At 39.0% G+C, this 125,321-nt stretch overlaps 6 protein-coding genes, 2 long non-coding RNA genes and 2 pseudogenes across 16 annotated transcripts; 6 read left to right on the top strand and 4 right to left on the bottom strand.

The window, feature by feature from the left end:
- Positions 1-17,896: 17,896 nt before the first annotated feature.
- Positions 17,897-21,990, bottom strand: LOC149382128 (uncharacterized). The gene is made up of 10 exons (XR_016302072.1): positions 21,769-21,990; positions 21,626-21,678; positions 21,435-21,525; positions 21,169-21,240; positions 20,931-21,020; positions 20,274-20,419; positions 19,965-20,070; positions 19,793-19,876; positions 19,246-19,647; positions 17,897-19,129 (listed from the first exon to the last, which is right to left on the bottom strand). It is a non-coding gene; the product is annotated as an uncharacterized LOC149382128 (long non-coding RNA).
- Positions 21,991-21,994: 4 nt separating this feature from the next.
- Positions 21,995-30,518, bottom strand: LOC149382127 (uncharacterized). 7 transcript variants are annotated; one of them, XR_016302071.1, is made up of 32 exons: positions 30,168-30,518; positions 30,014-30,088; positions 29,731-29,908; positions 29,524-29,658; positions 29,380-29,433; positions 29,159-29,279; positions 28,997-29,063; positions 28,843-28,914; positions 28,616-28,705; positions 27,916-28,063; positions 27,582-27,711; positions 27,409-27,492; positions 27,203-27,262; positions 26,751-26,809; positions 26,514-26,572; positions 26,307-26,408; positions 25,873-26,224; positions 25,729-25,782; positions 25,508-25,628; positions 25,346-25,412; positions 25,192-25,263; positions 24,963-25,052; positions 24,296-24,442; positions 23,967-24,096; positions 23,795-23,878; positions 23,588-23,647; positions 23,122-23,180; positions 22,788-22,838; positions 22,597-22,698; positions 22,460-22,533; positions 22,241-22,342; positions 21,995-22,158 (listed from the first exon to the last, which is right to left on the bottom strand). It is a non-coding gene; the product is annotated as an uncharacterized LOC149382127 (long non-coding RNA). The 7 variants fall into 7 exon arrangements; XR_016302067.1 differs by having other exon boundaries at positions 22,460-22,657; positions 25,873-26,004; positions 26,080-26,224; XR_016302069.1 differs by having other exon boundaries at positions 22,460-22,657; positions 23,588-23,675.
- A 1,536-nt stretch (positions 30,519-32,054) lies between these two features.
- Positions 32,055-32,615, bottom strand: LOC149382126 (auxin-induced protein 15A-like). The gene has a single exon (XM_089630037.1). The coding sequence runs from the start codon at positions 32,446-32,448 to the stop codon at positions 32,149-32,151; it is 300 nt and encodes a 99-aa protein (XP_089486163.1). The 5' UTR covers positions 32,449-32,615; the 3' UTR covers positions 32,055-32,148.
- A 588-nt stretch (positions 32,616-33,203) lies between these two features.
- On the top strand, positions 33,204-33,938 carry LOC149382125 (auxin-induced protein 15A-like; annotated as a pseudogene).
- A 4,220-nt stretch (positions 33,939-38,158) lies between these two features.
- On the top strand, positions 38,159-38,926 carry LOC149382124 (kiwellin-like). Its single transcript, XM_089600687.1, has one exon. The coding sequence runs from the start codon at positions 38,195-38,197 to the stop codon at positions 38,828-38,830; it is 636 nt and encodes a 211-aa protein (XP_089456813.1). The 5' UTR covers positions 38,159-38,194; the 3' UTR covers positions 38,831-38,926.
- A 15,573-nt stretch (positions 38,927-54,499) lies between these two features.
- LOC149382123 (uncharacterized) lies at positions 54,500-59,997 on the top strand. The gene is made up of 5 exons (XM_089630578.1): positions 54,500-54,748; positions 55,816-57,154; positions 58,685-59,070; positions 59,410-59,470; positions 59,551-59,997. The coding sequence occupies exons 2-5, from the start codon at positions 55,895-55,897 to the stop codon at positions 59,836-59,838; spliced, it is 1,995 nt and encodes a 664-aa protein (XP_089486704.1). The 5' UTR covers positions 54,500-54,748; positions 55,816-55,894; the 3' UTR covers positions 59,839-59,997.
- An 11,200-nt stretch (positions 59,998-71,197) lies between these two features.
- LOC149382122 (dof zinc finger protein DOF5.4-like) lies at positions 71,198-72,454 on the top strand (annotated as a pseudogene).
- Positions 72,455-75,245: 2,791 nt separating this feature from the next.
- LOC149382121 (alpha carbonic anhydrase 7-like) lies at positions 75,246-78,410 on the top strand. Its single transcript, XM_089601753.1, has 6 exons — positions 75,246-75,464; positions 75,554-75,771; positions 76,708-76,923; positions 77,019-77,198; positions 78,030-78,083; positions 78,235-78,410. Exons 1-6 carry the CDS (start codon positions 75,371-75,373, stop codon positions 78,322-78,324), a joined length of 852 nt encoding a protein of 283 aa, XP_089457879.1. The 5' UTR covers positions 75,246-75,370; the 3' UTR covers positions 78,325-78,410.
- An 846-nt stretch (positions 78,411-79,256) lies between these two features.
- LOC149382120 (uncharacterized) lies at positions 79,257-82,242 on the bottom strand. The gene is made up of 4 exons (XM_089601457.1): positions 81,729-82,242; positions 80,590-81,638; positions 80,419-80,494; positions 79,257-80,341 (listed from the first exon to the last, which is right to left on the bottom strand). The coding sequence occupies exons 1-4, from the start codon at positions 82,240-82,242 to the stop codon at positions 79,257-79,259; spliced, it is 2,724 nt and encodes a 907-aa protein (XP_089457583.1).
- Positions 82,243-107,736: 25,494 nt separating this feature from the next.
- On the top strand, positions 107,737-118,522 carry MOM (ATP-dependent helicase family protein). 3 transcript variants are annotated; one of them, XM_089630136.1, is made up of 19 exons: positions 107,737-107,943; positions 108,250-108,767; positions 109,051-109,393; positions 109,967-110,160; positions 110,312-110,442; positions 110,955-111,239; positions 111,580-111,672; positions 111,837-112,091; positions 112,250-112,390; positions 112,469-112,561; positions 112,667-112,774; positions 113,050-113,226; positions 113,329-114,259; positions 114,375-114,553; positions 114,852-114,956; positions 115,051-115,977; positions 116,115-116,963; positions 117,052-117,280; positions 117,363-118,522. In XM_089630136.1, exons 2-19 carry the CDS (start codon positions 108,254-108,256, stop codon positions 118,214-118,216), a joined length of 6,408 nt encoding a protein of 2,135 aa, XP_089486262.1. In that variant the 5' UTR covers positions 107,737-107,943; positions 108,250-108,253; the 3' UTR covers positions 118,217-118,522. The 3 variants fall into 3 exon arrangements, with proteins under 3 accessions (XP_089486262.1, XP_089486261.1, XP_089486260.1); XM_089630135.1 differs by having other exon boundaries at positions 112,469-112,774; positions 117,381-118,522; XM_089630134.1 differs by having other exon boundaries at positions 112,469-112,774.
- The last annotated feature ends 6,799 nt before the right edge of the window (positions 118,523-125,321 follow it).

The following is a 125,321-nucleotide window of genomic DNA, read 5'->3' as shown; positions in this document are numbered from 1 at the left end:
AGAAAAAAATCTGAAAAAAAAACAAGAAAAAGAAGGTGAAGGCGTCTACCGATTAATAAATAACGATTATTAATTGTGCAAAAATCCAGAACCTTAGAAATCGAGTAAAAAATTAACAGTTATTACCAATTATTAAATGCGAAATTTTGAAAAATAAAAATCAGAAAATCATACTAACCCAACCTATTACCGATTATTAACCAACAACAATTTAGAAATAAAAATCCAGAAAAATCAATTTTTTTTTAAGAATAAAAGATTCAATTATCTCTCTTAACGAAAAAAGAATGATGCTCTAGCATAGTAGTCAAATTGAAACGTTAAAAGAATTCGCGGGACATGTTGTTTATGGAGTATGTAAAACTGAGGGTCAAAATTGCACGTTTCTGCATTTGCCTGCTAATATGACTGCTTTTATGGGAACCTCACCAGAAGATTCGTGGTCGTTCCCGTGGCCTCTTGAGATTCTTGGATTTTACAGCCCGAACTATTTAAGCGCTTGCACACAGTTTGGACTGAACCGCCAACACTCTGATTTCTTCTCTCATCTCCCTTTTTGGAAATTTAGCTGTTTATTGCTTCACATTATATTAATTATGATTTTAATAAAATTTATCCAAGAAAAATAGAATTCGCTCTCTGTTCCTTTCCATCCTTATTATATTCCAGCCCTAGTCTCACAATGTAACCAAACGTGCCTGAATCTATTTTACTATGTTGAATGTTGATGATGAATGAATTAACAAATTTGGTAATACGAGGCTCATTATGCGGGGGGTTTTCGAGACTGTGAACTCGTTGGTTCTTCGATTGACAAGACGAGTGGTTAAATACCATAGTTTTTTGTCTTCTTATTTCCAGACTGAGAAATAGGTTTTCACTGGTGTCGAAATAATCGTCCGGTCTAGATAACTAGTTACGCATTTCTTTTAGACTAAATGAAATAGAGAGAAGATCAAAAGTGTGATTGTTAAATTTTAGTATATCTAAATTTCTTGTTTTTATTTGTTGAGAAGGAAGATTGGATATTTACACCTTGAAAATTAGACTTTATCCAAAATTCTTGATTTGCCTAATGATATTTTAGTTCATTCCATTACTTATTTCATTTCATCCCTTCTTTCACCAAAAAAAAAAAATTGTAGCTAGTTATTGCTTGATTGACAGTGGTTATATAATTAAATTTCTTTGTATTCTCATGTACTGGCTCGCAAAGCTAGTGTTTTCCAGAAATAAAAATCATATAAAACCTTATCCAAAGATATGATGATTTCAAAATAATACTGAGAGAGAGAGAGAGAGAGAGAGAGAGAGAGAGAGAGAGAGAGAGAGAGAGAGAGAGAGAGAGAGAGAGAGAGAGAGAGAGAGAGAGAGAGAGAGAGAGAGTATTAATCTGCTAAAATAAATTAATTAAAAGGCTATACAGTTAAATAGCTAATTTAAAGATGAATTTGTAAAATAATTAAGGTACACTTAATTTAGTAAAATAGCCAAAATGTGTCGCAATCTGGTTTCAAATTTTTTTTGACCCCAAGAATAATTATTTTGAAAGTGATAAATTATTTATAATAATCGTCAAAAATTTTAATCTGAACAGTCAAATTTTTTTTAAACACGTAAATTATGTTAGTTTGCTGAAAAGTTGAAACTTTGACTATTTGGTTAATCATTTGATATTGACCCCGTTTGACACAGCTTATTAATCTCTGTTTTTGTTTTTAGAAAAAACTAAACCGCTTGTTTGCGTTTGGTAAGAGTTTTTAGAAAAAACTTCAAAAGCGATTTTAGAAATTGTACATGAAACAAAAAAGCTAAATTCTTAGCTTTTGGAAAAAGCGTTTATGTATCTTGATATATAATTACTTTAATATCCTCATTTTTTTGTGAAATCTCGAAATTATCTCTTAAAAAAACTTGATCTAATTTATATTAAAAATAAAAAATTTATCGAATTTATATTAAAAAAAATTATTAAAATGTTTTTTTGTTAATAATTAAAAACTTTATATTAAAAAGAAAATAATTTTTTGTTGTCCATATATATCTAATTTATTATTATAATTCATATATATGCATATAAATCATCATATCAATAATTATTATTTAATTTTTAAAAACATGTCTGTTTTAGTCTTTTTACTATAATATATTTATTTTACGAAACGTAAAATCAGCTTTTGTTACCAACAATTACTGTTTTATAAATACTTTAACAAACACCTGTCAATTTAAAAAGAAAAACAGCTTTTAGAAAAAACTGAATTTAAAAGCGCTTTTAAAAAAAAAAAAAAAAGCTATGTCAAACGGTGCCACTAAGTTTCAAAAGGTTATTTTGTACAATTTTTCATTAATAATCTATTTGGTGTGATATTCGCAAATATTAACAAATCCGACGTACTCCTAGCAAAAAAAAAAAAAAAAATTGAAAAAAATAACAAACAAATCCGACGTACTAGCACTAGGAAATAACCAATCAGATTGCCCATTTATGATTTTTAAAAGGCCAATAAATTAGTTATGGAAGAAAAGGGAAGTGATATAAAATAAAACTCCAAACGCAAATAAATTCGGTATCAGGCGACTTCGACTTTGATTGAGAAATATATAAGATACGAATATATTAGTTCCTTATAAAAAGGGGATATCCTGAGCTAAACTAAGAAGCTATTTCTCGAGAAAGAAAAAAAGTTTTGTTTTCAAAGGTTAACTAAAATATGTCATACTCTGAGAATATACAGCACGGCAAGGAAGAGAAGCCCTCGTTCATCGCGTGAACAAAGAAAAGTTTCAACACAAAAGACTTGAGATGAGATAGGGATCAGATGTAGGGAAAAAGATTTGGCGGGTTTTAGGGCGAGGATCTCTGTAAGCTTAACTTTCGAATCGTGTTTGCAGCGACATCGGAATTCAACTCATCGTCGTTCATGAACGATTTGGTCCGAGAAGAAGAAAAAGCTTTGAGCGATGGGATATGACTGGATTTCTTTTCGGTCAGTGTGGTCTCGGATTCGGACAATTACTTCGACCAGGTGTTACGGCGGGGAAGGTTTGGGGTTTGGAGATGGGTAAGGTTTCCAGCCATGGAATTGGAGGCTTTGTGGTTTGAAATACATTTTAAAGAAAAAAAACAAGAAAACAAAAAAAGAGTATAAAGAAAAGAAAAATACATTTTTACCCTTAATTTTATAACATCGTTTGGATTTTGTTGATAGAAAGATGTATTTTGATACAAGATTTCAAGACTTGCATGTGTAAGTTTTTTTTAGTACAAGAGGCAAAGTGTTACTCGTGTAAGAGTTTAAGGAATCTCGTAAATACTCCATAAAATAGAGAATACAGAGGGCTACGTAAAGGAAGATGGCTGATAATGGAACGCCTCTGTTTGGAGAAACAGATTCGGTTCCTCTTCAACCCCTTCTCTCGCTGCACCCTCTACCTTCCCAGGCACGCCACTAAGCTTCCTTTCTCATTATCTATTTATTTTCCAAACCCCAATCACATCAAAGATGAGAATTAATTCACATTATTCTATTGATGACAACATTGTTTAGATTATTTAATCAAGAAAATGGTTGGTTAACGTTTTAATCATATAAAATTAAAGTTTTTACTATTTTAAAGTTTTTACTAATGGAGAACTCTATCTAACTCTATTTATAGTGTTACTTCTAAATGGCTATTTTTTTTAATAAATAAAATCAAAACTTCTATTTTGCTATAACGCAGTTTCCAGTTTTAATATGGTCTCATCGGTGTGAATTCGCAAATAAATAAACAAGTCGACTTACAAGCGCTCGGAAATAACAAATCAAATCAGATAAAATATATTGAATTTGAAAGACAGAAATATAAACCCTTGCCTTCGGAAATAAAATCTTATAACAGAAATTGTGATACCCTAAGAGGCAGAAAAACAAGCACTCGATGATATATATAACGTTGATCGCCAAGGAGGATCTGTTGAGAAGAAGAAAGGATTCGCTAGGTGATCATATCAACGTTATGGTTTTCTACTTTTTTTTTTTAATTTAATTATTATTATTCTTCTTCTTCATTGAGAGGGTGGTGATGAACGAATTTGGTTTGGCATCTCAAACACAGGGGTTGACCAATTTCTCACACGAGATGGCATTATTGAAGAAAACCCAAATCTGCGACAAGACGAACAATGGCGAGGAAGAGAAACCCACGCCCAGGCTTTATCTTCAGGATGACATGTGGAGTCTGATAATGAGACAGCTTTGTTTGGAGGATCAGATTCGGCTCCGAAGCTCGTGCCGAAGCTGGCTTAGCCTCGGCTTGGGCACGGCCAAGCCCCGCCTCCGAGTCCCGTGGCTTCTCATCTACGAACGCGACTTGTCGTCCTATTTCCTCTACAACCCTTCCACCGGAAAATCGCACCTCTTACGCGCCACTCTCCCAGCCACGTGTCCCTCGCACTCGAACTACCGGGCTCAAGTATTGGCGGCGAGCCACGGGTGGGTTCTCGTGGCTTTCCCGTGCTGCCTCGAAGCACCGTTCCTCTACAACCCTTTCACTCGCTCCGCTCTTCAGCTCCCCGTCCGCGCTATTATTCCGTCCGTCAGATACCCGAGGTACGCCTTCAACTACTGCCCCGACGAGCGCCTCGTCACGGTCTACGCGGCGTGGCTCCAGCCGGGGCTCGCGGTGGTGACTTCGTGGCGCACCGGAGACAAGGCGTGGAATATCATCGGCAAGGTGACTGTGATCTACGACGGTTACGATTGGGAGGAGTGGGCTAAGCTCAGCTTGGTGTGTTCCAAAAGAGTGCTCTACTGTTATTTCTCTAGGGAGAAAGTGGTGGCGTTTCGAAGCACGAGCCACGGCGGTTTTGATCGCATCGACGCGCAGCTCCCCCGAGAATTACTGCCCAAATACTGCTTCTTGGATAATACCAGCTTGTGTGTCTCGGAAGGAGATCTTTACGTCGTGTCTAAGCACGGGTTCACGAATCTTTCTCGTACCACCACGTGGCACGCTGCGAGATTCGATTTGGCGGAGCGAGCTTGGGTCTTGGAAGAGAGCAAAGAAAAAGCTTATTTTCACAGCGACGAGAAGATCTCGGCGGTTGTGATCTCTGAGCCGAGTAAGGAATTCGCTGGACGTTTCGTAAGTGCAATGAACGGGGGCTGTGGCTTTGGACGTTGCCTCTTTTCGAACGTGCCCGTTTCTCATATTCCTAATTATGAGAACACGACAACGGGCGATTGTTCGTGGTCGTTCCCTTGGTCTTCTAACGTGCTTAGCCATTACGTCCGCGACCAGCTTAAACACTTGAATGTGTTATGGATCGAAACGCCAACACTATGATTTCACATGTCATCCCTTTATGGAGAGTTAGGCTACACTTTTTATTTATTTATTTATTTATTTATATTTAATGCATATTTTGAAGCATTTTTAAGAAGAGGAATACGGTTTGAGAGAATTGAAGGTCTGAAAAAAGTACTGGAAGGACATCTACATGCTCAACAAACGGGGCCCCGCCGTCGACAAAATTGGGTATCGTCACGCTAGAAATTCTGAAAGATATTATTTTTCTTTAGTTAAATTTTATTTTAGACTAAGGCTGTGTAACAAGCCGGTACATTGTTTAATCAAGAATATTTTTTTTTTTTTATCATGGAGGTAAAATGGCAAATACTTCAGTTATGTATGGATTTTTTAACTTTAATTTAAAGAATACACATTTTTTTTTTATTGTACGTTTATTGTCACTTGGACCTTTTCATTTTATCTAAACCTAAAATATTTGTCATTCCCATTTGATTTCTTCCATCCATCTGTTTTGTACCTCTAATTTGCCTCCTATCTTCCTGATCACCAATGCGTTTCGAAATTCTGTTGAGTTCATCAATAATTTTAGGCTGAGAAACAAGAAAAGTGTAATGATCTAAATTTAAAAAAAAAATCGATATTTAAATTTTCGAAAAGTTAATTAGCTGAGGATCATCGGAGAGGGCAAATAGGTATCGAAGTATATATGGAATTCATATATTGTTTAAATACAAGAATAATGGTTTAAGAGTGTAACATTTCCAAAATAGTGGGTGTTTTAAATCCTTTGAAGAAAAGTGTTCCACATTTATTTTTCGAAAAATGGCAGCATAAAAAAATACATAAAATTTTTGGCTGGATAAATTTGACGACGTAATCTTTCTTTTCAGTCGGTAAAAATCTATTGGTTACTTTTGGTAGCATTGTTACTACCTACACCATCATACACTGTTATGTTTAGACGGAATGGCGAGATGACAATTTATTTAAATATAACCATTTACTATTGATATTAAAACAAAGAAATTAAATAAGAGATAAATAAGACCTATTTATTACTCATTTATTCCACGATGTCCTTCGTTGAGGCCACTTCGACGACGTCCTCTTATGAAGGAGAAACTCATTAAGAGTAGCACGCTTAAGCATGTGTAGATACACGTCACCATTCCCAACTAATTATTGTTATGAAACTATTAGTCAGTTAATACAAGTCAATAATGTATATAAACACTCAATGTAACAATCTGAAAGTAATGAGAATCATCTTTCTCATTCTATCAGCAAATACAGATCTCCAATCTCTCTCTGTACCTCTCTTCCTTACATTCCGCTATTCTTCACTCCTCTGAAGGGAGAGAAGCGAGATGGTGAGGCAGAGCAACGCCCTTTCTTCTCGACGGAATGCGATCTTCTTGGGCCGGCATCGCCGAGGAGCAAATGGGTCGCCAAGCTTTGAGCAAATATGCTTTTAAATTATAAATTTTAGTTGACTTTTACCTATAAAATTACCAAAATGATATAAATTATGGTTTTCAAAACACCCCAAAAATTGACTTCAATAATATTTACTCTCGATTTAAAAAAATATTCACTTTATATTGGGATTAGGATAAACGAAACACATAATTTATGTCTTTTTGGTAATTTTACATGTAAAATGTCAAGACGTTAAGAACAGTGATTATGTACCCTTTTTTTTTCTTACTCACAATAAAACTGTTTCCCAAATCCTGTAATATATATAGAGAAATTTCATTACGTGGACTTGATAGTTAACAAAATATAAATATTAGATTTTTTACTTTAAAAAATCTAAAAATGGACTTTGTCCCTATTTTGGACAAAAATACTTTGTCCCTATTTTGGACAAAAATGCCCTTCTGGCCATATAGCATCGTATGATATCGTACGGTACCGTACGAGGTACGGCATCGTATGGCATCGTACGTCATTGTATGTCACGATGGTGAGAATGATATTTTTGTCCGAAATAATGACAAAAGTCCATTTTTAGATATTTTTGAAGTAAGAGGTCTAGTCTTGATATTTTATTAATTTTTAAGTTCAATTAAGAAAATTTCTCAATATATACTATTTAATTTATAAATATAAGGAACGCCAATACATTGATTGCAGAAGAAAATAGGGGAACAATATATTTCTTAATTGACAAGAAGTTAAGAACAGCGAATATATACTATTTATTTTTATTTATTTATTACTCAAAATAAAACAGTTTATATCTACTGCTTCCCAAAATATAGCGTACATGGTTCACTGGTTTGGCATATAAAATAGAGAATAGAGAGGCTTAAGCAAAGGGAAAATGGCTGATATTCCGACTGACATAGCAAGGCTGATATTGGGACGCCTCTGTTTGGAGGACCAGATTCGGTTCCGATCCGTGTGTCGGAGCTGGCACGGTGTGAGAGGCGTTAAGCCACGGTGTGAACAGCCGTGGCTTTTCATATACAGATACAAGGTACGGATTCCATGGATCCGATGGAGTGATAAGTCGTCCGATTCCGGGGTCTGGAGCTACATCCTGTACAACCCTTCCACCGGAAAATCGTACCCGTGCCACGTCACTTTCCCCAACAAATGTGGGTCCCACCCTTCCCCGCCGCCCACCTTCAAAATACTCGCGAGGAGCTCCGGGTTGTTGCTCATGTGCTCCAAGTCCGACCGCCGCTCGGAACAGCCGTTCCACTTCCTCTTCAGCCCTTTCTCTCGCCGCTTTCTCTGCCTTCCCAGGCACGCCACTACGTGTCCTTTCTCATTATCTATCTATATATTTTGCATAAATTTTGAGGGCATCAAAGTCATGGCGAGGGATTTTAATTATAGAAAAACATATTAATGTTGTGTTATGTCAATTGCCAGGCTGTCGCCAATCCTGAAACGCACCAAGTACGCGTTCAACTACTGCCGCGCCCAGGGACGCTTCACGGTCCACGCGGTGTGGGCCAACCAGGAGAAAGTGGTTGTGCACACGTGGCGCACTGGTGACGTGGAGTGGAAGACCGACGAGGTTATCGGGGCCCACGAAGACGCCCTGTCTGACGTAATCTGCGACGGAAGCATCCTCTACTGTCGTTTCTCGTGTGATAAAGTGACGGCCTTTCGACGCACGGAAAGTGACCGCTTTGACTGCGTCGAGGTCCGACTCCCGACCATACTACGCACACAGGGCTGCTCGGAGATCAGCTTGGGCGTCTCGGAAGGAGATCTATTCCTCGTGTTTATGAAGGGGTTTTACCCTTGGGAGACCTATACGTGGCACGCTATGAGGTTGGATTTGGAGGGGAGAACTTGGGTCGAAGAAGAAAACAAGGAAAGAGCTTACTTTCACGGCGTTGATAAGATCTCGACGGCGGTGGTTTCTGAGCCCGGTGAAAAATTCGCGGGACGTGTCGTGCGTAAAGACGAAGAAAGGTTCGATTCCCCGCATTGCACCTTTTCGTGCACGCCGGTTCATGTTCCTGCTTCTGATGGAGCAGAAGGTTCTTCGTTGTCGTTTCTGTGGCACGTTAACTTGCCTCGTAGTGACTATCCTAGCCAGCGAGAGTCCTTCAGAACGTTTTGGATTGAAACGTGGGAATTTTGGATATGAACGCCGGCACTATGATTTCATGTGTCATCCATCCCTTTTTTGGAGAAATTTGCTTGCACTCCACTTTTTTTTTCATGCTCCTAATCTCTTCTTAATGAGCATTTTTAAGAACGGAATATATAGCTATTTCTTGATTCACAATAAGAGTAATTACATTATTTGAGAATTTATCTTTTTTTCTTCTTAATTATCTAATGATTGTACTATTTCCGAAACGAAATCCTCAAGGAGTGAAATTGAGGAACAGAACAGACACGTCGTTATTCTTGTGTTATGTCCATATATAAACAAAAAGCTTTATCAGAAGGCATTCAGTTTTATATGTAAACATGGAGGAAGTGTTTCCAAGTACATCATTTTGAATCACCATGAAGAGTTTCAGCTTCAAAGTTCTTTGACAATGGTTGAAAGGGCATCACGTGGAAAGCATCTAATGACAGAATGGACTTCAACGGCTCAAGATGAAATCAGCGTGCAACTAGGAGTTTAGTTAATTTTAGAGCTTCTATTTTAAAATACTCTTTACTTATCCATCCTAACAAGTTAGAAATCAGTTCATTGTAGTCTTGGAGCGATTCTTGTATGTGAGGACTAGCTGAGATTTTGAGAGGCTATTTCTCGGGACCGGTCTCAACAGGGTAGTTTGTAACTAGGATCGGGGATAATTTACAAGACTATGGCTTGTGTGAGATGGAAGGATTGAAGAGATAATCAAAGTGACTCAAACTACCTTATTCTGAGGAGTTTCGGAACTCATATACTGAACCTCGTAAGCGAATCACGTGTGTCATTTGCGCTTTATCTTTTTCTGGTTTGCTTGTGCAAGAAGTTACCGAGTATTCCATGGTGAATTAAGGCAAAAATTCTCAACACCACTGTCAAGAATGGTTATCCTCATTATTTATTTATATAATATACGTACTATTTTTCCTTGACTTCCCACGTGTAAGAATGGCCAACGCCAATGGAAACTTTATTTTTTTTTTTTTTTTTGGGACAGGAACGTCAAATTGCGGAAGGAAAAGGGAACAATACACCATTTAAATATTTTTAATTTCTCACTCATTCATTCCATATATAAACTGTTGACTTCTATAATATAAACTATTTCCCAAAATACAGCGTGCGTGGTGGCAACGAGTTAATTAACAGATTTGGTTTCGCACATATAAAATAGAGAACAGGGTTTACGAAAAAAAAAAAAAAAAAAGGTATTTTAGAGTGACAATTAGAAGAAGATGGCCGATATTCCGGCTGACATAGCGAGGCTGATACTGAGACACCTTTGTTTGGAGGATCAGATTCGGTTCCGAGGCGTGTGTCGGAGCTGGCACAGTGTGAGAGGCGTTAAGCCCCGGTGTGACCACCCGTGGCTTTTCATATACAAGCTGACCGGTGTAAGAAATCGTTGGATTAAGCTTCTGGGTGGGGCGAGCTACAAATGCGATGATTTCAGCGACTATGTCGAGGCGTCCGATTCGGGGGTGTGGAGCTACTTGATGTACAACCCTTCCACCGGAAAATCACACCCATTCCACGTCACTCTCCCCAACAAATGTGGGTCCCACCCTTCCGATTCGTGCGCCTATAAAATCGTTGCGACGCACTCTGGCTGGTTGCTCATGGAATCAAGTTGCAGCTCAGAAACGCCCTTCCTCTTCAACCCCTTCACTCGCCGCGTCGCCTTCCTTCCCAGGCACGCCACGCTTCCTTTCAACGTTTGTTCATTTCTATTTATACCATACATACACTCTTTATGTTGTGAATATGCCCCTCTGAATTTTTTTTTTTAAATTTTTTTTACTTGTGTATATATTTCAAAATTATATGCGAATTTATAAAATTATATACAAATATGAGTAAATGAATTGGTTATTCCACAGACAAGCTCAGAAGTATTTAGTTACAAACAAGTAACTAAAAGTGTCAATTTTATCACGATAAGTTACATGTTTGTAACTAAACACTTTTAGATCTGTCTAATTTGAAAAACAAATAGTAATGTGGAATCAGCCACTTATTTACTCTTACTGGTGTCCAAAATTATTTATTCATATCTGCTAAGGATATATTCCTCTACAGGGACCTTGTTCAGTAAACTACCTACCGGTGGGCGACTTGAAATAAAGATTTGTTCTTTTGAATTTATATATATCTAGAGAGCCGTTTAAAAAATTTATATATATCTAGAGAGCCTTTTAAAAAATTTATATATATCTAGGGAAAGACTCATATTGCTCCTTTTAAAAAAAAAAAAAACAAATTTATATATATCTAGAGAGCAGTTTAAAAAATTCTTACACACCCCTTATTTTTTTTTTTTTATATAGAAATTCTGGCTTCACAATTGTCCATGAACAAATTTATATAAAATTAGTCTACACTATTTTACTGAAAACTAACATTGTTGAGATTGTTCAATCAAGAAATAGGCTGATTGACGTTTTCTAAGCTAGAAAGTAGTAGACTTTGTTCTTATTATGGAAGTCACGGTGTGGTCATAATATTAAAAAAAAAAATGTTGTCTTCATGTCAATTGTCAGGTGTTGGCTATTCCTGAAACACCCAGAGTACGCCTTCAAGTACTGCCAGGTTAAGCAACGGTTCACGGTGTACGTGGTGTGGACGGAGAACGGGAAATTGATGGTGAATACGTGGCGCACCGGTGACGTGGCGTGGAATACCGACGAGCTTATTGCGGTCAACGTCGACACTCCGTTCTTTTCACGCACAATAGCTCGTGTTCGTGCTTTTGATGAAGCAGCAATAAAAGGTTTTCCGATGCTCGCCGACTTGCTTTTCCGTTCCAATCCATACCAGCTTGCATCCTTGAAAATATTTTGGATTGAAACGCCCACACTATGATTTTGTTGTTTCATCCATCGTCTGTTTTGGGGGGATTTTGCTTTCACTCTCCACTTTTCTTTTCTTTTTTCATGCTCATAATAATAATCTCTTCTTAATGAGCATTTTTAAAAAGGAATTTGCACCTATTTCTTGCTTCACAAGAAGAGTAATTACGTTATTTAAGGATTTGTCTTCTTTTCTTATTTAACATATGGTTTTCTTGGGCAGGAAGTTACCTAGTCTTCTTGATAAACTAGTTTTATAAACGGGCGATGCGCGAGTTAGCAATTTTTTTTTTTTTAAGTAAAAAAAAAAAATAAGTAAAATAGAGTAAGTTGAAGATTTTTAATTGTATTAAATTAAATTTAGCAAAATCGTTGTCAAGGATGTTTAAAAAAATAACAAAAGGTAGAAAAAAAATTCTTTTATGATTCAAAGGTTTTCAAAATACTGAATGTTTTTCTATCTGTCAGATTTCTTAGAAGTATTATGGGAAAAAGAAATTTTAGGTAAGTAAAAGTCGAAGTTAAATTCTGATAAAAGAAATCAAAGTTTTTCCAACTATATATATATATATATATATATATATATCAAAAAATCAAGGAACCTAGCCCTGCCAAGGGCAAGGAGGGAAGGACCCAACCCTGCCAAAGGCAAGGAGGGAAAGACCCAGCCCTGCCAAGGGCAAGGAAGGAAGGACCCAGCCCCGCCGAGGGCAAGGAGGGAAGGACCCAGCCCTACTAAGGGCAAGGAAGGAAGGGTCCAGCCCTGCCAAAGGCAAGGAGGGAAAGACCCAGCCCTGCCAAGGGCAAGGAGGGAAAGACCCAGCCCTGCCAAGGGCAAGGAGGGAAGGACCCAGCCCCGCCGAGGGCTAGGCTAGCTCGACCTCTAGGCAAGCTCGACCTCCAGGCAAGTTCGACCTCCAGGCTCGACCTCCAGGCGAGCTCGACCTCCAGGCAAGCTCGACCTCCAGGCCAGGTTCGATCTCCAGGCAGGCTCGACCTCCAGGCGAGCTCGACCTCGAGGCGGGCTCGACCTCCAGGCGAGCTCGACCCCCAGGCAAGCTCAATCTCCAGGCAGGCTCGACCTCCAGGAAGGCTCGACCTCCAGGAAGGCTCGACCTCCAGGTCAGGTTCGATCTCCAGGCAGGCTCGACATCTAGGCCAGGCTCGACCTCCAGGCAGGCCCGACCTCCAGGCCAGGCTCGACCTCCCGTCAGGCTCGACCCCCAAGCCAGGCTCGACCTCCAGCCAGGCTCGACCTCTACCTCATGTCTGAGAGGGGAGCCCGAGTAGATGACGGTTTTACCTCAACCCATCGTCACATCTCTATAAATACCTCAATTTTTCCCATTTGGAGGCAAGTTTGCTCACACTTACAAAACCTCTGCTTTTCTCTCATCAGAGCTTCTCTCTCTAGAACTTTTAAGCACGACACTTAGACTAATGTTGAGCGTCGGAGTGCCCGCCGGAGGAAACCCCTCCGCGGTCTTTTAGCTCACTCTTTCCCCTTTTCTCAGGTGACGAGTCGTCGGAAATCTCTTTCCGGCACGGCGGAGGTACAGGTGTGGGGACAACTTCTCCGTTTGACCACCGCGCGGTCATAGGGTCCGGCCCTAGACCGAACCGCGGACCGGTTTTCGTGTTGATCCATTTGCAGGCATTAACAATGTATGTTATTGGTATAGTATAATATAGTATTAGTAAACATGATTATAATATACATAAAAAAATTATACAAAATATATTGATGAAAGATGGAGAAAAAAAGAAATAATATAAATAAAAAGATATACAAAATATATTGATGAGAGGGGGAAAAAAAAAATTAAAGGTCGGAGAAAAAAATAAAGGATAATGTATGTTATTGATATAGTATAATATAGTATTAGTAATTATGATTATAACATACATAAAAAAATTAATGTTTGGAAGAAAAAAAAATCAAAATTGGAAGGAAAAAAAGAAAAATTCAAAAAAAAAAAAACCAAAATCGGAAGAAAAAAAAGAGCCAAAATCGGAAGCCAAAAAAGAAAAGAAAAAAAAACAGCCAAAATCGGAAGCAAAAAAAAAAAAAAAAACTGGCCGCCACGTGTCGCCCCCTGGAAGCGGCACCAAGATTAAAGTTAAAAAGACATTGACTCTTATTAACTATGGTAAGGATTAAGTGGCTAAGGTTAGTTTTATGTTCAAGTTTATGGCCCAACGAGCCTGAACTTGATCTCCACAAGAGCTTTTGGTAGTTATAAATTAAAAAGGTTAAATTATAATTTTTTAATTCTTAATAAAGAAAATTTAGTTCTTAAAGAAAAAAAATAACAAAGAAACAGAGAGGGGAGAGACGGAGAAAAAAAAACAAAAAGGAAGAGTGATAGATAACAAATAAAGAGAAAGAATAAATATTAGAAAAATGTATATATATCTTCCCTAGACTTGCCACTTTACAATCCAGAATGAGAATAACTTAAGGAATTGACAAGAGTACTGCTATTCAGCACGTTTCACGATTTGAAACGATCCACTCACAACATAACACGTGGATGTTCAGTGCCACGTGTCACGTTGTGAGTGGATCGTTTCAAATCGTGAAACGTGCTGAAAATCATTTCCCAATTGACAATTCATTTCAAGTACTAGACCAACCATGTGAGCTGCGTTAATAATAAAATCATATCCAGTCATAAAGTCCACACAGAGTAATATGCATATATAGCCACTTTAATAACTTTGATGTTTCACAACAAGGATAAGTGGGACTACGTGTACCTCAATTTTTATTTTTTTTTGTCTTTACTATTTTGGTTTTTTTTTTCTTCTTTTTAATACGTCTTTACTATATACTGTAAGTTGTTTCATATATTGACATCGCATGAAAAGTAAAATATGTTAGAAATCTAATGCCAAAACAATATACAATGTTAATAAAACATTAACCCATAGTCTTAAGATCCTCAACTCCAATCTCCGACATTAGATTTTTCGGTATATAACAATGCATATACTTCCAACAAAAAAAAATATATATATATATTTTTTTATTTTTAAAATCATAAAGGTTGATTATGCTCCCTTAACAGTTTGACTGATGATAAAAAATAAAAATAAAATAAAAGATTTTAAAAAATTTGGCCGGCCAACTTTAAGAAAAAAAAATTAGAGCCAGTCAAACAAACAAACAAAGGGGAGGATAACCAATCAATTTTTTTTTTAATATAAAAAAATAAGTAAGCCAGAAGAAATAGGAAAGTTATTTTCCTTTTGTAATTAATTTAGGAATCTTATTAAAGAAGTCAAAGTTGAGAATCCTAGGCCATGTTTGGTAATCAACTCAAAAAGAGTTTTTGAGTTTTCAAGAAGTGAAAATAGGAAACAAAATTGAAAAATGTGTTTGGTAAGGTGTTTTCAGAAAAAAAAAATTTAAAAATTTTTGAAGTTGTTTTGTAAAAAAGTAAAGAAAACTGAAAACAAATAAAAGATGTTTTTGGAAAAAATATTTCTTCTCTTCTCTCTTCCTTCTCCTCACCCGCGCGCAAGACTTGAAAAAATAAAAAAAAAATCCGACCATCTTCTTCAATCACCACCGAACCTCACCATCGCCGCCAAATAGTTTTCATTTTTTTCATTTTTTCAAAAACAAAAATGAAAACTGTACCAAACAGTTTTTTCAGTTTTTTCAATTTCTCAAAAAAAAATGAAAACTCTACCAAACATCTTTTTGAAAACAACTGCAAAATAATTTTTCAGTACAACTACAAAAATTAGAAAATAGAAAACAAAAACTTTTTGAGTTAACTACCAAACAGGAAAGACTATGCATAGAGTATTTATGTAGAGGTGTTAGTGAATGATAGAATCTCAGTATGACATCTAGAGAGAAAGAGTGATGAGTAAAAAAAAATTTCTCAATTGACTTGATCTGAGAGATTACAGAGTGTATATAAATTGCTCAATTGAGCATAACTAATTTCCAACAACTTGTGCCACATGGCACAATATGATTAGTGACCTAAACTAGATAGTCTAGACCTTAGTACACGTCAGTAGAGCTTATAAGCTCTGCCTTGCTATGCACGTATTCTGTCACTCCTCTTCAATTTGAGCGCGGTTAAGTCTTCAACACGAAGCCTTTTGCGCCAGGAGAGGAATTGACTGCTTGCAACTGGTTTGATGAGGACATCTGCAACTTGAGTGGTAGCTGGGATGTGACGCACATCAACTTCCCAGCGAGCAACTTTCTCACGCACAAAGAGGCCCAGTTCAATGTGCGTTGTCCGTGCGTGTAGAACTGGGTTGGCTGAGAGTAAGACAGTGTTGAGATTGTCTCACCACACTATCGGAGCTTGTGGTTGTTTAACATGGAGTTCGGACAGAAGAGACTTGAGCCACGCAAGTTCAGCAACAACGCACGCAAGACTCCAATACGCAGCTTTTGCACTGGATCTCGACATTGTTTGTTGCTTTTTGAACTGCCAAGTAATCAGATTGTTACCAAGATAGATGAATAGACCAAAGGTTGATCTTCAATCGTCAAGATCTGATGCCCAATCAGCATCACAGAAGGCAATTAGAGTGAGGTTAGAGCTACGGCGAAGATGGAGACCAAACTTCGGTGTGCCCTTGAGATACCTGAGTATGCGCTTTACTGCTTTCCAATGCGCTTCAGATGGAGACTGCATGAACTGACATACTCTGTTGACAGAATACGCTAACTCAAGGCGTGTTATTGTGACATACTGAAGAGCACCGACGATACTCCTGTAGAAGCGAGGATCTTCAAGTGGATGACCTCCATATTTGGAAAGTTTTCGACCACTGATCATTGGTGTATGCATACTCCTGGCTGGTAGCATGTTTGTTTTTCGAAAAAGGTCATGAATGTACTTGGTTTGAGTGAGCAAAAGACCCTTAGCTGTTTTCGTGATTTGAATGCCGAGGAAAAAATCAAGTTCACCAAGGTCTTTTAGTGCAAATATAGCATTGAGCTTGCCAATGATGGCTTTCACCTCGGTTGGTTGATTTCCAGTTATGAGGATATAGTCCACATATTAGGATGTACATAATGTCAGTGCCATTTCTCCAAATAAACAATGACTTGTCAACTTGGAGCTTTGAAACCCAAATGAGCGCAGAGCAGCATGAAGAGTGTCAAACCAAGCCCGTGGTGCTTGTTTAAGGCCATAGAGTACCTTGTGCAATCTACACACCTTGTGACATGTACATGCAGCTTCAAAGCCTTGTGGTTGTACCATATAGACCTCTTCAATTAAGTCACCGTTGAGGAATGCATTGTTAACGTCCAACTATACTATTTGCCAACCATGAGACAGAGCTAGAGTGAGGATTACACGAACTGTGGCTGGATTAACAACAAGACTAAACGTCTCCGAGAAGTCAAAAACAGAGGTTTGATGAAACCCTTTTGTTTAGAGTTCCATCAGCATTCTCTTTTACTCGAAACACCCACTTGCAACCTATTGCACGTCTACCAGGTGATCAACTAGAGACGTGTCTTGTTTTTCATTAGAGCCCCATATTCAGCTTGCATGGCCTTGGTCCAGTCAGGATTAGCAAGTGCATCAGTGACAGAGTGTGGCTCTTCCATGGTGACTAGAAAAACTTTTGGCTTGTGGACACCAACTATTGGATGTGCATAGGCAAGGATTGAGGTTTGAGGAGGACTCTGAGGTGACTGTATGATCTGTTGAGAAAGAGAGTCCACATGATGTAGTTGCGAATTAGGCGAAGGATTAATCTGTGTTGAGGGTATTGATTGGGTGAGAGCCGGTATAAGTGTAAGCTTGACGTTAATTTCATTCTAAGAAAAATGAAATTCTTCCAAGCTTACATCAAATCAAAATCTTCATCAGCTTATCATAGTTGTTCAAGTCAAACCTAGCGAGACCAAAAGAAATAATTGATATTTAAAGTTACTCAGGCAGACATGTTTTTCGGCAGAAAAAATAAAAAATAACAAGATACATTTTTTTTTTTTAATTTGCAAATAGAGATACGAATAACGGAGTTACCAGATCGTGAGAATCAGATGCAATGAACCCAGGGCAGTGAGGACTGTTTTACGTGAACACAGGACATCTAAAATGCATTCTTGGGAGACTTTTATTCCTGCAAATAAAAATAAATAAATAAAAAAGAGGTGGCTGCACTCATAGTTGAGCTGCCTACATACCCTCTTTTTAGGAGGGATCAAGCCTTTGTAGTTCATATTTGAGGGTTAGAAATCTTTTCAACATAAATTTTAATACAAATGTAACATTGTATAAATGGAAATGCATAATCTTAATCAAAACTACAATACTAAGCTCCATGTATATATCTACATTATATAAATGGCCCTCACTTTCTATACCTAGTAAATTAATACTACCTAACTTCATCTCTCCCCCGGGAAGAGAGACGAACTTTTTGTTACGTTAGTACTACTACCCCCGGTTAGAGAGGCGATAATTTTTAGAAATAATTATCCACATGTACCTGCAAAAAAAAAAAAAAAAAAATAGACATGAAAAAGGAAGAAAGACACGAGCTTATTGCGGGATTTTAATACTACCAAGCTCAATCTCTCCCTTGGAAGAAAGAAAGACGAGCTTATTGTGAGATTCTAATACTACCAAACTACGTCTCTCCCTCGGGATGAGAGACGAGTTTCTTGCGAGATTCTAATTTAACACTAACATATTCTACTGTTATTACAAACTAAAACTACCAAGCTCAATCTCTCCCCCGGAAAGAGAGAAGAGCTTATTGTAAGATCTAAGTATGCATCTAATTCTAACTAGGCCATGTCACAATACATACACCATAATTCTAGCACTTGATAATGTACATATCGCTGGCAGAAAATGTACAAATGCGGAATCGAGTGTACCTGCAAAAAATAGACATGAAAAAGGAAAAAAAATGGTTGCACAAGCTGTACAAACCATCGAAGGTACAAGCTACTATACCTGTAATTAACTATTATACAACCTCAGCTACTATCATATTATACACTGCACCTGCAAAAAAAATAAAGAAAAATAAAATAGCAGTTGCACAATTTGCACAAACCGTTATTCCACGTGTAATCTAAGTCTATACTGACACTTATCCTAACTAGTCCTTCACACGTTCTATTGCTATCGTTAGTAGACTAATGCTACCAAGCTCAACCTCTCCCCAGAAGAGTGACAAGCTTAATTGTTAGATGTAAATATGCACATTAGAACAGAAATGAAGTAACACATGATGAAAGAGCTTGATAAAAGTGATAGCAATTTAACTTTATTTGGAGGCGAGTCAAACGACCATCTTATCAGCGCCTAGAATCATTAGAGTGCCCGAAGGATTTGCCGACTCCCAAAAACCATACCTATGTGTTGGTACATCAAATATACTCTGCATCAGACTTCATAACAAGTTCGGAAGCACAAAAAGAAAAAGAAAAAAAAAAAAAAAAAAAAAAAAAAAAGACGCGTATACACTTACTGCTGCTTGAACTGGTCTCTGCGCTGACTTTGGATCTGAAGCCAAGACTTAATCTACAGATGTCAACTCCAACATTGACCTGGGCTGTGGCTGATTGTGCTGAAAGTGGCCCCAACCGTTTGACTGAAACTAAAACAAAAACAAGAAAAAAACCTACACACACAGGGCGGCCCAACAACCTAAACTGCTATACCTAAAAAAAATAGATCCAGGAAAACGGCTAGGGGAAGTATGACCAATCAATTTTTTTTTTTTTTTTTTGTATAAATAAAAAAATAAAGTAGCTCGAATCATATGCAAGAATTAAACATTATGGGAAAAACAAGCAGTGTGTATTCATACCTGTTTGCAGCATTTCTCGATCGCAAAGCCCTTTCCCTATGGGAGTCATACTCATATGTCCTAAGGTTGACCCGTAAAAAATTTCACTAAGTCAGAATTGAAATTGACAAACAAACATTGAAAAAAAACCTTAATGAATGCGCAAAAGTCAAGAACCAGTTGAGACTCCAATGGATCTTAGAGAGAAAGAAAGAGTTTTCAATACCAGGGATAGGGTGAATCTTCTTAACCAAACAGAACTCTCACATCCCTATTACGTCAAACACCTTTGATCTGATGCCACAGAAATCTACCCCGAAATTAAATAAAGATCAGTACTCTTTGTTTATTTGAAAACATCAAAGCTTTGCTGGAAAATGTGATCCGAGACGACTTACGAGGACACGAAAGAGGCATTTGGAGCGAGAATGGAGGGAATCGTCAGGCAGAGCCTTTTCGCACAAGTTCGTCTGCTCTGTGGCAACACCTAAGCTGCTCGTAAAACTTTAAAAAAAAATTAAAAAATAAAAAATTAAAAAAATAATGTTAATGTCGCTTCCTTACTCGGCTGCGGGAAAATTATCGGGTGGGAAAGAAAATGAGAGACCGATTCTGGTCAAGAAACTTGCAGTTGTACAACTCAATAACTAACGAGAGTTTAATAAATAAATAAAAATTAAAAATTGGAACTTTTTCATTATGGGTACCTTGTTTTCCAAGCACAATGGGTCCTGCTTCGCAATCCATGAAGCTTTGTCTCTCCAAAGGCAGAAGGGAATAGCGGAGGAGCTTCAATGTCTGAGGTGCCTACATACCCTCTCTCTCCTTTTTAGGAGAGAGAGGGATCAAGCCTCTTTGTAGTTCATATATTCGCAAGAAACAAATAAAACATGTTAGGAATCTAATACAATATATATGTCAACAATAAATAACCGCATGATCTTAAAAGCTTCAACCCCTTCTCTAATATTAGATTCTTCGGTAGAAATTATTTTTGGGGAGTATAACAATACACGTACTTCCAGCAAAAAAAAAAAAAAGTGTGTGTGTGTAGTTTTATTTGAAAATAATAGATGAAGCTTATGCTCCCCCTAAGTGTTTGATTGACTGAAAAAAAAAAAAAAAAAAAAAAAAAAAAAAAAATATATATATATATTTGGGCCGGCCGGGGCTTGAAAAAAAATAATTTAAAAAAAAAATAGCCAATCAAAACAACTTAAGGGAAGGATAACCAATCAACTTGTTTTTAGATATATATAGTAAAATAAAAAAATAAAAAATAAAAAAGCCAGAAACAATATGAAAGTTATGTTCCCTTTTGTAATCAAATTAGAAATTTTATAAAGGAGGTCAAAGTTACGTACCTGATTCAACAGCCTCTCCTTACGAGCACCGGAGCCTGTTCTTGCTCCTGCATGTTCTGGACCCTTTCCAGCTCAGCCTCGAAAGACTCTCTGAAAAATATTATATATCTTCAGCCACACATCTTAACTTCTAGTTCTGTCACTATGTACTTCCATTTCAAATAAGATAAGGGCAAATGGTTTACAATTGATACTAGTAACAGATAACAATGAGAGAAGTCAAAATCCGGTTATTTACCTTAGTAGCCCAACCACAGGTTGTAATGCACCAGCCAGGATAACTTCTTTCTTAATTACCAATCACACCAACCTGCAATACTTGACAAACCACTTCAGATAATGCTCAAAGACAAACCATCAGAGTATCATAGTGTATGGCAGCATCATCAGGGTAATGCCAAAAATCTGCAACACATAAACTCGATTTTGACTCGGGAACATTGAATATATATATCTTCCAGCAAGAGAAAATGTGAGGATATTAGTACGTGTTTTGTTTTATACCTGTTTTTTGTTCTTAGCTGCCGCAGAAGCTCTCTGCACCTTTACATCTCGGTCAAGAAGCTCAACAAGAGGAGGAATACCACCTTCAATTCTACACAAGCAAAAAAGACATTCACAACATAATCAGCAATTCCAGGAGATTTCATGGTTGAAACACAAATATATTTAAAAATCAAAGAAACAAATCCAACTCTTCTTTTTATCATGAACGAGATTGCTGATCGCATCGCCACATTGGTCAAACCTGCAAAGTCATCATTAACCATGGAAAAAAAATCAGAACGAGTAACTCATAACCCATGCTGATTAATTAACTCTAAATTACGAATCTTACAATTGACTTTGTAATAGCCTTAGCCGGAGTCATTTTTTTTATCGGAAAACAAATATCTCGTGTTCCTGGGAACATCTACAGAAAACGGGTATGACCCACTTCCATTTGCCACTGGAACCGACCATGTGCGTGTCTACTAGCAAATCGAAGAGATCAGTTATAAATCTTTATTTAAAATCTACAAAAAATTCAAGGTTCAAGCAAATACCTCAAACATAATCAAGTATCTAGTGAAAAGCATAGGTAAGAAAGACTCGCATATCACAAGGATTTTGTACAGAGTACAAGCATAGTTATAAATTTACAATGTACATAGTTATAAATTTAAAACTAGTGAAAAGCATAGGTAAGAAAGACTCCCACAGATCCACGCATTTCTTGATAAAATACCTGCGATACAAACATGAAGTTAGTTTTCTTGGTACTTCATGCAAGAAGTACAACACATAGAATTTCGTATATGAGCTCCTACTCTGTAAAAAACTCCTGATTGTTCAAGTTAAGTTGGAAGAAAGAGTCTCACAAGCCCTGATCCCTCAAATGATGAATAATGCCAGGGTTCGACACTAAAGACCTGCATTATTCAAAAAAGGGTATTGATTAGTACGGCTCCACTAATAACTGAGCTGCAATTGGAGAGAGAGAGAGAAAGAGAGAGAGAGAGAGAGAGAGAGAGAGAGAGAGAGAGAACCTGCATTTGGGGGTAATGGCGGTCACCCTCGCAGAGGGACCTTAAGAGCTGAGGAATTGTCTCCAGCTCATACCCTAAACTCGATCTCTCTCTCATATGATGACGACTATTTCAGAAGAGAGGCAGCGTTTACGTACCAGTCTAGCATTACATCATCTTGGCGGGAATCATCTTTCTATGTTCTTCTTCTCCTTCTCCCTGAGACAACCCATCTTAACTTCTAGTTCTATCACTATGTACTTCCATTTCAAATAAGATAAGGGCAAATGGTTTAATTTTGATATTAGTAACAGATAACAATGAGAGAAGTCAAAATCCGGTTATTTACCTTAGTAGCCCAACCAGGATAACTTCTTTCTTAATTACCAATCACACCAACCTGCAATACTTGACCATTTCAGATAATGCTAAAAGACAAACCATCAGAGTATCATGGGAAAGTCATCATTGGTCAAACCTGCAAAGTCATCATTAACCATGGAAAAAAAAAATCAGCACGAGTAACTCATAACCCATGCTGATTAATTAACTCTAAACTACGAATCTTACGATTGACTTTGTAATAGCCTTAGCCGGAGTCATTTTTTATACATGTAATAATAAGTAAATTCTATACATAACAGGGCAAATAAATTAACTTGTAAACGAAGAGAGAAACATACCTTCTGGATCTTGTGTTTCTTTTAGCTTGTTGGCATGGACAACTTGTCACTCCATACACCTCGTCAAAATAAGAGAGTTAATATCAGTAATGAAAAAGTAGCAAAAATAAGAAACACTATAATCACTTTGATATACTATAACAACACATATAATTCAAGCCAAAAGTACATAAAAATATGTAAATATTAATACATATAGTTTTTAAGGAAAATTGTAGTGTTGCTTAAGCTGCCCCAACTGTTTGACTGAAACTAAAACAAAAACTAAAAAAAAAAAACTACACACACAGGGCGGCCCAACAACCTAAACTGCTATACCTAAAAAAAATAGATCCAGGAAAACGGCTAGGGGAAGTATGACCAATCAATTTTTTTTTTTTTTTTGTATAAATAAAAAAAATAAAGTAGCTCGAATCATATGCAAGAATTAAACATTACGGGAAAAACAAGCTGTGTGTATTCATACCTGTTTGCAGCATTTCTCGATCGCAAAGCCCTTTCCCTATGGGAGTCAGACTCATATGTCCTAAGGTTGACCCGTAAAAGAAATTTCACTATATCAGAATTGAAATTGACAAACAAACATTAAAAAAAAACCTTGATGAATGCGCAAAAGTCAAGAACCAGTTGAGACTCCAATGGATCTTAGAGAGAAAGAAAGAGTTTTCAATACCAGGGATAGGGTGAATCTTCTTAACCAAACAGAACTCTCGCGTCCCTATTACGTCAAACACCTTTGCTCTGATGCCACAGAAATCTAGGCCGAAATTCAATAAAGATCAGTACTCATTGTTTATTTGAAAACATCAAAGCTTTGCTGGAAAATGTGATCCAAGACGACTTACGAGGACACGAAAGAGGCATTTGGAGCGAGAATGGAGGGAATCGAAATCGCAGAAAGAAGTGGGATTCTCCAGCAGAGCCTTTTCACACAAGTTCGTCTGCTCTGTGGCAACACCTAAGCTGCTCGTAAAACTTTAAAAAAAAATTAAAAAAAATAAATAAAAATAATGTTAATGTCGCTTCCTTACTCAGCTGCCGGAAAATTATCGGGTGGGAAAGAAAATGAGAGACCGATTCTGGTCAAGAAACTTGCAGTTGTACAACTCAATAACTGACAAGAGTTTAATAAATAAATAAAAATTAAAAATTGGAACTTTTTCATTATGGGTACCTTGTTTTCCAAGCAGAATGGGTCATGCTTCGCAATCCATGAAGCTTTGTTTCTCCAGAGGCAGAAGGGAATAGCGAAGGAGCTTCAATGTCTGAGCTGCCTACATACCCTTCTCTCTCCTTTTTAGGAGAGAGAGGGATCAAGCCTCTTTGTAGTTCATATATTCGCAAGAAACAAATATAACATGTTAGGAATCTAATACAATATATATGTCAACAATAAATAACCGCATGATCTTAAAAGCTTCAACCCCTTCTCTAATATTAGATTCTTCGGTAGAAATTATTTTTGGGGAGTATAACAATACACGTACTTCCAGGAAAAAAAAAAGTGTGTGTGTATAGTTTTATTTGAAAATAATAGATGAAGCTTATGCTCACCCCAAGTGTTTGATTGACTGAAAAAAAAATTAAAAAGGTTAAAAAAAGTTTAAAAAAATTTTGGGCCGGCCGGGGCTTGAAAAAAAAAATTAATTTAAAAAAAAAATAGCCAATCAAAACAACTAAAGGGAAGGATAACCAATCAACTCGTTTTTATATATATAGAAAAATTTATAAAAAAAAAAAAAAAAAAAAAAAAAAAAAAAAAAAGCCAGAAACAATATGAAAGTTATGTTCCCTTTTGTAATCAATTTAGAAATTTTATAAAGGAGGTCAAAGTTATGTACCTGATTCAACGGCCTCTCCTTACGAGCACCGGAGCCTGTTCTTGCTCCTGCATGTTCTGGACCCTTTCCAGCTCAGCCTCGAAAGACTCTCTGAAAAATATTATATATCTTCAGCCACACATCTTAACTTCTAGTTCTATCACTATGTAATTCCATTTCAAATAAGATAAGGGCAAATGGTTTACAATTGATATTAGTAACAGATAGAAGTCAAAATCTGGTTATTTACCTCAGTAGCCCAACCACAGGCTGTAATGCACCAGCCAGGATAACTTCTTTCTTAATTACCAATCCCACCAACCTGCAATACTTGACCACTTCAGATAATGCTCAAAGACAAACCATCAGAGTATCATTGGGAAAAACATGTGGCAAGTGCAAACCGCTTCATAATGTACGGAAGCATCATCAGACATAAGCATTAGGACAAGGGTGGGTAATGCCAAAAATCTGCAACACATAAACACGATTTTGACTCGGGAACATTGATTATATCTTCCAGCAAGAGAAAATGTGAGGATATTAGTACTTGTTTTGTTTTATACCTGTTTTTTGTTCTCGTCCATCTTAAAAGTGAGGGTCCGGATGGCCGCCGTAGAAGCTCTCTGCACCTTTGCGTCTCGGTAGTCAAGAAGCTCAACAAGAGGAGGAATATCACCTTCGATTCTACACAAGCAAAAAAGACATTCACAACATAATCAGCAATTCCAGGAGATTTCATGGCTGAAACACAAATATATTTAAAAATCAAAGAAACAAATCCAACTCTTCTTTTTATCACGAACGAGATTGCTGATCGCATCGCCACATTGGTCAAACCCTGCAAAGTCATCATTAACCATGGAAAAAAAATCAGAACGAGTAACTCATAACCCATGCTGATTAATTAACTCTAAATTACGAATCTTACGATTGACTTTGTAATAGCCTTAGCCGGAGTCATTTTTTTATCGGAAAACAAAGATCTCGTGTTCCTGGGAACATCTACAGAGAACGGGTATGATCCACTTCCATTTGCCACTGGAACCTACCATGTGCATGTCTACTAGCAAATCGAAGAGATCAGTTATAAATCTTTATTTAAAATCTACAAAAAATTCAAGGTTCAAGCAAATACCTCAAACATAATCAAGTATCTAGTGAAAAGCATAGGTAAGAAAGACTCCTGGTCAATAAACTCGTAGTTATTTATGACACTGGCTATTCCAAATTGGCAATTTGGTATAGACTCCCACAGATCCACGCATTTCTTGATAAAATTCCTGCGATACAAACATGAAATTAGTTTTCTTGGTACTTCATGCAAGAAGTACAACACATAGAATTTCGAATATGAGCTCCTACTCTGTAAAAAACTCCTGATTGTTCAAGTTAAGTTGGAAGAAAGAGTCTCACAAGCCCTGATCCCTCAAATGATGAATGATGCCAGGGTTCGACACTAAAGACCTGCATTATTCAAAAAAGGGGATTGATTTGTATGGCTCCACTAATACATGAAAGTTAAATCACTTTAGTAATCCATGAAAGTATCTATCTAGGAGATCATCGTACCTGATTGTGCTGAAAGTGGTCCCAACCACAATGGAAAGCAGCCCATCCATGCTTGATCTCTGTAGTACAAAAGAACGTAGATCTTTGAGAGTAGAAGTTTTTAGAAAGCTTATTGATTCGATGAGGAACCAAAATTTGGGGGAAAAAGAGTTCTTTTCTCAATTAAGAGATAATAAATAAGTAAATTCTATATATAACAGGGCAAATAAATTAACTTGTAAATGAAGAGAAACATACCTTCTGGATCTTGTGTTTCGTTTAGCTTGTTGGCATGGACAATTTGTCACTCCGTACACCTCGCCAAAATAAGAGTTAATATCAGTAATGAAAAAGTAACAAAATAAGAAACACTATAATCACTTTGATATACTATAACAACACATATAATTCAAGCCAAAAGTACATAAAAATATGTAAATATTAATACATATAGTTTTTAAGGAAAATTGTAGTGTTGCTTAAGCTGCCCCAACTGTTTGACTGAAACTAAAACAAAAACTAAAAAAAAAAAACTACACACACAGGGCGGCCCAACAACCTAAACTCTATACCTAAAAAAATAAATCCAGGAAAACGGCTAGGGGAAGTATGACCAATCAATTTTTTTTTGTATAAATAAAAAATAAAGTAGCTCGAATCATATGCAAGAATTAAACATTATGGGAAAAAAAAGCAGTGTGTATAGATACCTGTTTGCAGCATTTCTCGATCGCAAAGCCCTTTCCCTATGGGAGTCAGACTCATAAGTCCTAAGGTTGACCCGTAAAAGAAATTTCACTAAATCAGAATTGAAATTGACAAACAAACATTAAAAAAAGCCTTGATGAATGCCCAAAAGTCAAGAACCAGTTGAGACTCCAATGGATCTTAGAGAGAAAGAAAGAGATTTCAATACCAGGGATTGGGTGAATCTTCTTAATCAAACAGAACTCTCACATCCCTATTACGTCAAACACCTTTCCTCTGATGCCACAGAAATCTAAGCCGAAATTAAATAAAGATCAGTACTCATTGTTTATTTGAAAGCATCAAAGCTTTGCTGGAAAATGTGATCCGAGACGACTTAACGAGGACACGAAAGAGGCATTTGGAGCGAGAATGGAGGGAATCGAAATCGCAGAAAGAAGTGGGATTCTCCGGCAGAGCCTTTTCGCACAAGTTCGTCTGCTCTGTGGCAACACCTAAGCTGCTCGTAAAACTTAAAAAAAAAAATTTAAAAATAAATAAATAAAAAAATAATGTTAATGTCGCTTCCTTACTCGGCTGCGGGAAAATTATCGTGTGGGAAAGAAAATGAGAGACCGATTCTGGTCAAGAAACTTGCAGTTGTACAACTCAATAACTGACGAGGGTTTAATAAATAAATAAAAATTAAAAATTGGAACTTTTTCATTATGGGTACCTTGTTTTCCAAGCAGAATGGGTCATGCTTCGCAATCCATGAAGCTTTGTCTCTCCAAAGGCAGAAGGGAATAGCGGAGGAGCTTCAATGTCTGAGCTGCCTAACAATACCCTCTCTCTCCTTTTTAGGAGAGAGAGGGATCAAGCCTCTTTGTAGTTCATATATTCGCAAGAAACAAATAAAACATGTTAGGAATCTAATACAATACATATGTCAACAATAAATAACGGAATGATATTAAAAGCTTCAACTCGTTCTCTAATATTAGATTTTTCAGTAGAAATTATTTTTGGGAAGTATAACAATACACATACTTCCAGCAAAATATATATATGTGTGTGTGTGTGTGTGTGTGTGTGTAGTTTTATTTGAAATTAATAGATGAAGCTTATGCTCCCCCAAGTGTTTGATTGACTGGAAAAAAAAAAGTTAAAAAAATTTAGGGCCGGCCGGGGCTTGAAAAAAAAATTAATTTAAAAAAAAAAATAGCCAATCAAAACAACTAAAGGGAAGGATAACCAATCAACTTGTTTTTATATATATATATAAAAATAAAAAATAAAAAGCCAGAAACAATATGAAAGTTATGTTCCCTTTTGTAATCAATTTAGAAATTTTATAAAGGAGGTCAAAGTTGAGAATCCTAAGATTATGCATAGATATTTATGTAGAGTCGTAAGTGAAAGAACAAGAAGTGTACCTGATTCAACAGCCTCTCCTTACGAGCACCAGAGCCTGTTCTTGCTCCTGCATGTTCTGGACCCTTTCCAGCTCAGCCTCGAAAGACTCTCTGAAAAATATTATATATTCAGCCACACATCTTAACTTCTAGTTCTATCACTATGTACTTCCATTTCAAATAAGATGAGGGCAAATGGTTTACAATTGATATTAGTAACAGATAGAAGTCAAAATCTGGTTATTTACCTCAGTAGCCCAACCACAGGCTGTAATGCACCAGCCAGGATAACTTCTTTCTTAATTACCAATCCCACCAACCTGCAATACTTGACCACTTCAGATAATGCTCAAAGACAAACCATCAGAGTATCATTGGGAAAAACATGTGGCAAGTGCAAACCGCTTCATAATGTACGGAAGCATCATCAGACATAAGCATTAGGACAAGGGTGGGTAATGCCAAAAATCTGCAACACATAAACACGATTTTGACTCGGGAACATTGATTATATCTTCCAGCAAGAGAAAATGTGAGGATATTAGTACTTGTTTTGTTTTATACCTGTTTTTTGTTCTCGTCCATCTTAAAAGTGAGGGTCCGGATGGCCGCCGTAGAAGCTCTCTGCACCTTTGCGTCTCGGTAGTCAAGAAGCTCAACAAGAGGAGGAATATCACCTTCGATTCTACACAAGCAAAAAAGACATTCACAACATAATCAGCAATTCCAGGAGATTTCATGGCTAAAACACAAATATATTTAAAAATCAAAGAAACAAATCCAACTCTTCTTTTTATCATGAACGAGATTGCTGATCGCATCGCCACAGTGGTCAAACCCTGCAAAGTCATCATTAACCATGGAAAAAAAATCAGAACGAGTAACTCATAACCCATGCTGATTAATTAACTCTAAATTACATATCTTACGATTGACTTTGTAATAGCCTTAGCCGAAGTCATTTTTTTATCGGAAAACAAATATCTCGTGTTCCTGGGAACATCTACAGAGAACGGGTATGATCCACTTCCATTTGCCACTGGAACCTACCATGTGCGTGTCTACTAGCAAATCGAAGAGATCAGTTATAAATCTTTATTTATAATCTACAAAAAATTCAAGGTTCAAGCAAATACCTCAAACATGATATTAGTTTTCTTGGTACTTCATGCAAGAAGTACAACACATAGAATTTCGTATATGAGCTCCTACTCTGTAAAAAACACCTGATTGTTCAAGTTAAGTTGGAAGAAAGAGTCTCACAAGCCCTGATCCCTCAAATGATGAATAATGCCAGGGTTCGACACTAAAGACCTGCATTATTCAAAAAAGGGGATTGATTTGTATGGCTCCACAAGTAACTGAGCTGCAATTGGAGAGAGAGAGAGAGAGAGAGAGAGAGAGAGAGAGAGAGAGAACCTGCATTTGGGGGTAATGGCGGTCACCCTCGCAGAGGGACCTTTAAGAGCCGAGGAATTGTCTCCAGCTCATACCCTAAACTCGATCTCTCTCTCAGATGATGAACAACTCGTAATTAAACGACTATTTCAGAAGAGAGGCAGCGTATACGTACCGGTTTACAGCTTGGCGAGACTTTGGAGAATCATCTTTCTATGTTCCCTGAGACTACCCAATCTCCTAAGCTCCATCGTCGACTCGACTCTGTCAGTTTGGACAAATGTCTCGCCATATACCTCGTCAAAGAAATCTAGTATTAGTAATTGTATGAAGAATTATAGGCACGATACAATATTCCCAATACCAAAATCCTAAATTCAATTACTCATAGAAATTATTTTGGGGAAAATAACAATACATATAATTCCAGCAAAAAAAAAAAAATTAATACATATATATAAGAAAATATGTTGATTAGGCTCCTCCCGAAATGTTTGACTGAACCTAAAAAACAAAAGTCTAAACACACGGGCTGGCCTAACAACCTAACTCTAAAATAAAAAACCTAACGCCAGCCAAACGTTTAGGGGAGAGGATAATCAACCAATTTATGTATATATATATATATATATATATATATATATATATATATAAGTTTTAAAAAAAAGCAAGAAATTAGATGAAAGCTATTTTCCCTTAAATAACTAATGCAAGAATTGAATTAGGAGGTTATTGAGAACACATCAGTTATTCATACATCAATTTCAGATTGTGCTCGCGCAGAGCGAGAGAGGCTGGTCTTGATCGGCAGCGAGAATCATCCCAAACTTCTTCTTCGCCTCGACGGAGGAGCGTGGGCTTCGTGTCGTGGCTGCGAAGACCGTCTTCACCTTGTTTTTCATCGCCGTCGTCGTCGTTTCTCTCTCTCTCTCTCGATGGATTTCCACGATTGTGTGGTTTTCACTTCGATTCAGACGGCTAGGTTTTCCTTCGTCCAAGATCAGGACAAGGAGAGAATTCTCGCTCTCTCTCTCTCTCAAAACCCTATTCTTCCTTTTCTTATTCTCTCTCTCTCTCTTTCCCTCGAGAAACCTATATGTATATATAGTCCCCGATCAAAATGTTTCCCAACGGTAAGAAAATCCCTTTCCTGATTTGGTTTTTGTTTCCCAATTTGGTCATGCAAGTCTTCTCTCTCTCTCCGTTCCTTCTACTTTCCTTTTTTCGATTTCTTTGGCGCTTAGCAATTCACTTTCGCGCTTAAACTCCCCTCGCGGAATCTTCTTTGGGCCTCGGCCCATTACTAAGAAGTGGACTAGATTAATGGGCTTAGGCCTACCTGCCCTTAGTTATGTTGTTTCTGTTATATTAATTTCACTATCTACAGCGATTTACAAATATGAGTAAAATATACATTCGAATGTTCAATTTGATTCTAGGATTATATTTCCCATTTCGATTTTACTGAAATATATCAATGCTATTTTTTTTAAGAATTTGACACTAGTATATAACAATTCATGCATAGACAAATCATGATTATTAAAATCAATCTCTATAACTCAACAACTTGTTTCTTGACTCTCACGAAATACTCAAGATCTAAAATCTATCAATACGTGCAAAAGACCTTTAAGAGTAGAACTACGTCTGTTATAGAGGTCTATGAATGGGATGACAAGCTATGATATCTATAGCAAATATTCCGGTCAAAATAAATGATATAAAAACAAAAGAGTAAAAATCCTAAAAGTATCCGGTACACAATTTATTTTGAATCCCCAAAGAAATATTATGAAAAGGTGCATTATTAATCAGGACCAGATTATTCAATAAGTTACTCTCATAACTCTATTTCTTGTCTGGAAATAGTCTTGTTTAGAGGGTAGTGTTAAAAGAACTAGTTGATGATTCGCTTGTCAAATCCGGAGATGTGGAGTAAAATTAAACGTTGGATATCAAGACACAACCAAGCTAAATTAGTGAGAAAATTAAGATCATTATATAATTATTTTATTCCTTGAACGCTTCTCACATGGGAGCAATATTCAACAACTCCACATAGCAATGATAAAAGATTATATACATTGTATCGTAAACATCTATCATCTACAAAAATTGTCATAGTGTAATAAACTAGATCTAATTATGAGGTATCAGTTGAAGTTTAAAATAAGATCAATGAATGTGTCTTCGCTGCAGGGAATCGTGAGACCTCCCATCGGGTGATCGAATCCATACTCTTCTTCGGCTTGAACAAGTAATTCTTGAAACGAAGGCTGACTCAACAATGAGACCGGCACAACAAATCGCTTCTTCTCGTGTTCTCCAACGTAAATGGCAAAATGGCCTTTTGGGACATCCAACGCCATCGAATCAGCTTTGTTACTTGAATTCGAGAGAGACCTCTGAAGAAATTTCTTTGCTGGAACCACTCGAGGCAAACGGAAACCCATTTTTATATAGGAATGGTTATAACTTGTGTAGAAAGCTGAGCTAGCAGTGAGAGATAAAATACGAGAAGAAATGTTATGCTCTCTTTCTTAATGGGATTGTTGTAAAAACATCAAAGAGTGTTAATACATATTTATATTAAAAAATGTAAAAGAAGGATATAATAGTATAGTGAGTGGTAGAGCAAGAAGAAGGCCATAGTTGGTTGACTGAGAGAGAGATATCACATGGGATTGTATTTCACATTCACATTTCAAATTATGAAACACTACATAGTCCCACTTGACCTTCTATTTTGATGTGAAACATCAAAGCTATCACATGTATGGTCTAGTACTTGATATGCATGGTCAATTACGTATATAGCTTAAGATTAGGCTCTAGATTAAAACGGGGTCTACTATGGGACTGATCACATGGTATTGTCCTCTTTTGAAATTTTATATATTCATAACCCAACATGTCCAAACTTGGTCTAGCCGTAGAGGAACCACACGATAGATAGGTGATCATTTTTTGTGGATTGAAGAATATTATTTTCATTTGTAAATATGATTTTAATGGGGTCATGTAGTCACAATACCAACCTACCCTCAGACAATATCACGTTGCCATTCTGATATTGACAATATCCAGTTGTATGTTAATGTCAATACATTAATTAGATTGAAGAGTTCAGAGACAGTCTCATGTGATCCCTTTCATTTTTTGTAGTCCCTCACTTGACCCACATATACATTCTTGTTCTACCACTGATTCCATAGCCTTCCTTGGTGTATATATACAAGCATAAGTTTTCAAGGTTTCAAAACCATCAAACTTCATCACAGCAATTAATAACATTTCCTTTCTTCCTCACAATACTTTTAGATCTCTCTTCTCTCTATCAAAATTATAAAAACATAAAAAATGGGTTTCCGTTTGCCCCGAGTTGTCCCAGCAAAGAAGTTTCTTCAGAGGTCTCTCTCCAATTCAAGTACTAAATCCACTTCGGTTTCATTGGATGTCCCAAAAGGTCACTTTGCAGTTTATGTCGGCGACCATGAAAAGAAGCGGTTTGTTCTTTGTTGTGCCAGTCTCGTTGCTGAGTCAGCCTTTGTTCCAAGAATTGCTTGTCCAAGTTGAAGATGAGTTCGGATTCGATCACCCCATGGGAGGTCTTACCATTCCTTGCAGTGAAGACGCGTTTATTGACCTCATTTCAAGCTTAGATTGATGACTCATCATTTACACTAGTTTATTAGATTAGGACAATTCTGTAGAATAGAGATCATTGCGCTGTATAGATACTTTTTTTTCCTTCTCAATTCCTTGTGGAGTAGATAAAAAACAGCTCCCATGATGAGAATGTTGAATGAACCTATCAAAATAATAAATTCAAATTATATATGCACTTATATTTACCATCAGTAGTTCTTCATTCTTGTTTTGAAAGTTTCACCTTAATTTGTATCTACAACGGATTACAACCAAATAATGGATTTTTGGCTCATTTAGTTCCTAACCATTTTTCGTTTTAGGTATTTTAGTCCTGAACAATTTTTAAGGAGCAAAGTCGTGATCGACTTTTTTCTTTTGGCACAATTGTTACCTTCCGCTAAATAGTTGAGGGAATTTTCACGGTCTAAAGAAAGCATGTTCTCAATATTTCGGAAGCGTATGCAAACTTGATGTTAAAAAAAAGTTTGTTGTGTCAATATACACAGAGAAAAATAAGTGACAATTTTAATAGTTGACGGAATTTTCACGTGTTTAAAGAAAGCTTGTTCTCAATATTTCGGAAGCGTACGCAAACTTGATGTAAAAAAAAGTTTGTTGTGTCAGTATAGGCAGAGAAAAATAAGTGACAATTGTGAGATTTAGTATGAATTTAGGCATCATATTCTCAAGATTCCGAATGGTTAATGCCTGATTACTTTCTAGTAGAGAATCACAGAGAAAAGTGAGGGAACTAACTAAGCTTAGTTCTTTAGAGCCAGACAAATTTTGAAAAGAAAGCCTAAACAAATGTTAATCTTGTAATTTTCTCAAATTAAAAATAAAGGCCATGGCTGGAAAATGTTCAGATCTTTGACAACTAGCGAGCAAGATAATCCAACTAAAAGACGCACTCTCCAAGCAACTAGGAATAATTCCTACGCAGATTATTAACTTGTATACATGTAATAATTATTCCCCACGCAGATAAGCAAACATTTATGAAGGGAAAAAAAACATTGATACATGATAAACTCAAGGCTTTGATGTATATAACCGACTATTCATGTTACTAAGACATTCAGCATTTTTTAGTTGATACTTTTGCACTTGCCCATTTATGATTTTTAAAAAGCCAATAAATTAGTTCTGGCGAAAAGGGAAGTGATACTCCAAACGCAAATAAATTTGGTATCAGGCGACTTCGAATTTGAAATATATAAGATACGAATATATTTGTTCCGTATAATAGGGGATATCATGAGCTAAACTGAGACGCGATTTCTCGAGAAAGAAAAAAAGTTTTGTTTTCAAAGGTTAACTAAAATATGTCTACGGTGAGAATATACAGCACGGCAAGGAACACCGCTCGTCACTAAAGAACGCACAAACCGACAAATACGAGAACGACAGCGAGGTTGTGCCTTATCTTCCGATTTGATAACTTTGAAATTCAGAAAATAAATTGAGAGAAACGAAAACGAATATGAATACTATTATATTAGAGTTACATTGTGCATTGCTTGTCCAATAATACATTAAAAATGAATATAAATAGGTAATATAATAAATAGCTAAAGACGAGTGTGTTGTCGCAGTTTTTCGGACAACTATTTAGGAGTCCAAAGTGGTTAGACCCAAGGCCAGACCAAGTGGTCTCACTTCGGTTCGAGCGTGTCGGGCTTGGTATCCCAAGCCGTCCCTTAGCTGTTGGTGGTGTTAATCTCGTCCAGGCACCTGAAAAGCAAGCAGAAAGAGGTGTGAACTACAAAGGGGAAACAGAGGGGTGCCTCTGTTTACCTCTCCGACGCTCAACATTAGTAGGATTGATGTGGATATAGAGGGTTTAAGTGTTTAGAGGCCGAGACTTGAGAGAAACGAGTGAGGTACGAGTTCAACAGCGTTTCAGTACTCAAGAATGAATTACCTGGATTAGGGGAGAGACTCATGTATTTATAGGCGACCAAGGGGCGTTATGAACAACCCATTGGCCGAGGGCTGCCTCTGACTCGGCCATGGAGGCCATGGACGGCTCTGACTCGGCCATGGACGGCTCTGACTCGGCCATGGACGAGTCTGACTCGGCCATGGAGGCCATGGACGGCTCTGACCCGGCCATGGACGGCTCTGACTCGGCCATGGACGGCTCTGACTCGGCCATGGACGGCTCTGACCCGGCCATGGACGGCTCTGACTCGGCCATGGAGGCCATGGACGGCTCTTTCCCGGCCATGGACAGCTCTGACTCGGCCACGGCGACGAGGGCCGACTCTGAGGTGGTCGTGCGCCGGGAAAGACTCGGGGAAGCCGCCATATGTTGTCGTTGCCGTACCGGGCCGGGACGGACCGGTAACAGAGTGCAACGACACCGAGCACGCCGGTCAACCGCTCTGCAAAAACAACATCGTCGACGACTCCGACTCCGTGTGACTGCTCTCGGGCTTGATAAGAATAAGGGTATTGTCGACATTACTTGGTCTATGGTCTGATTATACTCATCCTATATAGTAATTTCTTCCTTAATATAGTACTACGTTTCTTTATTTAAGAATTGATAGTGATATATTTCCCAAACCAAATGCTAAGCAGAGTTAATTGAGAAGCGCACAAGTCTATAAGTTGTTAGATATATTTTGTAGGGGTATTCATGAGAACCGACAAATCAAACAACCCGATCACCTAAACCAAACCGTACTCTTTTCTAACCCGTCTCATTGCAACCCGAAAAATTTTGAGTTGAAACCAACCCAACCCGCAAGTGTTTCGGATTTGTTTGGTTTTTGATCGTCATGAGATTGGGTTGAACCAAACCAACCCGATCCCGTTAAAATAAAAAAAAATTCTCTAAAAAAATGAAAAATATTATCAAGGTAAAATAAAAAAAAATACACCATATGTTATATGGTTTTAAAATAAGAATATAAATGCATTTTTAAATTAATTAATTATTTTGTAGGTGTATCTTTATGCTCACGACAGTTGACAAATAGATAATATAAGTAAATTCAATATGATCATAAAGACTTATTTATATTAGTTCAACAGCTCATTTTTTTATTACTTTACAGATTTTTCATGACGTCTAGATTTTTATGGAGTGTTAAATTTGAGATGAGACATAATTTATTTGCATGGTTTTTTTTTATGAATTTGATTCGACGATTCTATTTTATACATTTGTTGTGACAAATTAACCCGAACAACTCGACTTAAACCACCCCAAATAAATCGAACCAAACTAATTAACCCGATTAATATCGGTTCGGGTTGGTTTGGTTTTCGTACCATAAATGGTTTGGGTTGGGTTATAAAAATGACAAACCGAATATTTCGGGTCGGGTTCATGAAATATACAAACCCGAATAACTCAACTCGATGTACAGGCCTAATATTCGTCGTTTAATTGTTTCTATTATTTGAATTCATTATTATGTATGTTTAAAATGTTTATGCGGGTGATAATTCAGGCTAGAGGCCATCTCTCTCCACAGCCCACATCCCTGGCTTATCGCCGTGGGTCAAATTGGTGGCTACGTCTATGTGGGTATATATATACTATAGAAATTATTAACACCCTTAAAATATTCTTTACTCATACTTGGCTTATCGTCGTGGGTCAAACTCCCCAACAAAAAAGTATGGAATGGGATTCTCAGTTCCATGAATTATTGGACTGGGAATGGCCGAATTTTATGACCGGGGATCCCAATTATCAGTTTTAATTTTGATAACATGAACCTTTTAATTTATCTCCTTGACTCTGAGATTAATTTAGTGATGTATATGTTTAGGAGAAAAAAATACATAAAAAAATTGTCCAACAATAATTTGATATTTTTAATATTTATATTTAGAGACTCTAAATCTAGTGACTCTACGAGTTAGTGGCGTTATAGTATTGAATAGCATACTTGGCAATATAATGGACTCTTAATTAAAAAAAAAAAAAAAAAATCAGTTGACAATCGTAGTAATAATATATGTAACAAACACATTAGGCCATTATTTAATGGGGATTATGCGAATCCAAATCCGCTCTCTAAGATATAATGACATAATCTAGTTTTATTGGAGGGAGGGACACCTACGAAAAAGAAAAAAAAAAAAAAAAAAGACAGAGATACACAATATGTATGATCTTATTTTGTGGAGTAAGAAAAATGATAATGGATATGGGAAGTTTATAGTCAATGTTAATGGCCTACGTAAGTGGGACCCGCAGTTTGAGTAGACAAAAGTCACAGTCAATATATAGCTTCTTTTTTATGGAAGGCGCCAAGAAAGACCGAGATAAAGCAATACTAATACTAATGCGCATAATGGATTACTCTATTTAACGGCCCACTTACGCCCAATATAGCCGTAGAGAAATTATGAAAACAAAAGTCGTTGCCCCGTGACGCAAGTTAGAAACTAATCACGCAGAGAATAACTTCTAAAAATAAAGAAACAAAGGCGTGGTCAACTCTTCTCGCTTGTTATTATCATCCACCGCTATATATATAGGACTCAAAATACACTTCTTAAAACACACACACACACAAAACAGACATGGCAAACAAAAACACGTCTCTTCTTCTCATTTTCCTTTCCTTTTCCCTGACGGCGACGATCTCCACCGCCATCTCCTCCTGCGGCGGAACCTGCCGAACCCTAGACGACTGCGACGGCCAGCTCATCTGCATCAACCGCCGCTGCGACGACGATCCCGACGTCGGCACCACAACTTGCAGCGGCGGCGGATCTTCCTCCGACACGTGCAAGCCGTCGGGGACGTTCCAGTGCGGGGCCCAGTCGTTCCCGGTGTTCAGATGCTCGCCGCCGGTGACGTCGTCGACGGCGGCGAAGCTGACGAACAACGACTTCAGCGAGGGAGGGGACGGCGGCGCGCCGTCGGAGTGCGACGAGAAGTTTCACTCTAACACGGAACGGGTGGTGGCGCTGTCGACGGGGTGGTACGCCGGCGGGTCGAGGTGCGGGAGGACGGTGAGGATCAGGGCGGCGAACGGGAGGAGCACCACCGCCAAGGTCGTCGACGAGTGCGACTCCACCGTCGGCTGCGACGACGAGCACGCCGGCCTCCCGCCCTGCGCAAACAACATCGTCGACGGCTCCGACGCCGTGTGGACTGCCCTTGGCCTTGATAAGGATGTGGGTATTGTCGACGTTACTTGGTCCTTGGTCTGATCATTCATATAACTTATATCCCGTGCTTTGCTTCTAATCATAATATTAATTCGATTGACTTGGTCATTGAATAATTATAAACCTATACTTTACCGATTTCGTGTCGATGGTCCAAAATATTGGAAGCTTTTGTGATCGATGGAAATTTCGACGAAAATAATGTGAAATTTGAAAAAATTGTGATGACTAAAATTTCGATAAATTGTCAACGGAAATAATGTTACGTAATTATAAAATAAATTATCACCACCAATTTAAGTCTCAAATATAAAATAACTTCGAATTCTCTTAAAAAAATTTAAAAAAAAAAAAAAAAAAAACATATGTAAACCGCACAACATAAATAAACAACTTTCATTCGGCAATATTTTACAAAAAAAAAAAAATCAAAACAATTCGGATTCATAACATTAAAGAACTGCCGCGGGCACAAAATCGGTGAAACAACATGCGAACATCGGCGAAATTACCAAGAAATGACGAATGTTGTTGATTTTACATGAAAGACGGCGAAATATTGAGGCACAACCAAAATCACTGGGAAAAGTCGTCGATTTGCATAGATGAGCTTGAGCGATTTTTTTAGGGTTTCGACCTTGGATTCTTCGCAAATTGTCATGACTTTTTGGATTTTATACACTATCTCAAACGATATCTGGACTCGAAACGACATGGAGATGGAGACGACATTTCGACGACAAAACAATGACATAATGTGGCGAAACGACTAAAATGATACATTTGTGCCGGAATGCCAAAAATAATACAATTTCGATCTTGAAATATCCCAAAATTTTAAACTTGATGACTTTGTTGTTGTTTTGAAGGGCTAATGCTTTTTTTTCTTTTTAAATTTTATTTCTTGGCCGTTACAAATAGCTTATTAGAAGATACGTACTAATTTTTTAAGTACTGTAAATTATCAAATCATTTACGTAGGTTTTTTTTTAGTAACAATAATTTGAGGCTTTTGCATTAGATAATAGTTAGGTATAACACCTAAAAATACAAGGACAATTAGGTAATTAGCCCATAACTCAACCTCATTTTAAAAAAATATCCAAAGTTTTATTTTATTAATAAAATAGTTCATCAAGCCAAAGTAAATTAAATTAATTGTTTTAGTTCATTTTACTTCATCTTATTAAACTATTTTCTTAATAAAATAAAATTTTGTGTAGAATCTTAAAAGAAAATATGAGATTAGTTAGTTGCAACAAAATTTTTCGAAAATATAAACAATAAATATATTTCAACAAAAAAATAAAGTATTTGAGACATATATGATTTAAAAACTAAGAAAGACAAAAATACGATAAGTAACACTATATTTTGAGCAAGGTCTACCGATTGTGGAGAAGAAATTTTTTAGTGTATGTAACGCCAAAATACTTACAAAAAGCTCAAACCCAATAAAATTAAAACCCAATAAAATGAAGAGATTTGTAACTAACTAGGTCACTTTAAACATGTGATTTTGGATCTATCTTATGTTTATGTTTGACAATTTTTAGGGATATAGCCAAATGACTTATGTGGTAATAATTAAGGTCTGATTTGCCTTTATTTATTAACAAATTCGTCACTTTCTCTCTCAAATTTTTTTAAAAATAATTTTTTTTTGCATCAAAACTTTAAAAATTCGTATATTTCTCATACGAACTCGAAATTGAATGATTTCAGATCCTACAAATTCGTGACGTCGAGATCTTCAAAAATAGATCCATTGTGTTCGAGTTCATATGAGATAGATATGGTTTTTTGAAGTTTTTATGTAAAAAAAGTGTAGGAAAAAATAGGAGAGAGAAAACGACGATTTTGTTAATAAATAAGGGTAAATCATACCTTAATTATTGCCACATAAACATGTTGGCTATTTCCCTAAATATTGTGAAACATAGGCTAAAAACAAATTTCATAGTTTCATTTTGACTATTTTACTACACTGCTCTAAAATGAAACTGTAAAATGTAGAGAAAAAATTTAATTAAATTATGAAACCCTATAAAAAGTTAATAAAAAAAATTGAGTGATAAAACTGTCAAAAATATACTGTTGAAAAAGATATGTGGGAAATAAAAAAATAAATGAGGTTTGTAAAAATTTAGAGAATTCAATTTGAAAAACATTATAATGACATGGCACATGGGTTATTCTTGGGCTAGGCCCGTATATGGTTAAGGTCAGGCTAATTTACATTTTTTTTTAAATTATATTTTCTTTTTAAACTTAATCTAAATTATTTTTTATTTCATAATAAACTATGTTTTTTTTTTTTAAGGCTTTAATAAACTATGTTAGACGGTATATTTTTTATATTGACAGTTTAATTTGACTTTTTTTATATATTGTTTATGATTCCTTTTTTTTAGTTTGTAGTTAGTTCAAGGCAAAATTGTTTGATGACTTCAAACAAATAGTCGCATGAAGTTGAAAATTCGAGATTTTAGATAATTAACATCTTATATTTGTATAACTTTCCATTATACATATGGAAAAGATAAATTGACTAAACTACTACTATTTGATAAGTTATTTTTTAATTTCCTGCCAAAAATTTAATGAGAAATTGCCCCATTTACCACCAATTTCATAACATTTTCCCACTTTCCACCAAAAGACTAATTTGACCTAAAATATCACCATCTATGTCAACAATGATAACATCTATTTTTGCCCTTCACTATTAGATGTCAACATTGTTGGCATAAATGGTGGCATTTTGGGCTAAATTGGTCTTTTGGTGGAAAGTAGGAAAATGTTATGAAATTTGTGGCAAATAAGGCAATTTATCAAACTTAATTTGATTAAAAATACTACTAAGCAATTTGTAAAAGTACAATTTTACCCTCGACAATTGATGTCAACACTTTATGTCAATTGTTGACATAGATGTCAATTGTTGATATATATGTCGACAAATAGAGAATTCAAAATTCACAGATGTCAACAATAGATCTCAATTGTTGACATTTATGTCAACAATAGATGTTATGAGGGTACAATTGTATTTGTATAAGTGACTTATTAATACTTTTTTTTCAAATTAAGCCTTTGGTGAAAAATTAGAAAAAACTTATCATATAGTGATAGTTGAGGCAATTTTTTATTTGAAAAATGTAAGACCGGTGTTTTTATGGTTTAATATTTTTAAAATAGTGCCGGTTTTAAATTCTTTTGAAAAGTGATAATTTTTTTTTCAATAAATAATACTATTATTTTAAATAGTAAACAAAGTTTAAATAGAGGTAAGAAATAAATAATTCTTTTAACTTATTATAAACATCAAGAAAAATAATTATTTTAGAACTCTAAAAATATTATTTTCGTGATAAAAGTTTAGCATCATATTCTTGCGGCTATGGTCACGTAGTCTGGCCCACCTAGTGTTTCTGCATAAATTTTAAAGAATTATTGTTGAATCTCAGCCATAGGATACTGGTGGATAGAGATGTGTTGTAAAAAAATTCAGGTTATTTTGTATTCAAAATAACAATTTGAATTTATTTATTATTAATTTATAGGAAACATTACACATAATTGATATATAAATTTCAATTATGTTATTACATAGATAAACATACCGTTATCTTATAATATTCTCATGTGATTTTAATTTGGAAATATGGTATGATTGTAACTTTGAAGTCATTAATGATATCCTTCTGCTCTGGCCTAGGTTCGATAATTTGAATTTCTTGTTTCATCCTCGTGGTTGTAATAAGAGCATCTCCAGTCGAGCGGGATAACTATGCTTTGGCGTTATAATTCACTCCAACCGAACCGTATATATAACGCCAATATAGCGTTATCTACTTTTCATAATTGTTTTGCGCTATATATGGTGCATTACTATTCATCACTCTAAAAACACTTTTCACTTGTTATTTAGTCCTTACAAATTTTGTTATTTACTCAATTATCATTGTTTTATAAAAGTATTTCATATTTATCTCAAAAATTATTTATATATATTAAATATTTTAAAAGACCACAATATTTTAAAATACAACATTGACATTTGAAGTTTGGGAAAAACTAAAATGACATTAATATTAATACCGAAACGAAATAACATTACAACGACATCGAAATGCAAAACTAAAAAAAAGACATTAAAAAAACAGAATACAACAAAATAAAATTGAAAATAAAATTACAATACATAAACTAATACTCGGGGAGATTAGCGTCGGATCCTCCAAGACCGGTGAAATATTGCGAATATGAATCGGAATTATGAAGTGGTGTTTGAGATTGTTGTTGTTCGGCTCTCTTTTGTAAAACCTTGGCTTGTTCAGCTTCCCAAAATGCACGAACATGAGGATCTGATACTCTATTTAAATTCATTTTCATTATTTTATTTTCTTCTCTTATTGTTTTCAAATTATTAGCCTTATCTATACTTTCTAAGAGGCGTTCCCTCATATCACCCGACTTCTTCATCTGCTCAAGAAGTAGTTTATTTCCTTCATCAAGCTTGCTGATGGAGGAAGCTACTTTGTCATCCGTTTTCATTTTTAGTTTGGCTTTTTTCACTCCAATCGGTCGCTCAGAAGGAGATGGTTGTCTAACCGACTCGGGAGTTTGTTGTTCGGACTCCGAAAAAGAACACGAACCTCGAGATGTTTGTCTCGCACTTGAGGCTCCGTCTTGAAATTTTTCAAAATTCTTGATGATGTTCCACACATGATCAAACTTCCAACCTTTCTTGAATTTTTCATCGTCTGCAAGCAACACTTTAGCTTGATCCATCTGCAAGTCGATATATAACCAATTACAATAACATAATATTAAAAAAAAGATAAAAATAGCAAAAATACTCACAATATCTTCAGTTGAAGCACCGCTCGGGTGTCTATTCTCAATTTGCCGAATGCATGCATGCATTTTCCTTGTAGCTTTCTCAATTACTTGGATTCGGGACTGAATTGATCGCTTCGAACCCATCTCCGAAGTTGGTTTTTTTGCATTGTTATAGCTGTCTTCAACACGGCTCCAAAACCTATCAGATGATTGGTATATACCAATGATAGGGTCTTGAGAAATCTCCATGTAAACTTGACAAAGAAGTCGGTCTTCTTCATGAGAGTATCCAGAAGCTCGACTTGTCATTTTCTTGTAATGTATCGTACTCAAGGCTCAGTAATTTTTTGGATGAATAACACAACTTATGGAAGATACTATTTATATAATATGTTCTCACTCAAAGCTCTCACGCTTCCCTGTTCTGACGTGATATGATCACTCAATGCCACTACTCATCAAAGCTCTCACGCTTCCCGGGTTCTGACGTGATGTGACCACTCAATGCCACCACCCATCAAGAATCTCACGCTTCCCGGGTTCTGACGTGATGTGACCACTCCATGTCACCACCCATCAAGAATCTCACGCTTCCCGGGTTCTGACGTGATGTGACCACTCAATGCCACCACCCATCAAGAATCTCACGCTTCCCAGGTTCTGACGTGATGTGACCACTCAATGCCACCACCCATCAAGAATCTCACGCTTCCCAAACCGGCATCTACACTCAACGCCCTATAAATAGTCTCAGTTTTAATTCATCTTTCACACTCTCTAACACTCAACGCCCCATTTACATTCTCTAACACACTTCATCTTTCATCATTCATCTCTCAAAATGAGTTTTAATTCATCATCTTCTTCATCTTCTTCCTCTGATAGTGATTTTCAACTTCAAATGGCTCAAATTGATGAGCAGGAGGATGCTATATGTCATCAAATTATCCAAAATAATATCACGATCATGCAAATTCTCAACGAACATGCCGCCGACCAAACCATTGAGCGCAACGTAGGAGGCTCGATTCCAGGACGTGCTTTCATCAATCGGGATCGAGAAAGTGCAGACCGGCGACTTTTCAATGATTACTTCTCAGAATCTCCGCTCTACAACGAGGCCATGTTTCGTCGGAGGTATCGAATGTCTCGCTCTTTATTCCTCCGAATAGTGGATGTTGTTAAAAGTCACGACAACTATTTTGTACAACGGTTGGATCGTGTTGGCAGACTTGGGTTGTCACCACTTCAAAAAATAACTGCTGTTTTTCGGATGCTGGCCTACGGTCTTCCGGCAGATGCCACAGACGAGTACTGCAAAATAGCAGAGTCCACGACAATTGAAAGCCTGAAGAGGTTTTGCCGAGCAATGGTAGAGGTATTTTCTGAGCAATATTTAAGATCACCAACTCCTAATGACGTTGCTAGACTTCTCCATATAGGTCAACAACGTGGCTTTCCGGGAATGTTGGGTAGTTTGGATTGTATGCATTGGAAATGGAAAAATTGCCCTACCGCGTGGGCCGGACAATAGACGGGTCGTAGCGGAAAACCTACAATTATTCTAGAAGCTGTGGCTGATTATGATCTTTGGATATGGCACGCTTATTTTGGTATGCCGGGAAGCAACAATGACATCAACGTGTTAGAGTCTTCTCACCTATTTTCCAATCTCACTCAAGGTATTGCTCCTCCCGCTCATTATATCATACAGGGAAATGAGTATAATATGGGTTATTATTTGGCTGATAGTATATATCCAAAATGGTCTACTATTGTTCAAACTATTCGAGAACCCCGTGGCCGAAAAAAACAATATTTTGCAATGAAGCAAGAATCCTGTAGAAAAGACGTAGAACGTGCTTTTGGAGTTCTCCAAGAACGGTTTGCAATTGTGGCGGGACCGTCAAGATTTTGGAGAAAAGATGTCTTAAAAGATATAATGACTACATGCATAATAATGCATAACATGATAATAGAAAATGGGCGTGATCTCAACGTGCCCATTGAAGTTAACATAGAAACGCCACCATTGGGGGTTGAATTAGCGGAGAATGATGATACACGATTTCATGAGTTTTTCAGTCGCTACAGACAAATAAGAGACAAAGATGCACATATCACGCTCCGAAATGCATTGATCGACCCATTTGTGGGAGAGATATTCTAATTCAGATGTGTAATTGTACTTTTTTTTTATTTTTTTTTATGTTATTTGTTTTGTATTGTATTTTGTGTTTAATAAATATTAAGTTTACTTTGTGTTAATTTGTATTTTCAATAATTTTATGGAGTAATACTTCATTATTAAATAATGAATAAGTGGTATAATTAAAATATATTAAATAAATATAAGGGTATATAAATAAATAAGAGAAAGTTGAATATAAAATTAATATTTCAATTTGGTGTAGAAAATAGAGTTCGGTTGGAGATGAGATAGTGTTTGATGTGACATGTACTGTAAAATAGAGTAGAAAATGGTGTTATCGGATGGAGTTGGTCTAAGGCGGCCCATGTGCTTGCCAGATATGCGTGTAACTTTGTTTCGGACGCCCGTTGGTTAGGATCGGCTCCTCCGTGTGTTTTACACGAAGCCGAGATTGACTTGCGTGGTATTAGTCCATGACTGTAACCACGTTATTCCTCCGCCACTTAAGTGAGAGTTTATTAATATATTTTTCCGTGATTTCGCCCACGTTTCTTCAAAAAAAAAAAAAAAAAAACTTGGAAAAAGTTAATAAGGGGAAAAGTTAAAAAAGAAATATTATTACTTGATTAATAGTAGTACAGCCATAAATTATTTGAGCAGGACTGCAGGAGTATGCCAACATTGCCAAGTTGCATTCTTAGAAACATTCGGTTTATTTCATTATAGGAGACGGTGAAGCTACACAATTTTGTTTTTAATAATTAAAGACTAATGGTGGTAAAATAGATATATGCCTTTTTATTTAGGGAGATATATGCCTTCTTTATTGCCAATTGTGATTTGATGGGATAGCCTTTTTTTTCTTTTCTTTTTTTGCATTGGACTGAGATGCGATAGCTAGAGTTCTTTACCATTAATAAAAAATTATCCCAAAAAAGATTCTAAAACAAAAGTCGTCATTTTATTTCAACTTTTAAGTGATATATTAAGCTATTTATTATTGAAATGAGTAATGAATAGTCATTTCATTTCAACCTGGATAATAAAGCTAACCTTTTTGTCGTGAAGGATAAGATAGTCAATTGGCAATTTGAACCGTTGAGTGGCAATTTCGTAGAATAGCAATGAAAGAGCAAACAATAAGGACATGTTAAAGGAGCCTACCGTTACTAGATGACATGATTATGATGACGTAAGCAACCCGAGGGCTATCGTCAGCTAAAGATTGTTCCTTTTGCAGTGAATTTAAGTAATTAAGACATTACCACTTACCAGTAAACCTTTTCAATCAAACTTACCGTCTATTCAATCCATGCTAATTCTTATTATTTTATTTTATTTGTAGCTAGTTTGTATTATTAATATATAATTACAGGTGAAGAGGACGGTAAAAAATAAATATTTTCTTAATAATAATTAACTGTTTAAATAAAATTGTGTACTTTAAAATTTCGATTAAAAATTATTCCTTCAATGTTGATGGATCAAATTACAAATTTTGTTTTCAATATAGGATGTAGGGTTCCTCAAAAAAAAAATATATATATATATATATATATAGGATGTAGGCATCGATTTTAAAACTTAAATAGAAATATAATTTATTTATTGTGCTAATTTATTTGAATGAATAAAGTGTGTTTTTATTTACCAACATTTTTTCCCTAAAAAATAAATTAAACACAATTAATTTAAAACCGTGAATCATTAGTTGATCTTTACGTATATTGAAAAATGATCATCTGGGCGAGAGCTTTGCTTTCGTACAAAACTTAAAAAAAAAAATTAGTTTAGGTTACGAATTACGCATTTTTTAAATTTAGTTAAGAGAGATAAATTATTTATTTTTTGTACATCAAGTGGAATACATTTTGTGTTATTAAAAAAAGTTTGACCATATTTTTTTTGCATACTGGTGTAAAATTTATAGTATATTTGAGGTTCAAACTGCACAAAAAAAGTCCTAATCATAATTAATGTGTTTAGTTAAAAAAAATCACAGTTAAATTCTTTTATGTGTTGCTGTGGTTTTCGCCAGAGTTAACAATCACGGATTCTACAAAAGGTATTCCGATTTATTGTAAAGAATGGGCTAAATTTTTGTCTCGTTATTCTGAACTTTATATTAACATACAGGAACATAACGTAGTAAGCAAAATAGAACAAATTCGATTTCAGATAAATATTGTTGAATATGCGAATGTAAGTATAAATGTTCGATTGAATGAGATAGGTCCGTTTCTTCAGACCATATTTCCATATTACTAGTAAAAATCTAACATTCACATACTTAATTTGCGTTGATGCATTCATATCCTAAAGTGTTTCTATTTATTACATCGGTTTCAACATTTAATTATAATTTGAATCCTTTTGGATCAGGATGTCGTCGAGTTGTCTTTGTCCGCTCGTCCTGCGAGCTCGATGTCGTATACTAGTTCATTATTTTATATATACTAGTTCATTATTTTGAGAAAATATACTAGTTCATTATTAATCCACTATCAAACTGGTCATGATTTTTATATGTCAATCAAACTGACGTTTTAAATGGACCGCAGTTGATTCGTTTCCTTTACCTTTTCATATGGCATTTTCGGAATTGGGTTTAATTCATTGGGCCTTCTAAGGGGGCGGCCAACAATAGATATCATATGTTTATAATATCGTAATTTTTCAACTCAAATTTTTATTCATTATTGCATAAATTGACTACGTACACTCTCTTTAATGATACTCTTTCTAGAAAATTCCTATAGTGATTATTTACATGATATCTAAATTTTCAATCACTTGAATAGATAAAAATAGTATTGATGGGAAATTGAAACTCAAGAACTCCAAACATTACGTGATCAACGTCGTGTTAACTAAAATGAATAAATTATACATTGAAATAGATAACAGTACAACGATTTTTTTTTTTTTTTACTTTTCATTGACATTAACTATAATATTTATATCTAAACACCACTTATCTTTATTCATTTGCGCATATATGTAAGTTATTTAAAAAAAAAAACAAAAAGACAAACAACAGTCTTTGAATCGTGGAGAACACAGAAAGATGCAGGGGATTATAATCGACAGTTGATAATCATCAAAATTACAAATTCGAACAAAAAAATTCATGAAACAGAGTTGCAATTCGAATATGAAATGAAGTAATCTCTTGGTAGATATGAATTCTATTATTTAATTTCGATTTAAGGTTATTTTTTAATTCAAATTTTAGAATTTGAAAGTTATGATACAAGTTTGGATTTGATTCGATTTTTCTTATATTAGAGTTAACATCAATGAAATGGAGATTTGTAACACTGCTATCAATTTCAGGATATAATTTCATCATTTTAATTAGTTAAACATATGATATGAACTCGATATTTTTGAAAATCAAAGACCATACTCGTTATTTCATTAAAACACATAGTATGTGATTTTTCCTAAAAAAAAAGTTACATAACTACAAACATAAGTCAGTAAAAAATCAAATAAACAAATATTTCGTTGGTTCTGTAAAAAAAAATAAAAAAATATTTCGTTGGTCAATGAAAAATTTCATTAAGCTTCTGTGCATATTTCTTTTCTCTACTTTTTAAATTATCTCCTTTGTCTCTTTCATAACAGAGTAGCTAAATTGTTTTTTCTCCAAGACTCAAAGTGCAATTTTTTTTTTAATATATTTGTGTAGGTTTTTTCTCCAAGTGTATGTCTTTTTGTTTTTGTCTCTTTATTACTTTTTTTTTTCTTATACTAGCTCAAAAAAGGAAATGAAAATATAGCGTAGAAAAGGTCGAGCATATAAATAAATAATATTAAGTATTGAAGTAGCTAGCTGTTTATAATTGCATCTGTCGTGCAAAGACATTCAAAGTCTTTTCGAACAAGACTGGACATAAAATTTTCCAGATATTCGATTGGATGCTAAACTATACAAACAAAATCAATTTAGACTGATTCAAATATATTTATACTCAGACGAGCTTGACATATAGTCACATCCTCATAGCTATCTAGTGTTATTGACTCTGCCACCATCTATCCAACTCTTGCTTTTTTAGATATCTATTATATATCTATTTATGAAGGCTAATTAAATATACTATTGAATATTGATGATAATTTACATATTATGCAATATTGGGTGGAGTAATAATTGTTTACTGATTAAATGCGTGCCTGCTATCCTATCGATTCCTACTCTTCCTATATATACACACAAAATTTAAGTAATGATTGTTCGATGTTCATATTTTATGGTCTTCAATGAAGATACTTAACCTAATGGTTTTTCTTTTTAATTTAAAAAAATTTAAATATAATATATTTGAATTGTTGGAAACGTCAATTTTGAGAGTGACACTGACATACCTGAGGCATCTTAAACTTAGGTACTCAATACTCATCAGGTTCTTATTATTCCTTGGGTAAAAGTCTCTATCGAATTCATTTGTTTCCTTATGCTAAAACATAAAAAATAAAAAAAAAATAAAGTTATTGTTGCTTTTTTTTTTTCTTGGTGTTAAACTCATTAAACGTAGCCAGAAGCCCAGAGCATTTTATTATTATTTTATTTTTAATATATATGAAGAACGTCGCCCGGAACATTCTTGTAAATACCAAATGTGTCGATAAAAAATAGATAGTAGTTAGGTTCAGTAGGAACTGATAATAATCTTTTATTCAATTTTAAAATTGCCTTCAAAACCAAATCGCCCATATATAAAAATCAGAAGTAGAATTTATGTTTGTTTTGTTTTAGAACTTATATTAATGCTCATCATCCAAAATTTCCACATGATAATATCAGTCCAATCTAAATCAGTCTAATCCCTCCAAACTCTGCTTTGATATTTTATAATAAAGATCTATTCTTAAAAAAAAATCAAGTTTCCCTAATTAGTCATCAACCAATGACGATAGTGATTACGATTTACGAGTACGACTAATAAAACACATCAATAATGAAAAAAAAAAAAGAAATTAGATCATCTACCATGACTTATTGGAGGTTGAGTTGAGTGAATGAGATGAGAGAGAGTGACTGTGAGCCCCATGCAAATAAATAAATAAAATGAAAATCCAACATAAAAACAAGTGGGTCTTACGTTTTTTAATATCACACGTCACGATTGAGCCTAATGAAATGACAAGCTCATAATGGAGGTCCCATTGTCCCATCAGTGTGTATTAAATATTAATTATCTTTTTTACTTCCTCTCCTGGAGGGTGACGAGAAACGAACAGAAATAATAATTAAATTAATACAGCAAAATTACATGCAAAATCAAAGGGATCAAACTCTCACTTTCACAAATCAATTCACAATTTACAAAACTTCTATTGAAAAAATCCAGACCGGGCCTTGACAGAAGAGCCCCAAAAACAGCCTCTATCTTTACTCTGATTGGACCGTCGCCCAGACTGGGCCTAGAACCCCAAACGCATCACCAGCCGTAAGATCTAGATCCAACGGTGATCTTACGTCCTTCGGTGCGATCGAGGAATATTATTAAGGGCCATTCTTGTCTTACCTTACGTTACCTCAGAAATTTTATGGTGGAGTGTCGTCAGCCGTTGGATAGGGCAAAGAGAAGAACAATCGGTCGGTCAAGAGAGACTCTCACTATTGAACTCAGAGTGAATGTTTCCAATGTATATTTTATTTATTTATTTATTTTTGCACATAGCTTTACCAGTTTACCGTACGTGAGAGGCAATAGTTCCCATGTGTTGTTTGAAAGTTTGAAAATAGCCAGTCTTTATTTATTTTATTATTATTTATTTATCGGTAATCGGAAAGCTTGAAAGAAAGGTAAAAATAAAAGTAAGGGTACAAGGGATGTTGATTTTTGGTTCAAACAAAAGAGATCATGTTTTACTTATGTATTTAATACTTTCTGGGTCGACGAACGTTCAATAATAAGGTGAGTACAATCTTCTGAAGGTGAGTTATATGAATTCATCAGTATCGAGTACTACAGTTTCGCTCTCTAACCAATGATGGGGTGACCAATAGATGTGACACACGTGTCGAATCGTAACTCCCTGTGAGGTGGGTCTCTGATAGTCCATGCAGATGAGTGAAAGTGAAAGACAAAACTAGATTTCTGTCCATTTTTGTTGTTGAGGCTCTCAGTAACTAGTGTTTTGTCTTGTCACATTGTGTGTGACAGACGGTGAATATAAAATTCATGTGACACCATGTTTGTGTGAAGCGAATAGTGGTCACGATGTGTTCATGTTCACGATAACAAGAGTTACGCTTACGCATAACTACTATGCATGTGACAGAATCTTCATTATTATTACATTTATGGCTCGTAAGAGTTAGTAAGTATGTTCGATAGTTATATTTATGAGCGTGTACCTGCTCTTTTCTGCGAAAAATAAAGAGATTGCTCTCTGAATTTGGCACAAAGCATATGTACCTAGCTAATTAATATATATATATTTATATGTAACTAAAATAAAACCTAATATGCATGGCTTCAGATAGTTGTTGAATGAACAAATGGAGTTGTTGAAAACTATATTTATATTTTCCCGACCGTTCTGATATCCTGATATGTACATGTTTAAGTTATATTTCATGTCTTTAATAAAAAAATAAAAAGTTATATTTCATGTCTTTAATAAAAAAATAAAAAAAGTTATATTTCATGTCACTTGTTTTGAATAAGTGGCAATGTTTTTTTTTTTCATACCGTTCTGTTTTCCTCTTTTAGGAGTGAGAAATTTTACATTGTAATTTGAGAATAATGTCAGCATTGGGGTAAGTGAATACTACTTCTCTAGTACGCGATATTGAATCTCACGGATGCATTGCTCATATTTATTTAATTTTGGAGTGTGTAACATAAGAAATTCTCATACTTATTCAACTCTCTTTATTTGTACGAGAAATTGTCTCATTTGTCATCAATTTCATAATATTTTCCCACTTTATACCAAAAGACTAATTTGACCCATTTGACCCAAAATGACACCATCTATGTCAACAATGTTGACATCTATTTTTGCCATTCACTATTAGATGTCAACATTGTTGACATATCGGTGACATTTTGGGCCAAATTAGTTTTTTGGTGGAAAGTGGGAAAATGTTATGAAATTGGTGACAAATAAGACAATTTCTCTATAATTTAATCTAACATTTACCTAAACTTACAATATAAGGTAATCTACGTATAAGTTAAAAAAAAAAAGTATAAGTAAACTAAGTTACAGAAATTTGGAGATTTTCTAAATAGTTAAAAAAAAATTATAAATTATAAATAAATAATTATCATAATGATCTGATTTGAACGTTTTAACCATTTTATTTATGTTTTTAGAGTCTGATTATTATATACAATTAATAACGATTATTAATGTTTTTTCTGCTACGTTAATAACATTTTTTTATTATGTACTTAAATTTATCAGAGGTTAATTATATGACAAAATTTGAATTTTTACATATATTCATAAAAAAAAAAATTATATGTAGGTCAGATTAATGCACAATAACGAAGAAATATAGAATCCAAGACCAGGTAAGGGTTTGTCAAACTGCGATGCGTAATTTTTTTTTTTTGGAAATTTATTGCATTGAAGAGCTGTAATGCACAAGTGGGGCGACAGAATAGGAAGGTTAAGAGTACGGAAAGCGTTATACCATTTTGTGCTTTTTTTTTTCCTTTGTTATATTAAAAAAAAACTGAAAAAGTAACAAAAATCTGACATAATTCGAAATTAAGAACCAGTCACATAAATTAATTATGACAAATTTGCAAGCATGTGTATAATCATTATCTATAAAAACATACCGTACAAATTAATTATTAAAATAATACTAGTTTTACATGTAAGGATTTGATTACGTGAGTGAAAATTATGAATCAGGGATTTATACAGTAATGCTAGTGGAAGTGGAACATAAAACTGAAGGGTAGTTTTGGAGCAATTGGAAAATATGGCCTTTATTATGTTCCATATACAATGAACAAAAAAAAATATTTGTTTCTCACAGAGAAGTATTTATCGCCGTTAAATATGAGGCAGTGGAGAGAGAAAACAAATTCCATGCGTGTTATTTTAGGATTTATTTTAAAAATATTTATACATTTTATCTGTGTTTGAAAAAACACGGATCAAGGCTTCACACCAAGTTGATTATGTGATTTTAAATATATTTCATATTATTAAATTATTTATACCATTCTAATTCAAACGTGTGGTATATGTATATATATATATATATATATATATATATATCTAACTAATTTATGTAATAGTATTTCTTTGTTGAGATATGCAATATGGGAGTTAGTATTTTATTTTATAATTTATACGACTAATGTTTAAATGCTACTTATGATATGCACTTATCTAAATAAATATTTTTCTTATTTTTTAAGGACTAAATAAATATTTTTCATGAGCGAACTTGTATTTGAGAGTCTGTAAGTTATTTATATTCTATAAATAAATTATTTAAATGTTTTATTTTCTGTTAATTGTTTATAAGAACCTCTCTCACCAAATTTAACGTGGGAATTGTATATATGCACACCATATAAAAACCAGTTGTCCTTTTTATACAATTAATTTTTATTACTAAAAAAAAAGCTATACCACACAAAAACACTCTCTTTCTATTAACCTTTGAGTATTGACGTTGAAGCCTTTTAACGGCGACCAATCGTTGTTATTATTATTATTCGCAATAATTGCACTTGAGGTGTCGTCTGCCTAATTACTCATTATTTATCAGCTTCAAAGTCTTTCATTTCTTTCTTTCACCGTCCTTTTCTTAGCTTGACCGATTTTTCTTTCTCTCTATCTTTTCTTTTCCAACCAAAGCCTTGATTGTCTTCATACCAGAGAAATACCCCACTATATCTCTCAGAATCATCAAGATCGGCGAAGAAAAATTTAAACAATTGCTAGCTTCGAATTTCTCTTGGGAAGAGGTAATAAAAATTAGCGCTGCTTTTGAAATTTAAGTACATATACAGTTCATTGTATAAGTACTTGTCATATGATTTATATTTCTAGGTTATTTGGAAATTATTCCGTTCACAAAAAAGTTATGCTTTGCATCGATCATTGTTTTCTTTGAGTTTATGATTGACGATAATTCTTATCTTATCTGGGCTTCTACTTGACGTACTGTTTGTGAAACGACTTTTATGAATTATAACTACTCGAAGATGAAGACAATAACAATTATATGTTTGTAGTACTTTCATACGATCTCTTACAGCTTGATCTACATACATACATCAGTGTCTGGGATAGCGTTAATTATATCACACAAGTCGTGTATTGTGAGAATTAGGGTTTTATTTTTCAGAAACACCAAACGTGCGGTGAGAGACGGTTTTTGTGATTTTGACGATTAAGTTTACGTGTGGTCTTGATTCGAAGGTCTTTTCTTTTTCTCTTTTGGGGATTATTGATGAAAAGGGTTTGATTCAAATCCATCGTTGAAAGTTGCCGACACTACTATTCTTCACATTTTCTTCACTTTTTTATGTGTGGATACAATGGGCTGTCTGTATAGATTTTATAAAAGCGAAGATAAACATGTACAATCTAAAATAGTGAGAAATATCTAGGGATATTTGTGATTTGCGTGGCTTGATTTTGAATTTGTGATGGGTCGTCAATACTAACGTTTATTTTACTCGTATAAATATTATTCCTTCAGGTCAAGTACTAGCGAGCGTGTTGTCTCTCTAGTATGGCTGTGGCATATGTATGTAGAGCTTATAGGGGTCACTACATATATTAGTCTTCAGCTATATAAAAAATCAATATTGAATTTTTATTTCTTACTCTTAATTCCCAATATTGCTAATTCTAGCGTTATTGTTTTACTAGCGATTACAGTGTCTATATAGCCAGTAGAACTTATAGGCGTCACTACATTAGTCTTCAGATATTGAAAACCGGGATTTATTGCAATTTACGCAAGTAAAAAATACAACTACACATTCAACACGCTCTCTAACTAGTTCACGCTTTTTGTGTAAAGGCCGACACGTGGTTGATGAATATTGTACACACGAACTTTGTGGTGGTGACATTCGTGTGTGTGAACTGAAGCGAAGAAAATGGAGACGAGTGGGTTTAGGGCTGAGCATCACAATCACAACCACCAACAATCGCACGTGCCACAGCAGAGCCGCCGCGACAAGCTCCGAGTCCAGCAAGTCCTGACCTCAACTCCGATCTCTCACCACCACTTGTCCGATCACTCTTCGCTTCCCAACGCCTTCGTCGACCATTCTCATCATCATCAGGAATTCAATCTCCACCAAGACCCGAATTTCCACAATGCTCGCAACTTCTTTTACGACCACCAAGGCCTCGGCGTATCCTCCGAGGCCCTCCTCGATCACCACCGTCCGATGGCCGGATCGGACGTCCCACAAAGCTTCATGCTCAACTGGCCCGTCTCCGCCGGATTATTCAGCGCCGCTCAGCCGCCGCCGCAGCCCAGCATGGCCTCGATGAAACCCGGTCAGATATCGGGTCAACGGTATTACCTAGAGGGAATGAACAACAACAGCGATCAAGTGGTCACCGTGGCCTCCAACGAACTCGCTCTCCTTCCCTTCAGCTTCGGAAGTAACCTAGACCCGGCTTCTAGTAACCACAACTGGATGAAGAGACACGGCAACGACGACGTTGACCAAACGACGACCGTGGTCAACGATCGGAACTTGCAGGGCTTGTCGCTCTCTCTCTCGTCGATCAACCCCCACGTGGCTCAGGTTGTTCCTCCGGACCACGGTCCCTCGTCCGACTCGGACCGTGAGTTGCCGAAGCCCGCCCCGAATAAGCCGTCGATAATCGGGAAAGGGTGTGGGAAGTCTCTCCAAGACATCGTCGGGGTTTCGTCCGCTTCGGGTTACAACAATACTCACCGGAGTAGCAATTCCAATGCCGGTCCTCTCGGCCCGTTCACGGGCTACGCGACGATCCTGAAGAGCTCGAGGTTCTTGAAACCGGCTCAGCAGTTGCTGGAGGAGTTTTGCGGCTCCAAGCTCGCCATGACGACGATGAACAACAAGGGCGATAATAATGCTAGTAATAATTCTAATGAGGTCAGCTCCGAGAGGCTCTCGGTCTCGGATGTTAGCACTTCGGTCTCGGCGATAGAGGTCGATCAGAGCACCACGATTTTTTGTGATAAACATCATCACAACCGTCAAGTCGCGGCCAATGCGAACTCGTGCGCTTCATCTTCGACGACGTTTTACGGGTCGAGCGAGATGAACGGTGGAGATCACGTGCCGTTCGAGTCGCGGTCTTCTCGCCCGGAACATGTTCACCACAGGAAGGCTAAGCTTCTGTACATGCAAGAAGAGGTTAGTCCTCCTATTTACTATACTACATACCTTTTTATCATTATTAGGCTTATTAATTGTATGGCCAAATTAGAGCTATCATGTCTTGGAAATTTTCTAAATAAGGATAAAAATTATATCTTGATTACGCTTTAACAACGGGTATTAAAGCGGCTAGCAATATTAAAGACTAGTGTGTGCCATTAGACACCTGTGTTCGAGTTAGACCAATAGAAGTTTTTAATTTTTTTTTTAAAATTTAATATCGGTTGACAGGAAAAGTGCACACCGGTGAAGATTTGATTAGTAATATCCTGGTTGGTAGAGTTCTTACTGTTGAAGATTAGGTGATATAAATGTCACAACTCACAAGTCACAACCGTATGGTCAGATGTATATATATATATATATTAATTTGAAATGAAACGTCGAACTAAATTGGCACCCAATGCATTTGAATTTGAGGAAATCTGTATGGGAAAGTGGCTAATCAGAATTTTTTTTGTAAAAAGCGTAAAAAATTAGAAACAAATTTAGACGAAGATTGTTGTAGTGTAGTATATTAGCTGTAGTATTATTTGGCCCTTTTTTAAATTAAATTTAGCTCTTTCAACATTCTCTTTCTATACCGGGCAATAGATTAGGATGAGATTTCTGTAAGATTGTTATCTTTTTCCTTGTGTCTTCTGATAAGGATATGTTACCTCAGAATTTGATTCTCAGCCACACCTGAGTATGATGTAACTTTTCACTGACTGAAACTTTATCGTAATAATACATATCCCGATTTCATATAAGTAACGCATATCGTTTATCGGCTTAGAAAACTCTGAGCTCTTTCTTTGAGGAATACTGAGAAACTCCATGTCAAATGATAAGGTTGATAGTGACGGTCTAACTTGTCATTTTACTGTAACAGTTGATATTCTTCTGACCCCATGTCAGTTCTTATATATGTGGGGTCTCGTGGCCTAACAATTTATTGAGATTTCTTCTTATTTCTTAATAATGATCATCTCTTTTGTCTTTGATATATATAGGCTCGTTGAGTTCTGAATGGTTTACCAGTCTTATTATATTGCTTGTACAATACATATATGTGATTGTAACATAAATCCTTGGAACCACAGACACAATGATCTTAATGAGTGAGTAATATTGACCCACCTCTAATTATTTCAGACAACCACAGAAATCATCAGATGCCATATTATATCCATATGATCCAAACCGAACCACAATTAATTGAATTTTTTTTTTCATTTCCTAAAAAATAAAAAGCTGTTAACCTTTTGTAGGGTCATAGACATACCAATTAGAGCTTTTTAATTTAACAGTGTACACCACTTGTTTGCCAATCACACTTTACATCAATGTCCAAAACCAAATAGTAGTCTCACTTTTGGAATGGCCAAAGGGAATGCATATCATTATTGTTTCTCAATATAGCTTTTTATTTTTTTTTATTTTTTTTACCTTACCCTGATTTAGTAACTAAAAGTATACACTGATCATAATTCATAAGACGTACATGTTCCTATGTGTGTTTAGGTCAGCAGGAGATACAAGCAATACAGGCAACAAATGCAAATGGTTGTGTCGTCTTTCGAATCGGTGGCGGGCCTTAGCTCGGCCACGCCGTACATTTCCTTGGCCCTCAAGGCAGTGTCGAGACACTTCCGGTCCCTGAAGACCGCTATCGCCGACCAGCTCAGCCACACAAGGCGCGCTCTGGGCGAGGATTTTCTCTCTCCGACAGCTGGCAGAGGGGGACCCGAGGCGCTCAGGCTCAAGTACAACATGGAGCAACAACACCAAAAGCACGGGCCCACGTTCCACGAGCCCCCGCAGCACCACATTTGGCGGCCCCAGCGAGGACTCCCCGAACGCTCCGTCGCTGTCCTCCGCGCCTGGCTCTTCGAGCACTTCCTTCATCCGTAAGTTATCTTTCAAACATCTCAAGTTAGGCAAACATGAAAGTTTTTACCACATTTTTTTTACCGCGGTTAAAATAAGAGATGTTGATCTAAGGTCAAAATAGAGTTTTATTTTATTAATATAATTATTATTTTTTTTTTTAGTTTACATAGTAAAATTTCAAATTAGCCCTATCAGTTTTTATTTTTTTCAAATTAGCTCCCCTAACCACTTGATCTAGCTAAGCTCTCAGTCCCCGCCGGTTACAAGTTGGCCGCGAAAACTGTACAAAGGCTAACCGGTTAATTGTTGATCGAGGTGACCGAAAAGTGTAATTGATTTTCATTTCTCTTATGCAGATACCCCACGGACACGGATAAGCACATGTTAGCCAATCAAACCGGCCTAACTCGGAACCAGGTAAGGGTGTAAATTCTCTGCGTGTGATTATGATAGTAAATATTGGTTTAGTTAATTATACATAATACATGTGTTGGAAGGTGTCGAATTGGTTCATCAATGCGCGGGTGAGAGTGTGGAAGCCGATGGTTGAGGAGATACACACCCTCGAGACCAAAGGCACGAGCGCCGAGCAAGGCAGCAACAAGATGCTCGACGTGGCCGGAGCGGGAAGCTGCGACGCGAGCGACGAGCCGAGCCATGAAAAGCGGTCGAGATTGGAGGGGTTCGCTTATCACGGCCCGGCCACGGCGGCGGTGCAGGGCTTCGTGCCGTACCACAACCACCACCGGGGCGGGCTCGAGGTCTGGACCCGGGCCGAGCAATGATGACGTCATCACTAGTGTGTAGGAGAGTTATTAATTAATTAACTATCACTTCTATTTTTACATTTTATCATCGTTTTGATGGGATCTGATTGGAAGGAACAAAAATGAAAGTATATGTAAGAACTTATCATTATTATGGACACTAGATGGATTTTTATTCTTGAGGTCTTTTTTTTTTTTTTTGTCGTAATGCGATTTATGTGCATTCTGTACTAAACGTAGCGTATGGGGATCAATGTTGATTCTAATTAAGAAGAAAAATATATATAAATCTGAAGAAATTAACGAAAAGGTTGATTTGTTCATCTTTGTCAACGTTGCTATTATCTCGATTGTAAATTATGTCCTCGAGCTATGTACTATTTTTTGTAGAGTGGCGCGACAAACACAAAACATGCGTAGATATATATTATAATTCTTCACGGACGTTACGTACATTCATAAGAGTTGAAGACTTGCAAGTTCTATAAGTTACTACTAATAGTATCACGTCTCTATACTATATGTATAATAAACATGTGTGATTAATTACCTACCCACTTCCATTTTCATTATTATTGTCGCTTATATATCTACCAAAATCCTTCCTAGGTATGGTGTGGTGATTTCCCTCGCTATTTGTGTTGTACTCATAGTTTTTATTATTCTCTCGATCATCTCCACTATCGTTGTATAGCTTCCGATTTACTAAATCGACCACCATAGCTTTTCTTGTCACGGCAAAACTAGAGACTACCATTGTCAGCACTAAAACACTGACCACCAAAATCTTCATTTCTTCTTGACTCTTGAGCAAGACCTTTGATATATTATAATGTCTGCCTGCCAATCGAATAAAAGGAAACAGCCAGAATGTTAGAAAATATAAACGATAACAAATCTAAAAATCATATCACAATATGTACTTTAAAAAAAATTGTACATTATGTAGCTTGAATCAAGTAAAGCTTACCCAAATAGATCCTAGAGAGGAATCCAAAGAAGCTAGCTAGAAAAAAGGTAATATGATTTTGGGATTTTTGAGGGATAAAACAAAAAGTGCGAGGTAAGAACCTATTTATAGAAAGAAGATCTTAGTGATGATTGTGTGATCTCACGTTCTCCACCAAAATGAGGCAATTTTAAGTGGATCGCCCATAACATTTTATTAATGGCATTGTCCAAATATTACGATCCCAATGATGAAACTTCTTGAAAATTTTGGCCTATTCTATTCTTTTACCCTTATTAATTGGCGGTGCAATCGAGTAAATAGCAAAATTGCACTGATCTATTAAATAGAAAACTTGCACTGATTTTCTTTTATATTTTTTATTTTTAGCAGGTGTGTAGGAAAAGTGAGCTATATATTACAATGGAAGTCAATGTGTGTGGGTGTGAATTAATGGAGGTCAGTCGATTAATGTGTCTACTACGACCACATTATATAATTATTCTTTAGATTTGCTGTATAATTGCTAGCAGGTTGATTTAAATCGTTTAATATAATGACAGGGGGTTAAAATGATGCTCATACCTCCCTTGAGCTTTAATATCTTGTTTATTTTTAGGTAACTTTGTTTGTGCATATTATTTATATTAGTTTTTTTTTTCTTCATCAAGCATATGTATTATATGTATATACTAATTAATATATATTTTTGCATTTATATTAATGTTTTAATATCAAGTTCTTACATTTACCAAAATATGAAACCCAACTAATCAATTAATTTTTGACAATTAGTTTATACATGGGTGGTATTGTAAAACTAAAATTTTCCAACACCAATATATAAATAATAATAAGCGGAAATGGTGGCATAAAGACCCAAAGTTTTTGTTTTATAATATTTAAGTTCCCAACGTTTAAAAGTGGTGGGAATAATTCCCAAACTTAAATAAATGAACCTCCGTTGCAACCTCGGACGTTCAAAATGGATGTCAAAACACGTGGCTGAATCGTGTGTAACTGATATCTCTTTTACAAAATATTAAGTTTATTAAATGAAATAAAAGAAATAAAAGCAAAGAATAAATACACCAAAACATTCGAAAGTGAAAGGAAATCCGAAATTAGAAAACCCTAAATCCCCAATTTCTCGCGATTTTCTTGTCCTTCGAAACCATAAAATCAGGAACATGGAAGATGAAAACTCATCGTTCTTCAGCGGTAGCAGCAACTTGGGTCGACGACAGTCACATAGTAGTGAAAAAATGACCTCGAAGATCCAATTTTCATGGGCTAAGGGTCGGATATGTTCATGTGGCATAAAAGTGGTTGAGAGAACTTCATGGACTGAGGCAATTTCTGAGTTGCTACAAAGGTAAGGTAAGTACAACGATGTTGGATTATATTTTCCTGGGTTGTTTTTTTGCCGAGAGAACTGTGTGGCTTGGTTTTGGTATCAAATGACTTGGTTTTTATTTTTCCTGGGTTGAATTTTTGAATTTTCTTCTTCTTATCTTCATGTGCATTATGGATGCGCATACTTTCAGTGGCTAGACCCAGAAATTTGCGAAAGATCGAAGCAAGTGATTCCCGATTTGCTCAGACGATTAAACCAATTGGAATTCGAAATCGAAAAAATCAAGATGGGCAAAGAAGAAGAAGCAATGAGTACATGTCAAAGCTTTCAATAGAGTTTAGGTTATGTAGTTATTTTGGTTGTTGTTTTGGTCAGTGTAGTGGTTGTGATTGTGTATGGGCAATCAGTGTAGTTTATGTAGTTCTTCAAGCTTTCAAGTTCAGTTAACAAAATGAGGTCATTATAAGGCGATTTCAGTGGCTAGACCCAGAAATTTGCGAAAGATCGAAGCAAGTGATTCCCGATTTGCTCAGACGATTAAACCAATTGGAATTCGAAATCGAAAAAATCAAGATGGGCAAAGAAGAAGAAGCAATGAGTACATGTCAAAGCTTTCAATAGAGTTTAGGTTGTGATTGTGTATGGGCAATCAGTGTAGTTTATGTAGTTCTTCAAGCTTTCAAGTTCAGTTAACAAAATGAGGTCATTATAAGGCGATTTCAGTGGCTAGACCCAGAAATTTGCGAAAGATCGAAGCAAGTGATTCCCGATTTGCTCAGACGATTAAACCAATTGGAATTCGAAATCGAAAAAATCAAGATGGGCAAAGAAGAAGAAGCAATGAGTACATGTCAAAGCTTTCAATAGAGTTTAGGTTATGTAGTTATTTTGGTTGTTGTTTTGGTCAGTGCAGTGGTTGTGATTGTGTATGGGCAATCAGTGTAGTTTATGTAGTTCTTCAAGCTTTCAATGACGATTATGTTTGTTTGTTTTGTGTATGGGCAATATGTAATGGTAACAGGTTATAAACAAACTAAGGCTATTTTCATGTTCAGTATAAACATGCTAATTTCTGTAACAAGAGGATGCTCAAACAGGGTATAAACATGCTAATTTCAGTAACAAGAGGAATGATCAAACAGGGTATAAACATGCTAATTTCAGTAACAAGAGGATGCTCAAACAGGGTATACAAAATAATGAGGCCATTTTCATTCAACACCATAATGAGGCCATTTTCAAGTTCAGTTAACAAAATGAGGTCATTATAAGGCATTACAAAAGACCTTAACATGTATACAAAATAAACCATAAAATGTACCAAAAAATAGTCCTAATCTTGGCCATTATAAGGCATTACATGTTAACCATAACCTATACCAAAAAATAGTCCTAATCTTGGCCTAAAGATTAAGTAGCTGATGTCCCTGCTGCTTATCTCTCTTGCTGCTTCGTTCGTCGTTCATTTCTGTTTACTGTTTCCGGTGTCGGATTCGCTTTTGATGGTCTTCCTTTTTTTTAGCCGACACCTAAATCACACAAGTCACACCACCGACTTGTGACAAGCTTGTTGTAAAAAACTATGCCATAATTATGATTATCAACAAAAGTATTCACTCTAACTGTACTCGAATCTGGATCATTCACCCTAGCGTACAAGACCCATGGACAACCGATGCCCTTACATTCTGCTCGCAATTCGGCCTTGTTATTGAAAACAAATCGGAATTCTCGATCAGCCTTAATGAACTCTTCTCTCAGTACATACAGTAAATCATCCATTGTAGGGAATTCCATTTCGAGTTTGAACTTGAAATCAGAGTTATTTGAGCGTGGGTTGTACTCTTTCTTGCTCCGCTTCGTGGCTTGCTCTTCATCTTCACTGCATAGGCTGTCTAGGTCACTCTCAGACCCTAAATCGTCAGACCCTTCATCGCCGACGGATTTCTCGTTACAGACATCATTCACGTTAGACCACCATTGTTGTGGATGCGTAATTTCTTCATCATCGCCACCGTCTGCGTACTCCTCTTCGTGCAGTTCAAACCCCGCCTCTTCAGCCTCTTGTTCAGTCATCGCCTAAAATTCGTGCCTTAACATCGTCTCTCCGATGCTAGCGACCAGTCGACAAATATCCTGTCTACAATTTTGGCGAATTCAATTATTTGGGATTAGGGATTTGAGTTCGAATTTGGAGCTTTTAGTTTATGGGATTTCTTTTCTATTTGTTATATTTTATGTTATTTTTATATAATATCCTTAATGAAATTCACGTTTTAAATTGTTTTGAAATTGGTTTCGAATTGATTTAAAATACCGGACTACATCTGACCGTCCATTCTTTTGACATCCATTTTAAACGTCCAAGGTTGCAACGGAGGTTCATTTATTTTAGTTTGGGAATTATTCCCACCACTTTTAAACGTTGGGAACTTAAGTATTATAAAACGAAAACTTTGGGTCTTTATGCCACCATTTCCTCTAATAATAATATGTGACTGGGTAGATTTCCTTTTTTTTTTTTTGCATTCTCTATTTTTTTTATTACTAACCACACACAAGTGAGCTTTTTTAATAAATTTTTTAATCAATAATCCTCATATAATCGCACACAGAAAATAGATTTTGTATATTTTTTTTTATAAACGTTCATATTTGAACAATCAATTTTCACTTAATACAAATTGTTGCTAACATTTTCTCATTTTAGTGTTGAAAATTGAGCTAATATTAAATAGGTGTTTTAATTATTTATAGCTTAATTTAATTTGTTCACTAAAAGACGAAATATTGTGTTGTAGATTGAGAGAGTGTGTTTGTGTGTGGGAAAGAGTCTCACATGGAACAAACACTAAGGTGAAGAGCATCTTATATATGTTGCACTTAATTACCATGAGTAAACAAGTGGATGAGGTGAGAGTGTGCCATGTGGATGTGAGGTGGAGGTGAGGTGGCGGACCTATGCTTCATTTCACGTTCACACCCGTCCTCGTCGGTCTCGCCACCCGCGACAACGGCGTCCGGCGTCCGGCTCAGGCTCGGGCGTAGAGGCGTTTGGCCAACGGTCGTGTCGTTTGCGGCTGTAACTGTCGTTTGAACGAAATAGTGCGTCTGTTCGCCGAACCTCTTCACGAACGGGTACAATTTCTTATATAATCCGACTTCGGTTTCAGAAATTAAACAGGTTTTTGAACCTACTCTTTCTTTCCCCGAAACACTTTTCTCAGAAAAATTGTTCTTGCTTATTTCGGATTTTCACTCTGCCTTGGTGCAGTCCGAATTAGGTTTGTCGTATCCCGAGGTATTCCTGTACAGAACCTTAAGACATTTTGGGTATTCGAAATACTATAAGGAAAGCGTTTCCATGCGTGATTCAAGCCTCGACGTCTTCAATTTCGAAGAATTTTCTAACATTTAGTTCTTCATAGTTGGATGAATCGTACTATATCCAGGGTAAAAATCTTTCACGTTAAAGCGGTACTTGCTCCTTAACTTTTGCGACTTGTGCATGACCTCATACTATTTATAACGATAAAAACCAATTTCACCCATTATTAAAGACTGAGGAATGGCCTCAAACTTTACGAGAAAGTAATAAATTAGGCTGAATTTAACAAAAAAAAAATTAAAATATATGTATATACAGATGCATATTTATTGCACTTTCAGTCTATTTTAGGTTAAAAAGATGGTGATCACAAAATATCATAGTTTAGCAAATACAAACAAACAAAGTTATAGGTGAGACTTCTAGGGTCATTGCATCGAGAGCCTCTTTTTTTTTTAATTATTATTGCTTTGATTTCATTTTAAAGAGGTGAGTTTGAAGATCATGGAATAATCAGGCCCATGATTTAGCAATTATTTTATGATTGCTACTCGTTTCATATGCGTGATTGCTTATTTGTATGAATTTCATTAGTTAGTTTTTATTGGGATAACTGTCGAGCATGTGTTCTCGGACGATTATTTGAAATATGATATGGCCATACTTTCATAGTTTGACTAGTCTTTGACTTGACAAGTTCTCTTTGCTTCGATTTTTGTTCGGGAGGCTTTGCTCTTAACTTATGATCCTTGATTCTACTTTACCCATAATGTTTTTGGCTACCTGGTCAGAACGTCAAAGTCGTTCTAATGTGGTCAGAACGTTCATATTATATTTTGATGTCTAACACAAGTTATAAATATGTCAATCCATGGCGTGCCATGTTCGACTTTGCAACCCTTCACCCTCTTTTGCCTTCTTCTATAGATGAAACATAGAGAGTGTTTGAGAATTGATAGCTTGAGAGAAAACCTTCTCAGAATATTGTATTGATTGATTTTTTGATACATTTACAGGTTTTCATTTACACACAGAGTTTAGAGTCAATTCTAGCTAACTCAAATTGGGCTAACTATCTGACTCACTTGGCGTGTGCCTAATGCGAGCCTGACGCGTGCCTAACCGTCCGTTGACACGCCGGCACTCTTGGCTGATGCTGACATGTTTAGTACACTATCATCTACGATATCAAAGGTTAGCTTTTTTTTTTTTTTTACATCATAAATGATGTGGTATTAGTGAAATTTTGTAACCATGAGATCCAAATGATCCGAGATGATTGATGGAGCTTATTTCTCATTCAAGTTTCTAACATTTGTGAAAAACGTGGTATAGTCTCTCCGGCAATAGAGGATTTTTACACACTCTAAGAAAAACATCTCTAATAAGCTTAATATATACGAGATTATTATGTAACGATTACAAAACGTGAACACTCCGTGAAGTCAAGTGTTGTACTATTTGTTTTCTTTTGTTTTTTGAATAGTCATTTGTTTTTAGTAGGACAATTGGAAAATATCATCTACATCATAAATTTATTAGCGACTGAGATTCATGACTTCTTCACTATATATATATATATGTTCTGCTTTAGTTTTGGTTATAGCTAGCAAAGAGTAGGGAGCTAAAATAAAGTAATCAGTGATAATTATCTAAATAATATAGAAATTTAAGTGATAATAAGTGATAACACTATTACTTGTGGTAGTTAGGTCTTAGGTGTAGTGCTAGTACTTATTATTACTACTACAGCTCCATTATTTTAGCCTTTTATTCCTTGTCTGTTAGATCTCTAAAGCCATATCTGTCCCCTTTTATATTTAAAAAAAAAGTGTTGGTCATAAGTGGCGTATATAACTGCGTAATCTCTTAGCTGAAATATCAAATATGTAACAACTCTGTCTAATAAATATGTGCATACATTACAGACTCATATTTTTCAGGACTTAGAAAAACGACATACTAATTAAAAACGACGGAAGGCATTACTCAAGCCCAACGACCATATGCAGGACGTCCTGAACCACATCGAGAGCGTTGATCCCTCATCAATACACGTGGCAGCTTTTTTGCCACGTGTACTCTTTATGTTGATCAAGAAAACGACATTAAGTTTAGTCCTGATCATTCCTGACCACGCGTCGAACTGAACGAACTGTATACATATCCTCCGTTTTATCCCATTAATTGTTTGATTTGGTCATGAATTTCATATATGTAACAAAAATATCTAGCCGTTCTCTGACGAGCCATATATAATTCTACATGGTACATTAATTTTAAATTACTGTTACTAACATTACAGATATATTACGTCTATATATGTTTTTTCAACTAATATATTAAACTTGTTCTATAACTACATGTTTATATATAGTGCCAACTAAGCATCCAGGTTGATTCAAATATTTTACAGTGATATATAAACCTATTCTAATTATATATAGCGTCATACAGACCCATAATTAAGTTTGCTTGCCCTCTCAACTATAAAATTTGGCAATTGATTTTGTAGATTTAAGTAATATAACTTTTATTACATAACCATGTGTGCAATACATGCATTATTGATATACATAGACAGACTAATAATAGTTCGTCCATTAATAGAACGTAACGTACTCATCAAGCCAGACCAAAACATAGCCAACGTTGGTACATACAATACAATTAAGCAGAAACACTCATAAACTAGCTAGCAACAATACACATGGAAATACGGCATCATTAACTTTTGTATATAGATTTAGCCGTTTCCGTTATCACTCCCATTATTATCGCCGCCGTGACTATTGAAGTCCTGCCTGGGAATGTAGTGGTGGTTGTTCACGGCGCTGCCTTGGTACCCGACTTCGTTCCGATCTTCGTCAAGAGTCCCGAGCCCTCTTCGCGGTTTCATTATCGGTATCCCTGAAGTCTTCACGTTTATGGAGCAACAGATTTCAGAGTTCATCGCCATCATAATCGCCACTAGGGCTACTACCACTAGAAATCGTCTCATCTTTTTCTTCTCTGGTACGTAGTTTTGAATCTCGATCTCCTTCAAAAGCTGGCTGTCAATATAAAAACAGTTTATTAATTTGGATTTTGATAAATTTATTAGTACTAAGCTAGGGAAATGTTCAATCAGCGAGGAAATTATAAAATAAAAAATAAAAAACTAGAAAGAAGAGACTTGTAGAGAGAGAGAGATCTAGGATATATGTACTTACTGTCTAATATTATCCGAGAGGTTTGATATTGATATTTTTGTGGTGAATATAAATTTGGGGGTTTATACATGTATATATATATATATATATAGAGAGAGAGAGAGAGAGAGAGAGAGAGATTTGGAAAGCTAGCTAGGGTTTGTCATATATTAGTAGTTCATGAATGATTCTATTTAATTATTTATTATTAATTTTTGTTATGCCGTCTCCACCAAATGAGGCAATGTTAAGTGGTGTCTCCATATAATTTTGCTTTAATAATTCCCCAGTGCAACTCATCAATATAAAACTATGGCTGATTAATTAGGAACTTTTTGTCTCATTGGGTGATCGAAACAGGAAAAATCCACCAAATAAACAGTTATATTCCATTCGGTTGACAAAAGTCAACCAAGCACAATCTAGCAGCCCCTGTTCCCTGTTGCATTTGCATATCCATGTGTACATGTCATACATACCCAAATATACATATATATATAATTTAATTGAAAGTTGTGTCCGGAAAATTCTCCACAATACGTGTAATATTTATATTGTGATGTGGCTTATTGTGGATGGGACGTCACTTTTAATTGATAATGCGTTATTATTGTTATAATTACTTTCATTCGAAGCAATATTTATTTCATTCATCGTCCGTTTCCCTGCACTTGTTTGCACTAAAATTGCATCAAAATGCGACACTTATCACCCCCATCGCGTGCATGAGGAAACTTCATTTATGAAAAATTCCATAAATGAACTCAGATCCCACGGTCCTCATTCAACTTTTCTTAATTCGTCTTTTTAAGATTTGTTGCCACAGTCTTAATTAAGATCAGATTCGGAAAACATAACGTGATGATTATTGTTTTTGTTTTATTTTATTTTTGTATTGAATCTTTCACTGAGATCAGACACAATATATTCCTTGTTCTTACGAAAATTCATCTCCTTAAAACCTTTCATTATCTCACAGACACACACACACACACACACACAACGTTAGAATAAAAAAAATTACATTTTTTTGTTAATTAAAGCGTAGAAAAAATGAGACTTCTTTTAGTATTCCATTCAGTACCTAATGCTAATATATAGTATATAAATGCTTTTCAATTGTCTTCCTCTTTCTCTTCTTTACCCGAGATATATAAAAGTGAAATCCACCTTTTAAAACTCACCAATCCGTTTTGAGCAAAAAAAAAAAAAAAACTCACCAATACGATCATTAATATTTTTCTACTAATACGGACCCACAGAAAAATTGTCGGGGTACTCTTCTCAAAGAAAACATATATCCAATTGTGCAATGACATAAGAATTTGTTGGCAGTGTTGCTACATGAGGGTTGGCAGAAATAAGTAAAATATACGTGCTCTAAAGCATATTAATTTATATTAGAATGAGCTTCTTTACATAAGGGTATTCTAACAAATCCTAAATAAGAAAAATTACATGAATTATCTCATTTGAAACCTTGATATTGCAATCTGATCAACGTTTTATTTAAATTTAAATATAGTTACAAATAATGATGTAACTTTATTAGTCATTCAACAAATTATTACATTAATTTTTATTAAAATCGGCTTAATATAAACATATAGTCAACATTTTGATCGCAGCCAAATAATTCAGTTTTAATACACGTTAACTTGATTTATTATATAATATTTTTTTTTGTCGTCTAATTAGTTGTGATATCAAATTTTTTTTTGTTAATTTCAGTTAATTCCCGTTTATTCTACACGCGATATCAAACGTTAAAAGATAAACTTTCAGTAACTGAGAAGAAAGAGAGAGTGTGTGGTTATTTTTGCACGGTTACCTATTATATTTTTGTATTAATTTTAATAATGAATTGCCTTTTAAATTTTCGTTTTGATAGCAGACAAATAATGTAGCTTTAATACATGTTAACTTGATCCTTTGTATTCCATAGTATTTTCTTTATTTTTTGTAGTCTAATTAGTTGCGATATCAAGTTTTCATGAGTTAATTTCAGTTAATTTCCGTTTATTTTACACACGATAAATTTTATCTGACTGAAACATTGACTAATAATTGATTTATATGATTTATGTTACGTAAGAGTATTTCCGATCTTTTCTAACTATTTATGTCTATAAATGGCTAGATTATAAAATTTATCGAATTTTGACTACATTCTTAAAATTATATTTGAAATTGACTTAGTGGCTAGATTACCAAACAAATAAACAAACAGTTCACATATGATTAACCAATCAAGCATCCTGCGTAGCGTATTGATATACAAAGATATGTCATACTCAAATATGTATAGATAAGAGCAATATAATGTGAAGCCAAAAGTTTATCCACAAGGCAGGTGATTTGCGAAGTGGCTTGATAATGAATGTGACACTTCGTATATTTTGGCCGTGCTTTTTGAGGCTTGGCATGCTTAAGTAATGATTGTTACTTTGTAATTTCTAAAACCAATTTTATCTCAGTTGATCAAATCGAATCTAAAGGGGACACTTATGATTCCAATACGACCATTATCTTCTTACGCCCATTGATTTGCAATGGGAAAATACACACACTTCACACTGCTGGTTCTATGTGGTTTTTTTTTATGGCCCGTAGTCTATCTGCCAGCTCCGAAGGATCATCTACGGTAACCAATTATTTAGACGACACACGAGTCTATTGTATATATATGGGACTTAGAACCAGGCCAGCACTTGATTTTATTTTAAATTACCATGCTCATGATTTTTATTTTACAAAAAATGTTTGGCGACGAAGTTACCAATGGGGCCGAAAATTATATTAACTAGACAGATATTATATATATATAGAGAGAGATTTGTTAACAACTGTTTATAAGGGGTAGTTTAAAATTATAGTCAATCTATTAACTTATTTAAAAGAATAGCCAAAGTAAAATTAGGTTACCAAAAATACCCTCATCCCTGCATAACCGTATCCATTTTGTCCAAATCTTCGATACCCATCTTCGCGAAGGAAAGTTCACAGACACCTTCAGCGAACACGAAGTTCTGCTACTACAACAACTACAACCTCTCTCAGCCACGTCACTTCTGCAAGAGCTGCCGGAGATACTGGACCAAAGGCGGCGTCCTCCGCAACGTCCCTGTCGGTGGCGGATGCCGGAAAACCAAGCGATCCAAACAGAAGGCGAATTCCGCGGCGGCGCCGGCGGAGGAGGAGAGGATGAAGACGACGACGAACTCTCACTCCAGCAGCGAGAGCTCCAGCCTCACGGCAACAACCACCACCGCCGAGGCCGCGTCGGCGCCGCCGTAGAATCCCGAGCCGAAACTCGCCGAGCCTCCCGCCGCGGCGGCGAATTCGGTTCTCGAAGGAGGCTCCTCCGACTGCGGACTCTTCTCGGAGATCGGGAGCCTCGCGAACCTCATGGCGGCGAATTCCGGCGGCGGAGTCGGATCGGCATTGCCGTTCGAGTTCGGCTCGATCTCGCAGTTCAGGCTCAACCAGTCTGATCAGCCAATCGTGGAATATGCCAGAAGGACGTTAATCCGGGTCGTGAAAACGATCAGCTCAAGGCTCATGAGAGTTTGATGATCGATCAGACGGCTCAGGTTGATCTATCGGTGTTGCAGCAAGAGAGATCCAACGGCGGAGGGTTCGGATCGCTGGGCAATTGGCAACAGTGCAAAGATCAATGACTGTTTGATCTCACGAATAACGTTGATCAACAGTACTGGAGCCAGAACCAATGGAACGATCAAGATAATGCTAATCTATATCTTCGTAAAATCTCTTTTACTTTTTCGTTGTTTTACTATTTTTTATAAGGAAAAAAAAACTGAGAAGAAAACTCTCAAATTCTCAGAAACAACACGAACCAAACTCAACAACTACAAAAAATGGTATTAGAGAGTTTTTTTTTTCGAAATTATTTTCTCTATTATGAATATGACTTTTACTTTGTATTAAATTTCCAAAAATATATTTATATATAAAAATTCAAGCGTGAGTCAATCTTCGGAATATGTAGTAAATCGGATTTACTGGTATATTTACCATATAAACGAATGATTTACTCAATGGTTAATATGATTTATTCGGATTTACTATTAAATTAACTAGAAAATGTGTTAGCAATTCTATTGAAAGTGTTTGTCCTGGAATTGTCTAACAAATATGTAGTAAATCAGATTTACTATTATATTTACCATAGAAACGAATGATTTACTCAATGGTAAATAAGATTTACTATATTGTTCTTGTTACGGTAAATAAGATTTATTATTGTTCTTGTTACGGTAAATAAGATTTACTATTGTTCTTGTTACGGTAAATAATATTTACTATTGTTCTTGTTACGGTAAATAAGATTTACTATTGTTCTTGTTGCGGTAAATAAGATTTACTATTGTTCTTGTTACGATAAATAAGATATACTGTTATTCTTGTTACGGTAAATAAGATTTGTTGTTTTTCTTGTTACGGTAAATAATATTTACTATTGTTCTTGTTACGGTAAATAAGATTTACTATTATTCTTGTTACGATAAATAAGATTTGTTGTTTTCTTGTTACGGTAAATAAATATTTACTATTGTTCTTGTTACGGTAAATAAGATTTACTGTTATTCAAATAAGATTTGTTGTTTTCTTGTTACGGTAAATAATATTTACTATTGTTCTTGTTATAGTAAATAAGATTTACTGTTATTCTTGTTACGACAAATAAGATTTACTGTAGTTTTTGTTATTGTTAATTAGATTTTACTAATATTTTTTGTTATGAATGATATTATTTACTATGATAGTTAATAATATCAACCTAAGGGTATTATTGGAATATTAGAATGTTGTTATGATAAATTGGTTATTTTCCTAAATATGTTAATAGTTTGGCTATAATTTTAAAGTAGGGGTGTTGTTTTGGTTAGTTGTTTAGTCGGCCCTTTTATATATATATATATATATATATATATATATATATATATATATATATAATTAGTTGTATATAAACTTTGAACACCAATATTATGTTGAGTGACGGGTGGGAAAAAAAATACACATAGGTCTATGAATAACGAACATAATTTAATAATAATAATAAAAAAAAAAAGCAATAATGACACGTCGTGAACAAAATAGACAAAACCTACAACGAAATGAATCTATTAACTTTTGTACCTGTTGAACAACGATTAATTGATGGCTTTCCCAAATCTTAAATAGATAGCGTATTTTATTGATTTATTGTGTATAAGACAGAAAATTACCCAACGATAGTGCCACAAACCGAATTGATGGAATTTTTATTAGATAGCTTAATTTATTGTGTGTCAATAAATCTTCAAACGAATTTTCAGATTCTTCAAATCATTTTTTTTTTCTTTTGATTTTTCAAAATATTAAGTATATACGAGGTTTTGGAGGTAGTGAAATCATGAAGCACGTTGATATAGATATAAAATCGCTCTCTCTCTTTCTTTTCGTCTCCACGCCGATTCTTCTTCTTATTTTTATCTTCATTTTTTTTTTCATATCCACCAAAAATGGCAAAGAAACATTAAAACCCAAACCCTAAAATTAAAGTCATGACCAATAAATATAAATTCTCACCGATAAATAGAGAGAGGTTCGAAACGAGATTGATTTTGGATTTTTCAAAAAAAAAATCGTAATATCAATAAATCAGATAGATTATTGACGACCACGTAAATAAACTAGATGAAATATAAAAGAAAAATAAAAAGATATTTCATTGATGGTAATTTTGTATCAACAAATATAAATAATTCATACTTTTTTATTCATTTTGACATATTAGATTTTGGTCCAAAAGTATTGACAGGATATAGTTCAGTGATAATAACTTTCCCTTTCCATTGTTATTTGCCTAAGCTACTAGATTGTGGTCATTCTTCAATCGGGCTTGGGCTGCAAAGACAGTAGTTGGGCTTCACAAAACCCAACGGATAACTCTTCATGTGGAAATTCCATCGATTGGACGTACGTTTTCTATGTACTTCCATCCATTTCTCCAATAGCTTGACATAAAGAAACGCACAAGAAGTTAGTCCGATCTGAGAAACCAGAAATAGGTCTGGCAAAAAAAAAATGCTCTTGTACTCTTCATTGGTTTTTTTTTTTTCCTTCCAAATCGATGCCTTACAGATACAGTTGAATCAACTTTATTTACACTTTGCATGTGTTTTACTTGCTAAATTAAATACGTACAGTCATGAATGATCATCAATTCTTCCACTAGGCACTGCATCAATGAACGAACGACTGGCACGGTGGGGAAATACTCCACTGAATTAAACCTTTCATAAATTACATAATAAGTTTTTGATTGGGATTTCTTATCAAATTATATTAATATTTGGTACAACAAACAGAACGAAAAATTGTTTGAAAAATCGTGAAACTGCGTTTATTATAACAATATTCGAAAACTATACAAACCTCAGAAGTTTCTAGGGTCTGGTCTGGTCATTTCTTGACCGGAGGTACATTTCATGATTATATTAAATAAGAATACCAACTTCTAATCAACTACTAGCTTAAAGTTTTATATAAAATCCCATAAGTCTCTTTCTCTCTCTCTCTCTCTCTCTCTCTCTCTTTCTCTCTCTCTCTCTCTCGTTGCATTTTTCGCATCCAATATATCTAAAATCTCAACGAGTTTCTCACTCACATCAAAACGCTACACCAAGATATAATCATTACAAAATAATATACTAGTCATGGAAAAGCTTTATAGTAAGCTAACATTCATTTGGTGTAGTTTCTTCATTTTTCTTGTCCTGCATTTACGCCCCGCAACATCTCAGGAAGTTGGTAAGAAAATATTACCCAAGTCACTATTATTATTATTATTTTGTAGCTATAGTAGTATAATATAATTATTGAATAAATGTGTTGAGCAGAAGATGAGAGGGACTTCGACTATGGGGAATTAAGCCCAAGGGGACCGGGGCTGTGGGGGCGGGTCCGGCCCGAGTGGAACATGTGCAACAACGGCTCGATGCAGTCTCCGATCGATTTCTCCGATCGGACGGTTCAGGTGATCTCAATGATGCAGAGACTCAACAGGAAGTACAGGCCTTCTAATGCCATTCTTAAGAATAGAGGTCATGATATCATGGTAAGACACATAAATATATATATATATATATATATATATATATATATATATATATATATATATGTTACACTCTTCACTTTTTTTTGTTGCTAGAGTTTTATTATAAATTAATGTTTCCATTGAAAACTCCAATTAATCTGAATTTTAATATCATGCTCTTGAAAAGATAGGTACACTATGCTCATGATCTCTTAAATGTCGTTATAATATAAACAGGACATATTTGTGCTAGCATTTCTTTATTACATAGATTCATGATGCGTATTATATGATCTATATGAACAAAATTTGACCAAAACGATGTATTTGATTTTGATTACGTTGCTATATATAAGGCTGGCATCGGTTCAATTTAATTTTGGTCATTTAGATTTTGGAACAAATCTAAAACCGAAAATCAAACTAATAATCTGACCAACGAATTTGTAAAACCAAACCAAAAATCGATCTAATTTGCTAAATTGGATCCGGTTACTGAATCAAAATTTCGGTTTAATGACGTGAAATCAAATTTTGGTTTTATCTTGATGTTTTCCATTTATGTAGACCATTACTAAATTAATGCCACGTAAAACATTGAGCAAAAGTATTGATCAAGAACATAATGGTAAATATTCTAAGTCCCGCCAATTATAAAGAAGTTAGTCTTAAACATCCGTCAACTTTAACCGTAAATTCTGGATTATCTAATTTTTTTTATAAACAGAAATGATCTAAATTTTATCTATTTTGGTTAAATCAATTTAAAATTAACCTATAGTTAAAAACAATAAATAAAAAAAAAAAACCTAAAACTTCAACCTATATCATCAAAATGGTGAGAACAACCTCATAATATAATTGAATTAGGATCTTTGGAGCACCTTATATTCTCATTTACTTGTAATTGTCGATTTTCTTTTTAATTTGTGTGTGTATGTATTTGAGTGGCCATAGTTGAGATGGAATTATAATGAAGCTGGACATCTTGAAATAAACGGAACTCGATACTTTCTTCAACAATGTCATTGGCACTCACCTTCCGAACACACCATCAACGGGAAGAAGTTTGATTTAGAGCTCCACATTGTTCACCAATCTCCCACCGGACAAATCATTGTCATCGGAATCATGTATCGCATCGGCAATCATCCCGACTCATTTTTGTCCTTGGTAAAAATCAATTTAAAAAAAATGTTATTAGGTTAGAAAAAATAATAAATATTATGGATAATCACGTGTATATATTATTTGTAATTAATTATTAGGTGGAGGCACATTTAAAGGTCATGGCTAATATGACGAATATCACCGGGCAAGAACAGGCAAATCTCGGCGTGGTTGATCCAATGAGGATTAATATTCGCGGTCGGAGATACTATAGATACGTTGGCTCTCTCACCGTCCCGCCTTGCACACAAAATGTTCTATGGATTGTTGTTCAACAAGTAATAATAATATTTTGGGAAAATAACACATTTATACCCTGTGTTTTAGTGAAATGTCGAGTTTAACCCTCGGTTTTCAAAAATGTCGAGTTCATACCCTCTGTTTAACTAAAATGACGAAATTATACCCCCTGTTTAACTAAAATGACGAAATTATACCTTGAAATAGACAACAGTGTCACGAATATTCTTTTTATTGACTTTTCATTGACGTTGATTATAATATGTATATATAAACACCAATTATCTTTATTCATTCGCGCCATATATGTAATTTATTTAAAAACTAAAAAATAAACAACACTCTCTTAATCGTGAAGAACACAGAAAGAGGCAAATGGGTAAACATCGATAGTTGATAGTCATCAAAATCGCATATTCGAACAGAGAATCCAGAATTTAGAGTTACAATTCGAACACGGAATGAAGTCATTTCTTAGGAGGTATGAGTTTTATTATTTAATTTCAATTTAAGGCTATTTTTTATTTCAAAATTGAGAATTTGGAAGTTAGGGCACTGATTTAGATTTGATTTGGTTTTTCTTATATAAGAGTTAATATCAATGAAAGGGAGATTTGTGACGCTGTTATTCATTTCAGGGTATAATTTCGTCATTTTAGTTAAACAGAGGGTATGAACTCGACATTTTTGAAAACTGAGGGTTAAACTCGACATTTTACTAAAACACAGGGTATAAATGTGATATTTTCCCTAATATTTTCTTCTTAATTAATTAAGTTCACTAGTTTGATATTATGTAAATACATGCAGTAAAGAAAAAAGAAGCTCGTATTTTTTACGAGATTAATGTATTCACGTTCCATGTTCAGATAAAAACCGTCACGCTACAACAAGTGAACTTGCTGCGCCTAGCTGTTCGCGATGTAAGTTCAGCAATTGATATATAATCAATTAATTTCAAGAACGATTATTTAAAGCTTATTTATTATAACATCTAATTAATGAAGTAGTTTTTGCTATTCACTAGCTCTATATTATTATTTGTAAATATAGTGTGATTTCATACTTTGGCAGGGTTCGGAGCTTAATGCTAGACCGTTGCAACACAAACATGGGCGATCGGTGAAGCTATGGCGCGAAGAGGAAGAAAATAAAGAACAATAATTATTTTAAATCCACGGCCAATTCTTTATTGTATCATGAGTGAGTTTTTTCAGTAACATTTATTAGTCAATTGTGTTTAATATCAAGTGTGTTTCTATTTCTTTTCTTTTTTCCTTTTTTTTTTTGTTAAAGAAAGTTTTCTATTCATTTTGGTATGTGCAACTATTATTGAATGTTGATGGATTTTGTCTCACGTGTGTACAAATTATATGTTATTATTTTAATATATATATATAAATAAAAATTAGTAGTAATAGGAAAGAGAGGGAAAAAAGCCACGTCTGTGACGTGTCGCCCAGTAAAGCTACCACGTGTCAATGGTACATGAAAGTTGAAAATATGTCGTTATATAATCAGACTAGTTTTAGGAAAAAAAAAAGTTGAAAATACATCGTTATATAATAAGATTAGTTGGAGAGAGAGGAAAAAAAAAGTCGAAAAAAGGGAGAAAAAATAATAAAAAAGAAAAAAAATTATAAATATTGGTTGCAACCAAGGTTCAAAATATCGTTACCGATATCCATACCGAGGTTCTGATTTTACGGATATATCGAGTATCGACGGATATATCGACGGATATTCTATAACAATTTAAATACCGACTACCGATTATATCGGTGATATATCGTTGATATATCGGATACCGACGGATATATCGACATAAATCCTATAACAAATAAATATTTTTAAACAACTAAATATATGTATGTCTTGGAATTCAAATTACGAAAATACAAAATCAAATACTACAAAGTTCATGACAAAAACTAAACACAAAGTAGACATTATAGGACATAAAAAACTAAACACAAAGTAGACATTATAGAACATAAAAAACTAAACACAGAGTAGACATTATAGAACATAAGAAACCGTTCCACCATGCTTAAAACGAAAGAAGAGTAGAAGACTACAACCTTTGAAAGTCCGAATCAGTTGTAGGTTGAGTGTCGAGGAGGTTGAAATGTGTGGGGTTGCACCATCTGACCTTGACAGTATTCGGGCCACGACATGTATGATGAATAATAGTCGAGGTAGGTTTTGATGTGCATTTCATAGTTGTACTGATCCAGACCGATGAATAAGTTGAGGACAGGAAACTGTGCATATTTTTTTTCCATTCTGGTTGTTGAGAATTGAGGTTGAGCTTGAGCCTCAGATCCCGAGACCGACATTGAGTCAAATTGAGAAGAAATTTGATCAATATCAGTAGTTGACGCACGAGACATGGGAGCTGGATAAGCCGGCTGAGTGCCAAAAAAATAATCAAATGTGGATAGCTGATCTGACCTGTCAGTTGGACCAGTATCTTCACCTCGTCGGCCAAAACCGCCGACATCACCTTGAGTACCAAAGTCATGTCCATCTCCTTGGCCCCTTGGGTCAACACCACCCCGACCATATCCACCCCCGTAATCACTTCCCCCGTAATCACTACCGAATCCATATCCACCACCAGCATATTCGACACCTCCGCCATGTGAACTACCACCATAAGTACTACCCCCGTGAGTACTACCACCATAAGTACTACCACCAGCAGTACTACCACCACCAGTACTACCACCACCAGTACTACCGCCATCGTGGCCAACATCGTCCCGCATAACTCGGTCGACGTCAACACCTAAATTTCGAGCCTCGGTAGCTACTTCGGGATTAGGATTACCAGTATCGTCATCGAGGTGGATTGGTCGAATCCAATCGAGGATTTCCTCATCTAGGTTTTCGTCACCGATCGTCGCCATCGATCGTTCGAGGATGTCATAAGGATCTTGCCTATCAACCCCGTCATTCGCAGCTTCAATGTCTCTTAGTTGCAGCTTTTGGTTGTAGCTACAAAAGACAAGCTGCTCCAAGCGCTTGTAAGCCAACCTATTCCGTTGTTTCGTGTGGATCAATGCGAACGTACTCCAATTCCGTTCGCATGCGGATGATGATGCTGTTTGGGACAAGAGGCGCATTCCCAACTTTCGCAATGTCGGACATTCATGCCCAAAAACGTTCCACCATTCGGCTGCAAATGAAATTAAATCTTATACCGTGTAATTAATAACTTCATACATATTATGAAAGCTAAAAAAAATAACGTACCTGGTGGCATGTTTGCTCTTGCGGCTATGGCAGCTCGCTCTCCTAATCCACCATTTGCATCACGGAAATAAATCATCTACACCGAAAACAGTACATGAACTTCAATTTTGTACGTCCTAAAATTATTATGCATGTAATCAATGTCGATATTAAAAACAAGCAGTTGCTGACCTCTTTCCCAATATCGGTGTAGTCTTCATGTGGATGCAACTTATCGTAGACTCTAGTCACCATTTGCATATATTCGCTACGCATCTCAATATTGGGGTTGTATTGAAGCCTTGGATTTAGCCAATGAGCTGCTTCATGTAACGGATGATGTAGCTGCTTCTTCCACCGCTCAGTCACAATGTCTACCACCCATTGTTTGCCTTGAAGGTCGGACAGACGTGAAACCATCGACTCAAACACGTTGTACATCATTCCGAGAGTGGGAACCACTTCAGTGTCCACGACACGTAGAGCTGCGTACATCGGCTCGTAGATGGAGCAAACCATGTCAAGGGAAGTCCAAAATGAGGAATCCATGACTGTTTCCTCCACAGCTCTACCGGTGGCAGAATTCTTGAGCTTCGATACTTCCCAAGATTCTGATATGAACATGTTTCGCAGCTGGACTTTGTTGCTGCGTATGCTCCTACATGCCAAGTAGTTCGTCGCGAATCGTGTCTTCCCAGGGCGAATAAGCTCAGTCGGGCAGAATTCTCTCATCGTCGCTAACACGTTCAAGTGGTTGTAAATGAACTTTGTAATGTTACGGGCTTTCGCAACTGGTCCCGCTACAATAGGACGTTTCCCGATGTCCTCGAACATGAGGTCGATGCAATGTGCAGCGCACGGCGTCCAATACACTGGGTACTTCTTCATCAACTCTTTCCCAGCTTTGACATAAGCCGAGCCATTATCAGTAACAACTTGCACGACGTTGTGCACCCCGATATCTTCGATGACGTCTTTCAGCACGTCAAATATGTACGCAGAATCTTTGATCTTGTTCGACGCATCGATAGACTTCAAGAATACCGTACGTCCAGCGGAGTATACCATTACGTTGAGAATACTCAACTTCGTGGTTCCAGTCCAACCGTCGGACATAATGGTACAGCCATATTGTTCCCACGTGGGTCGTTGTGCATCCACGTACTTCTTGAAGTCTTCAACCTCCATCGGCAAGTACACGGAGGATATCTCATACGATGAGGGTATAGGCACACCGGGACCTGTACGGCGATAATAAAAAAGATTATTTTCAAGCTCGCTACAACATAACTAATTTTATAATTAAGCATTTATAAGAATGGTAGTCTTACCCGCTTCAGCGACTCCAGCTATCATATTCTTGAAATGATGCGATGTTACTTTGTTGAACGCGATATTTGCGTGGATGAAAAACTTGCTAATTAGGCGACCTACAAATTTTTTCTTGCGTGGATTCACCATCTCTGGAATCCGTTGTTGCTTCGCACTCTCTGATCGATACAAAGAAGGGGCCGAGGGGGGCACTGCCCCTGAGCCTCCCCCAGGACCCTCAAATCCACTGGCGAATCTTTCTGAGGCTTCTTCTTGACGGTTCTTTTTGAATTGTCTGAACAGTTCTCTTTCCGCTTCGGCGTCTTCTTCTGAATCTTCAAGATTTTGTGTCAACCTTCGACCGACGTTAATATCAGATTTCTTCTTCTTCTGCTTCTTCATGGAGGTTTGTAGAAGCAGTTCTTGCATCTCTTTTTTAACCTCGGGAGGAACTTTAGTACATATTCTCGCATTTTTATTGGGGTCGTTACCACTCAAGTGGTATTTCATTCGAGTAATCCCACCACCTTTCATTTGTCAACCACAAAAGTGGCATGTGAACCCGTTCGAACTCCCCTGGATGGGCGTACAATACTTTCTTGCCCCTTCGTCGGTCATTTCTATACATAAAAAATTCACAACCACAATATCACAATCACAATCACATATTCTCCCGTCCATATTCACAATTTCAATGTCACATATTCACATATTAACATATTCTAAAATCTAAATTCACATATTCTCCCGTGACCCGTCCATATTCACAATTTCAATTTCACATATTGTTCACATATTCTAAAGTCACATAAAAATTCACATATTCACAATTTATATCGTAAATTCACATATTCCCGTCCACAATCATAGATTCCAATTCACACGTCGAAATGTCCTAAATTCTACACTAACATAATTTTTACACTAACCTCTTTTAATTGAAGATTCTGGAAATTTTGAAATCGCCGGAAAAGTCTCCGGCCGCCGTCAATTTGGGTGGCGGGTCGCCGGAAAAATGAAAAACTCGCCGGAACTTAAAAAAAAGTTGGGGATCTGAAAGATATTCATATACTAATTTCAAATATGCAAAAAATTTCAACAAAACTTGAGTTAAATCTATCTAAAAACGAAAAACAAAACTTAAAAAAAAATTCTTCATATTTTCCGGCAGTTATACACTCACCAGTGATATCGACGGAGATATCGGTGATAAGCTATAACATTCCTTCTTCGCTGGACGATTTTAGACGGATATAGGGCTTGGTCGCTGAGAATCGCCAATATCACATAAAATCTGGTCTTCGGGTAACGATTTTGGCCGATAAAAAAGTGACGATTTTTTCAAAATTTTGGGCGATATTTCCATTATTTATACTCTCCAATTTATCGCGATAATTTGAAAAATCGAGGAGATATCACGATATTTTGGCGATAAAATATAAAACGATAACGGTTATTCACGATTTTTTACCGAGACCTCCAAAAAAACGAGATATCGCCGATATATCGCGAGATATCGGCGATATTTTAAACCTTGGTTGCAACTAGTCAATCTTTACCTCTTTTAAGGATCTAAATTTAATTTTATTAGAAAAATTGTCTATCAAGCCGAAGTAAATTAATTAACCTAATCAAATTAATTAATTTACTTTGGTCTGAAAGACTATTTTCTAAAGTATAACCATTTAATTAATTTACTTCGACTTGATAGATTATTTTTTTTAATAAAATGAAATTTTGGTTATCTTTTAAAATGAGGGTGGATTATTAGGCTATTGATCCAATTGCCCCAAAAAATTGTCTATGTAGGGATATGTTATGGATTAAGGAAAAAATGAATTTCATTAGATTTTGCTGAAGTGAATTCCTCAAACTTTGGAAGAAATAATTTGAGGGCATAATTTGGGGATCTTTTATTAAAACACAGCAAGAAACCAATAAATAATTTAATAATATCTAACAATCTTGAATAATAAGCCAAAAAACCAGAAAGCCTCGCACTACAATGGCGGAATTAATGACTTGTAAGCCATCTACCTCAACGATCACATTCGGTCACCATTTACACTTAATCCGGCTTAGATTGAGATAATTTGTGAGAAAATATATTCAGTTGAGAAAATGTCCCTCTAATTGAATGAGAAAATATCTCATCTAATAGATAAGGTCGAGTGGTTTAGAGAGTATCTCAATCAATATGTCTGCAAGTCTTCACTACGAAATGAAACAGGTGTCTGATCGGGATTGCATTGTGACATGTTGCACGATTATGTCATACTTCTCCGCATTGTCTACATTTATGCTTTTGGCCATCATTCCCTTCCCAATGAGAAGGTATCCTTTTCTTTGTTGATATGCCGGCAGCACGAGCGGAAATATGTGGTGGATTGACTATTCTTTGTATGACTTCCTCGGGAAAAGTCGATGTCTCTTCACAGTCGTGTGGAAGAGTTACACTTTTATAACTGTTTTCAATATTGTGTGGTATGATACTTTAAAATGTAATCCTCAACAGCCAAGTTGCGAAACCCATATAGAATAGTCCTTTGGGCCAAAGAATGATTTGAAACGCACGACAGGTGCATGTTCTATTTCTAAAACTCGTACACTGATGGAGGACACAACTACTCCACATCCCATTAGAATACACCTGTCACATGTTACAAAATAATTAAGACAAACTGAATTCACAAGAATTCGTGAAACCATTGTCACGAAAGCACAAGATTCATAACGAGATTGTTTTTGCGAAATCATGTGAATTTGTGACATCTTTGTCACAAAATCCTGTAATATCACAGCAAAGTTGAAACATAATGCAAATAATTACAAAAAAATAATAATTGAATGCTTAGGACGTACCGCCATGCTAGTAGATTTAGAATGGTATCTGACAAGTTTTTTATTCGCTTCTACTTAAAGGATCGTCAACATTGTCGCCGCATTTGCATTACGTTCGTAAAACCATTTTGTCATTCTCTCTAGGAGAAAATCAAATAACTTTGCAATTGGGAGCTCTCCAGGTTTGACGTTCATGACATTGACTCGATGTTGTTGGATGTAATTAACGAGTACCTATTTTCGCTGAAGAAACAACGAGCCCAACTCGCATGGTCTATGTCGTTCTGAAGGTAATATCGGACTCCTAGATCCTCTACGCCAATCATACCCATATAGGTTTCCCAATCTAGAAAAGTGTAGGCCTTTGCTGCAGCATAGAATATCCAATTCATTTCCTTTGCAAGACCTTTGAACTTATTCTTCACGTTCTTCAGAAGATGAAACATTCCTTGGTTTCTGTTTGACACAACGATCTGATGTTCCCTCTCCACAACAACCTAGGTCTATTTGAACAACTTGAACGAGAACTAAATAAAGAAACTTATCGGAAGAGAAAGGTCAGAGCTTGTTGCGGAAGTGGGAGACAGCTTGTTGCTATGGAGCTTGGTCGGAGCTTGGAAATGGTCACTGTTATGAGGGATTTTTCCTCACCCGAAAAACATTAAGGCCCAACCCAAAAACACAGAAAGCACGGCGAGTCCGGCCCAAGGAACCAGGTGGGAAGATCGGAGACCCGACAAAAGGGCGTGAAGCAACCCGCTCTTATCTCAACAAGCGGGGCTCGCTTGAAGCAATCCGTTTCTATCCCGACAAGCGGCTCGCTCGAACCACCCCGCTCCCGTCTCGACAAGTGGGGCTCGTCCGAAGCATTCAGGGTGGACCAATCTTGAAGTACCCAGGCTGGGTCGATCCCGAAGCTACACGGCAGGATCGATGTCGAAGTACCCAGGCTGGGCCAATCTCGAAGTACCCAGGCTCGGTCGATCTCGAAATACCCAGGCCGGACCGACCCCGAAGTATCCAGGCCGGATCGACCCCCCATCACCACTTCGCAAAGGGGGTCTCGCCCGACCCCCTTTCCCATTTCGCAAAGGGGGACTCGCCCGACCCCCCTCTTTTCCACTTCGCAAAGGGGGCCTCGCCCGACCCCCCTCTTTTCCATTTCGCAAAGGGGGACTCGCCCGACCCCCCTCTTTTCCACTTCGCAAAGGGGGGCCTCGCCCGACCCCCCCTCTTTTCCACTTCGCAAAGGGGGCCTCGCCCGACCCCCCCTCTTTTCCACTTCGCAAAGGGGGCCTCGCCCGACCCCCCTCTTCTCCATTTCGCAAAGGGGGACTCGCCCGACCCCCCTCTTCTCCATTTCGCAAAGGGGGACTCGCCCGACCCCCCCTCTTCTCCATTTCGCAAAGGGGGACTCGCCCGACCCCGCTCTTTTCCATTTCGCAAAGGGGGACTCGCCCGACCCCGCTCTTTTCCATTTCGCAAAGGGGGACTCGCCCGACCCCCCTCTTTTCCATTTCGCAAAAGGGGACTCGCCCGACCCCCCTCTTTTCCATTTCGCAAAAGGGGACTCGCCCGACCCCCCTCTTTTCCATTTTTCAGAAAGTGGGCCTCGCCCGAACCCCTTCACTCCTACCCTAAATCTCGCCGCCCCACTATAAATACCTAAGAGAAACACTTATCAAGGGCTGGCTTTTTCTCTCTCTAACGAGATTATACCAAATTCTCTACTCAGCTATTTCTCTCTCTAAAAACACATTTGAGACCGAAATCAAGAACAAAGAGGATCAAAGCCACTTCATACATTCTTTTTCACACAAAATAGAGGAACAATCTACTTCCATTCTCTCTAGAGTGGGAGAAGATAAGCTTACTCTCTCTCTAAACCCAAGGCTCCAAGCCAAATTATATTCCCTCTACAAGAGTGTCCAAGATCTTGAGAAACCAATTCTCAAGTTCTTCACTTGATAAGAGGAATATCCCATAAGAAACCTCACAGGTTCGAAGACACGTGACCAAGTCCGCTCACGTCACGTGTCCGTAAGTGTTAATCCAAAAAACGGCTTAACATTTTGGCGCTAGAAGGAGGGGATCCCGAGAACAACCACGTACGGGCTCTCCACCAGCAAAAACACTCATTTCTTAGGTTCCAGGGAACTCCCACTACAACAAGAAGTCACCATGTCGAACCGCGCGGCCGTCTCCGAGAGCGGCGCTCCCCGGCGAGCGGAGAGTGTGGCGCTCCACACGCGAGCACGGACACAGGCAAGGCAGGGACACGTCCAGGAAGCCCCCCCGGCGGGCGCAAGTCCATCGACGGGCGCGGCGCCGACGGCCGACCCGAATACTACCAACGCGGCGAATCCCGCCGGATCGGTATTCATCGAGCGAGACGACCGGATGGAACGCCTCGAGAACAGTCTATTCTTGCTGGCAGGTGAATTCGCGAGAGACAGGGAGGAGCGAGCCATGAGGCGTCACGCCCAGGAGAGAAGCGGACAGGTGCGAGATGTCTACTCGGGGAGTCACGACGAAGGCGGCCAGGAAGACGTGCCCGACCCGAGCATACGGGACATCGGACACAACCACCGAGAAGAACGGACGGCCCACGAACAGGTACCGCGGCGCTCGGAGACTCGTCGCGACGAAGGGCGAAGGGACCCGCGAGCGCAGCCTCACGCCCCTTTACCCCAGGCGTCCCGCTCCACAGCCGGAGCAGGAACCGAGTCGCGAAGGTCCGCCTTCGAACGTCTAGGACTGGGGGAGGAGGTCGCCGACAGCGGGGACGCGAGGAGGTTTTCACCGCCGCGACGCGCCAGGTCGCCGGGGCGCCTAGAGCCAAACGTGGACTTGAGGCGCCACCTCAACGCTAGATGGGAGATCCCTAGGCACCAGCCTGTCCCGGAGACCCATGAGCCGCGTGAGGTTGTTCCACCGGCCACGACAACTCCGACGCCTCCCGCACCGCACGCCACCCAAGCATCGAACGAGAGAGGGCGCACCACCAGGTTCGCGCCGGCCGCCACGCAGGCCGGGAACGACGAGTTGACCAACATGGTCAACGTGCTAAGAGAGGAAGTCCGAGAGCTGCGGGCGGCACAGACAAGAACTCCCCTGGTAAGAAGCATGATCGAGGGCGTAGCTTCGCCATTCGCGGCACACGTGCTCGCTGATGACACCGGGGGGAGCTTCCGCCCGCCCACCATGCCGCTCTACGACGGAAGCACAGATCCCCTTTACCACATCCACCAGTACCAGACTAATATGAGGATGGCGGGACAATCCCCGTCGACAATGTGTCAGGCATTCTGCCTGACCCTCACCGGTACCGCGTTCGAGTGGTTTCAGAGACTTGGGCGAGGGACCGTCCAGTCATTTGAAGACCTCCAAGAGAGATTCCTCACTCGCTTCTCGGCCTCACGAGTCCGGAGGAAGGAGAAATCTTACCTCCTGACGATCAAGCAGGGCGGGTCCGAGACGCTCCAACACTACCTTAACCGGTTCATCGAGGAATCCAACAAGGTGGACGACTACGAGGACAGCGACGCTGTCTACGCCTTCATCGACGGCCTACGGGCAGGTGACCTTTTGACAGCACTGGTGAAGCAGCGGCCCGTCACGATGACGGAACTCATCTCTCAAGCAACCCAGCACATCTCTGTCGAGGAGTAATACGAGAGTCGGAGAATCCGCGAGAGGGGTAGCCGGCGCAGGGACGAGGACGAGGTCGACGACGACCAGCGAAGAAAGAAGAGCCGGGGCGCCAATGTCGCGATCTCGAACGTCCGACCCCCGTCGAGACAGAGACCCCTACTAGTCGAGAAATTTCAGAGGAACGCCGACTTCACACCACTCAAGACTACGCCGGATCGAATTCTGGCCTTGCACGGGGACATGTTCACAGAACCTCGACCCTTGGCGAAGGATCCGTCGAAGCGCAACAAGAATAAGTATTGCCACTTCCACAAGGACCACGGTCACCTCACCGCCGAATGCATCCAACTCAGGAGGCAGATCGAAAGTCACATCCAGAATGGCGAGCTGAAGGAGTTCGTGATGGCCATGGTTGCCAATCCGGACCCCGCGCCGAGGAGACAGGTCCCCCAGAGTGACAGGCGGCAAGATCGTGGGAAAGAGGTCGTCGCGAGCGGGAGTAATAGCAACGACGCCCGAGGCAACGTGACCAACGCCCCACTCAACCTGGTGACCACTATCTTCGGAGGGCCAGAAACGGGAGATACTGCGCACGAGCGGAAAAACTATGCGCGGGCGGCGGCCGGAGAGGGCCCCTCCCACCATATCAATCTCACCCAGAACACGTGCCCGGCCACACCGTACGAAACGATCCACTTCACCGAAGAGGAAGCCCGCCAGGTGATGCACCCGCACAATGACGCCATCGTTGTCAAAGCACAGATAGCGAACAATATGGTGAAGAGGATTCTCATTGACAACGGGAGCTCGGCCGACATCCTGTTCAAGGCTGCCCTCGACCGGATGGACCTTGGCGAAGTTCGCCCAACCCCAGTCAAGACCCCGCTCTTCGGATTTGCGGGAGAGTGCGTTTACACGGAAGGTTCCATAAGCCTCCCAGTCACATTTGGACAGGAGGGGGGAGCCCAGGTCACGCGCCTGGTGGACTTCCTAATTGTGGATCGGCCTTCCGCTCACAATGTCATCATAGGGCGACCGACGCTCAACAGGCTCCGCGCAGTCACCTCGACATACCACCTCCTCATGAAATTCCCGACACCGAAAGGGGTAGGAGTGATGCGGGGAAGCCAAGCCGATTCCAGGGCATGCCACGTCCAGGGATCCCGCATCAGAAAAGACGACGCCATGGTAGGGGTCATATATCAGGTCGGAGACGACCTCCCAGGCGAGATCAGCAAGGCGCGAGCACTCGAGGACCTAGACCCACGGGAGGAAGCTGACACCAAGAAAGTAGAGGCATCTAGCGATCTTGTGCCCGTGATACTCGACAACGCCAACCCCGAACAGGTCGTCATGATCGGAGCGCGCCTGCCGGCCGAGATAAAAAACCAACTCGGAACATTCCTCCGAGAGCACAAAGACGTTTTCGCATGGACGCACGCGGACATGCCGGGGATCGACCCGGAGATCATCTCTCATCGGCTCAACGTGCTCCCCGGAGAGAAAGGGAAAATCCAGAAGAGGAGGTCATTCAACCCGGAAAGATACCTCGCGATTAGCGAGGAAGTGGATAAGTTAATCACCGCCAAGTTCGTCCGCGAGGTTAAATTCCCGAGCTGGATCTCCAATGTAGACATGGTGAAGAAGTCGAACGGGAAATGGCGAATCTGCATCGACTACACCGATCTCAACAAGGCGTGCCCGAAAGACTGTTTTCCCCTGCCGAGAATTGACCAGCTGGTCGACTCCACCACAGGACACGAGCTCATGAGTTTCATGGACGCATACTCGGGGTACAATCAGATCAGAATGTACGGACCGGACGAGCTGAAGACCACTTTCACTACCGATCGAGGCCTATTCTGTTACCAGGTGATGCCGTTCGGACTAAAGAACGCCGGAGCCACTTATCAGCGCTTGGTGAACCAAATGTTCGCCAAGCAAATCGGGAAGACGATGGAGGTCTATGTCGACGACATGCTCGTCAAGAGCCTCAAGGCGCCAGACCACGTCAAAGACCTGGAGGAGACCTTCGCCCTTCTCCGAAAATACAGGATGAAGCTGAACCCAAACAAGTGCGCGTTCGGCGTAGAATCAGGGAAATTCCTGGGATTTATCGTCAACCAGCGGGGCATCGAAGCCAATCCCGAGAAGATACAGGCACTCCTGGATATGAGGTCCCCAACCAAGGCAAAGGAAGTCCAAAGCCTCACTGGGCGCGTGGCAGCGCTAAGTCGGTTCGTCTCCAAGGCCACCGACCGATGCCAGCCTTTCTTCCAAGCCATCAAAGGAGGAGCCGACTTTAAGTGGACCGACGAGTGCGAAACCGCATTCCAGGACTTGAAGACATACTTCGCCACGCCACCACTCCTAGCGAAACCCAGAGACGGCGAGACCCTCTACCTGTACCTCTCTGTGTCAACGAGGGCGGTCAGCGCGGTCCTCGTCCGAGAAGAAGAGAAGATACAATGGCCCGTGTATTACGTAAGCAAAGCGCTTTTAGACGCTGAAACGCGATACCCGGAGATAGAGAAGCTGTCACTCGCTCTGGCAATGTCCGCGAGGAAGCTCCGGCCGTATTTTCAAGCACATCAAGTTATAGTAAGGACCGAGTACCCAATCAAGAAAGCTCTGCAAAAGGGCACTTCGACAAGAATGGCCATCTGGTCCCAGGAACTAGGTGAATACGGGGTGGAGTTCCAGCCAAGAACGGCGATCAAGGGACAAGCTGTCGCTGACTTTATCGCCGAGTTTACCTACGATGTGAACCTATACCAGGATGAGGAAGACAAGCAGGGCAAAGAGGTCACAGAAGACAAGGAAGCAAGCAAGAAGAGGAAGGCCGCCCCCGACGGACCAGTCTGGAGTCTGCACGTGGACGGAGCGTCTAACGTCCGCGGATCAGGGGCAGGAATCGTCTTCGTCAATCCAGATGGGGAAAAGCTCAAGTACGCCATTCATTTCCAGTTCAAAGCTTCGAATAATGAGGCCGAATACGAGGCCCTCCTGGCCGGACTCGACTTGGCTAGGAAGCTCGGGGCTGAAAATCTCAAGATCCACTGCGACTCGCTCCTCATCGTCAACCAAGTAAATGGAGAATACCAAGCCAAGGAGGAAAACATGGCGGCGTACCTGGAGGAAACCAGGCTCCGACTGCAGTCAATCTCTTGGTACGAGATTGTGCAGGTCCCCAGAGGCTCGAACGCCGAGGCCGACGCCTTGGCTCGAATGGCTTCAGGCGGTGACGACGAAGAGCTAGGTAAGGTGCCCGTCGAAACTTTGAAGCTTCCGTCCATCAACAAGGAGGAGGTGAATCTAATCGACGAAGAACCCCAGACGAACTGGATGACTCCGATCATCAGGTACCTCCGCGACAATATCCTCCCCGCTGATCAAGCCGAAGCCAAGAGGGTGAAGTACCACGCGCATAAATACGTCTTGCGAGGATCCACGCTGTACAAAAGAGGGTATTCGCAGCCGCTCCTTCGATGCCTAGACAACGCCGAAGCTGACTACGTCTTGAGGGAGATCCACGAAGGAATTTGCGGGAATCACTCCGCGGGCCAGTCCTTGACCCTGAAGACGCTCAAGCAGGGTTACTTCTGGCCAACGATGAAGAAAGACGCGTTTGACTTTGCGCGAAAATGCGATAAGTGTCAGAGGTTCTCGCATGTCCCAAGACAGGCCCCGGCTCCGCTGTGTCCGATCATCGTGGCACGACCGTTCGCGAAATGGGGAGTAGACCTCATCGGGAAACTCCCAATGGCGTCGGGCCAGCGAGTTTGGGCAATAGTCGCCATCGACTACTTCACCAAGTGGGTGGAGGCGGAACCCCTGGCTACAATAACAGAAGCGAACACTACCAATTTCATGTGGAAATCGATCATATGCCGCCATGGCATCCCCGCCTCGATCGTCACTGACAATGGCAGCCAGTTCGACAACGCGAAGGTCCGGAGGATATGCGAGCAGTTGAAGATTAGCAAGACCTTCTCGTCGCCGCGCCACCCACAAGCAAACGGTCAAGTCGAGGCCGTGAACAAGACAATCAAGGAAACTTTGAAGAAAAAGCTGGAAGAGAAGAAAGGCGCGTGGGCCGACGAGCTCCCTCTCGTCCTCTGGGCCTACCGAACAACGACGCGAACCGCCACCGGCGAGACGCCTTTCTCCTTGACCTATGGGGTCGAAGCCGTCATCCCCGTCGAGATCGGAGCCCCGTCATTCCGGACAGAAAACTTCGACGAAGAGAGCAACAATGAAGCCCTCCGGATGGAACTCGATGTGATCGAGGAGAAGAGAGCCGAAGCGTTCACCCGCCTGGCCGCGCAGAAGAGGATCGTCGAGAAGCATTACAACTCGAAGATCAAGGCCCGCTGTTTTGCCGAAGGAAGCCTCGTCTTGAGGAAAGTATTCCAGAACACCCAAGTTCGTGGAGCAGGAGTGCTCGGGCCGAACTGGGAAGGGCCGTACCGAGTCCGGAAGGTGATACACGATGGGACCTACTATCTCGACGAGATGGACGGCACGGAGATCAGGCACCCTTGGAACGCGGAACACCTCCGTCAGTACTATCAATAGGCAACGACGTCGAGAAACCCGAAGGCTGGGGAACAACGAAGCCAGAGTTAACATTTACTTTCCAAAAGCGGCCTTCGGACCAAGTGTAATTTACTCTTCCAAAAGCGGCCACTGGCCCAAATGTACTTTGATTTTCTCAAAAGCAGGCCATGCGCCCAATTAATGAATGAAGTCGAAATTCGCGTTCAGTTTGCAATTTTTAACTCCTAACTTTTCATACAATTTAAACAAAATTGCATAAAAACTGGGGGGTTAATGGAGTAAGACAAACGCAAGACGCAACGACGAGAAAAAAAAATATATACATATATATGTATGTATATATATATATGCACACATGTGAAAATGCAGGAATACAGGCATAGCAAGCATGACAATGAGGGGACTTGCGCCATCAAGTTCCCGACCAACCTCAAAGCGTCCATGGGATACGAGAAATGGGATTTCACAGCTTTGAAACCCCGAACTCATCTCAAAAGTCTCGTGCGACCCGAGATGAGGGGACTTGCGCCATCAAGTCCCCGACCGACCTTAAGAGTCCACGGGATCCGAGAAATGGGGTTTTGCAATGGTGAAACCTCGAACACATCTCAAAAATCCCGTGCGACCCGAGATGAGGGGACTTGCGCCATCAAGTTCCCGACCAACCTCAAAGCGTCCATGGGATACGAGAAATGGGATTTCACAGCTTTGAAACCCCGAACTCATCTCAAAAATCTCGTGCGACCCGAGATGAGGGGACTTGCGCCATCAAGTCCCCGACCGACCTTAAGAGTCCACGGGATCCGAGAAATGGGGTTTTGCAATGGCGAAACCTCGAACACATCTCAAAAATCCCGTGCGACCCGAGATGAGGGGACTTACGCCATCAAGTCCCCGACCAACCTCAAAGCGCCCACGGAACCCCGAGCGTATCTCGAAGAGTTCTGTGCGACCCGAAATGAGGGGGCTCGCGCCATCGAGTCCCCGACAAATCTTAAAGCCTTTACAGGATCCAAGGAGAAAATGAACTCACTGCTCCGAGACCAGAAAAACAACTCAAAGAATCTTGTGAAGCCCAAGATAAGGGAACTCGCGCCATCGAGAACCCAACCCACCTCGAAGCCTGCTCAAGGCTCAAGAAGGGAAAAGGCAGCAGGAGCCCCGCGCAAGCTCAAAGCATTTCCATACGACAAGCACGAAGCAAAAAAAAAAAGAATATTTCACGAGTCTAAAAGATAACACTCTCATTCCACCATTTTGACACCACAAAAGAGAGTCCGGGTAAGTATCTAGCAAGGTGCACAACCAACCGCACCGCCCCAAAAGTCATAAGCCAATTAGGTGCACAACGGACCGCACCGTACAAAAGAAAAACCCCTCAAACAAGGGAGGTTAGATAAACGCCACATCAACGCAAGCAAAAACTAAAGCTAACACAAAAACTATAAGCCTAAATGCCACGAGAGCACATCAGTCTTCGTCGCCGGAGTCGCCGTCTCGACCGTCCTCCCCGTCGCGCCCGTCCCCCAAGTCCACCTGGGCCTCGCCCTCGAAGGGACCATCTTGACGATCCCCCTCGGTAGCGGCCGTGGACGGCTCGGTCGAATCCTCGAGTACCGTACGAAGAGGATCGGGAGGAACAACCGCGGCGTCAGGCACGGCGACTGCAGGCTGAGCCGCGCGAAACTCCGCGGGAGCACCCTCAACGTCAAGGAACGCATAAGTGAGCGGGTAGCTCGCATTCTCTTGGAGGAAGCCACGATGGCAAAACACGATTCCCTTCCAGAACATCTCGTCGGAAGCTTTCTTCCACGCTGCGTTGGTCTCCTCCAACGTCTCCACGGCCAACCACTCGAGCCGGGTAACGTTCGCGGTCGCGTCCGCCAAGCTGCCACGAAGAGACGCGATCGTCTTCTCACTGTCTCCAAGCTGAGCTCGTAAGGAATCAAGCTTTTCAGCGTTAATCCTCGCCTCGGCCCAGAGGGATGCCACCTGCCCCTCGAAGTCAGAAATCTTGTGACGGGCATCAGCCACTTCGACGGCCCGCTCATCAGATGTCAACATTAGCGCCCTCAGCTCCGAGGTGCGCTCGCCTAGTTCTTTCTTCAGCCGCTCCACTTCAAGACAAGAAGCCTCCTGACCCTCCTTGAATCCTATATCCCGCGCAGCTTGGACCTCAAGCTTCAGCCGACCCACCTCCTCGCGAAGGGAATTCCTCTCCATGGCAACTTCTGTCTTGTCATCTCCCATCTGTCTAACGAGATCGCGAGCGGAGCGGAGCAGCTTGGCGTTATAAGTATTCGCGATAAAGAGCTGCGGAATGACGCAAGGTACGAAATACGAGAATAAGCAAAGTATTGCGAAGCAAATGGGAAAAGGAAAAAAGACTCACCGTGCGAGAAAGAGTCACCGCATGATCCATGGAATCGAGTTCGCATTTCTCAATCACCGACTTGAGCTCTCGAACCCTAGTCGCTTTTAGATCGGTAACGCAGCGTTCACCGAGATCGTCCACAAGCTCGGTGAGAGTCGGACGGGTAGGACCGCGCAGCCTCTTCGCCGGCGGCGAGTCGGCACCAGAGCCAGGGTGCCCTGAACCCCCATCACCCTCTGATCGGGGAGGAGCGCGGACGTCACGGGCGTGAGTCGCGGCCGGGCCTTGGACACCTGACATGTGTCGAAAAGCCGCGGGCACGTCCAGCGAAGGCGTAAACCTCCTCCTCTCACTAGGAGCACGAGAAGCAGATGCCAGGCCGGGGTCGCAGGCGCCCGACCCGGCACGAGAACCGGCGGGAGGGTCCGGGAGGGACGTGAACTTTCTCCTCTCACGATGGTCCCTGGGAGCCATGCCTGCATACCACACAAACAAACTTCGTCAACAATAAACGCAAGACAGAGAAGCGTAAACAAGCGAGAAAGGAAAAATTTCGTCTAAAGAGCTAACAAAACACGTTTCTACCATCCCGCGCCTCCATCGACTCCGAAGTGGCCGACGAATCGGAGAGAGTCGTCATGGGAGCGGGGACGCGCGGAGGCGACGAAGGGGAGGGCCCCGACGAGTCTAAAGGGGAGTCCTCCCCCGACGATACACGAATCGGAGAAGTCCGGGCCGGCGACACCACAGAGGGCATGGGGGAACCCCCAAGCGACGACGACGAGTCGTCGGCCACCGACGCTTCGATGGGGACAGACTCATGAAACGGGAACCATCCCGAACTGGCCCAACGCTCCGGTCCGAGACACGCGGCACCCTCGTAACCCCCCTCGCACAACCCCTCGAAGTATTTGACGAACTCCACGATGTCGCTTGTGCTCTCGCCCGGAGGAAAATCATTCATCACGCCGAACCGCCTAGGTGCGGCTCCCAGCAACTGGTCAGGCGCCCAGGCCCAGTCGGATTTCCATGCCTTAGAAATCTTCAAAGGAAGATCCTTCAGAAATGGACCAGCGGAGCGATCACGAGGAGAGTACAAGCCCGGCGTGCCCCTGTTATGATAGAACGTAAACAGGGCGCGAAACTCGTCGAACGTCATGGTGCGACCGCACTTCCTAAACCATGCCACATGGCACGCCGCCACATAACGGTAGCAAGCCGGGCTCAATTGCAAGGCGTGCAAACCTAGGGCGACGAGGAGGCGCTGCAAAACTGGCTGGAGAGGAAGACCCATGCCATGCCGTAAGCTGTCGAGGTGGACGGCAGTAAAGCCCGCCGGCGGGCAACTCGGGATCTCCCCCTCCTGGGGTATACGAAGCCCTACGTCGGGCGAGAGGTTGAGCTCGCCCCGAAGTTTCCTAACCTTGGCAGAGGTAGTGGAACTCGGCACGTCTAGACCAGAGAAGTCGTGTGGCTTCGCCGAAGAACCGCTAGGGCGAGGGCAGACCCGCTTCAGAGCAGGCGCGGCCTTCCCCGCGAGCGTTCCCCCCGGCCCGTGTCTCATGCCCTTCAGAGTTTCCTTTTTCTTCTTCTTCGAGGGGGAAGGACAATAGTCAGGGTCCTTGCGGGGGGCCGACGTGATAGCCGGCGCTCGCAAGGAATCCACGCGTACCTTAGCAGCGGGCCGGTCCGACCCCTTATTCGTCAAAACCAACTTGATAGGAGGAACCCGAGGAGCTTCATCGCGATCCGACCTGTGAGCACGCGAATTTTCATCCACACAGGGTTCTGGGCCAAGAAACTTACCCCCACGCTCCGCACCCGCGTCCATCGAAGCCGTGGCCGCTGAAATGTGACAACCCCCTCTCGAAGGAAGGACAGGTTGACTTCGCGCCATGCCCGCGCCCGCCGCAAGAACTACGGTCCGACCCCGAGAATCGGCCGCCGCCTTGACGGGGACCCGATCGGCGGGCCCCGAACATGTCGGGTCCGAGGCGACCCTCGCCGAGCCGGCCTCACCGCCTGCCGAGGCCGTGGCAAAAAACCTGTCCCCGTCGACCAAAGAAGATGAAGGCTCCGTCATTTCCAAACCTAGAAAGCGTGAAGGAGTAAGCGAAATCTCGCGTCGCACGACACCAAAAAAACCGAAAGAGGGTTATCCGGATCGAAGAAATGAGATACCTTCGTCGCACTCCACCACGGAAGAGGGAATAACCCGCGGGTTGAAGGCAGACAAGGCCGGGTCGCGCGGGTCCGGATCGATGACTAACAAGCCAGACCGTTGTGCATCGTTCCGAAAGGTGGATCCCGTGTTCGAACGAGGCCGACCCCTGTCGCCGAAGGAAGGAAGCACGGCCGGGCTCGTGCGAAGCCCGACCACACCGCGCAGACCTGAAACGACTGGAGTCGCTGACGACGAACAAACGTGTCCCTTACCACGCGAAGCACCGGGCGAGGGAGTCCTTGGTGAGCCCGGCCCGGATCGACCCGCGCCGCACGTGCCGACGAGCGAAAGACACAGCAAATCCGGAGAGACTTGACCTTTGAAAAGCGGGCCACCTATCAAGCTCGGAGATGGGCGACCCGAATCGCACAGACCAGGGAAAGGCCTCGCCGGACCACCGTCGCAACTCTCCACGCGCGCCGGCCTGGAAGGAGTAGACACCGCCAAACTCGCCCAAGTTTCGCCGACAAGCCAGCCTTCGTCGCGCGCCCGGCCGAGGGAAGGTAAAGTCGCGGCCGGATCTGAGGCGTGATCGTTGCGTGGGCTGGGAAAGCAAGGCCGATCGCGAGGAGCCTTGAGTCTCAGACCTAAAAAGACCTGGTCCTCGCCGAAGGACTCTGTTGGCGCGGATCTCGCTTGGGTCGCACTAGGAGAGAACGCCGCCGGGGTCGAGCGGGGTGCACCAGGGTCGCGCAGAGAATCGGAGGCGCACCAAACCAGATTCGTAACTCGGTGACCCTCGTCGGAGCTCTGCGAGGACGGATCTGCAGCTCGGCGGTCCTCGTCGAGGCTCGGCGGAACTGGACCGGCAGCTCCGCGAATGGCCGAAGGTAGCGCCGAAGCCGGAGCGCGGGGGTCCTCGTCGCGCACGGACCCGGAGAGAGACGCCTCCAAGCTTTGCAGATCCGGGAAGTGAGGATCGCGAAGGCCGCCGAAGAAGAAGGCTGAGTCCGAGGAATTAAACTGAGTGCCGGCGAGCGCGCCAAGGGGACGTGAAGCCACGGCCGGATCTGGGACAGCCTCGTCGCGCGAAGAAAGTTGGGGCGAAGCTTGGGAGCCGCTCGGGCCGAGAGAAACACCGGAGAAAGAAGAAACCGGACCCGAGAGCACCACGTGCTCGCCGGAAAAACCCGAAGGAAGCGGCGGCGAAGCTTGAGAGTCGCGCGGGTCGCAAGGAACCCCACCGCGCGAGATCCACGCCGGATCTGGAAGATCCCGAGCGCGAGATGTCGAAGAAGACAAGTCCGCCGGATCGGAGTGACAGAGACTTCCGACGCGGGGGTCCGAGCACGAGGAAGACTCCGGGCCCAGACGGCCCCGCCCCTCGTCGTGAGCGCCGGTAGAGGAAGACTCCGAGCCTCGAAAATCACGCGGGCCGCAAGAAAATTCCGGGCCCGAGGAGACCAGGTGTGCGCCAAGGAAAGAACCGAGTGGAAGTTTTCTCTTTTTTTGGTTCAGGAGAACGTGCGAAGAAGACAAAGTGGGCTTTGAAGAAGACAAGCACAGTGAATCAAAAAGAGAAAGGGATGGGTTGTTGATTTTGCACGTGACTTGACTTTGACAAGTCAAAGAAATTGTTCCTATATCACTTTGGCTTTTCAAAGAGTCTGCACAAATAATCCCTTCAAATGGTTCACGTTGGGAATTCAAAATAGGATTAAAAGAGGGACCTTTCTCACCATCATTTTGAAAGCTGTCCTTGGCAGCCTCAATGATTTTTTGAAAATCATTTTCATCATCAAACTCAAAAAAATCACTACATGGAGGTGAAAATGGTGGGTTCAAGTTTTTGAACCCCTCAAAATCACCATTTTCGAGGTCATGGGCCCCACTATCATCATGTGGGTTGGTGAAATCCATCAATGAGGTAGAAGAAACCTATGGAAAGTGACAGGTGAACAACAAAAAAAAAAACCATTAAACTAGAGAAGGAATAAGAAACCCACCTTGAGGAAAGATGGATTTTTTCTCCAAAGCAAAGGAGGCTCTCTCTCTCTCTAGAGCTCCACACAAGTGCCTGAAAAGTGAATTTACAACAGCAAAAAAAAAAAGGGGGAAGGAAAGTGTTGGAGAAGAAATTAAGCTAAGAGAACTTAAAAAAAAAAAAATATATATAATAAAAAAAAAAAGGAAAGGAAGCAGCCACCTCCGACAGGTCCACGTCGAAAGCCGAGGACGATCGAGGGACCAACGGGCACGCTACCACCCACCGAGAAAATCACGGAGTTTCTCGAACAATCATATTCTCCAAGAAACTGGGGGGTTAATGTTATGAGGGATTTTTCCTCACCCGAAAAACATTAAGGCCCAACCCAAAAACACAGAAAGCACGGCGAGTCCGGCCCAAGGAACCAGGTGGGAAGATCGGAGACCCGACAAAAGGGCGTGAAGCAACCCGCTCTTATCTCAACAAGCGGGGCTCGCTTGAAGCAATCCGTTTCTATCCCGACAAGCGGCTCGCTCGAACCACCCCGCTCCCGTCTCGACAAGTGGGGCTCGTCCGAAGCATTCAGGGTGGACCAATCTTGAAGTACCCAGGCTGGGTCGATCCCGAAGCTACACGGCAGGATCGATGTCGAAGTACCCAGGCTGGGCCAATCTCGAAGTACCCAGGCTCGGTCGATCTCGAAATACCCAGGCCGGACCGACCCCGAAGTATCCAGGCCGGATCGACCCCCCATCACCACTTCGCAAAGGGGGTCTCGCCCGACCCCCTTTCCTATTTCGCAAAGGGGGACTCGCCCGACCCCCCTCTTTTCCACTTCGCAAAGGGGGCCTCGCCCGACCCCCCTCTTTTCCATTTCGCAAAGGGGGACTCGCCCGACCCCCCTCTTTTCCACTTCGCAAAGGGGGGCCTCGCCCGACCCCCCCTCTTTTCCACTTCGCAAAGGGGGCCTCGCCCGACCCCCCCTCTTTTCCACTTCGCAAAGGGGGCCTCGCCCGACCCCCCTCTTCTCCATTTCGCAAAGGGGGACTCGCCCGACCCCCCTCTTCTCCATTTCGCAAAGGGGGACTCGCCCGACCCCCCCTCTTCTCCATTTCGCAAAGGGGGACTCGCCCGACCCCGCTCTTTTCCATTTCGCAAAGGGGGACTCGCCCGACCCCGCTCTTTTCCATTTCGCAAAGGGGGACTCGCCCGACCCCCCTCTTTTCCATTTCGCAAAAGGGGACTCGCCCGACCCCTCTCTTTTCCATTTCGCAAAAGGGGACTCGCCCGACCCCCCTCTTTTCCATTTTTCAGAAAGTGGACCTCGCCCGAACCCCTTCACTCCTACCCTAAATCTCGCCGCCCCACTATAAATACCTAAGAGAAACACTTATCAAGGGCTGGCTTTTTCTCTCTCTAACGAGATTATACCAAATTCTCTACTCAGCTATTTCTCTCTCTAAAAACACATTTGAGACCGAAATCAAGAACAAAGAGGATCAAAGCCACTTCATACATTCTTTTTCACACAAAATAGAGGAACAATCTACTTCCATTCTCTCTAGAGTGGGAGAAGATAAGCTTACTCTCTCTCTAAACCCAAGGCTCCAAGCCAAATTATATTCCCTCTACAAGAGTGTCCAAGATCTTGAGAAACCAATTCTCAAGTTCTTCACTTGATAAGAGGAATATCCCATAAGAAACCTCACAGGTTCGAAGACACGTGACCAAGTCCGCTCACGTCACGTGTCCGTAAGTGTTAATCCAAAAAACGGCTTAACATTTTGGCGCTAGAAGGAGGGGATCCCGAGGAGCTTCATCGCGATCCGAGGAGCTTCATCGCGATCCGACCTGTGAGCACGCGAATTTTCATCCACACAGGGTTCTGGGCCAAGAAACTTACCCCCACGCTCCGCACCCGCGTCCATCGAAGCCGTGGCCGCTGAAATGTGACAACCCCCTCTCGAAGGAAGGACAGGTTGACTTCGCGCCATGCCCGCGCCCGCCGCAAGAACTACGGTCCGACCCCGAGAATCGGCCGCCGCCTTGACGGGGACCCGATCGGCGGGCCCCGAACATGTCGGGTCCGAGGCGACCCTCGCCGAGCCGGCCTCACCGCCTGCCGAGGCCGTGGCAAAAAACCTGTCCCCGTCGACCAAAGAAGATGAAGGCTCCGTCATTTCCAAACCTAGAAAGCGTGAAGGAGTAAGCGAAATCTCGCGTCGCACGACACCAAAAAAACCGAAAGAGGGTTATCCGGATCGAAGAAATGAGATACCTTCGTCGCACTCCACCACGGAAGAGGGAATAACCCGCGGGTTGAAGGCAGACAAGGCCGGGTCGCGCGGGTCCGGATCGATGACTAACAAGCCAGACCGTTGTGCGTCGTTCCGAAAGGTGGATCCCGTGTTCGAACGAGGCCGACCCCTGTCGCCGAAGGAAGGAAGCACGGCCGGGCTCGTGCGAAGCCCGACCACACCGCGCAGACCTGAAACGACTGGAGTCGCTGACGACGAACAAACGTGTCCCTTACCACGCGAAGCACCGGGCGAGGGAGTCCTTGGTGAGCCCGGCCCGGATCGACCCGCGCCGCACGTGCCGACGAGCGAAAGACACAGCAAATCCGGAGAGACTTGACCTTTGAAAAGCGGGCCACCTATCAAGCTCGGAGATGGGCGACCCGAATCGCACAGACCAGGGAAAGGCCTCGCCGGACCACCGTCGCAACTCTCCACGCGCGCCGGCCTGGAAGGAGTAGACACCGCCAAACTCGCCCAAGTTTCGCCGACAAGCCAGCCTTCGTCGCGCGCCCGGCCGAGGGAAGGTAAAGTCGCGGCCGGATCTGAGGCGTGATCGTTGCGTGGGCTGGGAAAGCAAGGCCGATCGCGAGGAGCCTTGAGTCTCAGACCTAAAAAGACCTGGTCCTCGCCGAAGGACTCTGTTGGCGCGGATCTCGCTTGGGTCGCACTAGGAGAGAACGCCGCCGGGGTCGAGCGGGGTGCACCAGGGTCGCGCAGAGAATCGGAGGCGCACCAAACCAGATTCGTAACTCGGTGACCCTCGTCGGAGCTCTGCGAGGACGGATCTGCAGCTCGGCGGTCCTCGTCGAGGCTCGGCGGAACTGGACCGGCAGCTCCGCGAATGGCCGAAGGTAGCGCCGAAGCCGGAGCGCGGGGGTCCTCGTCGCGCACGGACCCGGAGAGAGACGCCTCCAAGCTTTGCAGATCCGGGAAGTGAGGATCGCGAAGGCCGCCGAAGAAGAAGGCTGAGTCCGAGGAATTAAACTGAGTGCCGGCGAGCGCGCCAAGGGGACGTGAAGCCACGGCCGGATCTGGGACAGCCTCGTCGCGCGAAGAAAGTTGGGGCGAAGCTTGGGAGCCGCTCGGGCCGAGAGAAACACCGGAGAAAGAAGAAACCGGACCCGAGAGCACCACGTGCTCGCCGGAAAAACCCGAAGGAAGCGGCGGCGAAGCTTGAGAGTCGCGCGGGTCGCAAGGAACCCCACCGCGCGAGATCCACGCCGGATCTGGAAGATCCCGAGCGCGAGATGTCGAAGAAGACAAGTCCGCCGGATCGGAGTGACAGAGACTTCCGACGCGGGGGTCCGAGCACGAGGAAGACTCCGGGCCCAGACGGCCCCGCCCCTCGTCGTGAGCGCCGGTAGAGGAAGACTCCGAGCCTCGAAAATCACGCGGGCCGCAAGAAAATTCCGGGCCCGAGGAGACCAGGTGTGCGCCAAGGAAAGAACCGAGTGGAAGTTTTCTCTTTTTTTGGTTCAGGAGAACGTGCGAAGAAGACAAAGTGGGCTTTGAAGAAGACAAGCACAGTGAATCAAAAAGAGAAAGGGATGGGTTGTTGATTTTGCACGTGACTTGACTTTGACAAGTCAAAGAAATTGTTCCTATATCACTTTGGCTTTTCAAAGAGTCTGCACAAATAATCCCTTCAAATGGTTCACGTTGGGAATTCAAAATAGGATTAAAAGAGGGACCTTTCTCACCATCATTTTGAAAGCTGTCCTTGGCAGCCTCAATGATTTTTTGAAAATCATTTTCATCATCAAACTCAAAAAAATCACTACATGGAGGTGAAAATGGTGGGTTCAAGTTTTTGAACCCCTCAAAATCACCATTTTCGAGGTCATGGGCCCCACTATCATCATGTGGGTTGGTGAAATCCATCAATGAGGTAGAAGAAACCTATGGAAAGTGACAGGTGAACAACAAAAAAAAAAACCATTAAACTAGAGAAGGAATAAGAAACCCACCTTGAGGAAAGATGGATTTTTTCTCCAAAGCAAAGGAGGCTCTCTCTCTCTCTAGAGCTCCACACAAGTGCCTGAAAAGTGAATTTACAACAGCAAAAAAAAAAAGGGGGAAGGAAAGTGTTGGAGAAGAAATTAAGCTAAGAGAACTTAAAAAAAAAAATATATATATATAATAAAAAAAAAAAAGGAAAGGAAGCAGCCACCTCCGACAGGTCCACGTCGAAAGCCGAGGACGATCGAGGGACCAACGGGCACGCTACCACCCACCGGGAAAATCACGGAGTTTCTCGAACAATCATATTCTCCAAGAAACTGGGGGGTTAATGTTATGAGGGATTTTTCCTCACCCGAAAAACATTAAGGCCCAACCCAAAAACACAGAAAGCACGGCGAGTCCGGCCCAAGGAACCAGGTGGGAAGATCGGAGACCCGACAAAAGGGCGTGAAGCAACCCGCTCTTATCTCAACAAGCGGGGCTCGCTTGAAGCAATCCGTTTCTATCCCGACAAGCGGCTCGCTCGAACCACCCCGCTCCCGTCTCGACAAGTGGGGCTCGTCCGAAGCATTCAGGGTGGACCAATCTTGAAGTACCCAGGCTGGGTCGATCCCGAAGCTACACGGCAGGATCGATGTCGAAGTACCCAGGCTGGGCCAATCTCGAAGTACCCAGGCTCGGTCGATCTCGAAATACCCAGGCCGGACCGACCCCGAAGTATCCAGGCCGGATCGACCCCCCATCACCACTTCGCAAAGGGGGTCTCGCCCGACCCCCTTTCCCATTTCGCAAAGGGGGACTCGCCCGACCCCCCTCTTTTCCACTTCGCAAAGGGGGCCTCGCCCGACCCCCCTCTTTTCCATTTCGCAAAGGGGGACTCGCCCGACCCCCCTCTTTTCCACTTCGCAAAGGGGGGCCTCGCCCGACCCCCCCTCTTTTCCACTTCGCAAAGGGGGCCTCGCCCGACCCCCCCTCTTTTCCACTTCGCAAAGGGGGCCTCGCCCGACCCCCCTCTTCTCCATTTCGCAAAGGGGGACTCGCCCGACCCCCCTCTTCTCCATTTCGCAAAGGGGGACTCGCCCGACCCCCCCTCTTCTCCATTTCGCAAAGGGGGACTCGCCCGACCCCGCTCTTTTCCATTTCGCAAAGGGGGACTCGCCCGACCCCCCTCTTTTCCATTTCGCAAAAGGGGACTCGCCCGACCCCCCTCTTTTCCATTTCGCAAAAGGGGACTCGCCCGACCCCCCTCTTTTCCATTTTTCAGAAAGTGGGCCTCGCCCGAACCCCTTCACTCCTACCCTAAATCTCGCCGCCCCACTATAAATACCTAAGAGAAACACTTATCAAGGGCTGGCTTTTTCTCTCTCTAACGAGATTATACCAAATTCTCTACTCAGCTATTTCTCTCTCTAAAAACACATTTGAGACCGAAATCAAGAACAAAGAGGATCAAAGCCACTTCATACATTCTTTTTCACACAAAATAGAGGAACAATCTACTTCCATTCTCTCTAGAGTGGGAGAAGATAAGCTTACTCTCTCTCTAAACCCAAGGCTCCAAGCCAAATTATATTCCCTCTACAAGAGTGTCCAAGATCTTGAGAAACCAATTCTCAAGTTCTTCACTTGATAAGAGGAATATCCCATAAGAAACCTCACAGGTTCGAAGACACGTGACCAAGTCCGCTCACGTCACGTGTCCGTAAGTGTTAATCCAAAAAACGGCTTAACAGTCACTGCCGAAGTGAGAGAGAGGAAGAGCATGGACTGGTGAAAAGGGAGAAGATGAGGAAGAGAGCGAAACGAGAGAAAAGAGAAAAGAAGAGAGAGAATATATATTTTGATTGGGTGATATATTTTTTGGGTTAGGAAAAAAAAAATGACAAAATAAAATTTGTTAATTGAGATAAAGGTAGATTGTGGAAAATTTATCTCCCATGATTTGGTCATATTTGTGACTTTTTATTTTTTATTTTTAAAATACACAAAAGTGAAAATGCACAGTTTTTTGGTCTTAGAATAGAAAATATCCCATTAAAATTGTCCCATTTGTCACCAATTTTATAACATTTTCCCACTTTCCACAAAAAGATTAATTTGGCCCAAAATGCCACCGAGATGTCAACATTGTTGACATCTATGTCAACAATGTTGACATCTCATAGTGAAGGGCAAAAATAGATGTCAACATTGTTGACATAGATGGTGGCATTTTGGGAAAAATTAATCTTTTGGTGGAAAGTGAAAAAATATTATGAAATTGGTGGCAAATGGGGCAATTATTTAATAGCATATCTCATAGATATTCTATATTATTCTATTTTTGGAATAGTATAACTTATATTTATTGTGATATCATAGATATTCTATATTGTTCTATTTTTAAAATAATATACCTTATATTTATTATGATATCACAATAAGATCAGATCAAATCAAGTGAATATTTGATTTTTCCTTTATTCTAGTAAGTTTAAAACTGTAAATAAATAGATGGGGTTAGAGGAAAAATTGATTGACCAACCTAGTGTGCTGAGGCTCGAGTTTTATATCTCATTGATTGAGAAATTTCAACCCTCACACTTCCGGAAAAGAGAAAAGCATTTCGACTCACTCGTTAGAATAATCTACGAGCAAACGAGTTGGGACAGATCTTCGTTTTAATTCAATTGAAGAACAGCACGAAAAATCCAAAAACCACACGATAAACGCTTCAAATGTGAGACTCAAAATCGTCACGAGCAAAGAGCGCACGAGATTTGTGAGTTGCTCTTATGAACTTCAATTGCTTGTCTTTATTGTCGTTTTGACTTTTGATATTGTTAGTCTCATCGTAAAAAAAAAGATATAGACTCTTTCATGCTATTTAATAACTACATATCTTTCCGTACAGCTTGTAAAGAATGAACTTTAAACGATCTGATCTCTTGGATAAAACTCTATCGAACATATGATTCTAAGATAAGTGTTAGAACTATGGATTGGATAATTAAACGTATTTTATTGAGTTGTAAATAATTCACCTAATTTCACACCTAACGCGTTCTATAAGATATTTTTTTTCTTTGATAATTGTTCTATAAGATTTGTAACGAGTAATAAAGAAACACCACCAATTTTATTATTTGAAGAGTAGATGCGTATGACGATTCATACGAGACATCAAATATTTATAACAAAAGTAATTATAATTTTACTGGAATCAAAATTTATCAGTCAAATGACTAAGTGCTTAATAAGCTAGTCTATTCTATATATCTTGAAAAAACTACTCTCTTCTATCGTTGTTGGGATAATATATAATTTTTCTCATATTTAACTCGAATTTAATTTCTTTATAATTTCAATGAAGTTATCGACCAATTTGATTTGAATTCGTATTTCTATAAATTTCTTTATAATTTGCTACTTTAGTGAGTGCTAGCCATTCAAACTTTAATTCCTACGTCATTAAGAAATGTTAAAAGTTTAATTTTGATGGTTTTCTTTAATACGAATTGTTTTTCAGTAGATGTAGCTTATTTGTAAGTATACCAATAACTAATTAATAACAATATAATTTCATTATCTATTGTCAGTATTCTATGCATAAAGTTAATAAATCAATTACAAACTTAGTTTCAATTGTTCAAACATTATTTTATTAGTGTCAGTGAAATTCGAACAATTTTAATTTATAATATTATACTACTATTTAATTGAAAAGAACCCCGCCAAGAATAAGTATTAAGCGGCTAAATTAATGGTTTTATATGAAGTTATGAACAGAGATAAAACTTCATTTCATAAAAATAATTATCCGAGCATCACCTAGCCAAATAGCTAATTTAAAATTACGAATTTGTAACATAGTTAAGATTTATCTTAATTTAGTTAAATAACAAAAATGTGCAATAATTTGATTTCAATTTTTTTTTTTGACATCAAGAGTAATTTTTTTGAAAGTGATAAATTACGTATAATAATCGTAAACAAATTTAATTTTGACTGTCAAAACTATTTTGAAAACGTAAATTTGATTGTTTTTCTGTTGAAACTTTGACTATTTTGTTAATCAATAAGTTTCAAATAATTATTTTGTATAGTTTTTCTTATAAATAATTTATAACATTTAGTGTTATAGTGGAAAAAAAAATTGAAATAATTTATGTTTCTTTTTCAATTCTGGCGAAGTTTTTTTTTTCCTATTGTTGTTGGACTCATAGAAGTATTAAGCAGTGATACTCTCATTTCCCTCGTTTTTCCGTCCCAAAGCTTTTCTCTTCTACCGAGGAGGGGATTTGTTTCCAACATTTGCTACGCTCGATCACTCTTATGGAAATCGACAAAGCAATCACAAGAATCCTCTGATCTTCCCTCGAGGATTTCATGTACCAACCACATTTCCCTTGAGGTTCGTTCGTATTTATGTACATTTTTAGTATATCTTTGATGTAATATTTTTTCTCCCTCATTTTTTTTCCCGAACATTCACGACTTAAATTTCCTAACCGACGGAAAAGACGATCATTTCGTCGGCGAAATTAGGGCTCAACGCCCGATTCGATGTTTCCGAGTAAATGCATGTGCGAAATTTACGTTTGATTTCCGTGGGGTTTATTCTTTTTTTTTTTTTTGCCTGATTTGGCGATTAGGGTTTGTTAAACTTTTCCGTTGGAAAATCAGTACTGGCTTCAACTCTCTTGTTGTCGTTGTCTAGGAATATGGTTAGCGCTAGAAAACATAGTCGCGAAGCTAAGAACGGCGAAATTAGCACCTCCGAGGGCAAGAGCAACAGTGAGAAGAGTGGTCCGAGTGAGTCGGCCGGGTTGAGGAGGTCTTCCAGGGAGACCGTGGTTAAGAAAGGCTCAGGTTTATCACCAACAAGCAAAAGGAAATCCGACCGGACTGAGCATCACTCTCCCGTGAAGCCGCCGGAGGAGGCAAGTGCGAGGAAGAGTAGTGCCGATCCGAGCCCGCTCAGGAGGTCTGACCGGGGTAAGACCAGCTCGTCTTCAGGGATTCCGTCCAGTTCGAAGAAGCACAAAATAGTCCCGAACCCGTTGCTGGAAGAGAACAGGAAGGATCAGAAAGAGAAGACTGTGATGCAGCTAAATTTGGAGACGAAGAAAGTGGAGGCAAAGCCTTTTAAGGTGCGAAAGAAGAAGGGAAGAAAGACGATGCATTGCAAGGCATACTATGCCCTGTATGGCGTACCGATGGGGAAATCACCAGCCGGTAATTGAGCGTTCCTGTTCCTGTTCCAGTCACTTTTTCTTTTTTTTGTTTGTCTGTTTTAGTATCCAACTTTTAGTTTTTTTGGGTCAATGTCGCTGTTACACACTGGTTGCTTCTCTTCCTAATGAAAGTTAGGGTTTTTAGATAGCGGATAATTGAGTATCCTAATGAAAGTTACACACTGGTTGTTTGTCATGAATGTTAATTTAGGTCTTAGGATCAATATTTTTGTTGTGCTTGCTGATTTTATCTAATGGTAAAATTAACATTTCTATGAGTGTAGGTCTTAGTAAGAAGCCAGAAGGAGTGGATAAGTTATTGGATGAAGATAACATCGCTCCTAGAAGTGAATCTGATTGTGATGATCAGACTAGTACAGCGGTGGCATCAGTGCATAAGAATGCGGGAGAGACTTCAAAAGAAAACGTGGCAGTAGAAACTGACTCTGGAAAAGAGGCGACTAGCACAACTAGGGTGCCCGATACCATGGTGGAAAATGATGATGTTGAACTTGAAAGGCATACAATATGTAACGACGCTGCTCCGGAAAATGGATCTCCTAGAAGTCTTAAGCCACCTACTGGGCAGTCTACATGCTTTAAATGCAATCTCGGGGGAGAACTTTTGTGAGTAGCCATTTTTTATTTGCATAATGATTCGTGTAGCCGTTTCTGAACATGGGTATTTCGGAAGTGAGCACGGGACTTTTAAAAATTAGTTCAATGTCTGCAGAATTTAAGGAAAAAAATGTCTAGTAAGTTCAATTATATTTTTTTTATTTGATGTTATTTTTATTTTTAAATAACTGAGTAGCATTATGTTTGCCTGCTGACTTTTCCTACATTTAATTTTATGTTTGTGATGTCCGAGAAAAAAATTATTGGACTTTTTCCCCCAATGCTATAAATATCTAGTGATTAATGCATGGTCCATGCGTACAATACAAAACCATATATGAAGAAGAATGAGATTAATATAACGCTTCTACTTTGCCAAATATTCTGTGTAGAGTACTTGTAGAAGACAAAATCCAGAAGGCAAAGGAATTTTTTTTTTTTTGAGGGAAGGCAATGGAAGTTGTTGCATCTAGATGCTAATATAAAAAGGACATATAAGTAATTTCTTAAGCTTATAATAGTTAGAAGCATTCAATTTACTTTTATTGTTTGGGTATTCATTTATAAATGATCTAATATCAGGAGCTGCGAGGGAAGAAGGTGCAAAAAAAGCTATCATCTTTCTTGTCTAGATCCTCCTTTGGATGAAGTTCCTCTTGGAGTTTGGCACTGCCTCGACTGTGTCAAGAAGAAGTTAGAATCGGGTGTACATTCTGTGTCAGACGGAGTAGAGTTGATTTGGGATGCCAAGGAAGTGAATGTATTAGATGTTGGTGGTATGAGAATTTAATTTGAAAATGATTAAATAAAAGCAACGTGCCGCTGTTTAGCATTTGTATGTTTGATAGGAGCTGAACTAATTCTAATATCTACTTATGGGTTTTGTTTGCGTGCTTATGAATGTCATGTTTTTTTTCCTTCTTACAGGGATGCGAAAAGATAAGGAGTTTTTGGTCAAATACAAAGGCCTTGCGCACATTCATAACCGTTGGATACCAGAAAGTAAACTGCAGTTTGAGGCACCGTCACTTGTTGCAAAGTTCAGCAGGAAACACCAGGTGCATAATCATGGAAAAATGTTTCCCTAAAGTATTTTTAGATCCTGTTTTACTTTTCAGTATTTTGCCAGATAATTGAGCCAATAGTAAGCCGTCTTGTACATGGGAAGTCTTTTTTTGGGGGTTGCTCTGTTCATAGTAATAGAACACATGTATCTATGTATATTAAGCATTTCTTTGAACCTACATATATTTTTTTCTATATTTTTTTTTATTTTTTTTTATTTTTATGATTCTTCATATTGCACAGAAGTGATATCATTATAAAATTTGGTATAATAAAAAAATAAATTTCAAACGGATGCATTCTTAGTTAAATTCTGAGTTCAAAGTCTAGAACAGAGCACAGTATGTGGTAGGAATATGCCTTTGTGCTTAAGTTTGCTAGTTCATTTATACCATTGGTATCTTTATGTTGCCTGTTTTGTTTTGTTTTCTTAGGAGTCATTTTTTTAAGCTCCTGATGAAAAGCTGATATGCCAAACTGCTTCTTGATGTTTCTCTTTCTTTAGGCTTCAAGTTGGAAGCATGAATGGACTATTCCACATCGTTTACTACAAAAAAGAATGTTGATGTCTCCCGAACAGTATGACTTGTATTGTACTGAGCGTGCTGAAAAAAAATTAGATAGCAAGTACGAGTGGCTTGTGAAGTGGAAGGGTCTTGATTATGAGCACGCGACATGGGAGTTGGATAATGCTGTGTTGTTTAAGTCACCCGAAGGTCTTCGTCTCATAGAAGATTATGAAAATCGACACAAGAGGATGACTGGAGCTTCTTCTTCTAAAGTAGACAAGGTGCCCTGATTAAGTATATTATATGATTTACTCCATTATAACACTTTTTCCTCTTAAGCCTATGTTCCAAATCTAAAAATGTGATACTTGGCATGCACTGCTGTCACTTTTCATTTAGCTTATTGATACACATTTTACAAATTGCTCATTATTAGCTGTCGCTTATTCTCCGCCATATCTAGATTCATGCATTAATATTTCATGATCCATGACTATGAAGGAAACATATTTTCTGGGTCTATTCGGCTCGTATATTTAGAATTCTGCATAAAACGGAAAATGGTGTACAAATACTAGCCCTTGACTCTCATTGAGTGGAATTTTTTTTTTAATCTTATAGGTTCCTGATGGTGATCACGATTTCATTGACAAGCTGCATGAATTTTGGCGCAAGGACCAGAATACTGCTGCTGTTATTGATGATCAGTCGAATGTAAGTTTATTAGTAGTTTTTTATTTTATTTTATTTATAATACCAGTGAAACAAATTGCTGTTACACCAGCTTTTGTTCTGATTGCATGCCGATGGTCTTATATTCTGATAAATTATGTATTTCTTTGGTCTATTATGTTTTATTAAGGGATCTTATTTTGCAGGAGCGATTTGTGAAGGTGATTTCACTGGTCCAATCGTTTCAGTCCAAAAACTCCCGGCCCTTTCTCATAATCACAACTTCAGCCACACTTAATCTGTGGGAATTAGAGTTCTTTCAGGGGGCACCTAATCTCAATGCTGTGGTTTACAGAGGAAACAAAGATTTGCGTAAAATCGTTAGGAAGCTGGAGTTTTATACTGAAGGAGATTCCATTATGTTTCAAGTGCTTGTTACGACTTTGGACATCGTTCTGGAGGTAATTTTTTTAAGAACTATTTAACAGTGCTCTTAAGCATTGATATTTATTTTAATCACAAACTTCAAGATTTTCCATTCATTACATATTGTGCAGGACATGCCACGTATATAATACTGCTAGGTTTCTTTAAATAATAAATGAAACATATTGTGCAGGACCTGGAAATTTTAAGAAAGATAAAGTGGGAAACAATTATAATTGATGAGCCACATCACACTAAAGTTTCCTCGCACTGTGCTGAGGTCAAACTCTTAGAGGCCAATCGAAGGCTTCTCATTCTTAGCTGTCAGCTTAAGGTAGCTTTTTTACGGATTGTTTTTTCTTGTATTTCTTAATTTTCATTTTAACTTGAGAAACTATTCTTTATATCGCAGGAGAATGTCGCTGAATACCATAGCTTGCTTTGTTTGCTCGAGTCTCTAAAGGATTCACCTAATAGAAACAGCGTGTCAGTAGGTGACAACACAGTGAGTCTCATGGATAAATTATCTAAGTATATTGCATATAGATGCAAGCCCAACTCTTCAAAATTTAGAGAGTACTGGGTTCCCATAGAGATGGCGAATTTGCAGGTTGAGCAGTACTGTGCCACTTTTATATCAAATGCTGCAATACTTTGCGGAACACACAAGAGTAATTGTGTTGCAGGTCTTCGTGATGTTATCATCTCTAGCCGAAAGGTTGGTTTGTTGTTACTATCTATTCGTGATGTTTGTATATCTAAACAGCTATTTTAGTGGCAGACTTGTTTGGTATCGCGCCCTTTTGCTTGTATTTTCTGATATGTATATGTTGGTGTAAAAACATACATAGGTCTTCGAGCTTCAGGGATGTTATGACTTTTATTTTAATTATGTATTGAGATTTCACTTTTAAGGAGGTTTCTCTGTCCAATCTGTAAAGTACGTACTCGTTTATCTTATTAAATTGATATTTGAGTGACATTATCTGGCAGTGCTGTGATCACCCATACATCGTGGATGAGAATACTCCGGGGCATCTGTCAGGAAAAGGCCTTCCAGCATCCGAGAATTTAAATTTTGGAATTAATGAAAGTGGCAAGTTTCAATTTCTGGACATGATGCTTTCAGAGTTTAAGAAGAAAGGGTTGAGAGCAGTTATCCTTTTTCAGGTACGGCGTTATTTGGCATCTGACATAGTGGTTCCTTTCAAATGTGTATCCACTGTGTTCCTATGTTTGTTTCTTATACTGATTTTTTTATTATTTATAAAGGAACTTGGTAAAGATGCCGTGGGAAACTTTTTGGAAGATTTCATGCGACAAAGATTTGGGCCAGATTCTTTTGAGCGTATTGTGGCGGGTATCCAGGCTAATAAGAGAAATGTCGCTCTAAACAAATTCAATGAAAAGTCCAGTCAATTTGTGTTCTTAATGGAAACCCGTGCATGTCTGCCCAGCATAAAATTATCATCAGTTAATGCTGTCATTATATTTGGTAGTGACTGGAACCCTATGAATGATATGAGAGTACTGCAAAGGGTAACACTCGATTCATCATCCGAGCAGATACCAGTCTTCCGTTTATTTTTATCTCACACATTGGAAGAAAAAATTCTTAGCCTTGCCATGCAAGAAAAATGTGTTGAGTACAGCGTACAACACATGACATGGAACACCAGTCATATGCTGTTAGTGTGGGGTGCTTCTCATCAGTTTAAGTCTTTGGAAGATTTCCACCGTGAGGCTGCTGAAAATTCCTCTGCCTATTCCTTGTCCAATTACTCATCTTTAGGAGTTGCAGCAAAAAAGATACGGAGTTCACCTCTGGAACACGCCATCCAAGAAGTATTGCAGATAGCTTCTAATGTCGGAGAGATTAAATCAAAGAACTCCTCGGTCATTTTAAGTGTTCAAAAAGTTGGAGGGACATACCGCACTGAGTCTTCATTACCTGGGGAGTTGCAGAATCAAGTTATGGGTGAGGGGCAACCCCATATTTTCTGGGCCAAACTCTTGGATGGAAAACAGCCTCAGTGGAAGTTCATTTCTGGGTCCACTCAGAGGAATAGGAAAAGGGTACTATATTCGGGAAAAGAAGCTGTGACTGAAGAAACTTCTAAGAAGCGAAGGAAGGTTGTAAATAATGTAGAATTGCCTTCCCAAGAGCTTGAATCAGCTGGAACGACTCCTAGGTATAAAGAAGGTAAATGGCTGAATTTAATCCCGCTTCACTTTTTCAATAAATGTTTTGACAAGTTTTCTATAGTGTTTTCCCTAAATACTATTATTAGTTTCTGAACTGGGTCTCATTTTTGTAGGAGCGGTTAGAACTCAGTCTTCTTTCAGGTCACCCACTCCCAAAACGGTTCCTGTAAATTGTGTTCAGAGCAACAATCTTGAAACCGAGGAGAGGAGAAAATTACGTGAAGCTCAAAAGGGTCTTCATGCTTTTTTGAAACCGGGGATACTAGAGCTCTGCAAGATCCTAAAACTCCCGGTATGAACTTTTTTAAACAATGTTATTTTTACTTGTGCATACATTTTAATATTTTAATAAGATGATTATTCGAATGCATAATTTTTTTTCTTATTGTATAGCCATAGCAGATGCATCGATCTATAAATAATTCCCTCTAAACGAGGAAAAATAGCTCCATTTTTTCAAGAATCAATCTTGATTAAGATTCTACAAAACACAAGTTCACCTAGCATTTTAAAGTTGAGAATTTGGGATTGCTCTTTTCAGGTCTATAGTTTCACGTCTTTCAGTTCATAATAATCCTACTGTAATGCAGGGTAACTCTGAGGGTTTGGTTGAAGAGTTTCTTGAATATATGATGAGCTACCATAACGTCAATACAGATTCACCTACAACAAAGCAAGCATTCCAGATATCTTTGGTTAGAAACTTCTTCGAATGCTTAGTGTATTCTTTCTAGTTTAACATTTTTTTAAATGTATGCTTTTCTGACTATCTTGAGGGTGCTCTTTCAGATTTGGACTGTTGCTTCTATTCAGGATCTCAAGATTGATCACAAACAATCACTTGATCTTGCAAGGCAGCATCTTGATTTCAAGTGCAGGAAAGAGGAAGCAGAGTTTGCATATTCAATGCTGAGGTGTTTTAAGACAATGTTTGCTTATCGGACTGGGAAGCAGTCTCTTTCTTCTCTTGGAGTATCTAGATGCGTGAAGAATGATGTCTTGAAATGTGTAATCCAAATCAAGAAGAAATGCCAGAAGAAGTTGCAGAAACTCATCAAACAGCAGGAGGAAGAAAAAGAGACAATAATGTGTGATTACGAGTCAAATAAGCTGAAGATACAGAAACATCTCAGAATGGAGTCAATTATTATACGTGCATGTTGTGAGGACAACAGTCCGATGAGAATTGACAAGCTTAAGCAGGCAGAAGTTTCTTCTGCAAACGAATTGGAAGAACTTGAAAACACGAAGAACTTGCGCCTAAAGAAGCTTGAGTCGGGAGAGATCACTGCAAGGAAAGCGATCCAAGACAAGGAATCTCGCTGCTTGGGCGCGGTGAAATCTTGGGTTTGTCCTGAGTTGTTTGGCAAGAGATTCGAAAATGGGTCTTTCGATTTGTTGGAACTCCTACAGAATGGTGAAGAGGTGGTAATAGCTCAGGATGATTCTAACAATGGGGGTCACGCTGGTGTCTCTATTAGTCCACCTTCATCAGAGAACCGAAACGCAAATACAACCACAGAAGATGAGGCCTCAAGAGTACCTGAGGCTGAAAATGCTAATGATGACCAATCCACAATAAGCCCACCCAACGTCGAAATCCCCGTATTGGTGCCTGAACCTTCTCATCGGGAATCTTGTCTGGAAAACTCCTCTCGTGTGTTGGTGCAGCGAACTGTAGCTTTAACTACCGATAGTGCAGTCCCACCTAATCAGGTAAAAAAAAAATTGTTGATAAAGTGTTGATCTATAATAAATCTGCATTGGTAATATACTGTGGATGATAAAAGAAGAAAGATCAACGGGGATATTAATAATAACCCGTCAATTATTTTGATTTTCATGCTTTGCAGACATGCCAAAATGAGTGCCCGGTTTCGTCTGCTTCTGATGGAATTCAACTCAAGGATTCCCGAGCTGGTGATCAGCTAAGTGCATCCGTGTCTCAACTACTTGATTCAGCACCGCCGGTGAATCAGTCTGTTCTTGAGGTAGCACCTCAAGAACGCGTGTTGCCATCGTCTGAACTACTAGATTCAGCAACAGTGAATCAGTCTGTTCTTGAGGCAACAGTCTCCGAATCTGCACCTCAAGAGCGCTTGTTGCCATCGTCTCAACCTCTTGATTCAGCACCAGTGAATCCGTCTGTTCTTGAGGCAAGCATCTCCGAATTCACACCTCAAGAGTGTGTGTTGCCATCGTTTCATCCACTTCCTGGTGAAAATCTTGCTTTCAATCAAGTTTCTCAGCCCCCGGTAAGACAGTCTGTCCATGAGGCAACTGTCTCCGAACCGACAGCACAAGTGCGCGCAGTGGCATCCTCTAATCCTCTTCCCAGTGATAACTCAGTCGGTGGACCTCTGAGTGTAGAAATTCAACGTCAGCAAAGCAGCGAAAATTGTGCTCCTATTCAAGTTTCTCATGTCCCTCCAGTTCCAAATCAGCCCGTTCTTCCTCCAGTGCCGGTCTCTTTGTCCCTATCCAGTGGTTTACCTGCCGGTCTAACAGAGAGACAGATTTCTGGGTCAAGAACTATGATTGCGCCTGAAACTAATAACCTCTTTGCACAACATATGCCTGCGTCAATGATCTTTCCAGGTCTACCGATCCAGGCTACACCAATGCATGTCAATCCACTGCATAAGATGATAGAAGGCTTGTCAAGGGAGTTTGAATTTGCTTGTAAAAGGAACGAAGACGAGGTTTTTGTCTTTTAAGTGAAATTCCTATATTATTTGTTGTTAGTTTTCAGTACCGAAGTAATTTTTCTTTCATGTGTTTTGAGTGCAGAGTCTGCAGCTAAAATCAGAATATGACAAGGAAATAGAAGAGGCTGTGGCTAAGATTAAAGAGAAATACGAACTTAAGCATCGGGAAAAAGAAGCAAGATTCGCATCTCTGAAGGACGTGTACGAACAACGCTCCACCAGGTTGCAGCAAACCTGGTGTTTGTGCGAAACATTCTACACAAAATGCTCAGAACCCGGCACGCCCAGCAGCAAATCAGGAACACAGCAAGGTGAAATTAAAAATCAAATCTGCTCTAATTCCAAGTATTATATTCGGATAAGACCCGCGTCTGAATGTCGTTTTCTTGGCAGATCTCCCCATAAATGTAGTGCACCAGATGGCTCATTCACCGATGATGCAACGAACCAGACAGCAAAGGCCTCCCTTGGTCTCTACATCTGCTGGTAGGCTTCAGACTCGCCCGCCGCAACAAAACCCTCGTGCCACCGCTCCTCCGCCCGTGCAGACCACCGCGGGTCCCGGCACCACTGCTCCCCCGCCCATGCGGAGCACCGTTTCTACAGCGGGACCCCCAATGGTCGTTGGACGCAGCAACACTCCGAGCACCGCGATGGTCATCGGACGCGGCAACATTCCACCTTCGGTGCGGGTCCCCGTTCCCAACGCGGGACCCGTGGCCAACGGTCGCAGCAGCAACGCCCCGCCGCCCGTGCGGAGCACCGTCCCTTCCGGCGCGCCCTCGACGGGCGGCCGCGGAAACGCTCCTCCGGTCTCGCAGGCCGTTGCGAGACCGCCGCCTCAGGTGAGCTCGGTTTCGTATACCAACGCGGCGCGTCAACTGAGTCCTCAGATGAGCTCGCGCCCGCCTCATCTCCGGAGCTCTCTGTCGCCTCTTTCATCTTCCGGAACCACACCTCCTCACCTGCGCGGGATTTCCACTCCGGGCCCCGCGAGGGGGCCCCGTGATATCAGTCCCAACTTGGTACCTTCCGTCGAGCCGAATCTGAATCGAGGTCGAGACTCGGTCTCCGATTGGCTTGCTGGCCAGTTAAATGTCGGGACTCGGGTCAACCGTGGCCCGACATATGGACAGGTCGACGGCCAGTTAAACGCCTCTGGATCAAACGGCACGGCTGGGTCTCGGGTCAACCGCGCCTCGACAAGTGGACAGGTCAACGTTGTTTGCTTGTCCGATGACGACTGACTAACAGGTTAAATTTAATTTATGGAACTCTTTAGGTTCCATTTTTTTTTTCTTCTTTCTTGGGCACGGCCTACTACCATTAAGTACATGGACAGGAGAAAAAAAGTAGTGGAATTTTGTTTACACCGTGATATCAAAGTGTTGTGTACATAAAAATGTATTATTCTCAATCCAATTCAGTGCTTTTCTTATCGGTCATGTCCTTGCATCAAGGCTGGGATTCTCTCAGATTACAACGAGAGCAATGGTTTTAGAACGATAGGCTTCTTTGCCACTTTCTTTTATAGAATGGTATCCTTTTTTGGATGTTGATTTCAGATGCCGTTGTACAGTGGTGGAATCAAACCATGTCTTACTAAATTCAAACGTCATGTTAAAAAAATTACCGAAGGTTTGTACTAAATTTTTTAATAGTTTCGTAATCAACATTCTAACTTATTGTTCAACTAATACATCTTAATTTAGTAATCAACATTCTAATAGTTTCGTAATCAACATTCTAACTTTAGTAATTTCATAGGATTTAATAATCAATTTTATTAGTTGAATCATTTTATCAATAGGGTTTAGGGCTGATGCGATTCTCCTTAACTTGCCTCATCATCCTAATTTTGTCAAGCTCAACAAAGAAAATGCTGTCACTCGATAAATGGACTTATAGGCCTTCGACGGATCAATTGTTTGTACACCGAACATGACCACGATCAGCCATGGAATTGTCAAGATCGATTACTCGGTCTACTGGTTGCTTTCATCAATGTATATAAGTTTTGCCTCAAATGAAAAGATGTCATACTTAATCAGAAATCTGGAGTGCTATTCAACATCTTTACGCAACTCAATAAAAGAGGAGAGTGACCCTATACAAGCTCAAGATTCAGACGCCGAAAAAATGTTCGTGGTCTTGTCTATGGCAGATTACATTTTATATTTGTGATACAAGCTCATCTATTTAGACTCTAACAAGTCTATTATTGTGAACAATCTCCGTATGCAAATCTTGTTCGGAATGCTCACCAACCAAGATCGCGGTAACCGCGCACACGGTCATAGCAGAGGACGATCCACCAATGGCAACAAAAACCACAAGGTTCAATGTTTAGTTTGTGAAAAGCTTGATTCTATGGCATTAAAATATACTATTTAGTGTTTTGATCAAAGCATGTTAGAGAACAATAACAATAACTCTTCATCTCACATGCTCTTATTCTCTCCTAGCATGTCCTCTCAGTTCCCTCATGGAGATCCAAACTGGTTCACTGACTCAGAAGTTACCAAACATGTCATTGGATTATCTCTCTAGCCTACCATGGAGCTGACAAACTTCAAATTAGAAATGGAATAGGTCTGAAATTTTTTAAGATCGGTTCTATAATCTATTTCATTTTGGGTATCAATTGGTGATATTATGCGCCTATTTCGTGCTCTCACTCATGTATACTAATCATGCAAAGCTAGCTTAATTAAGTTAGTTGTAACAAACCAATTTTATTTATTTATACATTTACACATAACGTACATATTGTATAATTGATTACATTGTGCATTACTACATTCTAGTACAAATTATAAATAAATCTTTTGAAACTTGATTATAAAGACATTTTGTTATTTCTGTAGATTGAACGAAGTAGTGGGCATTAATTGTTAATATAAACGTCAAAATCAACTGTTAAAGATTCACTCGACTATCATTTCCCAAACAACAGAATTTACCGCTCGATTCCGCTTCTCTCATTGGTTGACACTTGCAAGTAATACATGACTGAAGGCTTGTGAAAAACGTTTTATACATGTCATAGCTATAACTTTCAGTCTCATTTGGAGTTTCAACTTTGAATTGTTTATTTGATTAAGTGTCATTTTTCCTTGTTCCAATTTTTGCGTGTGACTGCTTTTGAAAGTTATGTGGCCTGGTCAACAGTTTTACAATATGCATCAATAGAATAATTTGTTTGTCATTTAATTAGAAACAATATATCTGTGTGCGTGTGGTGTTTTTGAATAAGTTTGGATTAGAGTGAAAGACATATTACGTATGCATGTATAGTAAAAGTTTATTCCCATGTGTATCATGAGATTCAAGATAAGAGACTTAGGTAGTCTTCAGTCAAAAGGTTCAACCCATTTTTTAATTGATAAAAACAACAATGTATAGAAATAGAATAGAAGTTTGCAATTCTTTTATTGATTTGGTAATGCAAAAATAAGACCAAAGAAAAAGTTTGTATTCGCAGTAGACTAGTAGATTTTCTAAAAAATCTCAAAATCTAGAAGTTGAACAAAACTTTGGATTCTCATGCACGCGAGATAATATTAAGAACGTAATTTTAGAATGTTTGGCATTATCGTGAAACCTTGACGAAGGGGATGGATATATAATAATATGACTACCCTAGGATCTTGTAATATATAGCTCTAGGAAATTTATAATATATAAAAATTGTCAATTTACAAAATTTATTAAAGTATATAGTTATTCGATATAATTTGTATAAATAATTCACCCTTATCATTCAAGTTTTACAAAATATAATAATAATTAAACTTATTTTATATACATAAATTTTATCGAGTCAAAACATAAACATTTTCAGACATCATCAGAGTACCTACTTTTAAACACCACAAAAAATCATCAAAATCCAAAATTTGAAAGGAAAACAAATCATCAGAGACACACGAATTCATGATTTTGTTGTTATAATAAATGAAAAATATCATATGTCTCCCTTGTGTTTAATTAAAATGTTGTTTTTATTCTCACAATTTCTAAAATCATGTGTCCTTAATATTCTTATTAATATGAATTATATATCTTAAACTGTGTTTACATATCAAAACCCTCCATTTTTTTTTTAAATTTTGTTGATTTTTTAAAACTAAAAATTGAACTGCTCATTTTATTCTTAATGAATTCCCTCATTTTATACCCTGAATTATTTTTATAATAAAAAAAATAAGATAAAAAAGAATAAAATTCTTGTTTAGCTCGCGTGCTTGATCTTCTATATCTTCTTCGTTAAGGACTTAGCATATGGGAGATAGTTCTAGAATTTCGAACGAGAAGAAAACACACATAAAGCTTTTTATCATGACGACTATGAAAATTTGATTGAGCTAGTCAACTGGATTTAGAGAGCTTGCATGTCGGTGACTATGGTGGCGGGGACAACAATGCTTTCTCTTCTCTTTAGAAAGCCCTTCCGTCGCCGTCATCAATAGTCACCTGCGATCGCTTCTTTTGAAAACAAAGAATTCAATTTTTTTATTTTGAAAAAAAAAATCAACAAAATTTAATAAGAAGGGAGAGTTTTGATATGTAAACGCATTTTAAGGTATATAATTGATACTAATATGAATATTAAGGGACACTTATAATATTTTTAAAAATTGTGAGAATATACGCGGCATTTCGATTAAACACATGGGAAACATGCTATTTTCCCTAAAAAAAATGCATGGTTCATAAAATATATTTAGTTACCGTGTAAAATTGATCTAACGAATTAATACAACCAAAGACGAAATGCGCATTTTTAACCTCCCCTGGCTCGAAATGCTGATATATGATATATATACAAGGCAAGCAAATATCAGATCAGTTATTTACCCAACACATTCACTTTATCTCCCGTATCTAGTTATGTTAGGGAACGTAAAAAAAATGTAACATATTGCTTCGTGATATCTATGACTGACTATATATTCAAATAGTATTATAAAGTAAAGCACAAACTAATAATAAAAAAAATAAAAAGAAGAATCAGCATATTTAGCTAATAAAACAAACTAACATTTTTTAAGTTTTATAAAGAGCTCTTTAATGATATATTAATAAAAAAATCAAAGCTCAAGCAATCATAAATACAACAAAATAATTTATGAGTTATCTATCTATATTACTACGCGAATCACGAGTGAAAACGCCGATCTTCACCTGTCATAGGTTGTGGATTTAAGGGTTTTGTCCGGCTGAGATCAACATTCAAAACTACTCTGATTAAAGATTGTACTGTATAAAAAATAGATTTAATTAATCTGCATCATTGAAACATATTATCAAAAAAGTAAAATATGAAGAAAGAAATAAAGATGAATTTTTTTTTAATCCTAAATTAAGAATCATCCATTAGTCACACGATCGAAGTTTTCGTATTCTAAGAGAGCCGACGATACAAAATATTAAAAGTTTAAGTATTGATTTTTTTTTTTTTTTTTTTTTTTAGATTGAGCGCGGCAGTCAGGATTTGACAAAATATTGTTTCAAACGATCGAAAACAAACTAACATTAACATACCTTCTTCTTTAATTTTTATTATTATTACAACCGCTCTCAGCTCACCAAACTCAATACATCTTTATTAATTTATAATAATTATTTATTCCCGGCAATATTTGGTTGACTTGTTTATCCTTTTGCTTTTGGATACACATATTTAGATCATGGTGAACGAAGCGCAATCAATTTTGACAACTAGCATAGCCCAAGTAAATATAACCACGCATTCATTGCCAATAATATTAATATATAGATACACATATATAATAGAAATTGTTTATCAATGCATGACAACCTGGCATGACCTTAGTTCGATTATATATAATATGTGTTGTGGTTGAGAAATTCAAACCTTGCGACCTAACTCTAAATCTTTATACGCCTCTGACTACATTAAAAAATAAGCATTGAAAACTCTGCAAAAATGTGTGCGTATATTACCATTAATGCATGTATGCTAATACTTCCTCTTTGTATTTTTTAGGGCTCATTTCCTTAATAATGGCGTGCCTAACTACTAGCTTGAATGTGAACAACCCACTATCACATGCACGCATAAAATAAATAAGGAATAATAACGACAAAAATAAAGCCCATGATATTATTGCCTCTTAAGCTATAATTAGCTACAATAATAAATCCCACTTCACGATCTTGACTTTCACTCCATAAAGAGGCTCTACCTTTTAGATGAAAAAGCTGTTTCCCACTATAGTGTGTGAAAATATGCCACTCAAGATAGTGGATTCTTTTTACTATTGAATCACTCCTCATGAAATGAAAGTAGGCTAAATGAAAGTACGAGAGATTTTTTAATTAGTTATTTATTCATACGCCTGAATAAATCGAAAGATTATTACTGATTATAAGAATCCCATGTCAAAATAAAGTCTATTATTTATCTTCCCCATGAATTTGCCATACTTTTTAAAGCAAACTGAGTCAACATAAAAAGATTAATAAACCGCCTTTAATTCCAAGGAACATCGTATAGTCATTTTGTCTTTAAGGTGGATAGTTAATTAGGGGCATGTATTTAAGTTACGCGTACATATATATATATATATATATATATATATATATATATATATATATATATATAGTGTTTCTAAGTATTATATAATACATTAACATATACATGACAAAGTGATATTATGTTTTTTTTTTCTCTGGAAGAATTTTTTTTTTTTTTTTTTTTTTTTTTTTTACAATCATGTAAGACTAAAATTGGACATTTGAAATTTTGATTTGATTTATTTCGGTCTTATCAAAATTTCGGTTCCAACTATATAAGGGGTGCTCCGTTCTGGATAGTATCACAACATTACTGATCAAACGGGATAAACACACTGTAGGATCCCGTTATTTTTTGTATTATTTATTCATGAATAGCAACAAAATAACTAAAATATACTATTAAAATAGAATTAAAAAAAAAAACAATCCATAATAGTGCCGAAATTCTTTTGTTCCGTGAAAAATACCGAGACAAAACTCATATTTGTTCCGAATTTGTTTGTGTAAGTTTACTTGTAGCATCCATATACAATCGAATATATTGCTACTGTAAACCAGATTATAAAGATAATATTTAAATTGTACTACTATATGAAAGAGTTTTATATCAGTGAAATTAAAATTTACACCCTCGTATAAAAAGAAGTTCTTACGTAAAAAGGTAATATCAACTAAATTAGGCGACCTAATACCTCACATAAGAAGAGAACTAAGTTGGGCACCAAATATGATGACGTACTAAATGGATGTATATGGATACAATATATAGAGAATTCTTGCTATAGATCTCGATAAATTCCTAGCTCAACTACTCACCTTTCGTGATTCCAATTATTTCTAGGTTTCTTATTTCACGTGCAAACTAAACGCATTAACATCTCACCGGATCACTAAAAAAATCAAAGAGAGAGAATAAGCGGTCAGAGGTTTTTCATTTTCGCCTATCTATATATAAATGCATATATATCATATAACTCTTTTAGTTTTAGAGATGAAATTATAAATATTTATGAGTAATGATACTCATATACTTTGTGCGATCTAAAAAGTTTTAGATGGCGACTTACAAAAATTATTGAATGGTGAGATATATTTTCATTAAAAAGTTTTAAACGGTAAAACTATTTAAGATATGTATTCATACCGTATATATATAGGGTTTCTCAGGTATATAACTATATTTATATTTGAGATTGCTATTTAATCAACGTTTGATAAATATTTGATGAATAACCACATCTACATATTTACATTTTTAAATTAACGTAAATATCCCATATTTTTATTTCAATAAAATGGCAAACCAAGAATATCACGTCATGTTTGTAGTTATAAACCAAATATTTATCAAACGTTGTTTATATAACAACCTCAACCTCCAATGTCTAAATTGACTAATAATCTAAATTTTTGTTATATATATATATATATATATATATATATGTGTGTGTGTGTGTGTCTATGTGTATGTGTTTTTTTTACTTATATAATCTACTGAAAGAATCACATACATAAATATTTATAAGCGTGAACTATATAGAAAAAAAAAAAAAATTAATTTCACAATTATATATCGATCAACAGACCATCTGCTAAAAAGTACATGCCATTTTTGTTTTTCAGGCGGGTACTAAAAGCACAAATAGATAGCACTTATGTGTAACTTGTAACCGCATTTTTTTTTTTAATTTTCATATATTTCCTAAATTTCGCATACTTTGCAAAATCAGTTGTGTTTTGTATAAAATTTATACTATGTTGCCTGACATGGTTCTGCAAAAGCTGTGTGATGATTAGATCACGTTG

The sequence above is a fragment of the Urtica dioica genome, chromosome 11 (assembly GCF_054948205.1).
Source record: "Urtica dioica subsp. dioica isolate 48M chromosome 11, U.dioica_male_clone48M_v1_H2, whole genome shotgun sequence".
NCBI lineage: Eukaryota > Viridiplantae > Streptophyta > Magnoliopsida > Rosales > Urticaceae > Urtica > Urtica dioica.
The sequence above is the reverse complement of the archived record's forward strand: the minus strand, read 5'-3'. Positions and strand labels throughout refer to the sequence as shown.

Bases quoted from the DNA above. Each gene is read 5' to 3' on its own strand.
- MOM (XM_089630134.1), top strand. From the start codon at position 108,254: ATGGTTAGCGCTAGAAAACATAGTCGCGAAGCTAAGAACGGCGAAATT. The intron at 110,443-110,954 runs GTGCATAATCAT...CTCTTTCTTTAG, and splicing joins AGTTCAGCAGGAAACACCAG to GCTTCAAGTTGGAAGCATGA. The intron at 112,391-112,468 runs GTAGCTTTTTTA...TTTATATCGCAG, and splicing joins TTCTTAGCTGTCAGCTTAAG to GAGAATGTCGCTGAATACCA.
- LOC149382123 (XM_089630578.1), top strand. From the start codon at position 55,895: ATGGAGACGAGTGGGTTTAGGGCTGAGCATCACAATCACAACCACCAA. The intron at 57,155-58,684 runs GTTAGTCCTCCT...ATGTGTGTTTAG, and splicing joins TTCTGTACATGCAAGAAGAG to GTCAGCAGGAGATACAAGCA. The intron at 59,471-59,550 runs GTAAGGGTGTAA...ATGTGTTGGAAG, and splicing joins CCGGCCTAACTCGGAACCAG to GTGTCGAATTGGTTCATCAA.
- LOC149382120 (XM_089601457.1), bottom strand. From the start codon at position 82,242: ATGAAAGGTGGTGGGATTACTCGAATGAAATACCACTTGAGTGGTAAC. The intron at 81,639-81,728 runs GTAAGACTACCA...ATCGCCGTACAG, and splicing joins AGCTGGAGTCGCTGAAGCGG to GTCCCGGTGTGCCTATACCC. The intron at 80,495-80,589 runs GTCAGCAACTGC...TTTTCGGTGTAG, and splicing joins ACACCGATATTGGGAAAGAG to ATGATTTATTTCCGTGATGC.
- LOC149382126 (XM_089630037.1), bottom strand. From the start codon at position 32,448: ATGGGTTTCCGTTTGCCTCGAGTGGTTCCAGCAAAGAAATTTCTTCAG.
- LOC149382121 (XM_089601753.1), top strand. From the start codon at position 75,371: ATGGAAAAGCTTTATAGTAAGCTAACATTCATTTGGTGTAGTTTCTTC. The intron at 76,924-77,018 runs GTAAAAATCAAT...ATTAATTATTAG, and splicing joins CCGACTCATTTTTGTCCTTG to GTGGAGGCACATTTAAAGGT. The intron at 77,199-78,029 runs GTAATAATAATA...TTCCATGTTCAG, and splicing joins TATGGATTGTTGTTCAACAA to ATAAAAACCGTCACGCTACA.
- LOC149382124 (XM_089600687.1), top strand. From the start codon at position 38,195: ATGGCAAACAAAAACACGTCTCTTCTTCTCATTTTCCTTTCCTTTTCC.